Source organism: Athalia rosae, chromosome 8 (genome assembly GCF_917208135.1).
Source record: "Athalia rosae chromosome 8, iyAthRosa1.1, whole genome shotgun sequence".
Classification (NCBI taxonomy): domain Eukaryota; kingdom Metazoa; phylum Arthropoda; class Insecta; order Hymenoptera; family Athaliidae; genus Athalia; species Athalia rosae.
In genome coordinates this window covers 2,282,536-2,421,330 of record NC_064033.1, presented here as the reverse complement: position 1 = coordinate 2,421,330, position 138,795 = coordinate 2,282,536, and the positions used below count along the sequence as shown (strand labels likewise).

At 45.2% G+C, this 138,795-nt stretch overlaps 1 protein-coding gene across 11 annotated transcripts; it reads left to right on the top strand.

Annotated features, from left to right (window-relative positions):
* Window positions 1–22,466: 22,466 nt before the first annotated feature.
* On the top strand, window positions 22,467–118,950 carry LOC105691047 (heat shock 70 kDa protein cognate 4-like). Of its 11 annotated transcripts, none has more exons than XM_048659958.1 (10): window positions 22,467–22,826; window positions 30,587–30,811; window positions 31,357–31,475; window positions 31,862–32,191; window positions 32,308–32,706; window positions 32,794–33,165; window positions 33,297–35,240; window positions 38,417–38,659; window positions 117,988–118,221; window positions 118,308–118,950. In XM_048659958.1, the coding sequence occupies exons 2-7, from the start codon at window positions 30,610–30,612 to the stop codon at window positions 33,849–33,851; spliced, it is 1,977 nt and encodes a 658-aa protein (XP_048515915.1). In that variant the 5' UTR covers window positions 22,467–22,826; window positions 30,587–30,609; the 3' UTR covers window positions 33,852–35,240; window positions 38,417–38,659; window positions 117,988–118,221; window positions 118,308–118,950. The 11 variants fall into 11 exon arrangements, with proteins under 11 accessions (XP_048515915.1, XP_048515913.1, XP_048515917.1 ...); XM_048659956.1 differs by having other exon boundaries at window positions 117,988–118,242; XM_048659960.1 differs by lacking the exon at window positions 38,417–38,659 and having other exon boundaries at window positions 117,988–118,242.
* The last annotated feature ends 19,845 nt before the right edge of the window (window positions 118,951–138,795 follow it).

Below are 138,795 nucleotides of genomic sequence, written 5' to 3'. Positions count from 1 at the left end.
AGAAGTGCAAAATGAAATTAGTAAAAAAGTTGCGAGTATCGGCGAATAGCCTGTACGTCGGTGACTCTCCACCGTCCTCCCCCCCGCCCAACCCTATTCCCCCTAGGCTCTATTACCAACTTGTGCAACGATTCAATTTTCAACTTTCGTTCATTCGTCGGCTAGACCTACTACCGTGCGGATGAACAGCGATGGAAAAGTTTAATTAACCGCAACTTTTATCTCGCCGAAGCACCGCCCTAAGGCACTTTTAACGTTATACCGTATAATGTCACTGTCGGAAGGGCGTGTGTGCCTGTGTGTGGGTCGGTGAGTGGGTGGGTGGGTATAGGTAACCGAGGTGAAAAATAAAAATAAAATAAAACTAAACGGCGAAGACAAAAAGTAGTCGAAGTTTTTCGTAGGGAAGGTGCGAAGGGTGAAGTTTGTTTTCGCCGAAGAAGGAGCGAGGGTGAAGAAGGAGCGCCGCGGCGTGGACGAATTACACCCGGTGAATCCTTCTCCGTATACCCCTCTTTCGCGCTTCCTTCGCTCACGATTCTCCACTTTCTCTCTTACGGTTCTTTTTTTCTCCCCCCTCCCTCCTCCGCCCTTCACTCCATTTCTCTCTTTATCTCTCTCCCTCTCTTTATTCGCGTCTACAGTCGGATATATGCAGAGCGGCACGGTCATTTGTAACGCGCCGAGCTTTTCGTCCCGCGAGCATTTCGTCCCCGAGGTTTATCGCGTCCTCTTTCGCCCGTCCTTCGCGCCCGCCGTACACCTCTATACCCGTTTCGCAGTCGGGTATGACGGAAAGAAAATTCATCCCCCCCCCTCCCCCAAATTCATCCCTCGGGTCAATGTAACGGCAGGGGAATTCTGACGTCACCGCGCGTACACGCACGTACGCCCGAAACAGGAGCAAAGTACGTGAAAAAAAAAAAGGAACACGAAAAAATAGATACGAGAGCGTCGCGGTCATTTGCAAAAATCCGCCGGCCGTTTTTGCGCGGTCCTTTCCGATTAATAAGATGGAAATTTGCTACGCCGACTATTTTTCGAGCGTGACGAGAATACGGGCGTGATACGTGTACACCTTATTCTCGGCGCAATTAGAGGGCGATTTTGATAGAGGGAAAAAAGGATGAATAAAATAGTAATGGAACGGGACACCCCGTGTGTACGAAGATACGTTATGTGTATATATATATATATAGGCGAGTGATGGGGCGCTAGCAGAGGTCCTGGGGGAAGGGAAAAAAAAAAAAAAGAAATATATATATAACCGGTCCAGCGTTTTCGTTCCGTGATGCTGTCTACCGTAATCTCGTCCCGACGCCGCCGTATAAAATGGACGACGATGTTATACGTAGGAAAGAAGTTCCCACACTGGGGGCCAAAAATTACTTCGCGAGGAGATGGAAAAAAAAAAAAAAAAGAGAAAAATATATATATAATATATAGAGCGAAAGGAAAAGAAAAGCGGAGGAAAAAGATGAAATGAAATGAAATAAAATAAAATAAATAAATAAATAAAAACGGAGAAAAAAAGGAAGCGTAGCGAGAAGGATCTGGAAAACTTCGAGATTATATTTACACATCTTGTGTAGACGATATAATAAATAAATGCCCGCGCGCCAAAAGTTTTATCTTCCTTTTTTTTCTCTCTTTATATTGGATAAATAAAGCGCGTCGTTTGTAAGGTTTGCTGTTGCAGGCGGTTCGAGGATGAGAGGTGGAACGATAAAGCGGTAAATAAAATATATGTAGGTGCTACAGAAACTGCGGAAGGAATCGGAAATCGTTCCGTCTCCGTAGCCTCTGTCCCGTTGTACATCCGTTCTTCGGATCCTTCCTTTGGTTTCGTCGCTTTCACGGGCACGAGCCTCGAACGACAGAGTCCAGATTTTGTCGCGCATCCGGACCAACGAAACCGGACAAAAAATATTCCACCCGGACCTCACCGAATTTCATCAATTCGAGTGACCTTTTCAAAAAGTTACGAGTTACGAGCTATCGAGAAATCGTTCCAGTCGGTGTGTCGTTTTTTAATCCTTCGGAGGACTCGAAGACCGTGGGTGGACGAAAAAGAGGACGAGAGAAAGGACACGGGGAGTCACATCCGGTGAGAGAGAGAGAGAGAGTACGGGGCATCCTGACGAACGACCGGCGCAAAGAGAGGGAGGGAGCACTTCATTGTTTGTCGTTCATCAGGATTTGCCCCGTAAGGGTCCGGGGCGCCGGTGCGAACCTTTTTCACCCTTGAGGCGCTACGCGGCAAACGTGATCTCTTACCCTACTACGAATCTAGGTGAGTTTACGGTACGCGTCTTCGTTACTCTCCTACGCAGTCTCTCCCCTCCCCCCCTTTATTTGCCCCGAAAATTTCTCTTCCTCAATTCTCTTCCCGGTTTCGGTTCCCTCTCCCCCCCCCCCCTCCCTCCTCCCTCCCTCCGGCGTCTCGGAATCCACCCTTTCGGCTAATACCCTTACCGTCGCCGACTATCCCGAAAGTCAAATCCCGCCCCGGCTTCGAGTCCAATAGGATTATCGTAATAGTCCGCCAAGGTTTGAGGCTTAAGGTTTAAGGTTTAAGATCCAAGGTCGAAGGTATAAGGTCTGAAGGTATATAACGTGGCTCAGCGTGTAACGTAGCTGCGATACGCGCTCTCTACGCGGATACACTCGCGCTCCGTTCCGCGGATGTAAATAAATTCACCCATGTATTCGAACGTGCACACGCTTCGTACATATTACGTATGGGTCCGTCTGGGTACACAGATTGTACGTTACTGCGAAGCGATATCCTAAACATTCGTCCCTTCTGGTGCAGCGGCACTCGATATTAAGCTGCGACGGGTCCAGAAACTTGAGTACACACGGAGATGATCGGCCGCCCGCTATCCGCGCATAGCGTCTTTCTATGTACCCGAACGTTTACTGTATGTGTATGCATGTATATAATAATAATACCTCATTCCTTGCCGGCGGCGGCGAACACACGCGATTTTTGCCTTACTGACACGAGTAACGTAAACGTAACCGCGCCGTTACGGTAAACGTCCCTACGAGAATCTTGGAGTAAGGTCTCGGTCTATCCGTACGTATAAGTCGTGTATATCGTGTGCAAACATGTAACTCTTTGCTTTCGATGCAGCCAACGCGACGTACGTTTCGTACCCCGTGTTATACGTACGTACGTACATATATACGAAACGCCTAGGCGAAATTTTTCACCGAAGCCATGAGAATATTTCGCGAGTTTGCGGTACGAGGTGGATGAAAATTTTTACTTTTTTTTTTTTACCCCGTCTCTACTTTGCCACCCTTTTCTTGGCAGTAAAGTGAAAATTTTACACTACGGTACGGCACGACGTCGCGTCTGGTGGAAAAGTGAGCTCGGTGCCGCTGCGGGTCCGGTTCTGAAGAATATAAAAAGAAACGGAGCAAAAGAGAGAAAAAAAAAAAAAAATTGATATTTTCCCGTTGCTGGTTTGTTGTTGTTGCAACAACAAGATTTCAAAGGGTGCAATCTATAGGTACCGTGCACACGGAGTGAAATAGAATTAGAGAGAGAAAGAGAGAGAGAGAGAGGGGGAAGTAAAGCGTCGTAAATTGCGCTGAAACGTTCGCGAGTAGAAACCCGTCACTAGCAATGTAAGAGCTGAGGAAATTGAAAACTCATGTACATAACGTGTGCAACTATAAACCCCCCCCTCCCACCCCACCCATGTACACACGTTTCTATCTTTATTTCACACGGAAGTTATTAGGACGTCTGAAGAAATATGAAAATTTCAAAGGGGTCGAAACTCGCGTCCACCCCCCTCCACGCGAATGACAATAATTATTTGTTTAACTTTTTTTCTAATTTACTAATTCTCAGCGAACCGGATAGAAAAAATCGTCGGGATCGCCGGTGGTCCGTTCGATCGGGGGGAAAGGGTACTTCGCACGTCGCGTTAAGTCTACGCGTATGTATATATATATATACAGGGCGGAAATCGTAGGGAGAATCTGCGGTTCGAACGGGATTACCTTTAAGCGTCGATTTCTGGTGAGGGGGCAGCGTGGGTCTCGGGTCGATCTAGGAGCGAGGGTGAAGCCGGGGCAGCTAGGCCATTTTCGCCGGAATGACAACACGTGTTCGCCCGATCTACGTACCAACGACCGAACGGGAAGACCCTCGCACGGCCGCGCGAGGAGGGAAAAAAGGAAGCGAAACATGTTTGGGGGGAGTGGGGTAAAAAATTTTCCGTTCATTTTTCCCCAGTTTCTTCGCGTCTCGCGATTCGTCGGTTAATCCGTTCGATACTTCAGGACCTTGAATTTCGCGTTACGGCTGAGTTTAGCCGTTTCAAAGTTCCGGGGAGTATACGCGGATGTGTACACGGTATACGCGGTACCGAGTCTGTACGGTTGCGACGGGTCGGTGGTGCCGCTGCAAAGTCACCGTTCGTTGTATCGTTTCGGCTCTCCGGCGAACTTTATCCCTCTATACGGTCTCCGGGACTCAACGGGAATACGCGAGGAAGCGGGGTACGGTATCGATTTCCCATTACGTTCGCGTCCCGTGTCAGCCGGGGCCATTCGAATTGATCCCAGAAGCGCGAATTTCCTGGAGCGCGCGCGGGCTTTCCCCCCTACCATCCACGCCGCGGAAGAGGGCACACTCCGAGACACGAGACGACGAACGAGACGATTTATTCTACGCTTACGTCCATGTCGCGTGGGATACGCAGCAGCTACACACGAGGTATGAATTTGTCCGTTTTCACCTTCGAGAACGTTTGACGTTCTTCTTCTTCTTTCCGTATTTTCTTTTTCTCCTCATTCGATCGCTCGCCGTTATTCGTACACACATCGATCGATTTTTCGACGGACCTTCGAAAGTCCCGTCGCATTTCATTTGTCGTCAATTCGTTCGACGATGATTTTCGCCGATCGAACTTCCATCGAACTTCAACGCGAAACGGAAACGGATAATCGACGAGGTGGAAAATCAATATTTGGCGGGATAATCGAGAAATAATCCGGTCGACGACGACGAGTGAGGGAAGAAAAGAAGGCAATGGGAAACGAGTGGAAGAAAAAGGAGCGAGGAGGTCGAGCCGCGAGGGAGGCTGTACGAGGGGGTGAGTCCGCGGGAAGGCAAGGAGCACGAAATTGCTCGAATTTCCCCCTGAATTGTTGGTTTAATGTCTCAGCTTCGCGGGGGTAGTGAACCCTCGCGAGGCGGTGCGTGTATTGTCGGGAGTTGAGCATTGTTAGGTGACTAAATGAGTTTCTAATGCATATTTCTTGTCAAGTTATTTTCCCCGTTCTAGCTGCGAGCGGCGTCTTTCGCGCCCTACCTACCTTTTCCCCCTCACCGTTTCTCGCACGCTTTCACTCTTCCACAACCCCGCGCACGATTGTGGATAAGAATAGAGAAAAAAAAATGAAAAAAAAAAAAACAAGAAAACTTTTTATGCATCGGAATATAAATTATTCAGTTTCTTTAATTCAAAAATTCCATTAATAACAACCGCTCCGCGAGCAGTTTTCATCAATGCACCCTTCGCCGCGGCTGGGGTGATTTTTAATTGCTTGCCAACTTTCTGGAAAACTATTCGAAATGCGGATTCATCGGGAAGAAGCGAAAAAAGCACTCGGCTTCGAAATTAAATACTCAACTATCTTTTTTTTTTTCTTATTCGTTTCTCGTTTTCGTTTTCCCCAAAAAGCGGGACGATCTTTCGCTACGTATATTTTTTTTTAACTTTATTTAATCGCTCGAAATTTCGTCTCCTTTTTTTTTTTTTTTTTTTTTGTCATCATCCGCCGGCGAGCAGGTCCGAATTTACGTACGACGCAGCCGGGGCACTCAGCGGCGGGGGTCGGTTCGCTCGTGTACCGAAGAATAATTTCCCTGGTCACAACCCCTTTTTCGCCTCCATTTTCACTTGCATTATTTACGCGCTAATGTTCGGTAATTTTACGCTACTTCGGTATCGTTCGTTAGCGCTCTGCTTACGGTCAGGGAGAGCGAAGAGGAGGGAAAAAGAAGAGGGAAAAAAAAACAGAGAGTGGGTAAGTAACGCGCGGCTGGACCCACCCCTTGAAAAAACAAAAAAAAAAAAATACCCTCCAGTTTATCCCTACGTCGGATAAAACGGTCGTACTACACGCGTTCGTAAGAAATGACACGAGGAGTTTTATAGGGTTGGAGAAGCCCTCCGTTTCATAAGTAATGTGGCAGTCGTCCGTTGGGGTAAAGAGTCGAGCGACCCCGCAGCAGCAGCAGCAGCAGCAGCAGCCGACTCTGGGGCACGAGGTCGTAGCAGCGGAGGGGCGCGGAGCTGCAGGCGTTGCTTCGTAACGGGTAGGAAGTTCCACTTCCTGAATTAAATGCAAAGTTAATAAACCTGAAAGAATTTTTAGGTTTTTTGATAGGGGCGGAAGGCGGGGAGAGAGAGAGGAGAGATGAGTGAGAGAGATGAGGAAAATGAAAAAAAAAAAAGAAACAAGAATTCGTTGGAGAGCGGAAGGCGTCCGCGGGCGGCTGCAGCGAGCGACGGGGTGTGTAAGAAGGTCCCTCGGGCGCCGCGGGGGTGGTAACCAGGGGATAAGAGGCGCCCGAGCCTCACCTCCCCCTACTACCCGTTCGCCTCCGGGGACGCCGCGGGACTTGGCGAACCAGAACCCAGATACAGAAACGACGGAAAGCAAGTTATATATGACGTTGAAGGAAGAGGGATGGGGTGTCACTTTGTCGGAGTGACGGAAACTCGCACGTGGAAAAAAACAAACGCGCGTTTTGAGACGTCATTGTTGACCCCTCCCCCCGTCTGCCTCGCGTACGACCCACCGTCCCTCTTCTCGCTCCTCGGCGCGAGTCACCGCGACAAAAAAAAAGGTCAAAGTCGAGCAAAAGACACCCCCAAATATCTCCGCCAACGCCGTCGCGTCGCATTCCTTTTTCCCCACTTTTTTCCTACGACTACACACGTGTGCCGATCTCTTTTCCACGATATCCGAACTCTGTACCGCCCGTGTGACGGCGTGGATTCGTAGATCCCGCGAATTTGGCAGGAGTTTTCGAGGATCTATTGTTCGAGGGAAGATTAATTATTTCGATTATTCGTCGTCGAGTTTCTCGCGTAATAAATCGGCGATATAATTCAGCCGCGAGCCCCTCCGGGGGGTGGTGGGTGGTGGTGTCGTCGTAATTCCTTTGATGGTAAGAAAAATAATCGTATAAATCCGGGGTTTTGTATCAACGTAAGGAAGCGGGGTGGGAAACTAGCGACTAATTAGTGCTTCGTGTACAGCGCCATTGTTCACGTTTACCGGGTGTAATTGCCGATTATCTTCTCGCGTCGTTATCCTCGCGCCCGAAAGTCTGACGGTGATTCCGAAGGAATTGCAAATTCGCGATCCTAGAGAACCCGGTGGTACCGCGCTGCCGGGTGACAAAAAAAAACCAAAGGGAAAGAAAATAAAATATATACGGTGAAAAAAAAAAAAGAAGATACGTCCTTACAAATGAACACGGTTTTTTATATCCTCGCCTCGGCCACTTCTTCTAAGTCGTAGCAACAGAAATAGTCGGGGCGGGTATAATATACGTGCTTTTATACGGGACGTGTTCTACTACACATTTCTACATTCCGACTAGCTCAACCCCGGACTATATTTTTTACGCTACCCGCTCTCCTTCTTACTTTATCATTCCGCTCGACGCACTTTCGAAACAAATAATCGCCGCTTCATGAGCCCCGTTTACAGCTATCCCTATTCTCGCGGATTTTACACGTCATCTTAACTCCGTTCTACGTATGAAAATATCAGCGAGGTGCGATAAATTCCCCTAATGAAAAATGCGGATTCGAGGTTTTTTTTTCAATGTTTTTGATTTCAGACATTACATTTTGCAGCGTGCAAGGATTTTCGCGGATTTAAAAGCAGCGGCGCGTCGCGATCTCAGTTACGTAACGGCAAGAAAAGAGTCCTCGACGGTGAATGGAAAATGTATCACGCCGCGGGTTTCAACTATAAATTGGTGGGGTAATTAACTCGCGACGCAAATTACGAAAACATGTTTTCGCGCGGGCTCTGAGGTCCGCGAGTGTATTTCGCGGCGTCTCATCGGTCACGGTAAGTCCCCGTGAGTGCCCTAGGAAATTTATAGGTACCGCGTCGTGTCCTGGGTAGCAGAGCGAACGTGTAATCGCTGCTCACGTGGGCGCGCCGAACGTGTTCGCGACAAAACCGAGTGAAATACAAGAAACACGCGCGTAGCTCAAAAATTACACCCACTAACGATTCGCCCGATCGAATTACCGCGGGGGTATCACCGATCCGCCCCTACCTCCTCAAGGGTTTCGAATTCCTTTGAGTTACGATAAAAGTTTTTTTCGGAAAAAAAAAATCGCGCCGACTCCGGTTCCGAGTCTCCTCGCTGATCTTTACCGAAGGATTTAGCCGATCGTGACGTGAAAACATCTGCGATGTGACTCCGCGGCTGAAATATGGGGTAGGATACCGGGAGGACAGGATCTCGACGAAGAGCGATCAGAAAAGAAGGAAGAAGAAAGGGAGGGGGAGGAAGACGGGGACACGGAGGGAGGAGGAGCGGCGCGGGGCGAGGAGAGGTGGGTATAAATGCGAGTATAATTCTAAATTTCTTTTTTCACCCAAGACTCGGCTAACTACGTCATCCCCGACTCCCGAACCCTTCGCAGGTCCGCGTATATTTACCCTCGAAAAATATTACCCTCCACCCCACCCTATACCGTACCCCGCAAGACTCGCGAGGGTTATGCCACGGCACTTTCCGCAGCTTCCTCACGCCACGTGGAGCCTATTCTGTATTCTCCACGTCGCTCTTTTTCTCACCCTCATTGTCTGTCTGTCTTCCGCACGGTTGCTTATTTTTTTCCCTTTTTCTCTTTTTTTCTTTCCCTTTTCATTCCTTCCACGTTTTTTTTTTTTTCTTCATTTTTTTCAAATATTTTTTATACTTTCTATTTCTCCTCGTTTTCGTTCCTCTCCTCGCCGTTTGTTCTGTTGTTTGCTTTTTTATTTATTCCCTTTTTCCAACCCAACAAACATAATTCCCCGAGACCGTGCGCCTCCTCCCTCGACCTACCCGAGGTGAAGCTACCGCGAGGTGCTTCTTCTTCTTCTCTAATTTTTTTTTCTTTCTTTCTCCTCTTCTACTCCACCCCCCGCCCCCTATTTTTTCACCTTCGGGAGACGGGTGTGTACCTAGCCCGCGTGAAATATCTCACGAGCTCGCGTGAGCAGCCCCTGTTTTCTCTTCGTACCTACGTCCCCCACAGCTCGCGATCCCACAGCATCTTGATTTCCTACCTCTTCACGTGAAATTCACGGGGCTCATCCCAACAACGTCCTGCGACGACGACGTCACGGTTCTAATCCCCTCCTCCCAGTAGTATAGCGGGGTTCGCTCAGCGAGATAAGGAATGTGGATTTTTTATTCTCTGGAATGAGAAAAAAAAAAAAATTGAAAAATAATGAAATGGAACAATGAATCAAGAATGCGATGCGATTCAAAAATTTTGACTTTTTTGACTTCACTTTAGTTGAAATCAAATTTTCTCTCGACCAGACAACCTTTTTCTTTCTCCGTCACCTTCGGTTTTATTCATTTATCGGCCGTAGTTTTTAATGACGGCAATTACGGGAACATGTAGTTTTACGGTGGCTGCGGAGCTAAATGGGGGGAAAAAAAAAAAAAAAAAAATTTCAAACCCGTATTTGGCGCTGCGGACAAAATGTATATATATATATATAATAGGTTGCGTAAGCTTCGGGGGGGGCTACTGGAATTGAATGAAATTGAGGTTGAAGTGCCGCAAAGAAGGCGAAGTATAACTCAAAGAGAGAGCAAAAACGGTCAGAATTGAGTCAATTAAAGACTAATTAAGCTATATCGCGTTTAAAAATACACATGGTGGATATCTCGCGTGTGTGGCGCGCGGTATACCAAGCCGACGGGGATCGGGGCATCAGCGCGATATTTTCTCAAAACGTGAATAAATAAATTCGAACGAAAAAAATTTCAACGGCGATAAAATATAATAGGAAGACAAATTTTTTTTTACTCGGAAGGGGGTCTCCGCGAGGGCGGCGGACCGCGCGCGCCCGAGACTCCACGGTAACAAGCGTTAAACATTGTTTAGTTTTATATTCCGCGGCAATGCTCGGCGCTTCGGAATAATAAAAAGCTAGAAAGCCGGCGCTCTCCGCAGTCTCTGGGTTCGCACGTTCCTTTTGTACGAGTCACTCTCGTCGCTGTGCAAGGCGCGGGGCGTCTACGCCCCGCATAGAAATACATATACTTCAACAATAGCTCTTGCCTACTTTGACCCTTTGTACTTTCCCGCTACTGCCGGGGGTCACCTCCGTTATCCCACACCGCGCGCCATGACTTTACCTACATTATTTCTCCTCCGACGGCGCCCCTGCCTCGACACGCCATTTTCCATACACCGTATATGTATACATACATACAACCCTTCCGCTCCTCGCAACCTACTCTCTACGTTCCGCAGACCTTCCCTTCTCTTCCGGCTCAACCTTCTACCCCCTGTTCGGAAACCACCGACCGAAAGCTAAACAATTTTCCACGGGGAGTTCGGCAAAGTCCGAATACACCGTCATCTCCACTCCTAAGTAGCAGTCCGCTACGTTAAAAAACGAAGGACTGGGTCGATCCCGGCGAAGCTCGATTTCGCCACGAATCGTTACGCTTCGAACGAGCTCGCGTACACCTATGAAACGCCGAGTTAATCCGAGGACAGTTGTTATCTCAATAATATCGCGATGCTGTGTACCGTTCGTCAATTATAGCAATGCTGCTGTTGCAAGATAGAAAACGGAGAGCGAATCGCACCGACACTCCGACCACCGGAGCTGATAAGTCGATACGCAACGCTCGCGACGGTAAACCACTTCCCGATTCAGAGATAATAAGGTGAACTCGATAAGGTTTTTCGAAACGGACGGGAAAAAAACGTAACGAACGAACACCACGTTCGACGTATCTTCGAATTCTCGCTCCGAGAATTCTGGCGAGTGTTTTTTTTTTTTTCTTTCTTTCTCTCTCCGTTGTCACAATTCGCGAACGAGGTGAGAAAAATCATTGGATCGGTGATGTTGAAAAACGCGTCGAAACAGCCGCTAGGATTTTCGAAACGTGTGGAGCGATAATTTTGGTGGCGGCGGGTGGGGGAACGCGCCGCGCAACGTGTGTTCGGCCGGTTGGATCCGTTCTTCGGTGCGAAAGTTGAAATACTCGCGGTGTACATTTAATTTACGTGACGACGGTTGTAATACGTCAATTAGCAATAACGGTATTCGTTAAACCTTACCGAGCTTTACACGCGCCACGTACACACACGCGGCCCGCGTACTTCGTACGCCGGGGCTACCGATGGGCGACACACATACCGCGTGTGACTAATAAACCAGATGAATCTTAGCGCCCGTGGTAGGTACGTGCCCAGACATAAACTCGTAAAGTTCATTCCAGAGGCACCCACACGCTTGCCCATTATGTGCTCAGGGGAGTCTCCTTGCTTCTTTCTCTCCCTTTTCTATCCCCCTCTCTTTTTATTTCTCTCTCTCTCTCTCTCTCTCGCTCTGCCCCACGTAGAAAACGCCAACTTCAATTAAGCTCTGAATCACTCAGCCTCCCCAAACGAAAGCGGCGAACGACAAACCGATGCGATAGGGACCCGCCGAGCTTACGTACGCGGCATTGCCGCAATGAGTGCAATTATACTCGCCCGTCTTCGTTCCAGGAAGGTTAATGCATCGGGTTAAATGCCCGAAGAATTCGGTGGTGTCACATTCGGTGATTATCGTTACGACGTCGAAAGCGAAAAAACGAGAAAAAAAAAAAATGAAAAAAAAAAAACAATTCGTATCCACGTAAGTACGAACCGGTCGTCATTGAGGAACGGCCGAGCTTACTATGACCTAATGAGCGACCCCCGTGAACTCGGGGACCTTGTTTTTTTTCTTTTTTTTTTCTCTTGCCGTAGTATACTACGAAGAAAACGTGACTCGTACACATCGTAACGTGGTGTATATTCCTCGTTTGTTTTTTTCTTTCTTAATGAATTTAATCGTCGCAACGATTACGATCGTCATCGTTTAATCGGGAGTTTGGCGGGGCGGGAGATTCACCTGAAAATGGGCGATGAATCGCTTCGAACGGAGATCCATACGCGTTACATATACCGTCGATATCAACGCAAACGTCGGTTAATTGTTCCTCAGCACTCCGAGTATCGAAAGCTCCGAAACGTATCTCTTCCCCGTTGTATCCGGCAATCGGCATCCGCGACGGGTACGTCGTCCGATCCGACGCCGTATACTACGCGTTCGCGAATTAGATAAAATAACCGCGTTATTCAGCCCGTGGTCGACTCTCGAGGGATTTTCCACGTTTTCCGGAGGATGCGGAGGAGATAGGAGATAAAAACGGTTAGAAAAAAAAAAAGGAAAAAAAAAAAAGAAAAAAATAAAAGAACAGGGAGGAATCTAATTCGGAGTGGACGGTGCAACGTGTACGCGTATACGTATGACAGATAAATTATTTCAAGTTCGCAGGATGGTGTTCTCGCGATAGCGACACGCGACTTGTACGGTTGAATGCAAATGTTATTATCGCGATACCCTCCTCTCGCCCCCTCCCCCTCTCCACCTCCCTTTTTTTTTTTTTCTTCTTTCATTCGTTACTCGGATCGCTGACAATTTGATATGCGGACGAGGACGCGTATCCGGTTCCGGTTGAAATTTTGCACGCTTTACCCAACCGGTTACAGGTAACGTCGTCGCGAATCATTCTCGCCGTACACGCACACGCGCCGTTCGAACGATTAATTTCGTTATCCGACGTGTTTTTATCCTATTCTTTTTCCGTTATCCGGATCGAGTGTAACGCGCCGACCTCGTCGATTTTCCATATGTGTTCGCGAAAGAAAAAAAAAAATAAAAGAAAGCAGAGTGAGAAAACTTATGTCCTTCGCGAGGGCGAAACCGGCCCACACCGGACCGCGGCCTAAGACTATTTTCCGCCCCTTCGGACGGCGTCGTTTTTCGGCGGCGAAATTTTTCCTTTCGCCCATACCGTGGGGGCGGATTCGCTCGCTCGCCGACATTGATAACCTCGGACGCGGAGAGTGCGAGGGGTGGCTTTCAGACGATTATGTCTGGGATGGATGTGGCCGCGTGTAACGGGGGTTTCCTGGCATGAGATCGCGGGGAGACAATGTGGCGACTGTCCCTGCCAAGCGGTACGGAAAATTTAACCGCACGTTAAACTCGAAACAGATTTCGCTATACTTGTTCGAGTTGTTACGGACCCGGCGAAACGGTTACTCCCCCCCCCCGATTTCTACTCGGTGGACGCGAACTCGCGTCGAAAAAAGTTCTCGCGGCACCGTAAGCCACCGAGAGGGCAGAGCGGAGCTGGCAAATCGCGTTAACGTCTCTCGAGGTTTCTTAGCCGTCTTTGTGCGGCAGCGAGGTACGTAGTAGTCTCACCGGGCAATCGTAACTCCGAGTCTAGCGTATTTTCCTGTTCTCTCAAACCGCACACGAGACGACGACCGAGTGGAACGCGGTGTAACGCAACGCGTACAAAGTTTTATAAATCGTCGCTCGCCGGTCCGCGATAGTCCCGCGATATCTCGCCGCCGTGGAATCGACCGCAGGCGTTCGCTCTTCGTCGACGATTTCTTCTCTCTGTCCCCGTCACCCCCCGTGTTTTTTTTTTTTTTTTTTCCTTTGCTTTTCTTTACATTTTTCTGCGGGCGCTACAGTCTCATTGTTTTCACGGTGAAAGATATGTGTCGAGCGTTAGACGAAGAAACGGGGGATGAAAAATTAGCGCGAATCGAATGAAAATTTTTGATAAATGTACGCCCGGTAAGCTCGCAACGCGCAGCGCTTTAAAATCGACGTTCGTCGTCAGACAGACTTGGAACTATCATTGGCAGGCGAAACGAATCAGATATCAATACTCATATACCCCGATGTGTAGTACGGTATATACTATACATATATATCTGTTTTCTGAGTACCTGGGGGAGGAGGGGAGGGGTATACGTGCGCCGTGACTTATCGGAAATACATACATACGTACGTGTACGTACGTACGTACCTATGTACGGCGGTGTTTACCGTCCCGACGTATGTACCGAGTTATTGCGCAAGCTCAACTTATATAGTTGTACGGTATGTATGTACACGTCATGCGACGGGTGATCGTTAAGAAAAAAAAGGAAAAATCGGGTCGAAAAATTTTCACGTATTCTTTTTCCCGAGTCCGATCTCTGAGCCGGAGAGCGCCTTGGTATCGGGTTACCGACGAATCGAACGCGAGCCGAGGAATCTCAGCGTGTAGAAACTTTTGCACGCGGTATACAATACCACGTCGCGTTCGAGTATAAGTTCGATGTTCACACTTGGACATCGAGCGATAAGTGGTGTCGTAACGGTTTTGGAATGCAGGTTTTAATTGCTAGTTTGCATGAGAAAAAGAAGTTTCCGTTCCTCGAGAAGAATTACATTACATATATATATATATATATTATACCTTTACGAACGCGCAGGAGTACCGGAGTTGTGCAGCGGTATGATTGCGAATTTTTTCGCACCGTCGGAAATCGAGGAAAATTTTACAAACCTCGCGTTTTCACTCAACTCGGATCTTCGTCTCCCCGACCTACTCTCCTGCGATCTCGTTGTCGCGTTCGAAATATCTGACGACGATCTATCGAATTCAATAGATTTTCAAAAGACACGAATCGAATGACGTACGCGCTTTTTTAACGACGAAAGAAAAGAGCTTCGCTTATTTCGGCTATTGAATTATTATTACGAAACTTTTCATCGCATCGGTTATTTGCATATGTAATAAAATACATAAATAATCGATGCGCTGTTCCGGAATATTGATATATTATATTCTCATAAACGTCTCCCGCTATGGAGTACACACATATATATCGTATTCGTCGTTTCCTCTTGCAATACAATTACACCGATAATTAGGCGAGAGTATGTATAATTAAAAAAAAAAAAAAAACAAGTCCGCGCTACGAGGCGGTCGTATAAGGCATCCTTATTCTCCTCTCCTCTTTTTTTCCCCTCCTCTCTCTTTTCGCGTTTTTTCTTTTATTTTCTTTTATTTTTTTTTTTCGTTTTTTTCTCTTTCATTCCTTTTACTCCTGCAGCAGCCATAAGCATTATCGGTATGCCGCGCACGATGACGGTTCGCGCGCTCTTTTGCCCAGCGGCGTAGACCTCGTAAAAGGAGAGAGAAAGAGGGAGCCTGTTCAAAATGTATCAGGCGAAGGCCTGATCCTCGGAAGATCCCGAAGGCGGTACGTACAGGACTCTCCGCTTCTCTCTCTCTCTCTCTCACTCTCTATCTCTCTCTCTTTCTCTTTGCGTTACACATTACGATTCCTCGTGCGTCCTGACGTTGCTTCTGCTGCTTCTGCAGCTTCTGCCGCTGCTCTTTCCACCACCTCCACTTCTACCGTGGCCCTCCGCGCGCTACACGTGGGATATCGGCGGATTTCAACTATACTGATCTCGTGTAATACATGGACGTGTATGCGGGACGAAGGTACACGTACGTATACACACACCTATATATAGAGAGATATGCCCCTGTATAAAGACGTACAAAGATCTATAGAGATATACTTCTACCCCACCCCCCCCACCCCCCATGACTCTTGACTCCAACTCTCAACTATCTCTTAACTCGCTCCTGTTTCTCCCGCCGCTACTTTTGCACTGGGAGGGGTAGCTGCTTTTCGGCTCTTCTACGAGGGATAGAAATCGTGACAACTTAATCCACGGCTGTAGGGGTATACCTTGGGATAGGTGGAACCCTCGCCCCCGACCCACCCCCACCCCTGTGCTCACGTGGGGAATGTCCTCGATAAGACGCGTCGTTCTTATCTTCTGAGGCCGCTCGATTATTTTTGACAAAAAAAATACGAAGGCGACGCGGAAAAACCTCCAACCTCGTATCTCGTTCCGTTTCAAGACGAATCGCCGAAAAAAGCGCGAGACAAAAAAGTAGCGGAAACTGAATGAAACGATTGCGGAGCTTTTTTTTTTTTATTTTTCTCGTAGAGACTCGACGATGGGGACGATATTTATTTTTCAGTAGCTGCAGTCCGCGACGTTGATGACCGGTGCGGCGAGGTGGCAATGAGACGAGAGGTATTACGAAACTTGTGTACGACGTCGCGTACAGATTGATGTGTAAAATTGTGATTAGCATGTGAATTATGTGGTCTCGGTGTTACGAGAGACGATTATTAGCCGTGTTGTTTAAAGGAGGTCGTATCCACGGATCGCGAGGTGATAATACGAAGCTCTAGCGCTCGAGGAATCTGGAACAATTTGGTTCTCGAGTACGTAGGCTACGGTATCAAAAGAAAAAAAAAAAAAAAAAATACGTGAAGAGGGTCAGGAAGGACGTCTGTATTTTACTGTGTCTAGTTTATATAATTAAACAAACGTCGCTGCAGGCACGCCGGGAATGGGTATACATTTTCCAACCAAGGGCGTGAATAAGCGTCGCGGATATCCCGTGTCCTTATAAACCACACGCGTTATAAATTATGGGATTTTTTCAACCGCGGCGTACAGCGGTGAATTTATTACTGGGAATGTTCCATGGCATCGAGGATCGTTGCTTGACAATTTTTTAACGTTGAAAACTTTTGAATTTAAGAAGGACGCGACGTTCCCGTCTCATCCCGAAGGACCCCCCCCCCACGTTCGATATATCCGGTTCTGATGGGAAATTGATAACGGAATTCGGCTATTAATGGACATCCGATATTTGCCGACGGGTATATACGGACGGTTTGTCGCACACACGTATATCCCCGCTTAATATTCGAGGCGAGCTTTGTATGGGGAGATCATCGATCCGCGGGGGGCGAATCCGACCATTCTAAAGGGAGTACGTCGCTTGACCTATACTCTTATATAGGACGCTCTAATTTACCTGCGGATATACCACGCTGGTGGTGGGATCATCCCCACTTTCACTTACCTACAGGTTATAAGGCGCAGTTACGTACCGGGCTCGGCGATCACGTTAAATTGGATTCGGGGTGGGCTCTGGTAAATATTAGAGGTAAGCCCGAGTCAAAGATCGTTTGCAATTACTAACGATTAGCTCAATAGTCGGTCTCGATGTTTAATCGACGAATAGAATTTCCGAGTGGATATCAGGTATGTCTGTGTTTTAATCCAGTGTTACGCCAGTTGCTGCACCGCAGAATTGGTGCACACAGTCTCTCCTCTGTATCATTTATTTACTCCTGATGCGAAAACCATCTCTCTTTGATTGATTTTTTTAATACTACCTCGGAACCAGATGTTTGTTCGCTTTGTATGGCAAAAAATCAGCGATAACTTGGTCAATTTTATGGATGAATCGATTTAACTTCCAGATCGGGATTTCCGAGATCAGAATACAGGAGAATCTCTTGGGAGACTTGATGAGAAAATTGAGATTTTAGTGCCAAAAAATTAATAATTTTTTTAATTAGGTTTGATATGATTTTCTGATGTATTTTGATCTCAGAAATTTGAATCTGAAAGGAAAATTTATCTATCAGTAAAATTGACCGAGTTTTCGCCATTTTATCGGTTTGTAACATGAATTGGAGAATATCTCTGCGTCGAAATATTCGACTTTTTTGGTCTACGAGCAAACCCCAGCTTTGCTGGAGTTAGCGTAGCCAGCAGCTCAGCGCTATGTTGTGGGACGTCACCTTGGGGGCTGAGCAGAGGTGACGCTTCAAAACAAGACCCCTCGCTCGTGGCTACCTGACTCCAGCTCAGCTCGGGTTTGCTCGTACACCAAGAAATTCGAATATTTCGACCCATGCATGGATTGTGACGAATCAAAGTGGGTCTACGACTGAAACCAACCGATATTTATTGATTTTTCTGCTCCCAAGAGCGAATAATTGATGATTACTTGACCGAATGCATGAATAGATGATTTTAGCTTTCAGATTTGGATTCCTGAGCTGATTATACATAAGATTACTGTTGGAAAACCAAAAAAAAATCGATTTTTGAGCAAACAAAAAATCAATTTTTGGGCCAAAAGTAAAGTAGTTAAGAAATTACTTGTATTACACTTTTCTGACGTATTTTGACCTCAGAAATCCGAATCTGAAAGAAAAATTGATCTATCTATCAAATTGACCGAGTTATCGCTGATTTTCAGCTTTTTGGGGTCAAAAATAAAAAATTCATTTGTTAGTCTATATTAATGTAATTTGAGCTCAGGAATCCGATTCTGGAAGGAAAATTTATTTATCTTCAAAATTTATCGAGTTATCACCATTTTTAGGCATTTTTTTGCATAAATTTGAGGATATCTCGAAGGGAAAAAATCGTAGCTCAATTTGGACAACGGATTCGTGTTCCTGAGGTCAAAATACATAAGAAAAGTGCCATACGATCAATTTTAAAAAATAAAAATTTTTGGTCAAAATTTGAAAAAATCGTAAGGGGTACCCCTTGGAAAAATCTCAAATTTTGGGCAAAAATTTTTATTTTTAAAAATTGATCGTATGGCACTTTTCTTATGTATTTTGACCTCAGGAACACGAATCCGTTGTCCAAATTGAGCTACGATTTTTTCCCTTCGAGATATCCTCAAATTTATGCCAAAAAATGCCTAAAAATGGTGATAACTTGATAAATTTCGAAGATAATTCAATTTCTCTTCCAGATTCGGATTCCTGAGCTCAAATTACATTAATATAGATCAAAAAATCAATTTTTTATTTTTGACCCCGAAAAGCTGAAAATCGGCGATAACTGTGTCAATTTTAGAGATAGGTCAATTTTTCTTCCAGATTCGGATTCCTGCGGTCAAAGTACGTCAGAAAAGTGTAATACAATCAATTATTCAACCACTTTACTTTTGGCCAAAAAATCGCTGTAAATCCTAATCGGTATACTTCGGATTCTTTGGATTTTTGGGCCAAAAAGGAAGTTATGACATTTCTGTGATGTATTTTGACTTCAGGAATCCAAATCTGAAAGCCAAAATCATCTCATCATGCAATCAATCGAGTAATCATCAATTATTCGCTGTTGGGAGCAGAAAAATCAAGAAATATCGGTTGGTTTTAGTCGTAGTCCCACTTTGATTCGTCGCAATCCATGCACGGGTCGAAATATTCGAATTTCTCAATTCACCAGCGTGCCCGAGTTTAGCTGGAGTCAGGTAGCCACGAGCGAGGGGTCTTGTTTTGAGGCGTCACCTCTGCTCAGCCCCCAAGGTGACGTCTCACAACAAAGCGCTACGCTGCTGGCTGCCCTGACTCCAGCTAAGCTCGGGTTTGCTCGTAGACCAAAAAATTCGAATATTCTTACGCAGAGATATTCTCAAATTTATGTTACAAAACGATAAAATGGCGAAAACTCGATCAGTTCTTTTTTCAGATTCGGATTTCTGGGCTCAAAATTCCATATGATTCCGTAAAAAATAAAATAAAATTTTTTGACCCAAAAACCGGAAAATTCAAGGGGTACCTTCGCGGATTCTTTCGGTTTTTGGTCAAAAAAATCGATCCTTCGACACTTTTCTGACATACTCCAACCTCAGGAACATGAATCCGTTGAGTAAGTTGAGCTAAGAATTTTTTCTCATCGAGATATCTCTATTTTCTTGCTCTGAAAAGCGACCAAAAAGCGATACCTCTATTGCTTTGAAAGATGGATTAACTCGGTTGGCAAATTTCCCATTAAAAACTCTCTTCTCACTTCAGGCTTTGCAAAGATATCCGCGTTATAATAAAATCTCCATGAAAAATCAATCGGTGAATCGAGATGAGAGTAGTAAGTTCGTTGTAAAAATTGAGCTTTATACTGCAGTCGACTCGGAACAGATTTAATCGACGTATGTGGCCTGTGGTCAGATACATCCTGCCATTACCACTTTACTCATCCTGTGCAACTAGCCATCGTACAACGATTGCGGTCGTCTCGTTTTTCATTCGTATATAAATATCCGTTATCTGGTCACCGATTTTGAGCAGCGTTCAAGATTTTTCTACTCCTTAAAATTTCATCTGCCCCTCAGACGTTTCACGTGTCCCGCATCCAAGCGTCGATGTAGAGCAGGCAGATACACGGAGCGTACGGAAACGCTGAATCGACCATACTTCGCGAAAGATGTTGAAATTGGTTGGCAATCTCTGTGGGTGCAGCGTACAGTGGTGGAGGTATATATGTAGCCCGAGTCGTAAACGAAGCGAAGTTTGTCCTTGCTAGTGATAATTGGTTGAGAAAACCTTCGTTCTTCATTATGCAACGTTTTACATTAGCTGCGGATAACCGTTGGTTGTACGATACACGTACGTATAGATGTATATTCTCCACAATTTTCTTTTCGCGTACACATACGACAGCTTCGGAGAATTGTTCACCAAAGCGATATCGCGTTCATTTTATCGGATTTTTTTTTCCCCTCTTCGATCACCGGTGACGAGAACGAATCATTTCATATGCATTTCAAGAGCCGTAAAAATAATTTCATTCATTTGTCGGAGACAAAAATTTTCTTTTTCCGCGACGCGATACAGGTTGCATTAGTCATTCAAAGTTCTTCCTGGAAACTAGGTAATGACACAGAGGAGACCAACTAACCGCAAATTACAGAGTTGTCGTATATGTATGTATATAGATCCGCGTTCGTAGTAAAGCACAAGCAGCGAAAGTGCATTGTAGTATAATAGGAAAAAAAAGAAGTAGAGAAAAAAAAAAAAAAAAAAGGCAAAAGAATCGTTGCGGCGTTCGAAACTGCAACGTTACGCCGAATGAAAGACGGAGAGGAAACAGAGAATAAAACGAGTTTTGAGAAACACACGTCATGCGATGCCAGAGCATGCGCTCTCAGAACCAGACGGTCTTAATATTTATCCGATATCGGTGTGCTCTTGTATCTATGAATTTGTCTATGAATGAGAGTGTAGCGCGCGCTCAGTGGTGGTGGTCAAGCGAGTTTACAGAAATAGAATAACTCGATTTATTATTAATCCTGTAACGCGTCGAAGTCCGCGATGCGTGTAACAAGAACGTCCGATTCGATTCGCCGTTTACATTTTCTCTAATTTTTATTCATTCTCGGAAATTTTTCTATTTCCCAAGACACGCGTGTGTGTCGTACACCGCCGAACGTATTCATCTCACACAAGACCGCGGTAATCGATAACCTTTCGAGGTTGTGAGAACAAAACGCATCGACCATTACAATAAATATAATTCTCATCGCGTTAGGTCACTTCTTTACTTACGTACAATGTCGTATATACGTGTATAACGCGAATAACGTAATTCCCACAGAGAATTACGAAGCAAAGAACGATCTTTTTCTTATTTCTTCTCTCTTCCCTTCCCCTCTTTCTCTCTATCCTTCGTTGCGTGCGTCTCGATAGTTATCGAGCGTGCATTTAATGTACCTCCCAATACCCGATCCTTGAAAAACGAAGATTCGATTCATGTCAGAAAAATGTTAGACACGTTATCGGCTGTTTTCGAGAGACCGATAATTCACGTTGTTACGAAAAAATATTTCATACATTACGGAACGCAACCTGAGGCAATTTTTTTTATACTTTTTTTCTTTTCTACAATTTCTCTTTGATCGACGTCCGCACTTATTCAAAGTTAGCCGAGGTGATCTGAATTATAGACGGAGAAAAAAGATATCAATGAGAACATCGAGTCCGCCGTTATTTCAGGGAAGTTGATACGCGGTTCGTGAATAATTTACGTATATAGCAATCGGAATTATACGTACACCGAATCAATGAGTCACACAGAGCAAACTGCGCTGCGGATATCTTCCCTCGGTATCTTTAAAAGTGCACGGAATCAAAAAAAAAAATCAAATCCTTCGTTCGAACGACGTCGATACCGCGTCTGTTGTTTCGAAAAATGCACAACAACAACAAGAACAACAACAACGAGTTGAATTTGATCGCAAAGGAATATGATACGCGGTATACGGGCGTGTATATTTTTTCTTTCTATTTTCATTACCGTTCGTGGCACGCTTCGATAAATTTTATCCCCCGCCCCTCCCCCCCCATGTTTCGTACGCGAAATCTCTATATTTGCTCGGCTATCCGCGAGCGAACGGCGCATATCATATACGTGTACGGCACGAATAAATCCGCTAACAAGAATCGATTAGTCGGCGTACGAATTATTCTTATTGGGAAAACGGTCGCGTTGATCGGCGAGCGGATCACTCGGCCAATTTGCGCCCCCTCCCTCCCTCCCTCCCTCCCTCCCTTCCTCCCTCCCTCCCTATGTATACGACATCGCGACGAAACGTGCGGAGAGATAGGTATTCGGATATATATCTCTCCGAGGAACTGATCACATCGTACACACGTCTGATATCCTTGAGGCAAATGAGAGAGCATTCAACGTTGTCCGCAAATATTTACCCGAATATTTCGGTGATCGCTAATATTGGCTGGGCTGTCCCCCACAGGCAAAAGGTGTACGCGCTCTCGCGCATACATAGAACCTGGTGCCAACACACGTACGAGTACGTGCGAACGTATCGATCCAATCGACGCCGCTAACTTTGCCAGAGAGCGAATTGCGTTTCGCTGGGATAGCCGGACGGCCGACACAGTCTACCGTTTGCTGCCCTCCTCTCTTCTTCCTACTCCTCTGCAATCTGAAAAGCATCGGGGCACAACTATGCGATTGTTACGCAACGAATAAGCGACACACTCCAACAGGTACGTGTACATTCGTCTATATATATATATATATATATGTACTCCAATATCCGGAAATGTCCTTTTTTTTATGTCCCTCTCCGAAATCACCTGACGGGAAAAATATCGCGTGTCGATCATCTCTTCCCGTGGCACATCTAACAAGGTGCGGGTGCGAGCGCCGTGACTCATCGATGATGAATTTTCTTCTCTGTATTCCTATATTTTTTTCATCTTTTTTCTTCTCCTTTTCGGTAATTAATACCCGAGTCGTTCGACACGGTGACACGCGGAATCGTGGCACGCGTGTGACGCAGGTCGTGACTTAACTCCAGTGTTTTTTTCACGACGCCTGTGTGTGCACGGGTATTATTCGCGCAACTTCCATCGTGTGCATACGCTTAGCCGCGATTCCTTTTAACGATCTTCGTGCAACTCGGTGCGTCGTTGGCCAACCGACGAAGGACGCGGCTGCCGTTATTCGTCGAACGATTTATGTAAGAGTCACGTCATCGTCGTATATGCATTCGAAATATTCGCGTTGAACAGAGTTTGAAAAAAAGTCACGAAAATTTGGCAAATCAGGTGGTTCGGGGGGGGGGGGGGGGGGAAACGCTCGATTTTTGCAAAGTACAGCGATTGAAATATTCTAGTTTCGAGCGGATGTAATTTTGTTTCCTTTTTTTTTTTTGCTCGTAACCTTAGACGCCATAATCGAGTGGATATCGATCCTCGTTGCGCGAGTCAAAATCGTTGACGATGATTAACGTGATCCGGCGTTTCGCATATTGCGCATTTGTAATTTCACGTTGTGTATATATATATACCTTGTACACACACACACATATTTATGGATTATTAATTCAATGGGGTAATTTTTGCCAGTCATATCGCGGTGCGGCGCATGTACACACTTCGAACGTACCTTTGATTATGGGAGAGTAAATAATTATTGTACGGCGAAGTTGTCGAGCTCCGCGCGGAGAATTTCGGTGATTAATAACGCGAGGCGAACGACGTTCCTCAAGGGATGAAAGTATGTTACGAGCTGAGATAAGAGTTCGAACGATAATTCGACTCCCTATCAATATTCTCAACGTTTGCGCGAGTTTCTATATTATACCTGTATACGTGTACGCACGTTGCTCGGACTTTGGAAAATATTTATCCCCGTACAGGTGGTTACGAATGTAATACGCTCTCGTAACGCAAGAACGTGATTTACGGGATGTTAAACTACGAGAAACGATGATAAAACACGTCGCGCTCCGTCCCCCTCGATTCTTGACTGTTTCAGTCGGAAGTTTCAGGATACAGAAACGCGTTACGCAATTCGTACGTACAGAAGTACGTAGCGATGAAAAGAAAAATTCTTATCATCGGCGTACCGCAATGCAACCGGTCGCTCTTATCAAATATTTTTCTCATCGTACGAAAGAAAAAAAAATGTTTCTCCTCCTTAACGGAGATCGGAACATCGATCGGATTTTTTTTTTTCCCCCATCAGCTTTCTCGCGAAAAAATATCTCACGAGAAATCAATTCGTACACACATCATCCACCGTAACGTGGGAGATTAACTTCTCGCCGGGAGGTCGCCTGAATCGAATCGAGTCGCCAGCGTCGGACGTACGCGGAGTATCGGTTCCAGCTAGTCGAGTCAACGATTTGATTTAGAGAACTTCAATATTAACTTAAGACCCTGTTTAATTAAAACGTTATCAAAGCCAGCCCGTTTACCGCTGAACAGGTGCCGATCACGATAGCGTGTAGTAACGCGAGTCGACGTACGTATTACGCGTCAATCGCGAATACGCTGTAGCTAATTTTTTTTTGCATTTCTTTGCGTAATTTTTTCTGTTGTTGTTTTCTTACGGATATTTTCATTTTTACACCCGATTAGGTGGCGATCGATCGAAACGTGCGTCTAATCTTTCGACGAACGTTATCGAGTCATGAGTTTCTTATTCTCCATTTCAATTTTTTTTATTTTCTTTTTTTTGGTGCAATGCGGGCAACATTTTTTTTCGGACGAGAAAACGGCGGTGGAAAAGAAAAAAGTATTCGGGCATCGTGTGTCGGATCCGCGGTGGGATTCCTGGGCGTCCGTTGCGTAGCTACGCGAGGACAGGGCGGAAATCGTTGGCGAGGGAAAACTAGGAACGATAATTACCGTGATTCATGCAACTATGCGAACGTTTCCGATACATTTATATGCATTGCAAATAACACCCGTCCAGCCGCTGCTGTGTACAGTCGCGTCGGTGCAAACGCTACGCAGCACAACGTTCCAGTGTCCCCATTCCAGTTGTAATACGGCAATTGCAGCGATATGCCAATTTTTTCTTTATTAATTTTATTGCTCCCTTTTTTTTACTTCTGTTTTTTTTTCGCTCTCGCTCTCCACCGATCGGTGCAATTGCGAAGCCATTGAGGAAAGGCTTTTTTTTTTTTTCTTCTTCTCTCTTCTCTAATTTTTTTTCTCTCGCCATAGGCCGTAACGGTTTCTGTAAGCTCGTTAATGGGTAACTTTGAACAGCCGTTTGTAGGATGTTCCAGCGTTTCATGTACCTCACCGCAAAACCGACTGCGATTAGGAGCGAATATAAGAGGAAGCTACAAAGCCACGATATCTTGTAACACGCGTACGATAAGAGATTTTTATCCGAACTCGGGGGATTTTTCTCTCTCTACGTTTCCGATCGCACACCACCGTCCGGATGTCGCGATATTAAAAAAATTTCACAGTACGAGCGCCGAGCGGAGACGAAAGGGAGAAATTTGAACCTAGACGTTTCACGTTTAGTTTTTTCCTCTTTTTTTTTTTTTTGGAAAATATTCTTTCCTACATTCACCGTTTTTGCACAGCCCACAGGAATATCTGATGGACGATTGTAAAAAGTTTCGGGGGGGGGGGGGGGGGGGGGATTTATATTTTCGCGTGTCGTTTCGAACGTTGCGGAGGTACGTGTGTGTGCATATATACCGTACACGCCGTACGCGCGGTTTGCGAAAGTCGACGGTAGTAGTTGACGCTCGGGTTTCGACGGGGGGGGGAGGGGGGTGGTGAATTTTTGGTATTCAGGTATTTCGGATGTTTATTTTTCCCGCCAGACTTTACCGCGTCGCTACCACCCACCACTTGCGGCATCGCGAATGCGGGTTACATATATACATACGTACATATATATAGAAATATATTTACCCGTATATATAGGTAGGGTACGTACATAGGAGAGCGTTGCTCTCAGCATTTCGCGAAACGCGCGATGTGCATTCAATCTGCAGACTCTGTGCAGCAGTTTTCCTTCGCCGCTGGTATACCTGTACCTGCATAGCGCGCCATCGTCCCGCAGGTTGCTCGCTCCAAGCCGATTCGATGCGTTTTGTATAGGTAAAATGACATGGTGTATAAATATATATATACATATACATATACATATATGTGTGTGAAAATGAACGGGGGATGTACAGATGTGGATGGTAGAAAATTTCCCTTGACATGTGCCACTTCCTGAAGGGGAAAGGCAAGGACGGTGAACGAGACGACGACCGATTCGCATTTTTATTGACGCATTATAACCAGGAGTTTGACGTTGGTGGCAAAAATTGAACATCGGTTGGTATGAATATCATTTTTGATATTCCGTTTCCATGTATACAAATACGCGCGTTATAAACGCTGTGAGATAACGTTGAGACGGGGTTTTTTTTTTAATTTCATTTTTTTCGAATTCTTCGAGCCGAAAACCGGTTTTTCGTGGCGATTCGCGTTCTCGCGAGCGCGCGTTTCATAAATTACGGCCTGTTATTTTTGAATTCAGTTGTAGAAAACGTTGGAAGTTGCGGAGCGCGGGGGGAGAAAATTTGGTCGGTGCTCGCTGCAGCTGCCGCGGAATAAGGAAATAAGGAGCATCGCGCTAAGAGAGGCGTTTGCACGCGAGTGCCCGGAATGCGATGCGATTGCCTATCGATCGGTACCGTTATACATACATACCCATACGTGTGTGAAATAACTCGAATAGCCCCGGTGCCGACGTACGTACGCGAAAAGCTCCGCGCGTTTCTCATCTCACACCGTTTCGCGACGTGTACACCGACCGACCTACCTACGTTCCGCCCTTTTCTACTGTACGTCGAATCCCCCGAGGGGGTGAAAATTTTTACCTCGGACATTCCCCCGCGGCAACGCGAACTACGCTGCGGAGATTATCCCCGCGAGAAAGGGTGCCCCCCCCAGATATACGTACAACGGAGCGTCTCGCAATATTTGCCGCTAGCTCACCGGAAAATCTGTATATATCGGTATCGCGAATCGGTAATTTCTTTATTCCTCTTCTCTTCCTTTGACTTTTTTTTCGCCCGACGATATATTCATACGCCGAGTCTTTTTTTTCTTCTTTCGACTTTGACTTTTTTTTTTTTCTTTTCCTCCGCGCGATTTTCTCAACGACCGTTCGTCGCGCACTGTGCCGCCAGACTCGCTGTGTATAAGAACAGGAAATTGCAGGACGCTAATGGCCCGCCGTTTTATTTATATACATATATATAGAGAGAGAGTCCTTTCTCCCGATGAATCGCGTCCTACTGACGAAGGACGAACGTTTAACTACCGCTCTGTATCTGTGCTACGGGATCACGCGAAGCGGCTCGAGATTGGAAAATTTATCGGGTCAACACTAGCGATCTATTTTCTACCCCTTTTTTTTTCTATTTTATTTCCTATCCTTTATTCGCTACGGGGGACACTGCGGATATATCTTCTCGCGCAGCTAAACACTTCGCCTCAGATGCAACGATTTATTTGTTTACGTTATACGAATGAAAATGCTAAGAACGAATCACAAGATGGCCGTGCTCGCGTGGTCCCCGAAGGATCACGTGTGATTCTTTATTATTTTCGAATCACCCCTTCGCCAACGAACGTTAGAAAAAATACTCACGTATATGCGCGTAAGTGCCGACGGTCGTGTTATTGAAAACGACTTCCTTCCCGGAGCTTTTTCTCTCACTTTTTGAAGCTGAAAAAAAATAAATAAACGAAAGGATCACCGAATTTTATGCTTTGAGGAAGCAAAAGGTATATCGAGATATCCGTACAATGTTGTATACGTGTATCGTTTCGGGAAACGTGGACGAGTCGAGTGGGCGATATTTCATTCGTTGACTCCTCATTAGGGTTCCATTGAAATATCAGGGTCGTTTTATGCCGCGGCTGGTTTCAGTGAATCCGGAAGGGCGTTATTCGGAATTTAATATACTAATCTTCCCGTATTACATTCGGATTTGTGGTTTGTTAATGTAATACAAAGAGATTCCGGGAAGTACGTCTATCCCGTTTTACAGATTCGCGTATTATCGCGGCGCAGATCAAGAGATCGTGAATTACAGACCGGGAATTAAAGGATGAGAGAAATGCGGAGGGCTGCCAGACCGATCGTTTCCCCATACAAGTCAAATATTATTTTACAATAAAACTGTGATAATATCCCGTGTAAATTTCACCACCCCCCCCCCCCCCCCCCCCCGGGCTACGCGGCGATCGTTAATTCCATCGGTTTAATTAATTGATCCTACGAGTGGAAATAATGTCGGGTACTTATGGAAGTTTCGAGGATTCGGTGGGTAATTTTCGGGAGATACGTAACAACGGAGAGGGCAATTCGCGAATGACATTTGTCACGCAAAAACGGATCGTATAGCCGCGTACACATTTTCCCCCCGTAGTTGAACAACGTCTATTTTCTCGCTTCTCTTTCTTCGCTTTTTCTGCTTTCTTCCTATAGAGGAAGAAAATCCGTACCCCGCACCAGATACGGTGCGGTATAACGCGGCTACGTGTAGTATCCTGAAAAATTTACAAAGGCATAGCCTCGTTCTCGGACCCGAGCTCGTTAAGTCGTTACTGTATATATATACCTATACACACCGCGTTCTTTTATATATCGTCGTCGTGTATACGTACGTACAAACGAAAGCGCCGCGACGCTTGGCGTCTGTAACCCGATATTTTACAACCCTCGCTTCAACTACACACGCTCGAGATATCGTCTAGCCGGTCACACCGACGTTAAAAAAGCAAAGTGCTTAACCGAGCCGACGCTGGGGGCTGCTTGAAATTTTCCGCCACGCTTTCGACGGGGACGTGTGCGAGAGTTGCGCAGCCGAAAACACCGTGGATATCCGACGTATTTCTGTTGTATCGCGTAGCGAGAAAAAAAGTGAAAAGTAAACCGCTAAGGCGACTCGCGCCGCTAATGAGAGGACGGTCCTCGACTAACGGGACGAAAATAAAAAAAAAAAAAAAAAAAAGGGTGGCGGCGGCGGCTCCGCCGTTTTCGGAGGTGGATTGTTAAATTGCTACCGAATTTCCAGAGCCCTCTCTCCCTCGCTCCCTCTCGCCGGTTCACGCGCCCGCCGTCCACCTCGTTCGGCGATAAATTTTCCGGAGCTTTAAATCCTACCGCAACAGAACCGCGAGTACCGCCTCCTCCGCCGCGGGAACAGAGCTTCGACAATTCCCAACCCGACCGGAGTCGCGACTTGCCTCCTGCGGACCGCGAGAATCATCGTGAAAGGACGAGGGTCGGTACCCGCCAGCTTTGGGGGGAGGGGGATGGAGGCGGTAAAACCGAGACCGGGACAAACGTCGCCTCGTGTATTATAACGTAACACTGATTTTATACGGGCGTGTTTAACGGGCGAGAGACATATTTACGAGGGGAAAATCTAGATCGAATCTACAACGTCCGACCCTACCTGCTACCGATTCTACTCTACGATTTCCCACCCGCCGAGAGATGAGAATTTTGGTTTTTCGGAGCTTTTTGGCGAACCGAAAATTCCGGGGTGGTTGGGGGGGGTGGGGGGGAAACAAAATTCTCTCAGATCGGTCAAAATCGCCTCCAGCGGCAGCCATAGTCCACTTAACAGATGAACGATCGAGCAAAACAACGGGAGTAGCGTGACGAACGATTATCAGTTCATCAACGAACTGAACAACTTCAGGGTCTTCGCGCGTCTCAAGTGACGTTATTTATCGAGCAAAACGTATCCGTGTATCCGACCGAGGTAATAATTCTCAGAAGAAGAACTAATACCACCGGAGAGAATCGTGGACCCGACTGCTAGTAGCATAAACGCGGCTTGACCTAGGAACCCATAGGAAGGATAAATTGATCGCTCCGCAAAAGCTGTGAGTATATTGCTGTCGCGCAAGCATACATATATAAACTCGATTGCTTTTGCTGTCGCCGATGGGCTGCCGCGCTACCGGGAATCAATTGGGTCAGGGGTTTTCACGAAGCGGTGAACGAGCCGCGGACTTTATCTCGCGCACACGATCTGGCTAATTTTTTCATTTTTTTTTTATTTTCTTTCTTTTTTCACATCGGTTATAACGTTGATAAAAAGTTCGCGTAATCGATACCCCTCCAAAGAAAAAAAAAATAAATAAATAAAGAAAAAAGCCTACACACCGTGTAGGTTCTACCGATAAAATGAAATTGGAGTCAGAAAAATTATTAGCGTTTAATCGATCGTTCGGAAACTGCATTTCTCGATATCTCATTTAATCCCGGCTTAACCGCAAGACGGCCGGGGAAAGGGAGTAAAGAAAGTTGAGAATTTAATGGCGCACGTGATTGTACGCTCTGCCTTTGGGAGGAAGAAAAAAAAAAAGAGATCGGCAAAAATTAGATTCCAATCTCAGCGGCAGTCAATCCCGATGAATTAATCGCGATGAATTCTGATTCTCTCATTTTATTACCGCAACCCCGGCAGACCTCCTCGTCTTAAGGGAGAATATGGCAGCACCCGCCGTCGGCATTGACCTGGGAACGACCTATTCCTGCGTCGGTGTTTTCCAGCACGGAAAGGTCGAAATAATCGCCAATGACCAGGGAAATCGGACGACCCCCAGCTACGTGGCGTTCACCGATACCGAGCGACTCATCGGTGATTCGGCCAAGAATCAAGTGGCGATGAACCCGACGAACACGATTTTCGGTAACGTAAAATACCGATGCACGGCGGGTACAACACGCTCGGCATTCTCGAACGATCGGAGGGGATGCGAATACAGGGTTTTTTAAATCCTCTGCCACATCTTTTGATTCAACATTTTCAGTCGCAACTCACTTTACAAACCAGATTCCGATGGCTGATTCTTCGGCTCGGTGTGTTATTCTTAGGTGATCTATATAGAGTATACGGATAGAGTCTGGAAAAGCGTTCGGATTCTTGAATTTCATTAGTGGCTTCCTTTTATTTTACTCCGTTCAATGGAAGTAAACGATCGGAAAACTAGAGACGACGTTCAATCGAGATTGTTCGCTGACGTCCGTAGAAATTCATCGCTTGATCGCAGATATATAAACGTGTACGCGCGTTATCGATCGACTCGAGGTCGAAATGATCGATGACACAATCGGAGCCTAAGATAAATCAAACGAATAAAAAACAAATATGTAAAAATAGATAACGCAACCGTCACTCGCGTAGATGATTGTTTTGAGCACTTCGATTCTCTAAGTCGAACAATTCGATTTCAGACGCCAAACGTTTGATCGGAAGAAGATTCGACGACGCCTCCCTACAGGCGGACATCAAACACTGGCCCTTCAACGTCATCAACGACAACGGCAAACCGAAGATTCAGGTCAATTATAAGGTAAAAAACTAGTCAGGTAAACGGTATCCCATTGGACGATTACTTGTCCGTGTAACATGTAAAAGAATCTCACGAAACGTCCATTAATCGCAATCATCGAAAAGTGAGAGAAAAAAAGGGGAAAAATGAAAAATAGAAAACTGTGCGAATAGCACCGGTGAATGTAATTCGCATCTTGATATTTTTCTTCTTCTCTCACTTCGGTCACGTTTCACTAGTAGTAATCCAGTGGCAATTGCAACGGCAGAAAGTTGAATTTCTCTTGAACGTTGATTTAATTAAACGTTCGTGGCGTTCGGGTGTTCGGAGTCCCGGTGTATGTGAGGCAGAGGAGCAGTCCGCCCCGTTCGGATTTAAAGAGGGGATTGTTTATCGATTCCGTACAGGGAGAAAGTAAATCCTTCTTCCCCGAAGAAATATCCTCGATGGTACTCACGAAGATGAAGGAAACCGCGGAAGCTTACCTGGGAAAGACAATTACAAATGCCGTCATCACGGTGCCAGCTTATTTCAACGATTCTCAACGTCAAGCGACCAAAGATGCCGGCGCTATTTCTGGACTGAATGTCCTCAGGATTATTAATGAACCGACCGCGGCAGCCATAGCTTATGGTCTCGACAAGAAAGGACGTGGGGAAAGAAACGTGCTCATTTTCGATCTAGGCGGGGGAACGTTTGACGTATCGATTCTCACCATAGAAGACGGAATCTTCGAGGTTGACAAAAAAAAATATAAATATCCTTTCGTTCCGAGTCCTCAGATGAATTTTTTCTGACGCGGCCGAGTTCTGTGGTGAGTAAAAAAAAAAAAAAAACAATCTTCACGGTGCAGGTGAAAGCAACGGCGGGGGATACGCACCTCGGCGGAGAGGATTTCGACAGCCGTTTAGTGACCCATTTCGTTCAGGAGTTCAAGCGAAAGTACAAGAAGGACCTCTCGAGCAGTAAAAAGGCGACTCGTAGGTTGAGGACCGCGTGCGAACGCGCTAAAAGGACACTGTCGTCCTCTACGCAGGCCAGTCTCGAAATAGATTCGCTCTTCGAGGGCGTTGACTTTTACACCACCGTAACGCGTGCCAGGTTCGAAGAGCTGAATCAGGACTTGTTCAAGAGCACCGTAGATCCCGTGGAGAAGTCCTTGCGCGACGCCAAGATGGACAAGGCCCAGATACACGACATCGTCCTCGTCGGGGGCTCCACCAGGATACCGAGGATACAGAAACTACTTCAGGTAATTACACGTCTGTGATTTATTGTCCCCGAGTTTGCCGCCGCTGGCTCGTCATAGCGGTAACGCGCGCGCGTGTGATCCTGGCAGGACCTGTTCAACGGTAAGGAGTTGAACAAATCCATCAATCCGGACGAAGCCGTAGCCTACGGAGCCGCTGTCCAGGCGGCGATTTTACACGGGGATAAATCCGAGGCCGTCCAGGATCTGCTGCTGTTGGACGTGGCGCCGTTATCCCTCGGGATAGAAACGGCCGGAGGCGTGATGACAGCCCTCATTAAGCGGAACACGACTATCCCGACTAAGCAAACCCAAACGTTCACCACTTACTCCGACAATCAGTCGAGCGTCCTGATCCAAGTTTACGAAGGGGAGAGGGCGATGACTAAGGACAATAACCTACTGGGAAAGTTCGAACTGTCGGGGATACCGCCGGCTCCTAGAGGCGTTCCCCAAATTGAGGTGAAATTCTTAGATCCACCTTGACTAGCGCGATTGGATTCCGCCCTATTGGATTCCGCGCGTTACCGCCGCTGTCCCCACTATTTCATCTAGGTGGAATTTCCTACCACACCGCGGATATGGTTTTGCAGGTGACCTTTGACATAGACGCCAACGGTATACTGAACGTATCGGCTATTGAAAAGTCGACAAACAAGGAGAACAGGATAACGATCACCAATGACAAAGGAAGACTCAGCAGGGAAGACATCGAGCGTATGGTCAACGAAGCCGAGAGATTCAGGAGCGAGGACGAAAATCACCGGGAAAGGATTACCGCCAAGAACAATCTCGAGTCTTACTGTTTCAACATGAAGGCAACCGTAGACGACGAGAATATCGTGCGGAAAATTTCCGAAAACGAACGAAAATTGATATCCGACAAGTGCACGGAGATCATCAAATGGATGGACACCAACATGCTCGCCGGGAAGGACGAATTCGAGGCGAAGCTCAAGGAGGCCGAAAGGGTATACTTGGACGTCGTTGCGCAATTTCAGATAAGTCTACACAAAAATTATTTTTTTTTCAATGGTCAAGGTTTGCGGTCCGATTATTACGAAGCTCTATCAAAGTGGCACAAGTGGTGGCATGCCACCCGGCTTTCCTGGGACAGCTGCCGCAGGAGGAGGATCGACCGGTGGTAACGAAAGCAGCGACAATCCGACCGTCGAAGAAGTAGACTGAGCATCTGTGGTCGCTGGAAGCTTTGCAGCCGGTTGCAGCGTAATCGACGACTGCAGCAACTCGTCCTTATCGATTTTTCTTTTTTCGTTTCATGTTCAGCCGAACGCCATTCGATGTCCGATTTTTTTTTAATCGTTGCATAATTGCCCCCGAACATTTGTTCCGTTTTGGTTCATTTTTTCTTTCTTAGGTAACTCACAGTCGGTCAGCCAACCGACTGCTGATGCTGTACCAACTCTCGGTACCACGATCTACGGTCGTGGAAGTCGTCGGTAAGCCAACGACCTGTATTTTATTTTTCAATACGTTTTTTCGAGCAGCGACCATCGGTCAGTTGCCGGACATGGAGCAAAAATTTTATACCGATCTCGTTCGGTATCGTGCTGCTCTCTTTTTTTCTATTTGTATTCTGGAGATGGAATTCATGCGGTTGACCGTACAGACCGTGATTAAAAGTTACATTTACCGCGTACTCCCTGAAATCGTTATTCCGAAATATTTGTGCGAATGAAAAAATTCATGAAAACCCGCTGATTTGGGAAGTGAGTATTTTTGAAAACTTTGTTTTCGCGATATTCTCGAGAGACCGAACCGTCACCGATCGTCGAACGGCATGCAACGGGCTAATTTTTTGGTCCCTTTGACCCGACCTGACCTGCGGCAACGAGAAACTTGAAATCCGAGCCAGCTAATGGTGGTCGAAATTTTTTTTTTTTCAATCCCACGGACAACGTGGCCGTACGCTAACGAGTGTGTGATATAACAAAATTATGTTATGCGGTTTATGATTTACGGGCGTGGCGTGAAAACGGTCTCTCGCGAATCAGCGAATGGATTTCTCTTTCGCATTGAGTTTATTGTCCTTATCAGATCCTGGGGGAACGACGTCGCAAACATAATATCCTGGATCGGTCTGACAGGGGATATCAGATTTCTTCTTCACAGGAGACACGCGGTGTTCGAGCGTAGGCGAGAAAACACCGCCTCGACTGCACTTCTGATATCTACACGTGCATGGAAAAATTTTTTCTGCAAACTCTCCGACAAATTCTGAAAAGATAACTGGAAATTTGTCCCACCCAAAATTGTTATTCTCTTCTCTATTTCTCCCTTCGTTTTCCGATTGATTTTTTTTTCAAACCGGGGCAAAGGAGATTGACGAGGGGCGCGTAGAAGGGTCAACCCCTTGACCCTTGACTCGAGATCATCGTTGAAAATAGGGGAAGGTGTTGAGTGCCTGAAACGCCTACGAATTAAATATGTTATCATTTTTTCAGGATTCGTAAAAAGCACGAGGACCCTTCGGCAGGAGATGAAAATCTACGCCCCGCAGAAAATGCAGCGAAAGGGTTCGTAATTGTGATTTTGAATACGTGTCCATTTTAATTTTTTTTTTTTTTTTCTGAACCACTTTTTGCGATGCTTCTCGGGAACCTGAAATGACTAGAATTCGTGTTTTCGAATTCCTATTATGCCCCGCAATGTTCTCGTGTGGATATTTTTCCGTCTAATGATCGGGTTCCACTTCGGGGTTCGTTTTAACTATCTTCGAATGAAAAGGCACGCGAAATTCGCCCGCCGCGCCGCCATCTGCCGCCCACAAAAATTTTTTTCACAACTTCGACAGTGCGCGGAGAATGGAGATCATAAAAAATCGAGAGTCGGTCCTTTTCGACCGCTCTCCTTCCTTCCTCCGTCTTCGCGTGTAGCTTCGGGCTTGAAATTTCTTGCGAAATGTCTGACATTACCAACGTCTATGCCCAAGGCGCGTGCCATGTGGCATATTTGTAATTCTAATGTCAGCGCTCCGATGGGTCCTTCACGTTTGCGATCCTTCGGGTTATACATTTCGTCCCGGAGCGTTAGACTCGATGCGCCATGTACGTAAGGGTAATAACAGGGCAAAGCAAAAAAAAAAAACGACAAATAAATAAATAACTTGAAAGGACGAGGCAAAAGTGAAGGTAATAATTACACACTGGTGCAAATTTTATTCGCTAAAAAAATGAAGATGACTTCAAGAACTTGAGGAATTTGGGTCAATTTCGAGTAGATCGCCAACTCCGAAACAAAGTTTTCAATTTCATTCGAGCAAAGCGAGAAGTTTGCTTCTAAGTTCCTTTTCCTGTTTTTGTAATTTCGTATGTTTGTCGCGTGCGCGTATATCATCGAAAAACGAGCGTGTACTTTTATTGCCGTGTATATCAATGGTCTTGATTTTCTCGCGCGACATACGAGGAGTTCGAAGGGGGGGGGGGGGGGGGGGCCAAAAGAGTCGGAGTTTCAGAAAGTCCGAGGGCGACGGAGGGCGTCGACGCACGAAGTCGTCCGGCAATAAAAAGTGACGTAAAACCGTCTCACTTACTCGCAAGTGGAAAAACGGTGAATCAAAATCCGACGTTTGATTCTTCCTCATTTATTTATATCTATTGGACGCCGTCGAGCCGGAGAACGAAAGAAAAAAAAAGAAACGACCGAATCGATGAAAAAGAAACGAAATTACGTTTACGAGGATCCAGGATCGTAGATCCTTCGGATTTATACGTCGAGTACAATTAAATTGGGTAAAGGAATTTGAATAAAGACGTTATCGTCGATTAACGTCGTCGGAACAGCCGCTCAGCCGGACGGTGAAAATATAATAATTTCCGAATGTAATAAAATAGAAAATAGAAACTACGGCGTGTGGAATACCGAGATATACACGCGGTTGAGAAAGAGAGGAAGAGAAACGAGCGGCTCAAAAGCAAATAGTAAAAGATGGCGATTTCTTCTTCTACCTTTCGCTGAGAGTCAGAAGTCGAGGAGCTGAGGCAGCTAACTTTTTCACGACAGCTGGTTAGCATAATTTGATAATTAAATTATTTAACAATTTAATCGCTGAGCGTATCGGTCGCGGTTCTGGCCATGGATAATTTTGTCGTCGTAACGAGACTCTCCCGCGGAGGGTAGTCCGGCTAATTAAGTCTTAGCGGTCCTTAAGATCCTTCTCGCTTTTATCCACTGCTGCCGGGGCCCCTCCGTGTGCCTACTGTACTATAATATCCGCCGACTGCCCGCAGCTTCGCCTGTACTTCACGCTATAAAAACCACGCCAACTTCAGTACTCCGGGACTTCGCTGCACGCACGTACTATCATCTCGTCGGAACAAATCCTTCGGCCGAGTCCGCCGGCCAGCTCAAATAGATTAAAAAAATGAAAAAAAAAAACAAAATCGTAGGGAAAAAAAGATTTCGTTTTTAGTTTTTATTTGAAAAATTTTCCACCGCCCACACGGACACGAAAGCACTCCGGACTCGTATATTTGCAGTTGGTAAAAGTTTCCCACGCCGGAGGCATTCATCGGATTATTGATACACCGGTATCGATTGCGAGTGTTTATAGTTATATAGGTACGTACGTTGAAAGGATATATAGACCGATAACCGACGATAAACTCTCAATCTCCTTATTGGTTGCGGCTAAAAAAGGGTTTCGACAAATTTATTTTAAATTGATTCAGAAGGAAAATATCTTTCTTCGCCAGTGTATTATTATACCGGCGCGTACCTTTAAGTTGCACTCGTTTTCGAAAGCTGCATGTAACTCGTACATGCCGGGTATGTAATAGCGTGATCTCCCGTGAAGGCTGCACGCGGTGATGTCCTGCATAAGAAAATAGCTCGAGCCGTGTCCGGAGGGGATCGAGTAATTCAGTGTACGAAGACCCGGCGGCATTGCTTCGCTCTTTGTGTTTCCACCGGTGATGCCCGATGCCCGATGCCCGGTGCCCGGTGCCCGGTGCGCCTTCCACCTCGCCGCTATTAGCGTTGCTAACAATTAATCGGTGTTTAATAGTGAGACTAATTAAGAGGACGATTAATGAGCCCGACCGTAACACCGCGCGTAAGAAGTAGTCACCCTGGGATCGTCAAGCGGCTCCGGCAAACCACCGAGAGACGTCTTTATATACCTCCACTCGAACACCTGTACACATATCTCAGGGGTCTCGAGCCGAAGCTTCTGTTGGGTCTCGCCGGAAGACATTAGCACTTCGTTCGCTCGTTGATTTTATTTATTTATTTTTTTTTTGTTATTATTCTCCTCCTTTCGAGCGTACGGTATCGTGGAGACGGACGATGGAGAAAAAAAAAAGAAAGTTTTTCGAAAAATTTTTCAAACTCGAAACGCCCGATCCGCACTCGAGAGAGAAGGGATCGTAATCAATCCTCGTTTAATGGCACGAGTAATCATCGGCGACGTTAATTAGCTCTTCATAACTGGAAGATGATCCCGCGCCAGCAGCCCTCTTCGCTTTCAACCCTCGAGCTATACAAGTTCCTCTTAATTACTATTTCAATTTATATATATATATATATATATAATACTCGCAACGACGTAGAGCTCGTCAAGCTTTTCTGCGTTACTGCGACTCGGCGTGCGCGTCCGCCTCCCGGCTATATTCTAGCAATGTGAGAATACCAAGGTAAAGTTTCTATCGGACGATCGTAATAGAAAACTAATTGCAACGTTCAAATTTTTCAGCAACACTATTACCACGTTCCAACTGCACACAGAGAGAGAGACTATCTCTCGGTTAATCCAACTTCAGTATAACAGAATAACCAATCCAGAAATACCTACTGCAGCTGTTGCCGCCGCCGCCGCCGCCACCGCCGCCGTTGATGCCCGATCCGCTTGGTGTAAATGTAACTTACGTTTACATTGGAACGAGACGGTGAGGCCGCTGGTCGCGGCATTGCGAAGTGTGCTTCGTACGGGCATAAGGTATGTAATTAAGGGACGAGCCGGAACTGTCCGATTCACTTCACACCGGAATATACGTATATATATATATACACGTGTGGAGCAACTCCGTCCGATTCACCGGGAGAGATGAAAACGCTTGTACTCGTAACGGTGAGGAGCCCGTCCTCCTCGCCTCCGCTTCCACTTGATCGCCGTTTACATTCACCGTCCACGGAAATTGTGGAATCGTTACACTGATTCCGTTTTAACCGCGCACAAACGGCAGCTGCACAGGTGTCTCCGATGCCCTGCGTCCGAAGGGACCGTTGCCCCCCTGCACGTGTACGACGTCCCGCTCGTGTTTAACAGTTCTGATTACATTTACCGCCCGATAAGTTACTAACCGCCCAGAAACTAGTTACAAACATTTCACGTTACCCGCGTAAAACATTTACAATAGTCAGATTTCCGAAAACGAAATCACCCTGCGAGCGACGCTGTTACACATCCGGATGGATACGAGCGAAAGGGCACACGCGAAATAGAATTACACCGGACGAGTAACTTTTAAAATGAGTTCGATCGAATTCGGTTTTTCGACATTCGTTTCTCTCATTTTTCTTTTTTTTTTTTTTTTGAGAGATAGAACAGTCGTTTGTACAGTGCTGTACGTCGATAAGCGGTTAGGGGCACGGGAGATATCGGGGTGAAAAAAATAATTCTAGACACTCCGGTATCTGCGGCGATACAGAGGAGGGTATTGTGTAGATTTCCCGATAGAATTGCGGTGCCTTGTACCTATGATTATAAACGAGAATCTTATCGATTTTCTAGTCAAAGTTTGTTTGGAATCGGAGAAAAAAAATCATACGAAATGTAATAAGGGGATCGATTTTGGTCACCTACGATTTTTTTTCGGTTTTATTTTCTAGGGGGGTTTTTTCGTGTTGCGGACAAAAGTTATTCCCGGCATCCCACGTAATGTGGGTAAAACTCTTCCCCGTCCTATTTTCCCCTCTTGATCTCGTAGAGCGCGCGCGTTCCCTCGTAGACGAAGAAAGAGCTGCGGAGATGAGCGGCGATATCTAGGAATTTACAAAACAAGAATCCACAGATACGATCTTCGGGTTCATCTAGATCTCGGTGTTTTTTTGACCCCACTGACGAAACGGTACAATTTATTGGGGCATTACTACCGACCCCCTAAATCTCACCGTACACATTTACTTACCAGATGTCCAAGATTTCTCGACCACGATTATGACCACGTAATGCGGTACATATTTTTTTTTTTTTTTTCTCTTTACATGTTCCTCTCTCGGTACCTACCTCCTTTTTTTTTTATTCATTTTCTACTTTTTATTCGTCTTCTCTTCGTCCCGATCTTTTACCGGTTTCCGGTAAACGGACGATCGAGAATTTCCCCCAACTTTGATCATTTTTTTTTTTTTGTCCGATTTATTTTATTTTTTCAGCGTCTCCGGACACTCGAAAGAAAGAACTTCTTCTTCCAGTATTCTCGAGGGCTCGGGAGTCTTGAGAGGCTCTCTTCTGCAATTACGAGTATAATAATTTACATAACCATAAACATCACGGATCGAACAATAAATGTGAATAATTAGCTATAGTATTCTTAAAGCTGCATCGTAGTAATAAAATCAGCGCTTTCGTTCCTCCCCCTTGGAAGTGCGGTAAATTATTATTTAACGAGGGTCTTAAAACGGGGAGGAGGCAGTACCGGCGAGGACCCATAGCTTTCAAAAGTAGACGATCCCGATATTCCCCTTACTTACCTCTCGACGATCCCGACGGCCGGGAGAATCGAAGAGCCCCGTTGAAAAAAAAAAACAGAGAAAAACTTACCGATCGAATTAGACGTACAACGAAATCCAGGCGGACTTATGAAAACGAAGAAAGGGGTCCCACTCGCGCATCGAATCGCGCCTGAAACTCCGATCCCCGTACGCGATCGTAGGAAGAAGAAAGAAAAAGGAAGGAGTGAAAAAAAAACAGCGCAAACCCAGAAAGAGAAAGAGAAGAAAAGAGAAAAAAATATACCGAGAGATCCGCACGGGAAATTGCGAAACGGTTCTGCGGAGTTGCGGTACGGTATAAAGGCGCGCCAAGCGCATGGCGCAGTCGTTTAAAACGTCACGTTTGCAAATTGGAACATAAAATCACGGTTATAAGGGGCCCTCCTGATTGTTTGTTACTGCTTCTAACCGCCTACCCGCGGTAACTTTAAGTTGTACTGCAACAGCGTCATGCGGTAATTTTCATTTTTTTTACCTCCCCTCCTACCCCGCGCCTCTCGTTTTTCGAAACTCATCCTACCGTTAAGTCGACTCGTAACACCGGAAGACAGATGAGCCTGACTCAAACTAAAATACTCGCGATTTACGATTTTTCTTTTTTGACTCTCCTTCTTTTTTTTTCTTTCACATCGAACCGAAACAAAATTTTTCGTACCTTCCGAACTCGCGTGTCTCAGGTACAGGTATTCGTAGTGTATTACCGTCTCACCGTCATGTGTACCCGAAGTTATAATTACCCGCACGGTCAATAGATTCGGTATCGGTTTTATCTATCGGGTGTACGGCGATCCCTTCGTTCTCGGTACGAGGAAAACGACGTCCATTAAGTTAGTTCGTTCGCATTACATTTGATTGGGGTGGGTATTCTCTCTCTGGTCGGAGGCAACTCCCGCAGCGGTGGCACTAATTGCAATCGTGGTAACGCATCTCTCGAATGCCGGCGCGGTGATACGTCGAAAATAAAGATTGAAGGAAGTGAGCGGGGAAACTGCCGAGAGGAGAAACAGAAAAACGAAAAAAAATAAATAATCCAATTCGAAAAGGAAGAAGAGAGAAAGGATCAATCTCGGGCCCGATGCGTCCCGCCGCCTGCGATCGCTGCCGCCCGTTCGCCTTCTCCCGCAATTCCAGTCCATCAATTCCCCCGTATTCCGAACGCACGTAGGATAAAACCCCCGTACACACGCTTAAGCCCGATACAACTTATGACCGTGCAGTACGTTTGTCAATTAAATTTACCCCCTGCATTGCGATGAATTATCGTCGCGTAGGCGTGTGCACCGCTCATAATCCGCGACTTCCAGCAACAGCGGGGAACCCGAGCGTGTACCAACCCTCTTAGCGTACGCCGCTAAGACGTAGAGATTAATCGGAAGCTACCGATAATTTGTACCGCAACAGATACCCACTCAACGTTCGGATATCTCGCTAATTGGATAGATCAAACCCGCTGATTACACCGCTCACGCACACCCGCCGTACATTTTTTAATTCCCCCCCCCCCCCCCCCCGTGTACAACGAAGAACGAATAAACGGAACTGAGTAACGATTACCGGGGTAAGAGACGGATCGCGGAGAAACGGATTGAATCGAACGAAGTCCCTCAATTTTTGCTCGGATCGGTGATGAAAATAAAAAAAAATAAAAACTTGGAAAATACCGTGGAAATAAATGGGGGAGAAGAAGAAGACGAAGAAGAAGAAGAAGGAGACGGGCATGTGACGTCAGCATTGTGGGACCGTCCGGTTGAGGATGACAACAACAAAAAAAAACGAGTAGAAAGAAAAACCAGAAGAAACCAGAAGAAAAAAGAAAAAAAAAAATATGCCCGAGTCCAGAAGAAACTACGAGGAGACTCCGGCTTAAATGGGCAATGCGACCGCAAAAGAGGTAAACGCGTAATTGATGCGGCGAGGAGATAGACGGGATGTAGTTTCCCCCCCCGGAGTTGTGGACCGGAGGTGGACGGGTATCAGTCTCGATTTTTTTTCTGGATAAAAATAAATAGACGGCGGTGAAAGGTAATAAGCGAAGACGGGGGTGAGTTTTCCGCAGCTGGGAAAGACGGGACGATTAGGTGCGGAGGTCCCGTGGAACGCTAAAACCGTTGACGAACGGTGCCCCCGAAACTATCTCGTTCTCGCGCCAACTGGTCGTTTGACCGGTCACTCGAGAAACTCCGAAACTCTCTTTCCGATCCCGGACATCGTTCCACTTTACAAGCGATCGTTCGTGGCGAAGGACGATCGATCCGCGGCTCTCGTCGAACTCGGTGAATAAGCACCGTCTCCGCTCCGCTCCGCGCGCATTTATTCAATCTCCGCGTCTCCTTCATTCAGCCGTGTTTCACGGGGAATCCTCGGGTGATCAATAGCCAATCGTAACGAGACACGGATCGACGTACGATCCAAAACGAATTTTAATTGACAGTATACCGACGTACGCGAATTCATCAATAGCCCTGACAAACGGCGAGGTACTTCCTAATTTCGCGAACGAACGGAGACGCCACGTTGAAAAGTCTCAATTCCCCCGGATCGAACCGGCGGACGAAGACCCGAGCGAGCGATACGAGAGGATATTCGAAAAATTGTCGAGGCGGAAAATTTTTTACCGTTGAAAAAAATTTTTCGTCGACGGAAAATATTCGTACGAAAGCGGACTCGTGTAATAAACGTCGCGGCGTGTATCGATGGAAGCCACGGCGAGAAGCGTGGGACGTAAAACGTTCCAACGTGTGTAACATAACAGGTTGCAGGAGTTGTCGGAACGGCGATAAATACTTAGACACCCCATAATTCGTGGCGAGGGTGCGATGCGTCATGCTAGATACGTATCAGAGACGCACGACGGTTCCTCTGCTCGTCGGACGCTAAGGTAAGAACGCGAGACGTGGAAGGTATAAAGGGTATTAAGAAAAAAAAAACAAAAAAAAAAAAGGAGGAGGAGGAGGGAAAAAATTTAAAACGTAATATTACCTTACACGTGTAACTACACGAGTAGTTTCACGATCTCCTCTACACAAGCCGCTTATATATCGCTTACGCGATGTCTGTATGTATATATATATATATATAAAAGTACGAGCTCGCTTTTCAAAAGCCGTGGCCCTTTTCGTCCTTCGTAACTTTCACGCAAAGTGTGTGCGTATATAAACTTCTCCTCTGTATACCTATACACACGCGAGCGTGTGCGCGCACGTGGGGTTTTCTAAAATATGTCCTTAAGCTGTGGTAAATCTAAAGCAAAAGGGTTTCTCTATCCCGCGACCGACCTTTCGACCGAGAGCTAGGCTCCGCGGCGGCAGGTGAGAAGAAAAAAAAACAAAACTCGGACCGAAGACCGAGCGCGACGGTACTCCTGAATCAAGGAACATTTCAAAGGTAAAACTTCGCCGTAGACGTGAGCGAGTACGCGAGTTATCAGGACTATAAGCCGAGACGCGAACCGCGTCGATTCGAAAGCTGAGCACGTTTTCGTTGCGTCGGGAGGGAGGATTCCGTTCGAAAATTTATTAAGTACGGCGAGGAGGATAATAATTTTTCGCGACTCGCGGTTTCGTATTGTTGATGATACCTTTTTGAATTGAGGAGGCAGTCCGCGGATCCCCCGTGGCCTCGGACGCCGCGTGTGTATAGCACGCTCCTTTTGCGGATATACGAGCGCGCGCGAACGTCGAAGTTATTATTTTTCACGAGCTGTAAAAATACGGGTTTTCACGCTCCTCGATTTTTCCGCGCGTAGCTCGCTACGGCTCGCTACGGCAGCGGCTCCGCGGCTTCGGTCTAATGAATTAAGCAACGTCCTTGCCTACCTTGGCACCTAGGCAAACGGCTGGCTACTTTAACACTTGAACGCACGACCTACGAGTCGCATGGCTAGACGATAGACGACGTACGTACGTACGTACCTACTCCACGCGCACCCAGGAATGCAGACCTAGCCCACTCGCCGATCCCCTACTATGCGCAAATAGTCGCTGAAACGAATAGAAAAAAGGAAACGGGGGGGGAAATTAAAAAGAAGAAGAAGAAGAAGAAGAAGAAGAAAGAAAAATAGAAAATATACCGGAAACCGTTCGTCTCGATTTAGTCCGCGGACGAAAATCCGACGCGGTTTCTGCGTCGACGTTGGATAATAATTATTGAATTTACCAGCGAGGACCACGCATAGTATCCGACCTGACGGAGCGCGGAAACGCGTGGCGAGGAGTTTTACGAGGATATGAATAGAACGTCGGATAAAATGATTATAATAATAAGTTTATTTATAGGATGTTATCGTGTAATGCCGCAATTATGCTGATCGACTCGGGCATAAATTTCGGTAATTCGGTTGCCGTCGATGTTCATGACCACGTGTATTATACGCGGTGCATTGTTTAGTGTTCGCGATATTATTCCCGCGGGCCCCCCGAGGGGATATCGCATAATTTTTCAACAGATCTCGATAAGCCTCGTCCCCGTCCCCCCCCCCCCCCATCACTCCCCCACAACCTCCGTGTAGTAATGTAATATAAGTACGTACACATTAAATTTAAATTTCATACAACCGAAACACGATTACATCGCCCGGAATATATGTATATATATAATACATATCTTTTTTTGGTCAATTTTCTTCTCTCCGCCACTACGGGAACGGGTTTTTCTTCATCCCCGTACGACCGTATCGCTGATGCCGGAGGAATGAAATCATTTTTTTTTTTTTTTACCATTTTTCCCCTCCCTCCGACTTTTTTTTGCGCCACGAAGAATGTGAATATAATGATTAATCAGTCGACGACGATGATATAGGACTCTCGCATAGGTTGCTCAGCGTGGGACGATAATGACAATAACCGATTACTAAATAGTTTCGCGCCAACTTTCACCGCAGATATTCTCGCCCGCCCTCCCACGCCCACCCATGCACGTTTTAACCCACAACTTTTATCTATTTCCCCTCCCCCTCCCTCCTGCCCCTCCGTCGAATGTCTCTAGTCTAAACTTGCGCTGTAATAACTGGCTGCAAATATGATTATTTCCACGTACGAATTTGCAATAAATTATTTTACATTTACGTAATACGGAGCTCTGAGAATTCGCTCGCTTCTACCTAAATGAACGTGTAAAGTCGAAGTAATGTATATCACGCGCAAGGTGATACGCGCGTTACTGCACTGTTTCAACGGTTTTTAATAACGCCTCACGTAGAACCCGATCGATGGCGTTAGAAATTTTCACGTTTCGTGCGTAGCCGGCTGCACATACATACACGTAACATAGGTGCGCTCTGCATATTCCCGGTTATGGTCAGCTGCGGTAGGAAACATTAACGTATACTTATAACGATAATTATCGTAACAAATCAATAAATGATATATGCATTACTCGATTGCCGGCCACGCCGCGCTAACGAGCAATTAATAAATCGTTTCGAACCGATTCTTCGCTTTCGATCGACGCCCGCATAAATCTAAAAGGAATCGCCGTACCTACCCTTTACGTACAGGTACAGCTATAACGTTCGGACGTTCGTTATTTTTTCATCATTGTAACTCCGAATTGTAATGTACCTCTCGCTCTCGTTCGAAAACACCGTTTTGGCACGAGGATCGACGCCGATTCGCGAGACGTGAAAAATTGATCGTTCGACGTACGTCGTGGTCTGCAGATTTTTAGTTTTTTCCTCAACGATTCTTGGCGGGCATTTTCGTAGATTGAAACGATCGGTGAAAGTGCGGGATGTGTCTGACTCCGTACTCGCAACGCTCACCGCTGAAACTCCCCGCGATATTGTGTACAAACGCTGCCAGACGCTCGTGCGCGGGTATTAGTTCGCTATAAGATGTTAATTAAAATTGAAAGAGTCGTTATCGCGCTCTCGAACGGCCGCAAACCTCAACCCCTCGTTGCACAACTTGCGTATGATAATAAATAACTAACGACCGACGATAATTGATAAAAAAAAAGCTTTACCGCGAGGATCGCACGTACGCGTATAAATTTATTTTTTTTTCTTCTTTTTTTTTTCTCTCTTCTTTCCACGGCCGATCATTTTTATCCGCGGGAAGTGATTTCTTTTCTTTTCTTTCTTTTTTTTTTTTCAATTTGCTTCTCAATCCAATTTTTCTCAGCGAGGATTTTCAGAAGACCTGCTTTTCGACTGGCGAACCAGAGTCGATCGGTTATACACCGATGCGTTATCTGTACGCGTACCTTCTGAAATCGTATAATTAGTGAGTTATGGCGATCGGAGGCTGTTAATTAAATTGAAACCGATAGTCAGAGCCAGGGGCGGGTTATTATTCACACCTACAACGTTGCCTCGCGCGCTCACCGGCCCCCTCTTCCCCCCGCCCCCCCCCCCCCCGATTCTCCTGCAATGTCTATAATACCACCGTGTACACACACCGTACACGTTACACAAGCGAATGTGAAAACGTTTCGGACTCAGCGTTATAAGCTGTTTATAATTCATAAATTATTATAATACGTTCGGAACACGCTCCCATACGTTTGAAGAACGGACGTTATTATTATCATCGTTATTAATGCCGCAAGAGCGACGGATATCGATCGAAATTCACCGCTCCTCGAGATACCCGTAGGTACGCGTAAAAACAGCTCTCCGAGCACCTTAACGATTTTTTATAAACTCCCACCGACTCGAATCGATCGATTGATTGATTTTTTTTTTTCACGCCCAAGAGAACAGTGAATTATTCAACAAATTGGCGGTTCTAATTATTTTTGGTTTTTCTTTTTTTCGAATCGAGAAAAATGCAATCGAACGAAGAGAATCGGTACGGTATTCGGTACATATATACAAATAACGCCAACGCTGGAAACTCGAGGTATGCCATTGTGTGCGATTTTTATTTACGCTTTTATCTATAAGGTTGTTAGAGAGAGAGAGAGAGAGAGAGCCGAGAATACCGCGGCGAGGAATTGGACGTTTCTTAGGTACAAGGGCGCATCTCATCTTGTCTTTGAAGACGACGACGACGACTCCACTGCCCGTTGTCTCTACTGTTCTGTCGAGCGTACGGCGCGATTCCTCGCCGCTCTCAGCGGCTACGTAACGCGCCGCCCGTTTCGCATGCCACGGACGGAATATCCTCGAAAGCTCGGAGACACGCTGCCGGGTTCATAAAGGAACGCGATACAGAGGCGCCTGGGGTATAACCGGCCGTACCCTACATGGTCAGGAGATGTTAAACCGAGGTGTCAAACGTGTCGAGGGTGTCTGAAACAACGTCGAGGGCGTCGAGGGCGGCTTAAGACAACCGACTTACCGCTCGAGGAAAGGCGCCTAGCCACTGCTACGTACGCTACAGATTCCACATTCCGAAAGTTCGAAGACCGGATATTCACCGCGTGTAATAACGCGGTCGTTCTACCTGTAGGTACGCCAGGTATTCGGAAAATTCGACAAAGAAAAAAATCTTTGACGGAAAATATGAAATCAACGTCCGTTGGAATTTTCCGTTTCGACGAGCTACGAGGAAACGCGCGGGCGGGACACGGGGAACGTGTCCGTGTCACGGTTTGCGGGACGGGCGCGCGGATCCGCCCTCCTCCGTCGGAGGATGCCGTTCGACGCGCGGGTCTTCGTCGGAGTTGTTTCTCCTCGACTCCGTGGTCGGGGAAAAGAAGATCGTGAATTTAAACTTATGTCGGACTTTGTAGTGAAGTGCGGGAATCGTTTGCACGCGCGGTTTCAACGGGCTCACGGTGTCTCTGGTTTGGCATTCGCTCGGTGTTAACGAGACGAGGGTTTGTACGTGAGTCGCGTATCAATTATTAGGCAAACGACTCGCTCGTGTACTCCCGCCCCCCCGACACCGTCGGCGCACTCCGAGAAATCGGGGAACGAGTGAAGAGAAAGAGAAGATGAAGAGAAGAAAAAAAAAAAAATATAATGTGAAAGAGCGTTTCAACCTTTTCTGCATTCGCATGCCCCCCCCCCCGCCCCGCCCCCGGTCGACTTAGTCGTTGCATCGTCGTCCGCTTCGAACGAAATTGAGATAGTTCGAGCAACTACTGGTCATCGATTTTCGAATTACTCGAGAGACACTTCGGTACGACATTTTTCTCGACTATCGTCGACGGAAGTGATTTTTTCCGGCGCCGACCAGCGCGAGGTGACGAGGACGCTTCGTCGAAAGAAAGTCCGGGGTCCCGTTTTACGAGCACGAGACTAATTATCGGCCGCTAGTCGTATAAACGACGCTCGGTTCGCTTCGATCCGTTACTTACGTAGACGTACGCGTCGTGTGTGCATTACGTGCACGTCGACCCCACCTTATTATATCCTATACCTTACCACAAGCAGCTATTTTCCCTGGCGCGTTTCTGCCGGTCCCCGTCTACCTACAATTTCTATTCCAGCCTCGCCCGCGAGTAGGACCCGCACGGGAGAGGCGAGAAGAAGGCGCATTACAATAAATGACTATTCATCGCCCTCGAACAAGACGTTAGTCATGTACGAAACTGTTGAAGAGACAACCGTACGCGTAGGTGGACGACGAATTTGGGTCTATTCCGGGTCAGGCGTTCACGTGCCGCCGGATCGTACCGAAAATCGCTGTGAAACTCGGAAGCTGGGACACCGCGCGGATTCGATTTTATAGGAAATCGGAATGGAGGAGTCCATTAACTTTTACATCGTCACCGACGAATCGCCCTTTACCTTTCACAGAGTGTGTTTGTACGGGCCTCTCTTACCTATAATACACACCACGGCAAAACAATTACTCGCTTACTCGCGAGCGCGAGCGCGAGCGCGCGCGCCCGAACCATTTGAGGACATTGCGTAAGGAAAGGTGAACCGCGGCACCGGCACCGGCACCGGCACAGGCACCGCGTATAGTATGACTCGTAGGAGCCAACCAGTTGTACGGTAGCAATAGAATCCACTACATTACTCCTGGAATTAGCAGAAATCAGCATTGAATGCCCCCCCGCTATTCCGAACCGGACCCCGTCGCTGACGTTGCTACCGCGTTCGCCGATGTTGCTGCTGCTGCTGGCTGGCTCCCGCCGTTCCTATCGCTGTCCGGACTCATCCCCGCACGCTGCTCTGCGCGGGTATTTAGAATCGTACGCGACCGTATCCTGCTGCCCGGGCTCCCGGTACCTCGAGGACGCCGGGAGGACGTAGGGAACGAGTAACTGCTTTTGCGGTATGGGATACTACGGGCTTCACTCCGTTCCTACGCTCGTAGAAATAATAATGTGCCCACATACATCTTATACCCATCTCGGTTATATACACCGACGACTTAAACTACCAACGGAGTATCACGGAGTCCGGTGACTTGACCGTAGAATATCCAACGCCTGAATTCTTATTCGTAGCTGAAACACAGCCGCGATTTCCGTTCGTCCGTTGCGAACAGTACGGTTTCGGTCGGATACGTCACAATTTGGAGATGGCAGGGAATGGGAAAATACATTTCGTACCTTACCCTTACTTTTCTTTCATGCTATGGTGTTGCGTTGTGAAGTAACTCGACGATTTTCCGAAGGCTATAGCCTTTGATTTCTATCTATTTTGAGGTAGAGAAAAATATTTTTTTCAATTAGGTTTAATATGATTTTCTTATGTATTTTGACCTCGGGAATCCGAATCTGAAAGAAAAATTGACCTATCTCTGAAATTGACAGAATTATCGCTGATTTTCAGCTTTTTGGGGTCAAAAATAAAAAATTGTTTTTTTAATCTATATTCATGTAAATTGAGCTCAGAAATCTGAATCTGAAAGAAAAATTGATCTATCTATAAAATTTATCTAGTTATCGCCAAATTATCGCATTTTTTGGCATAAATTTGAGGATATCTCGAAGGGAAAAAATCGTAGCTCAATTTGGACAACGGATTCGTGTTCCTGAGGTCAAAATACATAAGAAAAGTGCCATACGATCAATTTTAAAAAATAAAAATTTTCGGTCAAAATTTGAGATTTTTCCAAGGGGTACCCCTTACGATTTTTTCAAATTTTGACCAAAAATTTTTATTTTTTAAAATTGATCGTATGGCACTTTTCTTATGTATTTTGACCGCAGGAACACGAATCCGTTGTCCAAAATGAGCTACGATTTTTTCCCTTCGAGATATCCTCAAATTTATGCCAAAAAATGCGATAATTTGGCGATAACTCGATAAATTTCATAGATAGATCAATTTTTCTTCTGGATTCAGATTCCTGAGCTCAAATTACATTAATATAGACTAAAAAATGAATTTTTTTTTTTCGACCCCAAAAAGCTGAAAATCAGCGATAACTTGGTCAATTTTAGACATAGGTCAATTTTTCTTCTAGATTTGGATTCCTGAGGTCAAAATACGTCAGAAAAGTGTAATACAATCAATTTTTAAACTACTTTACTTTTGGCCCAAAAATCGCCACAAATCCCAATCGATATACCTTGGATTCTTTGGATTTTTGGGCCAAAAAGGAAGTTTTGACCCATTTGTAATGTATTCTGACCTCAGGAATCCAAATCTGAAAGCCAAAATCATCTACTCGTGCAATCGATCGAGTAATCATCAATTATTCGCTGTTGGGAGCAGAAAAATTGAGAAATATCGATCGGTTTTAGTCGTAGACCCACTTTGATTCGTCGCAATCCATGCATGGGTCGAAATATTCGAATTTCTCAACTCATCAGTAAACCCGAACTTGGCTGGAGTGAGGTAGCCACGAGCGAGGGGTCTTGTTGTGGGGCGTCACCTCTGCTCAGCCCTCAAGGTGACGTCTCACAACAACACGCTACGCTGCTGACTGCGCTGACTCCAGCAAAGCTCGGGTTTGCACGTAGACCAAAAAATTCGAATATTTCGACGCAGAGATATCCTCAAACCCATGTTACAAGACGATAAACCGGCAATAACTCGGTCAATTTTTCTCTTAGATTCGGATTTCTGAGATCAAAATACATAAGAAAATCATATCAAACCTAATTAAAAGAAATAATAATTTTTCGCTCAAAAATCATTTTTTTCTCTTGCTTACCGTGGGTAATCTCACGTATCATTTTCAAAGGTCTGACGTATTCCATAAAAGGTTGAACCGTAAAGCTGCCGCACTGAACGTAGCTGATACATCCGTGCTCCAGCCCCTCATAATATTTTTCTGCCGGAGGTAATCAAGACACGAATAAAAATGCAGGCAGCTCATCAAATTCTTTCGAATTTTAGGATTGGACTGGACATCAACTTTCTGGAATAGGGATCGATATCGAATCGATCAGAGTTCTCATTCGCTCGATCTCAACCGGAGTTGGTATCAAAAGGGTATAAGCAAACGTGGGCGTCGGTGACATTCCTGACTATCCAGTGCTTCGATTTCGTTCGATATCCCATCGTCGTTTCGAATGCGTTTTACGTACCGCACACGTGCCTAGATAGGGATATTTTTCAACCACGTCTATCTCGAGGTATATAAGGATATATGTAACAAGACACTTTGATATTCGAGCGCTCAGTCCATACCTCGCGTCAGTTAACGTCAGATACTTACCAGATAGTTCGCTATAATCCAGGAAAGCAGTGTACACCTTCGAAAGCTATTTACGCAAATTGCGATATTATACCTACGTCGTATAATCGACGTGACAAGGAAATCTCCACTCCCTATAAAGATATCCTCGTTTCATATCTACTCGCTGTAAGCGTATCCCGTGCTCCGCGCGCGCAACGTGTGAAACTTATAGCCGTTTCGCGAATGCCTCGGAAAACAGCGTTCTTAGACGTACAATAGCGCCAATCAATGGAGGTTAATTATCACCGACCGCCAGGCTACCAGCCTAGTTGAGAAAGTGATTAATTGGCGCTCGATTTTTTTTTTTTTTTCATCCTTTTTCTCCTTCACCAAGCAGCTATTATCTTTTTCTACCTCTACGAACCGATGCCGGTACACGCTACCAACCACCCACGTAACGGGAACTCGTTATCGACACCTTCTCGCAAATTTTGAAACCGTTTCAACGGAACGAAAAAAAAAAAAGACGAAATCACAAAAAACGTCGTTCCAGGCACCTCGTACCCTACGCTACACGTGAAACTTCACGAAATCTTGCCCGCAAAATGAACGTGGGGTGCGTTTTCGATCTGGTTTGAATCAGGGATGAAACGAGGATAGGGATAACTTTGAAATATTTCAGGCAATGCGACGAACGAGCGGCTATTGAATTATCTCGAGAGGGAAAAAAAAAAAACGGAAAAAAGCCTACAAATCCGTGATAAGAAGTTGCGGCGTAACAGAAGTCTCCGTTTCTTTTTTTTTTTTTTTCCCCTCCGCTATTGGAATCGTAATCTTTCGCTTGCGTTTTGGCGAAGGAGTTGCGGTCGTCAGTCTGTCGAGGTCTCGACCAACATTTTACATCCTGTGCAGACCGCGCGGTCTCCCCCGCGGTGTCCGTCCCATCCGTTCGTACGTAAAAAGCTATCGAAGTCAGTCGGCCGCAGTTTCCCCGGGAAACGACGTTACGCCGCGCACACCGTATGAATATTATAGTATATAATACCTCGGCTCTGGATTGCGAGAAATGAAAAGAAATTATTCTAAAAAATGAAAAAAAGAAGGGATTACTTCATTCCATTTTTTCAATAAGTCGACGAAAATCGAGGACTCGCTTTGCGTCGGTGTGGCGGGTAATCGAGTAGGGGAAGGACGAGGAAGGAGCGGGTTTCGGGGTAAGAGTGGAAAGCAATTAATGTCGGACCATTTGCGGTGAGAGTCGCTGACGAAAATATAATTAGCCGAGAGAGCGCGAACCCTCTAATTATTATCGGTAGGAACCGGTACACCACGCATGCACCGTATGCGCTCAATTATAATACTCACCTACACGCCCTGCCCTCGCTCTTTTTCCAGCTTTTTTATTTTATTTTTTTTCTTTCTTTTTCATTCATTTTCATTCCTTCGTTTATAACGATCGTTTCGTAATTGAGAAAAAATTGAAATACGACTCGTTGTATTGTATCTGGTATTTACAAGTTCGGTGGACTCTAACGGGTCCCGTCACTCGTTCAATAAATATGTCCCACAAAAGCTTTACAACTGCGGGGCGAACGGCGTAATATGTACGACACGCGGTTTTACGACGGGACATGCAATCGAGCGTTCGTCACCCGCCCTCTCTCTCCCCTCTCTTTCCGTCTAGTACCACGATTCACTTTTTACTTACGTCTTCTACCACCTTCGTCTATTCCTCCCGATTCCCCTCTTTCTTCCCCCCCCCCGTCCTTAATCTCCCCCTTCTTTTCTCTACTCCCTTTTTTCGATATCGCATTCTGACTGTCAGGTGGGGTGGTAGGCGATACACACCGTCGGGACTTCTCGGCGCCTGAGACCGCGTGTGAGAAGCACCTCTGCGGAGCTCGAGTTTAATTTATTCGATTACCGTTTTAACACCTTGTAAAACGAACGAAGTTGTTCCACGTGTAAAAAACCCATAGGCAGGAATTACCGTCCCCGCTATCCAACGAACGGGGTGTGTAAACGTAATCCATGCGCGCTCTCGCGTTACGACGACAGGTGCAGCGAGCTTTTCGGACGTTTTGAAAAAAAACAAATTTTTGAAAAATCGCGCTCGCGATTCGGGGAGAAAAAAGTCAAAACTTCTTCCGGTAATCATTTTCAATTTATCGAGTGAGGTAGTCCGACGGAAATCTCATAGTTTTCATCCGTATCGAATGCGTCGTTCGCCCAGAAGACGATATCCGAGGATACGCGGCGGCGTTGAGAAGTCCAACGGAGAGACTCCGCGGCCAATGCCGGACAGGAAAACCGGCACATAAAATCGTAATTACCGGGGGACGAGACAAATCGGATACACGCCCGGTCGCGACACGCCATTACAAGAAGAGGAGGAGGGTTTCTTTATCCCATAACGACACCATTTCTTATTGAAAAACAAAAAAAAAAAAACAATAAGGTCTACGGGCGACGATGCTCCGTGCGCGGGCGGATACCGTACGGAATTTTTTTCACGGAACTTAAGGAACCGAGATTACACGCGTATCTTTACTGTTGTACGGCGGAAGTTGCGGAACTCGATGTGAAATCGTTAACACCGTTCCTCCACAGATTACACGCGTGAAAAACCGAGAGCGAAGAGGAAATTCCGCAAAGAGAGAGAGAAGAGAGGAGGAAATCATTTTTTTTTTTAACTTCAATTTCGTACTCGAGATTTATTCAAACAACGTCGGTTAATTAATCACCGACGGTCTCGGAGATCGTTTATAATTATAGGATTTTTATCCACGTTTGAAATTTCAATGTTTTTTTTTCCGTTCTTCTCTCCGTAATCAACCTTATTCAATTTAAGGACTACGGGGGGGGGGGTTTGAACTTTCGTAATATAATATGAGATTGTAATATTCTGATGAGGATCGAGCTGCGGTTTGACTTCCAACGTATACATATCCATCCACGTCGTTCAGACGAGGAGTTACTAGTATACGTAGCGTATGTAAAATATGTTTTGCAGTAGATGTGCGGTCAGTCTAGAAGTGCACCTCGCGCATACATACGTACGCTCGTACGACGCTTCTCGTGTGTACGTCGGTGGTAAAGGTCCATTATGTACGTACACGTGAGATATGCGTGCGACAAAACCGAGTTCTCAGAATGTGAGAAACCTATTTCCGATTATACGCGCGCGGTACCGGTGGCGGTGATGTTACTACTCAGAGCGTCGCGGTACCGGCGGCATCCAGCGGTAAAACGGCGGCTTCGGGGGATAAAAATTAACTCGGGACCTACACAAATACTTAGCAGCGGTTGAATAAAACGGTCGTTAAAACGGCGTTAACATGATTAAAATTTAAAAACATTCAACCGAACCGCAATTACGCTAATAACTAGCTGAAATTGGCAGCGTGTATTATACGTATTATTATAATATTATATTTACATCCCCGTACCGGAAATTTGTCGTATTGCACGCCGCGCGGCGTTCGCGTTATACCCTACGGGCATATACACGCGGCTACCGAAGCGTACGTTTTACATTCGTACGCACACGCGCGTACTTACCTAAGGGGACACGTATTATCGCCCGTCGCCTTACGCACTACGTACGTCACGTACGCAAAAGTATGATAATATTTTATTTATTCAAGTTCATATTGTTAACTTTGGTATTATAGTAATTCCCGCGGGTTCTTCTTGTACCGGTTGCCCCGGCGACTCGGGAGATGGTCCTTCTTCTTGTTATTCTTATCTTCGGTTACACGAGGTGTATACATAAATATATATATATATATATGTATATACAAGTGCGGCGTGTCTCTCTCTTCGTATGTATGTAAATTACCTGGCGCGGAAATAGTGCGGAGCTTAACTGTGAATAGGCCTTAATCCCGTGGCGTCCAACGCGAAGAGTGTGGCACGACGACGCGATGGTACGCCGTACCCGCGTCCATAGAGATCACGTCTTCATTATCCGGTGAAAAATGAAACCCCATAAATCGCGAGGTAAAAGAAATCGAAACGAAATAAATACCGAGCCACCACCTCGTCCCCACCTCCCGTCCCCTACGAATCTCACTCAGACGGAAGGGGCGGATATTCCGCCGAATCGGGGGATGAAAGCCAGAATTTTTTCCCTCCCCCACTCCGCAACAAACGAAGGAGAGGGAGCGAAAAAAATTCATCTCCCTCTACGTTCTCGAACATTGCGATGAAATTTTTCGAGTGCGTGCGAAACGTTATTATTATTTTATATTATAATACCGAACTCAAGCGATCCAAACTCCGGGACCTTCCGCGCGGTATATCTTTTTTACCCTTACACACGTATACGCCGACCGCACTCCGTTATCGTTCGCGTTCGCTTTTCGTGCTTTAAAGCAATTAAACGTTATAATTTTCGATTGAAATACCGTAGGTTTTTGCTCTCGTCCTCCGTAACGTTATGGTTATACCGCCGCGCTTATGAATTACGAGCGATTTCGGGTGGATGATCCACGGCCCTTACTCCAACGGGGAGGGGGGGAGCCGTTCCAGCGCCCCCGTTGACTCCCAGAAAATTCCTACAAACTTCCGAGAAGAATATCATCACGCGCCCATTTATTTATCGCACAAAATTTCGAACGCGCAAGTTCGTCGTTTTTGCAATTCGGCTTACCGCGCGATTCGCCGATTGTCCAACGAACGACACGTTTTTTGAGATTTCCAGGTTTTTTTCGATCTCTTTTTCCATCGCTTTCGAGACAGCGGAGAAGCGCCACACACCCCAGGATCGATGGGAGAGGATGAACATTTTTTTTCTAACGAGGACACCAAAGACGTCATCCTTCGCCGCGCTGCTATCTCCGCAATGTGAAAACCGATGTAACGCGGCACTCTATGAATCTACATCGCCGTTAACTGTTACGGGTATATGCCAGTTATATATACATATATACACGTTCGACGTTTCTCTACTCTCTCCTTGCCAAAGAGTAGTAGAAAAAAAAACCGTAAAAAGAGAGATAGATATAGAGAAGAAGAAGAAGAAGAAGAAAAAAAATAAATAAAAATGGATTAAAAAAAAAAAAAAAACGGTGGCGGAACGCTACCGCAACCGCACCGCACGCGGCAGACAATGGCACAATAACTTATAATAGTATCGAGAGTATTATGCTATCAATGTGGTACGGGGGCGCGCACCGCCGCGGGTAGCTTATTTCTTCGTTTGCCGGTGCGGTAGCGGTCGGCTCCCTTCTCCCCCTGCCCCCTGCCCCCTGCCCCCCCGGGACTCGGGAACACGTAGGGAAGGAGTTTCGTTCCGTTGAAACTTAACTTCTGTAGAAACTTTATAAGAGTGCCGTACGACCGAGAGGACGACGACGGTGGACGGTGGCGGCTACAGCCTGCGGTCGGCTGCCCCGTGGAAGTCCTGCAACGGACAATAGTATAGCGGGTAATGTGTGGTGTCCGCAGCAACTGCACGGAAGAAGTAGTACACGGCTTAGCTGCCGCACGGACGTTGAAAACTCTTAAAACCGCTATGCTGAATAGCTTTTAGTATTCTAATGAGCTCGCGTCGACCAACGTTATAAAACGCGGCGTCCAGCGGTCCGCGGACCTCTGGCGAAACGTAGAGCTGGAAATAGACGCGAAAACCAAGCGATTTCTTCTGCCGATGTGGAAGTCGGTTCCCTGCGGTTCGGAAGGAAATGGTAAAAAAAAAAAAACGTTCGCACACTCGTAAAAATCAGCGCAGGGTTTTTCGACGATTGAAAGAAAAAAAAAAAAAGAGGGAAAAAATAATCGTTGCATACGTAGGGATAAAAATGAATTATGCACAGCGATTTATGAACTGGCGGGACTTTCCGTCCTTGTATGACAAAACTGCCGGCAGACGCCCACTGCGGGTGGTGAAAACCTAGCCGCATATATCCCGTACGAATGTAGTGAAGTGTTGAAAGTTCTTTACGGTCGGATATACACGAGAACCGCAAGTATGGAAGGCGCGTGATTTCGCGCCGTTATCGTTCGCTCGACAAGGTCGAAACGAGAACGTTATTCGTATCGTGTGGAGTTGTCTAATTACGGTATCCTAGGGAGCCTCCGGACAGCGGGGGGGCCTCTCCGCTGGCGAATATCGCTGCTGCTCTATCATCCCATCGGGGTGAACGAAAAATCGGGGGGGGAGGGGGAGAAAAAAAAAAAACACCAAAAATCGTACGAGTAGGTGGAAAAGAAACCGGAAAAAATCGTCCGATCGTCGGCTACGAGGTATCGATTGGCTCGGGGTGGATTTTGGGAGCAGAAAGAAAGAAAAAACAAAAAAAAAAAATCGGATCACGGTGATTTTATTTCACGTACACGTCGCGTTCGACTGACTCACGAATGGAGTGTAAAAGGCGAGAGACCGTCGGGCGGTACGTCGGCCCGACGTTCTCCTCGAAAAAGTAAAAAAAAAAAAAAAAGAAACAAGTAAGGTAGAATGAAGAGCGAGATTGAAGAAAAAAAAAAAGAAAGTGTTGAGAATGAGAGGAGGAGTTTCTTCTTTAGCTTCTCTGGATCTACGCGAAGAGGAAATAGAACTTGGAAACGGGATGCCATGCGTCACTGTCACGGGTCTGGGTCAAAGTTGACCACGAATCGCGGGCAAAATTGCTAAGCTATTTATGGATTCGTTCTCGCGTGTACGCGCGAGAACGAGTAGTCACGAGCCCGCGACACAATGCACACCCTCCGCGAGGATGGACGACCGTTCTGTCAACCCCCGTTGCTTTTGTACGCGGCGAACTATATAGCCTCGGCGCTGGCGTGCGTAAAGTCGGGGAGCCAACCGACCGAACCATCTCTTTGTCACCAGACCGCAATCCCACGTAAGGATTTCGCGACGTACTTACAACTACATCAGCCAACGCGCGTCTGCTGCTGCCGCCGCCGCCGCCGCTTCTTCTTCTTCTCCTTCTGCATTCGCAATTTTCTACAGTTCTTTCAAGAATAACGCACGGAAATAGAACGCGCGCGAGACCGTTACACATATTTACACACCGTTGTAATTTATCGTTACACAAATCAAAGAGAGCCAAAAATCTGGCCTTCCAGCGTGGCTTCTGAGCTTTTTTCTTCCCCGCGCTCTCCCTCCATCCCCCCATCGGTTTACAAGCGCGGCGACGGTTTCGCTCGAACTCTGTGTAACCAGCTCTCAATTCGATCTCCTTTCGATCGCGATCGAGTCATTTATTTCCGAACATTTTTATCGACGAATCTAGATTGAAACGGACGCGCTGTATCAATTATACGATGTCGACATGTTATTCTTCGCCATAGCCACGTGTCGTGTGCTTCCTCCGCAACGGGATTTATCTGAAATCTCCTCGCGTTTTGAAACAAACGATCCCACGGTAGTGCCGCGTCCTCGAAGGACCTTCGACGTTCGACGGTCTACGTGAAAAAAATTCGGAAAATTTCGCGCAAAAAAAATGATGCACACGCAACGGCGAATCAGACGGGGCGACGTTTTCTTCCGAAATGAAATATTGGGATACGATTTTTTGAGAAGCGGAGTTTCTCCTCTCTCTCCCTTCGCGGGCGCATGTCTACCCCGGCTATTAAAACGCAATGGGTTTAATTATTTCTCGAGCGTGAAAAGAAAGAATGAGAAAAATAATGCGCGATGGTTTCTCGGTGGCGAGCCACCAGCTCGTTAACCGGAGTGATGGAACGCGTCGGTTCATCCCACACACGTAGCGTCGGTGGAAGTCCCCGCGTAACTTGCTACGTTTACAGTATACCGTATGTACGACGACGCGCTCTTACGTTACACACATACGTACATATATGATACGCCGAGGTACATAATGTACACCGAGTACCCGCATGTAACTGCGCGACTTACGTATTATACGCGTAACGCCTCGAACCGCCATTATATTACTGCACTCGCTCGACCTGTAATTGCACCTTGTTCAACGATCATCGGGGTCGAAGTTATCCGTGGGCCGTTCATTACACGTTGCTAATGCTGATCTTCTAATTGTAGGCGACACTTGACTCGAAGACAGAATTACGACTTGGCGCAATGAATTAATAGGATTCTAAAACTCGCGGCCGGTTTCCATTGAACAGTCTCGATGTGGGATGGCGAAAATATTTGTAGAAATCCAAAGATAGGTCCTGGTATGCGACCAGCGACGATTTCGATCGTATCCGTTCGCCCGATCGATCTTGAGGTATGAAAATATTGAACGAATAAAGAATTTCTTTTTCCTCATTCCTCCGTTTTTTTTTTTTTTTTATCACCATCCCCGCGAGGCGAAAACTTTTTGTAATTAGCACGGTGTGGGTTTGTACCTTACATATATCAGGCGGCGGCGGCGGTACACCTGTAATAACGTACACGGTGTTTTTCATTCAACGGGTCGATAAATTTTTCATCGATTCTAATTATATTTTATTTATCATCATCGATTTACATTCGAAACTGTTGCGGCTATCGATATACCTGGTAGATCTGAATAATCGAGCGAGACGGTTTGTTCGTTCACTCCACTTTATGTCATTTTTTATCCGCTCCCTGAATTTTTTCGTTTCTTTTTCAACTAGGTGTGTGTCACTGGCACCTGAAACGCTGATACCAAAAATCAGGTCTATGACTACACAATCTTAACGAAATTTGCGAATTTCACTTACCCCGCGTCAGACGCGTTATGCGAAAAATCTTGAAATCGTCGAGTCATTTGATCCCGTTGGTAGCATCTCATTCGAGCGATGCTCCTTTTCCAATTATCGTAGCCGTTACGAATACGCGGCGGTAATCCAAGTTTTCTATATTCCTTGCTATACCTACTCCTTACGTTCGCACCGCTACTTCTGATTCTCCTCTGGATCTTCCTCTGCCATCTCGTTCCTATTCTCTGTATACCGTAGCTATACAGTCTACTGGCAATTGTCCAGCTGTTGACGTTATTAACGAACCTATTGCAGGCGGTTAACCGAACGACTACCATCACGCTTTTCCATCCGTCGTCTACTTGTATTTTAGAATTGCCAGAGCGTTAATATATTTATGCATATAGATGCGTCTTACGATCGGTACGAGTAGCGCTCGCGTACCCGTATACCCATGTAACAACAACGACGCTTTTATGCGGATCCGCGGCAACGCTAGCGGGTTTCTTATTTATCTCTCTAACGGAAGTTTTGTCGCGCACCAGACGACAGGCGATGCTGAAATATTTCTCTTTGCTTTAATTTCGCTTCTTCTCCGTCGTCGTCGTTTTCGATCGGATCGATCGCGTTTTTTTCTCACGCGTTAGAAATCCGTGCGTAAGCGAACGCGTTGCGTGATCGAGGTACACGGTGGTCGAACGTTGTCTCCTCTCTCCCCGTACGAAATGATATTATATTCCACTCGAAGATATATCGACGTCTCAATAATGATACGCGTTACATGATTAATGTAAGGATCAAAGATCTAGGAACGATCTGGGGCATGTATAGCTGTCACTGCATACATCGGTCTGTCGGATCACGATAGAGAATTTTATTTTCGATCGGGTTACGCGATATTAAATTAATACAATTATTATAATACCCTGTCGCATTGTCGCAGCTGTCAAACGGGCAGATTACGTACGTGTTCGTATTGTACTTAACAACGTGCACAGCGGAGGTGTCGGAAACAACTTCTGATTCGTCTCGATTTTTTTTTCTTTTTTTTTTTTCTCTTTCTTCTATCACCTTTTTTCGGTGCTTTCGTTTTCGAACACCCGCCACCCGGGACTCCCGGAACAAGGTCGCTCGGATTTCCAATCGCAATCGTCTCGTCCGATGCGAACGTGTGCGACGAGTGGAGGTGAACGAGGAGTAGATTAGGTAGGAAGAATTTTACCTCGTAGCTCGGAATCGTGTGCGTAAGCGTTACGTACGTATACGTGTGCGTCGAAACGACCGGGTCGTTAATAAGCAGGCGAGCGCGACTCCGTACGCTATTATAGTAGGACGCGATATAAGTCGCCTACGCGCTAACGGCGACAAGCGATGGCTTGGAACCTTCCATCGTCGGCGGGAAGGTTTTCGATTTTTTCCCGTAGCGTCCGCGCATCGCGGGACGAACGAAAAGGAAAATCATTTCCCGCGTTTTACAGAAAAACGTAGCGAGACCCGGCGTATTTTCTCTTTTTTTTCGGCCGAACGGGGGAAAGTCGGACGTATGCGAAAAACGGGATTGATCGTTCCTAGCCTTCGCTATCGTAGGGAAACAATGAGATGCAAGCCCCGAGCGAATCGGAGTCGTAGCCGCCGCTGACGACGCTAAGGAGATTTGAATCGATGCCAGCTCGGCCTCGAGTTCGTGATCCTAAACGTCGTCGTCCCTCCCGTCCTCTCGTCACCGAAGAAAAAAGCCTCCGCGCTTCTCGGCCGACCTGAAAGCAGCGAAGAGATTGAACGAGGAGCGAAACTACGTAACGACGAACGCCTCGTACCGTCGCGTCGGTCTAATTTCTTCGCGCGGCTACCGAGGAAAAATTCACGCAAAAACGTCGGAGAGTAAAAAGGCGGAGAGGGAGGGAAGGGATCCCCGCTACGAGTCGACGTGTTATCCGAGGATCATTAATATACCCGTGTTTCCACCGCGTATCATTCCCGATCAGATAATCGTCCCGGTGAACTAGGAGACGGAGAACTGGTATTTACGGTGACGGAGCGATTTCGTCAGCGGCCCGAGACCCACCGGATAGATTTTCGGGGTCCTAAGAAGAATCCTACTACCGCCCCGGGAGCCATCATCGCCGTCATCGGCACACGATCGGAACGACGATCTTCGGGATCTCCGAAGGATATTATCGAGGATACGCCCGCGCGGTCGAACACGAACGCCCTGACGATGTATCATACGAATCGCGGTTCGAACATCGCTACCATCGCTACTCTCTCGATCAATACGTATTATCTCAGAGACGATAATATATTTCGAATTCGATACCCCTTGCGGACGGGGGAACGCCGACGACGGCCGACGATAAGTCGTTGGCTTCGCCGCGATCGAATGATAAAAACGAGTTAAACGTCCTCAACCCTCGATATCCGAACCGCCGTCGTACGTCTCGTCCTTCCGACGATATTCGATCCGGTTAACGGGATCGAATTTTACAACCCCCACCCCCCCTCCCGTGATAAACGTTGGGAAAATCTTTCTCTCTTTTTTTTTTTTTTCTTATTTTCGCTCGAAATTTACCGAAGGATCGGCGAAACGTTGCGCCGCACGGTGATTCGAAACAGGTAGATACGTCCGTTGGCAGTTCAGAGGCATCGTTCATCCTCTGAGGTAGCTGCCCCGAGTCGATTCCTCCTCCTCCTCCTTCTTCTTGCTTTCTCTATCTCCGTTCTGTAATCTGAAAACAATACGGTAGACGTTCCCAATCACCGGAGGAGAGCGTCCGTCCTACCAGCCTCGGGAGGGCCGTAGATCCGAAACGGTGAACCGAGAATCATCAGTCACTGATAGCTAATCTTTGCTCCTTTCGAATATTGACAATGACAAAACCATCTCGGACACGTGTAGATCGTTGTTCGAACTACCGCGTACGCCGCAGACGTCTGCGGAAACCCGCCTCGTCCACCTCTGTGAAAATGGGCGGGAAAAATCGAAACGAAAAGAGCGACCGGGAGTGGGAGAGAAAAAAAAAATAAAAAATCGCACCATCGAACTCTGACCTGCGAAGTAGGTGAATCGATCGAAGAACGGTCGAACGATCGGTTGGTTTCGTAACCCCTTCGGGCCACCTGGACAAGGACGTTGGGAGGTCGATTTCTCGATGGTTTGTTTTTTTTCTTTCTTTTCTCTTTCTCTTTCCTTTCTTTCTTTCCGAACGGGTATCGATCAGTTTCAGTTCCTGAGAGTTCCTCGCTCAAGGCAGAAAACCGGCAGGCGGCAGCGGGATAAGTAGATATCAGTAGCACGGATCGCGGCGAACACCCCGAGCTACCAGTTGAGAATAATCGATAACGGTCGCTGTTATGACTGCGGCAAGATTAATTGTTCCACAAAAAGTCGGCTCCCGGTTTAGGGACCGCGGCATGACGCGCGTCTCTCCTTCCCTACAACGCGCTCGCTCGGTAATGGAGCACCTGATAGCGAACGCGATGTTACTCGGCTCTCGACATCGGTACCGAAAATCTTTTACGCGTAAGCCTTATCGCGATCCACGGCGTAAAAACCGAAGGCAGAAGTGCGCGCGGATCGGAGGTGAAAAAAAAGGAGAAGGCGAGGGCGAGTTTATTTCGCTCGGACATGCGTGCATCCGCGTCGAAGACGGAGGAGGCTGAACGCTCCGTTGAGTTTCATAAACGAGACGAACGGAGGGAGAGCATCTGCTTGATCGACGCGTAGCGAATTTTTTATTCATTTTATCCGTCCGTTTGCCTTTTTTTTTTTTTTTTTTTTTTTTTTTCTTGTTTCTTCACTCGGGGATATCGTCGGGTAGCGAAAAATGTAAATCCTCGGGACGAGGTATATTTTGACAACGCCTCGAGCGCAACGTTTCGTTATCGTGATTCGCGAACCACCCCGAACTCTGTTTTTTTTTTTCTCTTTCTTTCTCGAGCTACGAAACGAAAAAAATAAATAAATAAATAAATAGCGAGCTCCGCGAGGCCCCCCGATACCCGATACTTCATTTACCTCGGATCGGAAGTGACGCGGAGTCGATCGTATGTGAGCGGCGTAGTTACCGGTCACTTTAAATCCGTATCTTCTTACGGCTACGATTCTCGGTACGTGTATTAAGAAACGGTGTTAAATTATTTACGAGCAAAAATTGTTTCGCGAATGGTGGTGCAACGCCGCTGAGTTACCAACTCATATTTTAAGGTCGTAACTAGCGAATTTTTAGATTATATTCATTTCGAAGGCCGATAAATAACCACGATTATCAAACGTCGATGATATTTATCTGTTGGGAAAACTTTTCCTCTCAAATGAAACCCTCCCGGCGATTTACGGTCGGGAATTTTTAATACTCTCTCCGCGAGTACGCCCGTAGACGCGATCATTCGTAAGGTTTTTTTTTTTTTTTTTCTTTCAATGAATATTCAAATTATTGAGTGTTTTTGATCCTTTTCTTTTTCTTCCTCCCGTTCGAGAGCGAGGGGCAGCACGGAGTGATTTCTTACCATACGTCTCTCAATAACACAGCGCGGCATAAAGCGAGGAGATTTTTCGTTATACCGGGCGTTAGGAAGCCGGGAATAATTTGTTGTTTTTTTTTTTTTTTTTTTATTTTTTTCTTCAAATCTCGGAACGTTTACGGGGGGGCTATTACATTGTACGGTATACCTGTAGGACGGTATCTACTACGGGTGGCGCTGGATGGCTACCTATTGCCATTCGCGATATTACCACAAATTGCCACCCTCAAAGAGAAACGAGTATCTTCGATGGGCGCGGGCCAGAACATCGGTTTTACAACTCCGGTCCGGGTGTAATACCGTAATCGGGCAATTTCGGGCCCTCCGAATAAATCCATGGTTAATGCCTTCGTTTCGGGGCTGGAAGGCTCGCGTGCTGGTAAGTGGTAGCCGCCGGGCAAGGCAAGGCAAGGTAAGGCGAGGCGAGTGAAGTCAAGTCGAGTCAAAGCACGAGGTACGAGGTACGACGAGGTAAGAGTGAGGGAACGGAAAGCGAACGGAGCAGAGGAGCCGAGGAAACGCAGTTTTTGGTGAAGAAACGAAGCCGGCGGAGAGATCGGGAGACGGCGGCGGCGGCGGCGGCGGCGGCGATGAGCGATGTTCGGGGTGCCGGCGGAGGTGAGCGTAGCGTATCTCCGGAAGGGGTGGAGAAGAGGAGATCCGAACACGAGCTTACAACCGAAGCCCTCTGAGTCGACGGAGGCAGTCCGGGAGTTCTTCACCTCACCCATCTGTCTGGCGGCAATCTTCTAGTAGCCTTGGGCGTACCACTCGTGTCGGCTACCACGAGCTACCGCGCGGGCAGAGGTGGACGAGTAGTCCAAGGAGTCCCGGGTGCTTGAATTTACTTCTGCCCCGACCAACTTTGCTCGGCTCGACTCGCGTCGGAGGCTTCCACGGTATTTCGCTTATTGAGAAGATGCCGAGCCGTGCCGCTAACCGTAGAGTATCTCTCTCTCTCTCTCGAGTGATGCGGGAGAAGGAGAGACCGTACCAGCGGGTTGTGCAAGAGAACGGTAAGGCGTCGTCTTCGTACCAAGGAGTGCGAGCCGGAGAGGCTCGCGAGACATCGGGACGGGACATCCGATACCCACTCTTACTCTCCTCTTCGATGAACCGATCGTAAGAAAAGACGCGGCGCATCTACCGCTGGGGGAGAGGGGAGGGAGGGATCCCCGGCTACCTGAGTTTTGCTAATAGGGATCGAGCGGCGCGTAACCTTTTACGACTGACCCTCGGAGGGAAAATTCAGAGGAGAAGCGGAGGGAAGATGTCCTCTCGGGAAAATTTCTAAACAAATTCAGAGAGCGAGCGAAGAGAGGAGATCTCCGCTTCGCGAGAGCGAGCCTCGAGGCTTCTTTTTCTTCGTCGTACGTCGTGCGTTCGACTCGCTCGATCGACGCACTTGCCTCGACCGTTCAAATGACCGTGGGTCATCCACCTGCCCACGCAGCCTCTGCGAGAGGCTCGAGGCTCCATCGCTAGTAACGCCGTACGACGGAGCGCGGAGATTATCTCGCTTGAATCGTCGTGGCGGAATTTGGCGACCGAACGTCGATTCGTCGTTCTTCGATAACCGAATCTCCTCGGAGGATATTTATCGCGGACAACTGGACCGCGCCTGTAAGACGGGAGGAAAATTTCATACGGCATGCGATAAATCGCGGGCTCGATTAAAAAAATATTCTCAAACAATCGGGCTGTGAGTAGAGGAGCGCTCGCGGAGCCGGTGCGTATCGTTGACTTCCGGGCACCGTAAGAGCTGAAAGATTAAGTAAGTACTCCCGTAGATTTACGTTCTGCACGAGCCTCAGGTAATAATAGAATAGATATTTATCGTACAGCTTTCTCGGTACCGTCGTGGGCCCTAATTGAGCACGAGATAGTTTCCAGATTCCAAAGTTCGGTCATTAATCACCCCGGCTGTGAAATATTTTATTCGATCCGTATCCAAATTATTGGAAGCGATTTCATCGATCCTAGAGCTCCGCGAACACACCTGTTCGTACGCGATACTCGATATTCAAATGATGCGAACACACGTGGAATATTATAACGTCGTCCGAGTCTTGCACGCGTCTTCCTTCCATTTCCCCCCCGTTCACCCCTCCGATATTATTCCGGCCTTATGATAATAATAATAATAAGAAGAAGGACCTCGCCGCCCTTATCTCACAGATTCATCTGACTATCGGTACCTTTTGTGGCCTATGCAAATTGCCCGGCAAGTCACCGACCATAAATAACGATATTGAACCACAAGGGGAGGAAGACGCCGGGCCGAGACCGTCGTACTTCTTCGCTCTTTCGTATCCCTTTCGTCCTTCGTAACTCCTTTTTTTTTCCCAAATACTTTCCCCGACGCCCCGATCCGAGCCGCTAATTTTTTCTTCCCTCTTCTCCCGCAGCCGAAAGTGGAGGGTAGGTAGAGGGCGGGCGACGCCGAGTGTAACGACGAGGAACACGCGACGACAAGGTGGCTATTTCTGTGTGTTCCGCAAAAGCCATTACGTAACGATGAATCGAAGAGCGAGTTTATAACGCGGGAGCATTGTGACCACCGCCAGAGTATCCCCCCACGGCGAGCCCTTCGCGCAATGGTCCATTTGCCGGGATTTACGGCGCAAAGTAGCCACTAAATCAATCTGGATTAGCATACGCTGTGTATTAACTGCGCACTCCCGAGTGCCTGCGTACGTACACCTACCTATACGTATAATATCCCTACGTACTCCGTGCGTCCACCGGTCATACACGCGTCCCCGTACCCACATACCCGCATACGCGTGCGTAAGCCCCCTGCAAAAGGCACGATAAATGTGTACACGGATATTACAGTTGAGTCACATACACCTTCCTCGAAAAGAGACGGTGTATACCAACGTACGTATGACTGCCTCATGTACAATGTACACGACCCTGTGTCATTGGAAACTATGGGAGAGGCGCGCCGTACCGAGGGGGGCTTACGTGCTCGCGTCAGGTGAGCTTTAATTCGCCACAACGAAAAAGCAAGTTGTACGTACGTCGCGACGCCCGGGGGGCGTCGTTCTGACCGCCGGACACGGGTATTCGCGTACGTGTACGAACAAAGTGTAAGTGTCTCCTGCGATCTTTTTCATTTTATGGTTGAGCTTTTTTTTACTCGTGTCACGGCCGCGTCCGCGTCGGAGGAGGTGGAAAGAAATGACGGGTTTTTTTATTTCATTCGTCGAGGCGATTTCGAGTTGGAAAGTTATTTAATATTATTCCCGGTCGTAATCGATTAATTATCGATACGGTGTACGTGTGTAGTTACGTGTACCGGGGACTCCGGTCAGCTGGGTAACTGGTACAGTAGAAAAGTTTGAGCAGTAAATAGCCTGATTGGGCGATACCGGTGCGCGGGTATTCCTGGTATTAATTGGTTTACGGCGAAAGGTTGGTTGCGTTTACGTGAAATCGCTTCGCACACATCTTTAGAAGAACCTACTTTTGCTTTCATTGCAACCGTTCGCCGGTGTATCGAGATCACCGTGCATTTCTACGGAGTTACAAGGAGGAAGAAAAAAGGGGATACGTTAAAATACGTCTATCCGAAGCTCTTCCTCTTCCAGCTGCTGGGGGCAGTGCTCGCTTTACGGACCTACTATCCGATAAAGAGAGTTCGCCTACGCGGATCCTTATACTACTCCCCCTCTTCGAATTCTTCCTGCGCAACCTTCGCGCTTCTACAACTATCCTCGTAGATGTGCGTGGACCGAGCAAGTGCACAGAGCCCGCACAAACGAGATCGCATAATAATTGACCCCGGTCAACGAGCAGGTGCGCTCCCACGTCTTGCATCCCTCAAGGTGCGAACGAATTGTAAAGTTGGAGGAGGTCGAGAAAAATCGATCGAGTACGCAGCGCAGAGATAACGAGGAATTTCAGAGGAGAAAGAGATCCCCATTGCTTTTTGCAAGGCCAATTTTTCCGCATGATGGGACTTTGTCCCGGTAGAAATGTGTGCGCGGTGGAAGCTGCCATGAGAGAATATGAATGTAGAAAAGAATGTGGCACCACAATGACCACATAAGTCGAGTGGTTTCCCTATGAAGTATACGAGTGGATAGTTACTAGCAAACATGAAGGTAAACGAAACGATATGAAAGAAAAAAAGGAAGGTATACGTATATATATTTTGTCGGGAAAAAAAGGATTCCCATTTGATGTGATTATGCGGTGTAACCGCTAAGGACTAGATGGGTTACCCTGTCGTCGTATCGTTGTTTCACGGTGAGACCCCTGGAGCTCGGGTACCCGTGGGTACGGAACCCGCCATATCACGCATTCGCACAGTGAAGTATGGAAACTACGATAATTCCATTCGTGGTATGAGATCCTTCCCAATTCCTGTCCTGTATGCGAATGAAGCAAAAGGAACAAAAGAAGAAATACTCCGATCAGCGCGAAACTGGTCAAAAATCGGAAACTATACCGTGCTCGAGGACCGGTAAAAAGTGAAAAAAAGGAACAGAGAAACTCTTTTCTCTCCCTGACGCCGCAGAAAATAGGGTTGGAGGGAAAGAAAGGTACAGATTCAGGAGAAAAACGCGTGGAGGGGAGGAGAGGAGAGGAAAGGATGTGCGTGCATGCCGCTCACGTAGCGTGCCGGACAGAAGGCACTGAGAAGGAAGCCTCAAGTCCAGGCTCTCATCCTTCTGACCACTTCGTCTCCCTCGCACTCAACTCTTGATGCCACTGTAAACCTTTTCCGCTAAATCAAAGTGCAGCTACAGCACCGGCAACTTCCCCTTTTCTTTTTGTTTTTTGTCCTAACCTCATTGGTCGTTGTTGTTTATTTTATTTTATTTCGCTTAGTTATTTTTTCGCTTTTTTATCGTGACGAGAACGAAGTCTGAACCAATTCAGTTTTCTCCGCCCACTGCCACCTGCGTATATTAAACCGTCTCCTCTGCTCCTTGGGAAATAGAGAAGAAAAAAATTCGTTACATTGATGATAATGCGCGAACATCCCTCGCTCACGGCAAGACTGAAATAAAAGCCAGGTTTCCTCGATCCCAAAACGCCGAAAACGAGGAGGATATGAAATATGGGCAAAAAAAAAAATACCGCGGAGAATGGTTGACGACTTTAACTGAATAATTTGAAATGAAAGAGAAACCGAAGACTATAGTCTTTGCACATTTTCGGACGCGGAAAACACCAGAGGCTACGGTCTTTGCACATTTTCGAAAGCAAAAAACACCAAAGGCTATAGTCTTTGCACATTTTCGGACGCGAAAAACACCAGAGGCTACAGTCTTTATACATTTTCGGACGCAAAAAACACCAAAGGCTATAGTCTTTGCAAATTTTTAGACGCGAAAAACACCGAAGACTATGGTCTTTGCACATTTTTGGACGCTGAAAACACCAAAGACTATAGTCTTTGCACATTTTTGGACGCTGAAAACACCAAAGACTATAGTCTTTGCACATTTTTGGACGCGAAAAACACCAAAGACTATAGTCTTTGCACATTTTTGGACGCTGAAAACACCAAAGACTATAGTCTCTGCACATTTTTGGACGCTGAAAACACCAAAGACTATAGTCTTTGCACATTTTTGGACGCTGAAAACACCAAAGACTATAGTCTTTGCACATTTTTGGACGCTGAAAACACCGAAGACTATAGTCTTTGCACATTTTTGGACGCTGAAAACACCAAAGACTATAGTCTTTGCACATTTTTGGACGCGAAAAACACCGAAGACTATAGTCTTTGCACATTTTTGGACGCGAAAAACACCAAAGACTATAGTCTTTGCACATTTTTGGACGCGAAAAACACCAAAGACTATAGTCTTTGCACATTTTTAGACGCTGAAAACACCAAAGACTATAGTCTTTGCACATTTTTGGACGCGAAAAACACCAAAGACTATAGTCTTTGCACATTTTTGGACGCGAAAAACACCAAAGACTATAGTCTTTGCACATTTTTGGACGCGAAAAACACCAAAGACTATAGTCTTTGCACATTTTTGGACGCAGAAAACACCAAAGACTATAGTCTTTGCACATTTTTGGACGCTGAAAACACCAAAGACTATAGTCTTCGCACATTTTTGGACGCTGAAAACACCAAAGACTATAGTCTTTGCACATTTTTGGACGCGAAAAACACCAAAGACTATAGTCTTTGCACATTTTTGGACGCGAAAAACACCAAAGACTATGGTCTTTGCACATTTTTGGACGCTGAAAACACCAAAGACTATAGTCTTTGCACATTTTTGGACGCTGAAAACACCAAAGCCTATAGTTTTTGCACATTTTTGGACGCTGAAAACACCAAAGACTATAGTCTTTGCACATTTTTGGACGCTGAAAACACCGAAGACTATAGTCTTTGCACATTTTTGTACGCTGAAAACACCAAAGACTATAGTCTTTGCACATTTTTCGACGCGAAAAACACCAAAGACTATAGTCTTTGCACATTTTTGGACGCTGAAAACACCAAAGCCTATAGTCTTTGCACATTTTTGGACGCTGAAAACACCAAAGACTATAGTCTTTGCACATTTTTCAACGCGAAGAACACCAAAGACTATAGTCTTTGCACATTTTTGGACGCGAAAAACACCGAAGACTATAGTCTTTGCACATTTTTGGACGCGAAAAACACCAAAGACTATAGTCTTTGCACATTTTTGGACGCGAAAAACACCAAAGACTATAGTCTTTGCACATTTTTGGACGCGAAAAACACCAAAGACTATAGTCTTTGCACATTTTTGGACGCGAAAAACACCAAAGACTATAGTCTTTGCACATTTTTGGACGCGAAAAACACCGAAGACTATAGTCTTTGCACATTTTTGGACGCGAAAAACACCAAAGACTATAGTCTTTGCACATTTTTGGACGCTGAAAACACCAAAGACTATAGTCTTTGCACATTTTTGGACGCTGAAAACACCAAAAACTATAGTCTTCGCACATTTTTGGACGCTGAAAACACCAAAGACTATAGTCTTTACACATTTTTGGACGCTGAAAACACCAAAGACTATAGTCTTTGCACATTTTTGGACGCTGAAAACACCAAAGACTATAGTCTTTGCACATTTTTGGACACTGAAAACACCAAAGACTATAGTCTTTGCACATTTTTCGACGCGAAAAACACCAAAGACTATAGTCTTTGCACATTTTTGGACGCTGAAAACACCAAAGACTATAGTCTTTGCACATTTTTAGACGCTGAAAACACCAAAGACTATAGTCTTTGCACATTTTTGGACGCTGAAAACACCAAAGACTATAGTCTTTGCACATTTTTGGACGCGAAAAACACCAAAGACTATAGTCTTTGCACATTTTTGGACGCGAAAAACACCAAAGACTATAGTCTTTGCACATTTTTGGACGCCGAAAACACCAAAGACTATAGTCTTTGCACATTTTTGAACGCTGAAAACACCAAAGCCTATAGTTTTTGCACATTTTTGGACGCTGAAAACACTAAAGACTATAGTCTTTGCACATTTTTGGACGCTGAAAACACCGAAGACTATAGTCTTTGCACATTTTTGGACGCTGAAAACACCAAAGACTATAGTCTTTGCACATTTTTCGACGCGAAAAACACCAAAGACTATAGTCTTTGCACATTTTTGGACGCAAAAAACACCAAAGACTATAGTCTTTGCACATTTTTGGACGCGAAAAACACCAAAGACTATAGTCTTTGCACATTTTTGAACGCGAAAAACACCAAAGACTATAGTCTTTGCACATTTTTGGACGCTGAAAACACCAAAGACTATAGTCTTTGCACATTTTTGGACGCGAAAAACACCAAAGACTATAGTCTTTGCACATTTTTGGACGCGAAAAACACCAAAGACTATAGTCTTTGCACATTTTTAGACGCTGAAAACACCAAAGACTATAGTCTTTGCACATTTTTGGACGCTGGAAACACCAAAGCCTATAGTCTTTGCACATTTTTGGACGCTGAAAACACCAAAGACTATAGTCTTTGCACATTTTTCAACGCGAAGAACACCAAAGACTATAGTCTTTGCACATTTTTGGACGCGAAAAACACCGAAGACTATAGTCTTTGCACATTTTTGGACGCGAAAAACACCAAAGACTATAGTCTTTGCACATTTTTGGACGCGAAAAACACCAAAGACTATAGTCTTTGCACATTTTTGGACGCGAAAAACACCAAAGACTATAGTCTTTGCACATTTTTGGACGCGAAAAAACACCAAAGACTATAGTCTTTGCACATTTTTGGACGCGAAAAACACCAAAGACTATAGTCTTTGCACATTTTTGGACGCGAAAAACACCAAAGACTATAGTCTTTGCACATTTTTGGACGCTGAAAACACCAAAGACTATAGTCTTTGCACATTTTTGGACGCTGAAAACACCAAAAACTATAGTCTTCGCACATTTTTGGACGCTGAAAACACCAAAGACTATAGTCTTTACACATTTTTGGACGCTGAAAACACCAAAGACTATAGTCTTTGCACATTTTTGGACGCTGAAAACACCAAAGACTATAGTCTTTGCACATTTTTGGACACTGAAAACACCAAAGACTATAGTCTTTGCACATTTTTCGACGCGAAAAACACCAAAGACTATAGTCTTTGCACATTTTTGGACGCTGAAAACACCAAAGACTATAGTCTTTGCACATTTTTAGACGCTGAAAACACCAAAGACTATAGTCTTTGCACATTTTTGGACGCTGAAAACACCAAAGACTATAGTCTTTGCACATTTTTGGACGCGAAAAACACCAAAGACTATAGTCTTTGCACATTTTTGGACGCGAAAAACACCAAAGACTATAGTCTTTGCACATTTTTGGACGCCGAAAACACCAAAGACTATAGTCTTTGCACATTTTTGAACGCTGAAAACACCAAAGCCTATAGTTTTTGCACATTTTTGGACGCTGAAAACACTAAAGACTATAGTCTTTGCACATTTTTGGACGCTGAAAACACCGAAGACTATAGTCTTTGCACATTTTTGGACGCTGAAAACACCAAAGCCTATAGTCTTTGCACATTTTTCGACGCGAAAAACACCAAAGACTATAGTCTTTGCACATTTTTGGACGCAAAAAACACCAAAGACTATAGTCTTTGCACATTTTTGGACGCGAAAAACACCAAAGACTATAGTCTTTGCACATTTTTGAACGCGAAAAACACCAAAGACTATAGTCTTTGCACATTTTTGGACGCTGAAAACACCAAAGACTATAGTCTTTGCACATTTTTGGACGCGAAAAACACCAAAGACTATAGTCTTTGCACATTTTTGGACGCGAAAAACACCAAAGACTATAGTCTTTGCACATTTTTAGACGCTGAAAACACCAAAGACTATAGTCTTTGCACATTTTTGGACGCTGGAAACACCAAAGCCTATTGTCTTTGCACATTTTTGGACGCTGAAAACACCAAAGACTATAGTCTTTGCACATTTTTGGACGCTGAAAACACCAAAGACTATAGTCTTTGCACATTTTTGGACGCTGAAAACACCAAAGACTATAGTCTTTGCACATTTTTGGACGCTGAAAACACCAAAGCCTATAGTTTTTGCACATTTTTGGACGCTGAAAACACCAAAGACTATAGTCTTTGCACATTTTTGGACGCTGAAAACACCGAAGACTATAGTCTTTGCACATTTTTGGACGCTGAAAACACCAAAGACCATAGTCTTTGCACATTTTTCGACGCGAAAAACACCAAAGACTATAGTCTTTGCACATTTTTGGACGCGAAAAACACCAAAGACTATAGTCTTTGCACATTTTTGAACGCGAAAAACACCAAAGACTATAGTCTTTGCACATTTTTGGACGCTGAAAACACCAAAGACTATAGTCTTTGCACATTTTTGTACGCGAAAAACACCAAAGACTATAGTCTTTGCACATTTTTGGACGCGAAAAACACCAAAGACTATAGTCTTTGCACATTTTTAGACGCTGAAAACACCAAAGACTATAGTCTTTGCACATTTTTGGACGCGAAAAACACCAAAGACTATAGTCTTTGCACATTTTTGGACGCGAAAAACACCAAAGACTATAGTCTTTGCACATTTTTGGACGCGAAAAACACCAAAGACTATAGTCTTTGCACATTTTTAGACGCTGAAAACACCAAAGACTATAGTCTTTGCACATTTTTGGACGCTGGAAACACCAAAGCCTATAGTCTTTGCACATTTTTGGACGCTGAAAACACCAAAGACTATAGTCTTTGCACATTTTTGGACGCTGAAAACACCAAAGACTATAGTCTTTGCACATTTTCGGACGCTGAAAACACCAAAGACTATAGTCTTTGCACATTTTTCGACGCGAAAAACACCAAAGACTATAGTCTTTGCACATTTTTCGACGCGAAAAACACCAAAGACTATAGTCTTTGCACATTTTTGGACGCGAAAAACACCAAAGACTATAGTCTTTGCACATTTTTGGACGCTGAAAACACCAAAGACTATAGTCTTTGCACATTTTTGGACGCTGAAAACACCAAAAACTATAGTCTTTGCACATTTTTGGACGCTGAAAACACCAAAGACTATAGTCTTTGCACATTTTTGGACGCTGAAAACACCAAAGACTATAGTCTTTGCACATTTTTGGACGCTGAAAACACCAAAGACTATAGTCTTTGCACATTTTTGGACGCAAAAAACATCAAAGACTATAGTCTTTGCACATTTTTGGACGCGAAAAACACCAAAGACTATAGTCTTTGCACATTTTTGGACGCTGAAAACACCAAAGACTATAGTCTTTGCACATTTTTGGACGCTGAAAACACCAAAGCCTATAGTTTTTGCACATTTTTGGACGCTGAAAACACCAAAGACTATAGTCTTTGCACATTTTTGGACGCTGAAAACACCGAAGACTATAGTCTTTGCACATTTTTGGACGCTGAAAACACCAAAGACTATAGTCTTTGCACATTTTTCGACGCGAAAAACACCAAAGACTATAGTCTTTGCACATTTTTGGACGCTGAAAACACCAAAGACTATAGTCTTTGCACATTTTTGGACGCGAAAAACACCAAAGACTATAGTCTTTGCACATTTTTGGACGCGAAAAACACCAAAGACTATAGTCTTTGCACATTTTTGGACGCTGAAAACACCAAAGACTATAGTCTTTGCACATTTTTGGACGCTGAAAACACCAAAGCCTATAGTCTTTGCACATTTTTGGACGCGAAAAACACCAAAGACTATAGTCTTTGCACATTTTTGGACGCTGAAAACACCGAAGACTATAGTCTTTGCACATTTTTGGATGCTGAAAACACCAAAGACTATAGTCTTTGCACATTTTTCGACGCGAAAAACACCAAAGACTATAGTCTTTGCACATTTTTGGACGCAAAAAACACCAAAGACTATAGTCTTTGCACATTTTCGGACGCGAAAAACACCAAAGACTATAGTCTTTGCACATTTTTGAACGCGAAAAACACCAAAGACTATAGTCTTTGCACATTTTTGGACGCTGAAAACACCAAAGACTATAGTCTTTGCACATTTTTGGACGCGAAAAACACCAAAGACTATAGTCTTTGCACATTTTTGGACGCGAAAAACACCAAAGACTATAGTCTTTGCACATTTTTGGACGCGAAAAACACCAAAGACTATAGTCTTTGCACATTTTTGGACGCGAAAAACACCAAAGACTATAGTCTTTGCACATTTTTGGACGCTGAAAACACCAAAGCCTATAGTCTTTGCACATTTTTGGACGCTGAAAACACCAAAGACTATAGTCTTTGCACATTTTTGGACGCTGAAAACACCAAAGCCTATAGTCTTTGCACATTTTTGGACGCTGAAAACACCAAAGACTATAGTCTTTGCACATTTTTGGACGCTGAAAACACCAAAGACTATAGTCTTTGCACATTTTTGGACGCTGAAAACACCAAAGACTATAGTCTTTGCACATTTTTGGACGCTGAAAACACCAAAGACTATAGTCTTTGCACATTTTTGGACGCTGAAAACACCAAAGACTATAGTCTTTGCACATTTTTGGACGCTGAAAACACCAAAGACTATAGTCTTTGCACATTTTTGGACGCTGAAAACACCAAAGACTATAGTCTTTGCACATTTTTGGACGCGAAAAACACCAAAGACTATAGTCTTTGCACATTTTTGGACGCGAAAAACACCAAAGACTATAGTCTTTGCACATTTTTGGACGCTGAAAACACCAAAGACTATAGTCTTTGCACATTTTTGAACGCTGAAAACACCAAAGCCTATAGTTTTTGCACATTTTTCGACGCGAAAAACACCAAAGACTATAGTCTTTGCACATTTTTGGACGCAAAAAACACCAAAGACTATAGTCTTTGCACATTTTTGGACGCGAAAAACACCACAGACTATAGTCTTTGCACATTTTTGAACGCGAAAAACACCAAAGACTATAGTCTTTGCACATTTTTGGACGCTGAAAAAATCAAAGACTATAGTCTTTGCACATTTTTGGACGCGAAAAACACCGAAGACTATAGTCTTTGCACATTTTTGGACGCGAAAAACACCAAAGACTATAGTCTTTGCACATTTTTAGACGCTGAAAACACCAAAGACTATAGTCTTTGCACATTTTTGGACGCTGGAAACACCAAAGCCTATAGTCTTTGCACATTTTTGGACGCGAAAAACACCAAAGACTATAGTCTTCGCACATTTTTGGACGCGAAAACACCAAAGACTATAGTCTTTGCACATTTTTGGACGCGAAAAACACCAAAGACTATAGTCTTTGCACATTTTTGGACGCGAAAAACACCAAAGACTATAGTCTTTGCACATTTTTGGACGCGAAAAACACCAAAGACTATAGTCTTTGCACATTTTTGGACGCGAAAAACACCAAAGACTATAGTCTTTGCACATTTTTGGACGCGAAAAACACCAAAGACTATAGTCTTTGCACATTTTTGAACGCGAAAAACACCAAAGACTATAGTCTTTGCACATTTTTGGACGCTGAAAACACCAAAGACTATAGTCTTTGCACATTTTTGGACGCGAAAAACACCAAAGACTATAGTCTTTGCACATTTTTGGACGCGAAAAACACCAAAGACTATAGTCTTTGCACATTTTTGGACGCGAAAAACACCAAAGACTATAGTCTTTGCACATTTTTGGACGCGAAAAACACCAAAGACTATAGTCTTTGCACATTTTTGGACGCGAAAAACACCAAAGACTATAGTCTTTGCACATTTTTGAACGCGAAAAAAACCAAAGACTATAGTCTTTGCACATTTTTGGACGCTGAAAACACCAAAGACTATAGTCTTTGCACATTTTTGGACGCTGAAAACACCAAAGACTATAGTCTTTGCACATTTTTAGACGCTGAAAACACCAAAGACTATAGTCTTTGCACATTTTTCGACGCGAAAAACACCAAAGACTATAGTCTTTGCACATTTTTGGACGCTGAAAACACCAAAGACTATAGTCTTTGCACATTTTTGGACGCGAAAAACACCAAAGACTATAGTCTTTGCACATTTTTAGACGCTGAAAACACCAAAGACTATAGTCTTTGCACATTTTTGGACGCTGGAAACACCAAAGCCTATAGTCTTTGCACATTTTTGGACGCTGAAAACACCAAAGACTATAGTCTTTGCACATTTTTGGACGCTGAAAACACCAAAGACTATAGTCTTTGCACATTTTTGGACGCTGAAAACACCAAAGACTATAGTCTTTGCACATTTTTGGACGCTGAAAACACCAAAGCCTATAGTTTTTGCACATTTTTGGACGCTGAAAACACCAAAGACTATAGTCTTTGCACATTTTTGGACGCTGAAAACACCGTAGACTATAGTCTTTGCACATTTTTGGACGCTGAAAACACCAAAGACTATAGTCTTTGCACATTTTTCGACGCGAAAAACACCAAAGACTATAGTCTTTGCACATTTTTGGACGCGAAAAACACCAAAGACTATAGTCTTTGCACATTTTTGAACGCGAAAAACACCAAAGACTATAGTCTTTGCACATTTTCAGACGCTGAAAACACCAAAGACTATAGTCTTTGCACACTTTTGGACGCTGGAAACACCAAAGCCTATAGTCTTTGCACATTTTTGGACGCTGAAAACACCAAAGACTATAGTCTTTGCACATTTTTGGACGCTGAAAACACCGAAGACTATAGTCTTTGCACATTTTTGGACGCTGAAAACACCAAAGACTATAGTCTTTGCACATTTTTGGACGCTGAAAACACCAAAGCCTATAGTTTTTGCACATTTTTGGACGATGAAAACACCAGAGACTATAGTCTTTGCACATTTTTGGACGCTGAAAACACCGAAGACTATAGTCTTTGCACATTTTTGGACGCGGAAAACACCAAAGACTATAGTCTTTGCACATTTTTGGACGCTGAAAACACCAAAGCCTATAGTCTTTGCACATTTTTGGACGCTGAAAACACCAAAGCCTATAGTCTTTGCACATTTTTGGACGCGAAAAACACCGAAGACTATAGTCTTTGCACATTTTTGGACGCTGAAAACACCAAAGACTATAGTCTTTGCACATTTTTGAACGCTGAAAACACCAAAGCCTATAGTTTTTGCACATTTTTGGACGCTGAAAACACTAAAGACTATAGTCTTTGCACATTTTTGGACGCTGAAAACACCGAAGACCATAGTCTTTGCACATTTTTGGACGCTGAAAACATCAAAGACTATAGTCTTTGCACATTTTTCGACGCGAAAAACACCAAAGACTATAGTTTTTGCACATTTTTGGACGCAAAAAACACCAAAGACTATAGTCTTTGCACATTTTTGGACGCGAAAAACACCACAGACTATAGTCTTTGCACATTTTTGAACGCGAAAAACACCAAAGACTATAGTCTTTGCACATTTTTGGACGCTGAAAAAATCAAAGACTATAGTCTTTGCACATTTTTGGACGCGAAAAACACCAAAGACTATAGTCTTTGCACATTTTTGGACGCGAAAAACACCAAAGACTATAGTCTTTGCACATTTTTAGACGCTGAAAACACCAAAGACTATAGTCTTTGCACATTTTTGGACGCTGGAAACACCAAAGCCTATAGTCTTTGCACATTTTTGGACGCGAAAAACACCAAAGACTATAGTCTTTGCACATTTTTGGACGCGAAAACACCAAAGACTATAGTCTCTGCACATTTTTGGACGCGAAAAACACCAAAGACTATAGTCTTTGCACATTTTTGGACGCGAAAAACACCAAAGACTATAGTCTTTGCACATTTTTGGACGCGAAAAACACCAAAGACTATAGTCTTTGCACATTTTTGAACGCGAAAAACACCAAAGACTATAGTCTTTGCACATTTTTGGACGCTGGAAACACCAAAGCCTATAGTCTTTGCACATTTTTGGACGCTGAAAACACCAAAGACTATAGTCTTTGCACATTTTTGGACGCTGAAAACACCAAAGACTATAGTCTTTGCACATTTTTGGACGCTGAAAACACCAAAGACTATAGTCTTTGCACATTTTTGGACGCTGAAAACACCAAAGCCTATAGTTTTTGCACATTTTTGGACGCTGAAAACACCAAAGACTATAGTCTTTGCACATTTTTGGACGCTGAAAACACCGTAGACTATAGTCTTTGCACATTTTTGGACGCTGAAAACACCAAAGACTATAGTCTTTGCACATTTTTCGACGCGAAAAACACCAAAGACTATAGTCTTTGCACATTTTTGGACGCGAAAAACACCAAAGACTATAGTCTTTGCACATTTTTGAACGCGAAAAACACCAAAGACTATAGTCTTTGCACATTTTTGGACGCTGAAAACACCAAAGACTATAGTCTTCGCACATTTTTGGACGCTGAAAACACCAAAGACTATAGTCTTCGCACATTTTTGGACGCTGAAAACACCGAAGACTATAGTCTTTGCACATTTTTGGACGCTGAAAACACCAAAGACTATAGTCTTTGCACATTTTTGGACGCTGAAAACACCAAAGTCTATAGTCTTTGCACATTTTTCGACGCGAAAAACACCAAAGACTATAGTCTTTGCACATTTTTGGACGCGAAAAACACCAAAGACTATAGTCTTTGCACATTTTTGGACGCGAAAAACACCAAAGACTATAGTCTTTGCACATTTTTGGACGCGGAAAACACCAAAGACTATAGTCTTTGCACATTTTTGGACGCTGAAAACACCAAAGACTATAGTCTTCGCACATTTTTGGACGCTGAAAACACCAAAGACTATAGTCTTTGCACATTTTTGGACGCGAAAAACACCAAAGACTATAGTCTTTGCACATTTTTGGACGCGAAAAACACCAAAGACTATAGTCTTTGCACATTTTTGGACGCTGAAAACACCAAAGACTATAGTCTTTGCACATTTTTGGACGCTGAAAACACCAAAGCCTATAGTTTTTGCACATTTTTGGACGCTGAAAACACCAAAGACTATAGTCTTTGCACATTTTTGGACGCCGAAAACACCGAAGACTACAGTCTTTGCACATTTTTGGACGCTGAAAACACCAAAGACTATAGTCTTTGCACATTTTTCGACGCGAAAAACACCAAAGACTATAGTCTTTGCACATTTTTGGACGCAAAAAACACCAAAGACTATAGTCTTTGCACATTTTTGGACGCGAAAAACACCAAAGACTATAGTCTTTGCACATTTTTGAACGCGAAAAACACCAAAGACTATAGTCTTTGCACATTTTTGGACGCTGAAAACACCAAAGACTATAGTCTTTGCACATTTTTCGACGCGAAAAACACCAAAGACTATAGTCTTTGCACATTTTTGGACGCGAAAAACACCAAAGACTATAGTCTTTGCACATTTTTGAACGCGAAAAACACCAAAGACTATAGTCTTTGCACATTTTTGGACGCTGAAAACACCAAAGACTATAGTCTTCGCACATTTTTGGACGCTGAAAACACCAAAGACTATAGTCTTCGCACATTTTTGGACGCTGAAAACACCGAAGACTATGGTCTTTGCACATTTTTGGACGCTAAAAACACCAAAGACTATAGTCTTTGCACATTTTTGGACGCTGAAAACACCAAAGTCTATAGTCTTTGCACATTTTTCGACGCGAAAAACACCAAAGACTATAGTCTTTGCACATTTTTGGACGCGAAAAACACCAAAGACTATAGTCTTTGCACATTTTTGGACGCGAAAAACACCAAAGACTATAGTCTTTGCACATTTTTGGACGCGGAAAACACCAAAGACTATAGTCTTTGCACATTTTTGGACGCTGAAAACACCAAAGACTATAGTCTTCGCACATTTTTGGACGCTGAAAACACCAAAGACTATAGTCTTTGCACATTTTTGGACGCGAAAAACACCAAAGACTATAGTCTTTGCACATTTTTGGACGCGAAAAACACCAAAGACTATAGTCTTTGCACATTTTTGGACGCTGAAAACACCAAAGACTATAGTCTTTGCACATTTTTGGACGCTGAAAACACCAAAGCCTATAGTTTTTGCACATTTTTGGACGCTGAAAACACCAAAGACTATAGTCTTTGCACATTTTTGGACGCCGAAAACACCGAAGACTACAGTCTTTGCACATTTTTGGACGCTGAAAACACCAAAGACTATAGTCTTTGCACATTTTTCGACGCGAAAAACACCAAAGACTATAGTCTTTGCACATTTTTGGACGCAAAAAACACCAAAGACTATAGTCTTTGCACATTTTTGGACGCGAAAAACACCAAAGACTATAGTCTTTGCACATTTTTGAACGCGAAAAACACCAAAGACTATAGTCTTTGCACATTTTTGGACGCTGAGAACACCAAAGACAATAGTCTTTGCACATTTTTGGACGCGAAAAACACCAAAGACTATAGTCTTTGCACATTTTTGGACGCGAAAAACACCAAAGACTATAGTCTTTGCACATTTTCAGACGCTGAAAACACCAAAGACTATAGTCTTTGCACACTTTTGGACGCTGGAAACACCAAAGCCTATAGTCTTTGCACATTTTTGGACGCTGAAAACACCAAAGACTATAGTCTTTGCACATTTTTGGACGCTGAAAACACCGAAGACTATAGTCTTTGCACATTTTTGGACGCTGAAAACACCAAAGACTATAGTCTTTGCACATTTTTGGACGCTGAAAACACCAAAGCCTATAGTTTTTGCACATTTTTGGACGCTGAAAACACCAAAGACTATAGTCTTTGCACATTTTTGGACGCTGAAAACACCGAAGACTATAGTCTTTGCACATTTTTGGACGCGGAAAACACCAAAGACTATAGTCTTTGCACATTTTTGGACGCTGAAAACACCAAAGCCTATAGTCTTTGCACATTTTTGGACGCTGAAAACACCAAAGACTATAGTCTTTGCACATTTTTGGACGCTGAAAACACCAAAGCCTATAGTCTTTGCACATTTTTGGACGCTGAAAACACCAAAGACTATAGTCTTTGCACATTTTTGGACGCTGAAAACACCAAAGACTATAGTCTTTGCACATTTTTGGACGCTGAAAACACCAAAGACTATAGTCTTTGCACATTTTTGGACGCTGAAAACACCAAAGACTATAGTCTTTGCACATTTTTGGACGCTGAAAACACCAAACACTATAGTCTTTGCACATTTTTGGACGCTGAAAACACCAAAGACTATAGTCTTTGCACATTTTTGGACGCGAAAAACACCAAAGACTATAGTCTTTGCACATTTTTGGACGCGAAAAACACCAAAGACTATAGTCTTTGCACATTTTTGGACGCTGAAAACACCAAAGACTATAGTCTTTGCACATTTTTGAACGCTGAAAACACCAAAGCCTATAGTTTTTGCACATTTTTGGACGCTGAAAACACTAAAGACTATAGTCTTTGCACATTTTTGGACGCTGAAAACACCGAAGACCATAGTCTTTGCACATTTTTGGACGCTGAAAACATCAAAGACTATAGTCTTTGCACATTTTTGGACGCAAAAAACACCAAAGACTATAGTCTTTGCACATTTTTGGACGCGAAAAACACCACAGACTATAGTCTTTGCACATTTTTGAACGCGAAAAACACCAGAGACTATAGTCTTTGCACATTTTCGGACGCTGAAAAAATCAAAGACTATAGTCTTTGCACATTTTTGGACGCGAAAAACACCAAAGACTATAGTCTTTGCACATTTTTGGACGCGAAAAACACCAAAGACTATAGTCTTTGCACATTTTTAGACGCTGAAAACACCAAAGACTATAGTCTTTGCACATTTTTGGACGCTGGAAACACCAAAGCCTATAGTCTTTGCACATTTTTGGACGCTGAAAACACCAAAGACTATAGTCTTTGCACATTTTTGGACGCTGAAAACACCAAAGACTATAGTCTTTGCACATTTTTGGACGCTGAAAACACCAAAGACTATAGTCTTTGCACATTTTTGGATGCTGAAAACACCAAAGCCTATAGTTTTTGCACATTTTTGGACGCTGAAAACACCAAAGACTATAGTCTTTGCACATTTTTGGACGCTGAAAACACCGAAGACTATAGTCTTTGCACATTTTTGGACGCTGAAAACACCAAAGACCATAGTCTTTGCACATTTTTCGACGCGAAAAACACCAAAGACTATAGTCTTTGCACATTTTTGGACGCGAAAAACACCAAAGACTATAGTCTTTGCACATTTTTGAACGCGAAAAACACCAAAGACTATAGTCTTTGCACATTTTTGGACGCTGAAAACACCAAAGACTATAGTCTTTGCACATTTTTGTACGCGAAAAACACCAAAGACTATAGTCTTTGCACATTTTTGGACGCGAAAAACACCAAAGACTATAGTCTTTGCACATTTTTAGACGCTGAAAACACCAAAGACTATAGTCTTTGCACATTTTTGGACGCGAAAAACACCAAAGACTATAGTCTTTGCACATTTTTGGACGCGAAAAACACCAAAGACTATAGTCTTTGCACATTCTTGGACGCGAAAAACACCAAAGACTATAGTCTTTGCACATTTTTAGACGCTGAAAACACCAAAGACTATAGTCTTTGCACATTTTTGGACGCTGGAAACACCAAAGCCTATAGTCTTTGCACATTTTTGGACGCTGAAAACACCAAAGACTATAGTCTTTGCACATTTTTGGACGCTGAAAACACCAAAGACTATAGTCTTTGCACATTTTCGGACGCTGAAAACACCAAAGACTATAGTCTTCGCACATTTTTCGACGCGAAAAACACCAAAGACTATAGTCTTTGCACATTTTTGGACGCGAAAAACACCAAAGACTATAGTCTTTGCACATTTTTGAACGCGAAAAACACCAAAGACTATAGTCTTTGCACATTTTTGGACGCTGAAAACACCAAAGACTATAGTCTTTGCACATTTTTGTACGCGAAAAACACCAAAGACTATAGTCTTTGCACATTTTTGGACGCGAAAAACACCAAAGACTATAGTCTTTGCACATTTTTAGACGCTGAAAACACCAAAGACTATAGTCTTTGCACATTTTTGGACGCGAAAATTACCAAAGACTATAGTCTTTGCACATTTTTGGACGCGAAAAACACCAAAGACTATAGTCTTTGCACATTCTTGGACGCGAAAAACACCAAAGACTATAGTCTTTGCACATTTTTAGACGCTGAAAACACCAAAGACTATAGTCTTTGCACATTTTTGGACGCTGGAAACACCAAAGCCTATAGTCTTTGCACATTTTTGGACGCTGAAAACACCAAAGACTATAGTCTTTGCACATTTTTGGACGCTGAAAACACCAAAGACTATAGTCTTTGCACATTTTCGGACGCTGAAAACACCAAAGACTATAGTCTTTGCACATTTTTCGACGCGAAAAACACCAAAGACTATAGTCTTTGCACATTTTTGGACGCGAAAAACACCAAAGACTATAGTCTTTGCACATTTTTGGACGCGAAAAACACCAAAGACTATAGTCTTTGCACATTTTTGGACGCTGAAAACACCAAAGACTATAGTCTTTGCACATTTTTGGACGCTGAAAACACCAAAAACTATAGTCTTTGCACATTTTTGGACGCTGAAAACACCAAAGACTATAGTCTTTGCACATTTTTGGACGCTGAAAACACCAAAGACTATAGTCTTTGCACATTTTTGGACGCTGAAAACACCAAAGACTATAGTCTTTGCACATTTTTGGACGCGAAAAACATCAAAGACTATAGTCTTTGCACATTTTTGGACGCGAAAAACACCAAAGACTATAGTCTTTGCACATTTTTGGACGCTGAAAACACCAAAGACTATAGTCTTTGCACATTTTTGGACGCTGAAAACACCAAAGCCTATAGTTTTTGCACATTTTTGGACGCTGAAAACACCAAAGACTATAGTCTTTGCACATTTTTGGACGCTGAAAACACCGAAGACTATAGTCTTTGCACATTTTTGGACGCTGAAAACACCAAAGACTATAGTCTTTGCACATTTTTGGACGCTGAAAACACCAAAGACTATAGTCTTTGCACATTTTTGGACGCTGAAAACACCAAAGCCTATAGTCTTTGCACATTTTTGGACGCGAAAAACACCAAAGACTATAGTCTTCGCACATTTTTGGACGCTGAAAACACCGAAGACTATAGTCTTTGCACATTTTTGGACGCTGAAAACACCAAAGACTATAGTCTTTGCACATTTTTGGACGCTGAAAACACCAAAGACTATAGTCTTTGCACATTTTCGGACGCTGAAAACACCAAAAACTATAGTCTTTGCACATTTTTGGACGCTGAAAACACCAAAGACTATAGTCTTTGCACATTTTTGGACGCTGAAAACACCAAAGACTATAGTCTTTGCACATTTTTGGACGCTGAAAACACCAAAGACTATAGTCTTTGCACATTTTTGGACGCTGAAAACACCAAAGACTATAGTCTTTGCACATTTTTGGACGCTGAAAACACCAAAGACTATAGTCTTTGCACATTTTTGGACGCTGAAAACACCAAAGACTATAGTCTTTGCACATTTTTCGACGCGAAAAACACCAAAGACTATAGTCTTTGCACATTTTTGGACGCGAAAAACACCAAAGACTATAGTCTTTGCACATTTTTCGACGCGAAAAACACCAAAGACTATAGTCTTCGCACATTCTTGGACGCTGAAAACACCAAAGACTATAGTCTTTGCACATTTTTGGACGCTGAAAACACCAAAGACTATAGTCTTCGCACATTTTTAGACGCGGAAAACACCCAAGACTATAGTCTTCGCACATTTTTGGTCGCTGACAACACCAAAGACTATAGTCTTTGCACATTCTCGGACGCTGAAAACACAAAAGACTATAGTCTTTGCACATTTTTAGACGCGAAAAACACCGAAGACTACAGTCTTTGCACATTTTCGGACGCTGAAAACACCAATGACTATTGTTTTTGCACATTTTTTGGGACGAAAAACATCAAAGACTGTCGTCTTTGCACATTCCCCGATCTGAAAAACACGAAAGACTTGGCTGTACCGAGGAGTAAGTTGATAGAAAGAGAGGTATCTGAAAAGGAGATAGAGGAAAGGGGGCCTCCGGCAACTCGGATAATAGGCTGCGTTAAGAATGCCTGCCTACTCGCTCCCGAGTCAAATTAGGTTTACTGAAATTCTGGGTGAACGAGCGTGCGTGCGCCGTGTTTCGACTTCTTGTATGTATACTGTAAGCTAGTGGCTACTCTCCGAGTACATTGGTGAAGAGAAAAATAAGCACATCTGGCCGGTTAACTCCGACTCGTATTATCCTCCTTTTGACTTCTATGGGCGCAGCCTCTCTTCTCATCCGGAATTTAAAACGTCACCGACAAAACGCCGCGGCGTAAGTAGCTTCAAAACGGTTATCAACCTGCGCCCCGGGGAATCGACGTGCAATTAGCCGCGTTTCTACGAAATAATTTTCGTTCGTATCTTATTGAAAGATGATTGAGCGAAGATCAAAAATCTCTAATAATTATTACCACGACGACGGTGATTGCGGAGGATAAATTTTTTCATCCCGAACCGATGTATGCTCAATACGTACGTACGTCACGTGCAACTCAACTTCGGACAATAATTTATCATCGATAAAGGCATTCTCATTCAAGCGATATGTAAAGTAACCTGTTACACCTTTCACCGTACACGTATAATATGAATGAGATATCGGCCGCCCCAGGGATACCCGAAAAAGTCCTGGCCGCCACGAAAACCATTTGAAAAATCTTCGTTTTATCCTGTAAACGGTTTTCCCGAAGATCCTTGGAATTCTCCTCCTGCGATCGAAATAGATACTCTTTTTCACGAATTCCACAAGAGATGCAAAAGTTCGACTCGAATTGACAAAAAAAGCAGCGCAAGTCGAGGGATGCTGGGTTTTTTTTTACTCCGACTGCGCTCGATCCTGAAGGCGTTCAGGATGTGGAGGTGAAATAGTAATCCGATCGCGCCGGACGCTGTGGCACGGAAACAAAGTAACTTTGACATAATGCGTTGTGTTCGATAGCGAGGCGGATATCTCGATGTAGTATTTTTATAAGGTACTGGATGCATTCGAGACGGTGAATGTGAAGTGAAATAAAACGAGGAAGAGAAAAAAAGGTAAGCGAGCTGCGACCGGCTGTTCTCCCGCCTCCACAAACATATCGAATTCCAAATAAGCTCTTCGTGCACCTTGCTCGGCGCTCAGATTACCATCTTACGGGTCTAAATATCCCTAAATTAGCTGTGAACAAGCGAGTATCGAAACTCCTGCAACTTGTAAAATAACTATAAACAGCAAAACCGATCCGAGGATGCTCTTGTAATATCGGCACGCATTCCGAAGCCGCCTTGATATTCAGAAAAAAATAATCGAGAGAAGCAAAAAAAATATTTCTCGCGATTCCATGACGATCGAAAATTCGATGGTCCGGGGAAAGAGGATCGCCCATGTAAAATCCTACGAGATGAAAGTTTCTTGGATACCTGTACAAGCGATTCGGGCTCAATGGTCATTCGGTTTTGGATTAGGTGAGATTTTAATCCTACGTTAGCGTCGGAACGATCGTACAGTTTTCTCGGTTTCTCTGTGTAAAGCGAGTTTCCCCGTAAATCACCGCTTGACATACACGTGTATCTGTCTGGTTGTTATTCGTATAATGCAACGATGCTCGATCGAGCACTTTGAATAAATCCCACCGAGTACGTAAATTATTTGGACGACATTTGAAAGCCTGCCTACAGGTTACAAGTGAATTAGAAATTCTATTGGTACATTTATTTGCGTTGATCGATATACTCGCTCCTACTGGCCGCTGCTTCTGCTGCTTCTGCTCCGAGTTCCTAACTTTTATTCACATTACAAGCTTATTTACCGATACGGACGAATCTACGCGCCTAAAACCTGCCCACGAACTGATAACGTCCTATCTCCGAGGCGTTCTCTGATTTAATTTTTTTTTATTTTTCCACTATTTACGCCGGGTGAGGCACGCTTTCTTTATCTATTCAAATTCCTCCAAAGTCAACGGAGGTTACAAGCCTCTCGGTGTCACCGAATATTCCGATCGAGTGGTATCCTCCGATACTATTTTATATATATTTACACGAATTTTATTTCTTCATTCGTCGTCGATTCCCTCGATTATTTTATTTCATTTTATTTCATTCCTCTGGCGGGGACACAATCTCCTCTCGAAGTCTCCTGAATTTTCACGCCGGGCATTCGTCCCTCGCGCGTTTCACGGTATCACAAACGAACTACCTGTACCATACTTAAGCTCATACGTGACCCACGCAGAATCCCTTATATGCAAAACGTTAAGATTTTTACACCGCATACCCCGGCGATCGTTGAATCCGACTGTATAAAATCATCGGGACGGCCGACTTCAAAGCGCAACTCGAAAGTTGCGGGTACTTTCGAACCGCGGTGCGCGCATCCGCGGCCAACTCGGCAAAAAGGAGAGGAGGAGAAAAAAAAAAAACAAACATCCACACCGCCGCGTACGGAACTTCCCGATCCTCGCATCCCTCCCAAAGATTAGTGACCTTTGAACCCGTAAAACCTGATCGCCCGAAACAGGTGTAGCAGTTCGACGAATGAAACTTCGACGCGTCGAAACGGTCGCGCGATAATTAGGAAAAAAAAAAAAAATAATCGTCGGAGAATCGTCTTCGAATTCCAGGGAGACCAGAAGCTGGAATAGCTAAACAAGTAAAAAACGAAGATGAATTGAGAGATATCGAGATCGTTCTGCAACTGACGGGTAAATAAGAGGAACGGGATTCCGACTCGTTGCGATTTCAATCCATGAATAAAATTTGTCGCGTTCGGGGTAATACACGCTTTATCGTTAGAGTTATATTATGTGTAATGTTTACCTATTTTGCATCGGAGCGTAAATGAGGAAATATATTTCAAGACGATCGGTTGGTAGCACCGCATCTAGATTGGACGATATTTATCACCGTTGAATGTTTTATTTGCACGCACATACACGAGCCTGGCTGCAATTCGATACTTTTAGCGATACTCTGTCGCATATTATCATCTCTCTTGCAGAGAGACACGCGGGTAGCGCAATTAAACGTGTACGCGATATTGGCCCGAGAGCTGTTTTCCTAGCGAGATTCGAAATAGATAAAAATCTTAAACACCTCGTGTCGCCGGCCGTAACACGACCGCCGCGAACAATTTTTAATACCTCAACGTCAAATCGACCCGAGATTAAGAAAATCAAAATTACCGTCGAAAAATTCACCTAAGCGTCGAGCACCTGTCCGGTAGATTATTCACGTCGATTTATTCCTATTTCGGAACATCCAAAAATCTCGGGTTCACCAATTAAAGCGTGATACACGGTTTAATTATCACCGATTTATTTTATTACCTACCTTTGCCGAGAGAAGCGAAAAAAAGGAGGTGAAAAAAAAATTCTTATCATAATTCGCTTCCATCGTTCTCCGTCTTTTATACAAATCGGTATCTCTAATCTGTATGTATAACCGAGTGGATGTCAAGGCAGCTCGGTGAATCGGTCAGGGCCGTAAGCAGATCACGCGTCTTCTTCGGGACTGAGGAGTAATTTCCCCTGCCGGTGAGCAGCGCGGGTCTACCGCATACCGATTTACCCCGGCGAGTTTCGTATCCTCGACGGGTACGCGGACGAACGATCGATTCCAACGTTCGAAATCCCTGTGCGATTTTATACGAACGCTTCGCTATCCTATACGGAGTCCGCGAGCGTCGGGACACGCGCACCCCACGGTGTGATAGAATGCGCTCGCGTTTCAGTGCTTAGATTTTTATTCCAAAGTTGTTGTAAAATGAGGTGAAACGAACAGGAGAAAAGAAACTCGAATGAAATGCGGGTATAGTTATTCGCTCAACGTAAACGGATTTTCTGTATTCGTTTAACGATCTCCGAGACTTCAAGACTAAAACCACCGTAGGAATATATTATTACCTAGTCGGGATGAGAGCCGATCTATTTTTCCAAATGGCGAAACCATTGTCCGCACGCATTCACCGTTACACGGGAGATGGTGAGGCTACGCGCTATTTCGCGCGCTAATTAGAATCATAAAAATCAGCGGCGAGCCCGCCGTAATTAGAGTTTGACACGATCGTGTGTATATAAAAAAAGTATGAACGAGTAGCCGGGAGTTTGAATTTTTATAAGGTGACAGGTTGTTTGAAACGCGGTGTACGGCCGAGAGTAGATTAAAGGTTGATTAATTAAAACGTTACTTAGGAACGTCGCTTCCCGTAAAATGTTACCCCGACGGTGTGTACAGGACTTAATCGAAAGAGGGTGAGGAGGAATCGAGTCGCGAGTGTATCGGTGGTAAATCCTCGGTGGAAGGGGGGGGACGGGTATTATATTGCTCGCGCGTGCAAAATACCTTTTGCTAATATAGGTATGAGCTTTTGGACGGTGCTTTTTTTATTTTCTTTTTTTTCTTCCGTTTTTCGGTCGGACGAAGTTCTCGCGGGTGTGTGTTCGTGACTTTATACGCGTCGTGTATAGATATATCAAGAGGTGCGCCGGGCACGAATGCACACACAGGTGTCTCTCGTAAGGCGAATCGTAAATCTTTTGAGCGTTGGTGCCTCCAGTGGAGCCCCGGAGAAACCCACCATGGCAATGTAATTTATGAAATTTTTGCTTGTCGACGGCGCAATAACTCCTGTCGCGAGGTTTGATAAACAATAAATAACCCGGACCCGACGGGTAAGCGTCGTCGCGTACGTCGTACGGTCTCTTGAAAGTGAAGCCTGAAGAATCGATCGTTTGAGGTTTTTTCAAATGTTTCTGCAATTAGTGTCATCCCTGATTGATCGGGGTCCAACCGCGTTCCGATCATCCCGAGGAGAGCGTCCTCCGCCCGGCCTCCCGATCCTCGGGGCTTCCATCTCCCGATGTATCCTCCGCCGCCTCCTCCTCCTCCCTTCTCCGCTCTTCCCCTCTTTTACACCACCTCCGTACCGCTCGAACGACGATCGTCGTGCGAAAATTCCGCGAACCGAGAGAGCCTCCTCCGCCGCTTCGAAATCGCTGCAATGAGCTAAAATCAGCCGCTATGCTCTCGCCTAAGGAAACTGCGGAATGACGCGTATAAGCGGAAACCGTTTCAACGAAATACCTAAGCACTCCGTACCTCGTTACCTTCCAACTCCCTCCCTCCCCCCCTTCCCCCGGAGGATTTCTTTGTCGATGACCACGTGCGTGGGTTAAATTATATACCTGTAAAGTCGGACTTCCGTGAAACCGTATAATATACAAACGGAATATTTCACTTCCAGAGTATGAACAATATGCACTTGTGTCGTTTCGAACGGTCGAAAATAGTTTGGCCGAGTTCGGCTCGCGTCGCCCTTCGATTTTAACGGTAGCTGCCGCACTAGAGTCGGGAAGGGATGCTGCATGGGACGTAGCGTATCTCCGACGATCGGATGTTCGTAGGATCGAAAGTAATCGAGGGTTTTCGCATATTTATCGTACATTAGTTTGGCACGAAACGTCGCCGCTCCTGTGTCTCGAAATACTTATTTCACCGCGAGTGGATTTTTTAGTTTGCGGTCAACTGGCTTTTCCACCTGTGCAAGCTAGACGATCGCTCGACCGTTTCTTTGTGCAGGGACCACCATTGATTCCGAAGAACATAGAGGAACGAATGGTGGAAAAAGAAAAAGAAAAATCATCGAGACAATGCAACGAGTCTGCGAAACCGCGTCGTATATATATCCACTCCCTATACCAGATTCCCGGAAGAACGGAATGCCCTTAACCGTCGCATTAGAAAAATTAAAAGACATTGTTGCAGCGGCCCGTTGGCTACCGGGATCGAAGAGAGAGGGCCGCGGCGGCAATTGCTCGCGGGAAGTAAAGTCGGCAAGAAATTCTTGTCACACAAATTGCCGACTCGTCTCTCCCACCCGACGCGACGTCGTGCCGGTCGATGAGGCGAAACGCGACCCCGGTGATCTCGAAAAATTTCGTTTTCTTTTTTTTTCTTCCCCCCCGACACCTCCGGCAATTTTCGAAAATTTCAGTTTTATCAGTCCCCGCGACCAACGAATCGGCGAGACCCACCCGAAATATCGTTTCCAGACATCGTCGGCACGTTCTTTACTTACTCCGTAGTTTGCTGCTCCGCGGTTTCGCGGCCATGAGGATATATCGCGTTTCCGGGGTGCCCCAGCGGGCTGACCTCCTCCCCAGAATTCCTGCACGCGGCAACGGATGTTCCCGGGCAAAACTATATACCTGTGCCGGTGCAACGTCGCGATATCCCTCTCATGGTTCGTTCGTATGCAGCCGTGTAATATAGGTACACACACGTACACCGACCTGCCGACTATTTTTTTTTCGTTCTTTCTTTCTTCGTTTTTTCTTTTTTTTTTTCTGTAACCAGCTGTAAAACGCCGTGCGTTACTCGCCGAGATGAATCTCACCCGTTCGCGTTGGCGGTGTGCAAATATAACCGCTTTGGAGTTTTTAAGTACCGCGAGAATATGTCTGCGAAAATAAGTCGCACCTTTCCCACGAATAATTAGAGCCGGTTAATCGGTCCCGTTTAACGTTCTACATTTTTTTTTTTTTTTTTGAGACGATGAATCGCCGAGATATCTTCTTTGACGAAAATAGGTGGTTGTGGAGTTCTCGAAAGATCGGGGCGCGATGGGGTGCAGATTCAGGTATCAATCCTCCGTTTCGCCTGGGAACGAAAAACTCTTTCGATTTTTGTCGTCGGAGCTTCTGTTACAGACGTTTCTGACGAGCGTTTATAAACAAGACTCGCTTTACCTACGTCAACTCGAACTAGAATCGTCGAGGATTTTAATTAAAAGCGTCACACCCTGAAACTGGAGACGTCTAATTAGCGAACGCGTCGACTCGCTTAGCTAATCTTGTAATCAACCCCTGCGTTACGAGGGGAAGCTTGCCGAACGAGAGAAGCACGAAACGAGCCAAATAAGAAGCGATGTAAGAAAAGGAAAGAACGGAGCGAAGAGAAAGCCCGCTATTTTGCTATCCTTACGAAGCTGATTACCTCGCGCATACATCGACGGATTAATTAATCCGGGCCCGCGTTCATAATCGAGTGTCTTGTATATGAAGTTTACGACGCCATTATATGGAGGCGAGGACCTTTCCGAAAGCGGGTCGAGGTCCTGCAGGGTCGCGATATACGCCAAGATCATCATGGGAAGGTAAACGATGATGGATCACCGATTCGCCCTGAAACCAACGTCATCCTTCAAAAATCCTCATCGCGTACATTTTTCTCATACCCGATGCCCGAGAGACGCGAACGAATTGTTTTACGCGTTTATTAAAAAAAAAAAAAAAACTACTGACAAGTATATTTCGAAAAAAGCAAGAATATCGACGAAAATTGAACCAAACGCTCGAATATTCGGTTATTATTAGAATCGATTCGGTGAAGTCTTTATTATTTTCGTGTTGTTTGATTTTGTCGTTTTTCGTGCTGGATTTTGATTGAATATTTCGACGCTCAATTTCAATATTGTTAATTGAACCGACCTCCGTTGTAATTGTTAACGCGGCGAGAGGTCGTTTTTTTTTGTATCGTTCGGTTTTAACCCCATTGAACTTATACCGTACGAGATAATTGTCTATGGATTTTAACTGTCAGTGATGAATGATAAAAAGTAGAAGAAAAAAAAAAAAAACAGAGAAACAAAAAAAAAAAAAAAGGAAAACTTCTTAATTACACCGAAATCGAATACCGCGCATAATCAGTCGTGTACAGCTACCGCGTGTGTGTGTGTGTTTTAAATGAGATGCGATCTACCGAATTGATTTTTTTCACTATTCTTTTTTTCTTCATCTTCTTGTTCTACTCCGAATACAAAATACGATCATCGTATATATAAATATATATATATATATATATATATATATATCTATTCGAGATCCCCTTACCGAGTTAAAGTTGACAGCCACGGAGAGATCGCCACACCAACTGCGAAACGAGATCCGAAAGAGAATAAAAAAAAAAAAACACCTAAATAAAATAAAATAAAGCAAAAATCTTAATGAAATAATATCTATGCGAAGTGCGTATCGCGGGGGTACAAGTACTGGGCCAACGAGTATGGGATCCGATCGTGTACGGTTCGAAGCGATCGGTGGCCCTGTACAACGTAGCGAACAGCATCCCGGGCCATCGCTTTCATAGAACGTACTTCGCCTTATTCTCTCCGGCGAGTTGCCCACCACTTTTATACCAAGTCCCGATCACAAATAATTCTCTTGGCGATGCGAGAATTTTTGTCCAACCGCCGTACCGGATGAGGAGGTACGACGAGGTAGTCTCCGATTTGAACAATCTTTCGAGTTTTTTTCACGGAATCGATTTGGAGAATCGGAGGGTGACAATTTTATCGTATCTCGTGCGCGGATGATGAATTTATTCTACCGGTGTAACCGAGTTGGTGAAAATAATTTTGGCATATCGACGTCCGATTACATATCCTCGGGATGCCTACGATGCCATAACAGTCGGGCGTCAGATCGGCTGTTCGTGTAGAAAATGGGACTGGTTTTTACTCGACGTTCGTTTCTTTGCCGACATCGAGATCGGCAACAGCAGCAGCAGCAGCAGCAGCAGAAGCAGCAGCAGCAGCTAGGGGGATTAGTATTTCCATGTTTAATGCAGAGTCCGAGGTATACCTAGATACGAGTTTTGCGAAAGTCGATGTGTAGCCTGAAATACATCACCTTCGACAGCAGCGTCGAACGACGTGGAGACCGAGATGACGAGTTTCGGTCAGCTCGAACGATTTTATATCCCAGACGTCGCGGCGTTGCGTAAATCAACGTTGAATTTTCACTCGAACTTCCTTTCGTTCGAAGTTCGTCCGGACTTTCGACGAAAGCAGTACGTGAAAAACTGTAGGAACTGCATAAATCGTGGGCAGAAAATCGATCGCCGTTATCGGTTAATGGTTAGCGAACTTTCGCACCGTTTTCTCGGCTACTCTCCAACCCGGTGAAATAAAACGGTTAAATAACGCTTTTTCCGTAGATATTATTACACGCATACCTCGAACGAAAGATCTATCGCGATACGTTGGTAGCGTCGTGTCGTTTTTCTTATTTGGAGAGGCAGTTAAATTCTCGCGATCGTACGTATCAATCACGGTGATCTATTAGGAGTAAATAGTCTCCGTTTGGAATCGTATCGCGTCGGAATACCGTCCAGAAGTGGCCGACCGTTGTCCTTCTAGTTTTTCCAGATTTTCCGCTTTTTATATTTCGAACCGACGACCATCGCCTTTTAAATTCAGCCGTACGAACCGTTTTGCCATCGATCTGTCGTTCCTTGCTCGCGTGAAAAATCTAAAATTCATCTTCTCTCACGTGAAAAATAAACTTTGCTGACTAAGCGAATTTATGCAAAAAAAAAAAAATGTTTGAAAAAAAACAAACAGGGGTAATTTGCGCGACGATCCGTTGACCCCGTAACCAGATCTGATTGCGAGACGATCGTTGGTGGATTTTAACCGCGGTTCGTTCGTGTTAACAAGAGACGCTGCAACCCCCGCTGGGCGACCTTCCTAATCCCTAGAGTGCGGAGAGTAGCTCGGAGGTAAAAGAGAGGTGGTTCGTTGTCAGGGCACAAGGAGAAACGCTAATTATATTTGTAGTTATGAATATTCAATTTCATATTTGCCCCGCTCGAGGCCCCCACCTCGTTGCGTACGTACCGCGTCTTAGAGAGAGATGAGAGAAAGAAATTATTCGTGGGTCCGTTTTACAAATACATCGCGTAGCTGGAAACGTTGATAGCTGAGCCGGTGAACGGTTGCGGCAGCTCGTTTTGTTACGGCTTTTGTAATTATACCTAACTACCTCAGGATGTCACGTCAATTTTTACGAGGAGGATCATTTTTACGCGGAGCTCTCGCTCCGTTAATTAAGCTTTTCAAATTAAAAAAAACCCTCCGCCGCTGGCTCGCTGCACGTATTTTATAATACAACCACAATACACGGGCGTATTCCGTAATGTGTACGAGAACGAATTTCTACAGCGTTTCTCGTACAGCGGTGTGTATACATATCGGGGAATCGGTTAAGCTCGTAGGTTTCATCGGATACCGTGCCTACCGCTCCCACAGATTTACTCTCAATAAAGTACCAGAAATAAAGAAAGCGAGAAAATAAGGGGGGTTTCGGGTAGAACGTAGGCGAGACGGAGAAGGAACTACCCTTTGAAAATTTCATCCCACGTTCGATTTTCTCCGGAGAAAGAAAGAGAAAGAGGGAGAGAAACGAATGGGAGAACGGACCAGCTTCTTTTCCTTAAATTTGGGATGCGTCGGACGGGTTCCTCCTCCCGCGGGAAATTTCTTAATTTTCCTTGCCTACGATACGTCGGTGCACCAATCGGATTGGACAGTTGCCGAACGATCGTTGGTGATAAATTATTAATATTTATGGAACGCGGACCGTTCGCCTCTTTTCTTCTCGCCGGATCGGAAGGACCGAAGGACCAAAAGTTTCGGTAACACATATTCGTGCAAATCACACTCTGTACCGTCTCGTTGATAACATCGCACCGCCGATCAACTTTGTATACACATCTATTTCGATCACCCGAGGCTCTTTTCCAAACGGCGATCGATTCGGACGTGCGAGGAGACCAGGATTGAAAAAAGAAAATAATTGTGAAAAATTAATTGAATCAATCGGTTCGGAATTCGCGAGCGAATCGAATGCATAAAATCGCTCGTATCGCATCGTTAGGGTGTAGATTTTCTTCATTAAAATCGTTCGTGTTGCGTACGCGAACGGGTTGCGGATTTATCATAAATCCGCGCGAGACGTTTGTTATAGGTGCGTGCGTCCCGTGAGGGTTATGCATCAAAATGGCTAATTAATCAACGTTTATATTATTGCCAGACAGATATTAAGGAGTTGACGTATTTTGCTACCGTATAACGCGAGCCCCCGAGTGGCAACCGGATTACTCGCGGTTGTACGTACGTACGTATAGAGAAAATACGCGCGCGTTTAACCGCTCCGTTTATAATCAAACGTACCCTGTAAAGCGTACGACGAATGTTAATATAGGAGTGGGATGTGTATTTATATATATTTATATATATTAGTAGCCCCCCGCGCGTATCGCGGTGTACATCAAGATTATCTACTCTTATTTTAATATTCGAGACTACCGCTCGTTACGATATTATACCAACACTTTATTACCGATCCGGATCATCTGTAAATTGATCTTACGCCGCTGTATTTTACAACGTCGTACTCTCGGTTGTGTTCCGTTGCGAGAGGAGGAGGGGAGGAGAAGAGGAGGATGGGAGGAGGAGGGGGGCAAATAATACCGGCGCGTATATGTAAAACCCATTAATAAACGTTGGATACGTTGTTACATAGTTCAAATCGAAATAATCGGGCGTTAAATATTCACGTAGATTTACGAACGGCGGCGTATCACATCGCCTCGCGCACTCTCCCCGTCGTCGTGAGTCAAGTTTCGCAATTTTCACGATTCTCTTTTATTCCTTCGTTTTATTTCGTTTCGCGTTTTTTCCCCGTTCCTACTTCTTCGGTTTCGCGGGCGAGAAAAAAAGGCGACCGGAAGTCTGCCCGTAGCGCTAAACGTTCCTCAGATCTGAACAACGGGATAATTTTTTTTATTCGCTATACACTCACTCTTAGCCCGGTTTTATAACGAGCGCGGAGCGTTATACGTCCGTGCGGTTATACTGTATAGGTATACGTTTCGAGAACGGCGTGTGTGGCTGGGTCTCTTCGCATGGGGACGCCGAAACGCCTCGGGTCATTCGCGAAACCCGCGCCCGAGCTTATTGTCAGAGAAATTGGACCCGGTTTATTCCGTAATTTTAATTATATTCTCCTTTTTTTTTTTTTTTTCTTCGTTGCGAATGAAATGAAAAAAAAATCGAAGCGAAGAAAGAAAAAAATTGCCAACGAGCAGACCAAACACCGCCGACATCGGTGGCCCTGCAGAGATAATATGCGTGAGAATCGGATCGATGATCATTCGATGGTATCTAGAAAAGAATCATGGGTAATTGAAGTTTGATTCATACGATTTTTTTGCCTTCACTTCGTCATTTCCTTCTGTACATTCGAACAATCGACTTTTCAAAGTTCCATCGCCAATTTTTTACTCACAATCAGTCTTTTTGTAGAACGAACCGATCAAAATCGTCTTCATGCCTGTCTAATAAAGGAGATTCGAGCTTCAATTTCGCTCAAACTTTATTCGCCTTTTAATTCCTGAGTTACCCTTCCAGAACGTGGGTCAGTAGGTCGGTGATTTTATTCATTCTCTGGTATTTCGGCGAAGCTGCGAGCGTTCGAAAATCGCGAGGATACAATTCAGAGCAGGGTGTCGCGAATGAGGGGTCATTATAGAGATCGGTCGATGATTTTACCAGTCGGAGTCGTTGATTAGCGAGGGCACGAACGAGGCGATTGTCTCCGCATTGTCTCGTATGCAAAGATATTCCTATCGAGAGTAGAACGTCGTCTAATGTCATGAATTATCATCGCGACCGGTCTATCGACTCCGTCGCCTAATTCGCGGCGAAGATTGACCCCTGAGGACATCGATTGACTCCGACTCGTACGCGGCGCTGAATTTATGCGACGACGCCTGGCGTGTCATAATCCGTATCGCAAAAAAAAAAAAAAAAAAAAAAAAACAGGTGAATTAGAACTCGCGATTTTTCGAACGACGTTCACCGTACGACGCGCATACGGAGAGCCGGTTTCTCGTTCGCGGTGTAAAAATCGTCGATCGAAAGGCGTGTCGTTTCGCGGTGCGTGATGTACGTACGTACGTACGTACGAACGTTCATTGAGAACGGAGGAAACGATTATCGAGATGAATAAAGAGACGGTGAAAAATGAGACTCGAGAAAAATTGGTGTTTTCGATCGTTCGAGGGGTGGTGGTAATAATCCGCGGCGTTACACGACCGGTGTGTGTGTGCATACGTATACACGCGGTGCGGCGGCACGTAGAACAGAGAACGAACGTTCGGTTAAAGTAGTCAGGTTTTCGTTCTCAGGCTATTACATCGTTTCATTCATACGCAACCGTTTGCTCCGGCTGAATGAAACGGTGGGCGTACAAAACCGTAATTGCCTTCCAAGATTCTAACGATTCTTACAAACCGACCACCGGCTCGTAGTATCTGAAAAAAAGAACCACGGAAATCAAGGGGGGGGGGGGAAAAAAACCGTGGGCAAGAAAAACTAGCCGTGTACGGCGTTGAAAAAAATTGATGACGAGAAATAAAAAAAATACAAAATACAAAATTAAAATCTCTAATGTACGTATTATACGCACGGGGGAGGAGTAGGAATCGCTGCAAAGATGCCGCTTTCCATTTACGCGCTTCGCCTACGTCTGAAGGAGAAAAAAAACATCTCGCCCATATATCGAGGGGAGGAAAAAATAACCAACACGCGACGTAACTAGATGTCCGGAAAAATCTGGAGTCCTAGAACAAAGATCGATCAAGATTCGAAGATAATTCGTCAGCGGTTCGGGTGGTTTTTGGAATTTTCTTTCAGATTCCGTACCCGCACCTTATTTTACGGTGCATACAACGCGTAGCTTTTGCTGCTACTTTTCCTGTTCGCAATGTATGTTATGTGTACGTACTTTTAAAAGGCTGCACACGGCGCTCGTTTTGCGCGCGCGCGCGTACCATATTATCTGCCGTTTAAGAGGGATGATGGCCGACTGATAAATTTACGACCTTGTTCCCAGCATCTGCCGCGAGAATACTTTTGCACCGCTGCGAATGTGCGGCAACTTGGGGAAATTCTTCTTTTTTTTTCCTTTTTTTTTGCGTTCATTCGTTTCATTTCTTTTTTTCAAAAGATAGTCACGTGTGTACAGGGCATACACGCGTTATTCGTACCATACGTCGTTCTCGCATATGTACAGCAAGCTCGTCTCGCGGTCGAATCCGTGCGTACACGTCACCCCGATGTACCAATAAAAGTCATCTCTTCTGAATGAAACCCGCTTCATTTTCGAACTTCACCTTTTAACCCGTTCTTCTCCTCCTCCCCCCTCTCCCCCTCCCCCAACCCCCCTCGGTCTCGTGATTCTTCTTCTGGTGTTTATTTTTTACCTCGCGTCTCACCTCCTTCCTTCGTGTTTAAAAGTCCCGCATGATATGTGCAGATGATCTTTATGCCCACCGATATTACCATACATCTCGTGAAAGAGTCGAAATTACCTGCGTGTCTCTCGTACAACCGAAGCACCGGCTTTTTCTTTGTTTGTCAGTCCTTCGAACGATCGAGCCGAGGTGAATCTCGCGTGAGTCCGTTTAACCTATTCATAAAAAAAAATTGAGAAGGGGGGAAAGGAGAGAAAAAAAAAAACAAAACGAAGAAGAGGAAGAAAAACCATCGAGAATGAAACAATATTCTTCGTACAAAGTGAAGTCGGGTCGTAGCGGGTGCGGCGTAACACCTACTTCCGGTAACCCTGGGGCCATCAGGCACACGGTGCAATTACCGTGAAAAATTTGAGCCGATATTAAAGAGAGAAGTTGTAACGTTGTAACGTTGTAACTCACATTATGGTTACTTTGAATTCATTTCGCGGAATGGGCAGATTTTCATTCGTTAAATTCGAGAGTTTTTATTCTTCGTTTCTTCTCGTACCTTCTTCAACTCCACGCTCACGTATATCGAGGAAGTCGATTTTCGGTTGCGTCCGACGGTTCCGTGTAATTTCAGAGGTTCGAGAACTCCCGGCAATAAGATGATTTAAAATCTAGAAGAACTCTTACGGCCCCGCTTTAATTCGGGTATACACCGCTTATTATAAACGCTACGGTCAGATGCGCCGTCAGGTCAAAGGTGATATCGAGAAACCTTCTCTGCGGATACGAATTCGATTTAATTCGAAATTAAAGAAAAAAAAATAAACAATTCGCGCTATCGTTTACTCGCTTCGAAATCTATACCAATAATCGCCGGGGATAATTCTTTCGCAAACGTATTCGCGGTAAACCTCGATGAAATATCCCTGTTGCGATTTTTCAACGACGTACAAAAAATCATCCTACGCCCACCGCTCGTTAACTTTCCATCGCGATTTATTACCATCGCGTCAGCGATTTTTTTTCTTCTTTTTCTTCACCTACATTCTTTCTAACGTCATACCGCGGAGCGTACGACGTCCGAGCAGCAGGTCCCAGGGCATAAATTCACTCGTAAACGTTGCCATAACCCAAATATTTTGCCCCGAGGAGTTTAAAATCGTCAAAAAAAACCTTCGGGGAAATTCTTGCGCCACATGGGCGAGTTGTGAAAAGAAAAAGAAAAAAAATCGGTCGGGGATCGATCGATTATCACCGTCGCGCGTAACCGGAGCTGGATTCTCCGTGAAAAATCGTTTCCGAAAATCACCCGAATCTCGACGGAGAAAAAATCTCTACGGAGCTGAGAAGAGAATGGAAAAAAATAGAAAAAATGGGTGAAAAAAAGTAGTATCCAGCGAGTTTGTCGGTGGGCTACCCGCGGGTATCACGAGTATCGGTGAGGTGAGTTGAGTCGGTGAAAATGTAAGGTGGTTATACGGAGAGGCTGGGCGCACAGCCAGCACCCACAGCAAAGTGGTTAGGTAATGATAATTATCTGTATTCGAAATCGTGAGCGGTAGTAATCAAACGAGTCTCCGGTTATTCTTGACCGCGCTCGGCACCGGCGAGAGCCTCACCTCGTGGGAGTGGGGAAAGCACCTGCCGCCCGAAGTAGACCCTTCGGGGCTCCGCGGGAACGGGGGCATCAGGTGGGCCCCCCCCCCCCCTCGTACTTTACACACCGAGGAAAGTGGAATACGGAGTTCCCCGATAGAGTTTCCCGTAAAAGAGTTTTCCGATCACACTTCCAACGAGAAAATCGCGGCGAAATTTTCGCCGATCGAACGATTTCCCGTTTCGCCAAAACTCTAGAGGTCGGCGTACACCCGACGTACGCGGAAGTCGCGGGGACCCGCGGTACTGGAGGAGAACAACGATCCGCTCGCGTCTGGGGTCCATCGGGCCCCGCGGGGATGCCGCGTTAAAACTCTCCGGGCTAATTTATCGCGGCTGCCAAAGAAGACACGCAGCGTCTTCGGGTGCCTTCGGGGGCCCCGATCCGTGGGCCTTGCGAGTCGCGCGGCGCGGGGCGCACGGAGGAGCCCCGGGGAACGCGAAGGAGGAGGAGGAGGTGGGTGATCCTCGCGGGCGTGGGAATTATTGCTCCCGGCTCTCCTCGGGCTCTGCCGGCTACCTCGGCTCCGGGCCCGCGGGGCGAGTCACTGGCCCGCGGACCCGTCATACACACCCGATCCCTACGTCGAACGTCGCACGAGATCGCCGGACCCTCCCTCGACCTTGGAAACTCTTATCAATTTTTCGCCTCTCGATGATCCTTCGCACGAAAGGAGAGGCGATGAATAAAATGGGACAACGATCGCCAAATTTTCGCCGATTCGGCGGCCGATCGGGAGGATTAAAAATTACGATAATTAAGCTGGAAAGAAACCGCGCGTCTCTGTGAATTAATGAATAAAAACGAAGAAGGTGACGAAAAATTGGTCGAAATCGTTTAGAAACGATCCTCCCGTGTCGTCGCGCGAACGGTTTCGATGTCGTGTGCGCGTGCGAGTTTACACGCACATCTATATATATATATGTGTGTCGTTGGTTTTTCGGACGGGCAACTAAAGGTTCGTTGAACCCCGCGGTGTACCGGCACCTACGTATCATACCCCGCCTAACCATAAGACGAACACTCAACTTACGGCCGGCGGTATTGAAGCAAGCGAAATCTAGCAGCCGGTGGAATCGGTTAATATCACCTCAATTTGCATACGCCGATAATAGGCCGCGAATGTCAACGACGGCTTGCATAGATCGAACGGGTGTGTGTGTATGTAAGGTCGTCGTGGGCCAGATCCACCTGCAGCACGAGTACGAAAGTCCGCGGGATACGCGACGTCCCATACTTTGACTTGCGGTTGGAACGACGCGGTCCTCGTGGGAAACAATTTTTCCATTTTTTTTTTTTCTATGTATAAATAAACTCGCAGAATATTCCCTAGGATTCGGGAAGAACGGGTGGTGGAGGAGGAGGAGGAGGGCGGGCCGAATCGCTCGGACCTCTTCGATTATTAAAGACGTTTCAATAGGACCTACGATAATTAATTTTTCTAAACGTGTGTCTGATCGATTTCACACCGTATTTCAACGCTATTAAAGAGGAGGAGATAAGAGCGAGAGAGAGAACGATTGGAGGAAAAAAAGAAAAACTAGAGATAGGCTAGATGTATACGTATATACATATATACCTGTAACTAAAATTGCCACAGGTGGCTGAAGAGTTTAGAAATTAATTGCCGCCTGGTTGGATTTAGGAGTGAGACGCGCTTTGCGCGGTATTATATATATATATACACCGATAATCTCTCCGCTGTGTAAGTGCGGTGTACAAAACGCACACGTATCTACGAATCCCTGTACGTGGAACCGATAGAACCGTACGCGGGTGTGGGTGCGTGTACAGCGCGAAAAAAAGTCACCGCGCGTCTTCGACGGGATTAATTATCCCGCCGGAGGGCAGCGGCGGGAATTATCGTACATACATGTGTGTGTATTCGTAAAGGTACAGGTATTCCCGGTGCACAGGTGATTCTCTCGTACGTGTGTGTGTGTGTATGCAAAGCCGTGAGGAACGAGCGAGTGAGAGAGAGTCAATGACGCGGAAAGAGGGAAAAAGAAGGAAATAGGTGAGAGTTTGCCTTGCAGCAGCAGCAGCAGCAGCAGCAGGGAACGGGTACGTTGCGCGCGGGGTAATACAGCGCGAGACAACCACGCGAAAAAAGCAGGATGTGCAACGGGACCCCGGCATCCTCAGTCGTATATTTCAAACCGTCGATTTTACCAATCGGACAACTTTCGCAATTTTATCCGAACCTTTTCTTTTTTTTTTGGTTTTTTTTTTTCTCCTCAACGTCTCCACGCTTCGCACGAGGCTTCCGGTCTCTAACATTCTTCTTCTTCCATCGGCTCAGCTTCGGTCGGCCCTGCGGTGTCCCGATTAATCGAATCCAACTCTCGGAGGATCATCGGTGATTTCGTCCTCCGAAAGAGAGAGAGAAAAGAATTGAGGAAGAAATGAAGCCAGTTTTCCGTATTCTAATTTCGACCGGGCAACGTTATCGCGCGTTAAAGTGTCGTTGGCAAAACTGGGAGATTGCCTCGCTAACCGGGGGGACTTTACTTGTTGCGCCTTCGGACAGCTTATGGCCGGTAACTCGCGGCAGTAAATCAGATGACAATCCCATCCTCGGGAGCAATTTGTTGCACCCGACTACCGCGCCGCGCGGTCTGCACTGCCCGCGCGCTATTGGATTAGCATGTTGCGACTTACGGTGCATAATGCACCCGGACCGACTCCCCTTTTATTATAATAATGTATACCCGAGCCATGCGGGCGCGCACGTCTTGAATTCCGCACAATTCGCAAGATCGTCTCGCAAAGTACGTCGAGTTCTTTCTCCTCCCCTTTGGAATCGGGCGAGCCGCTCGTCGACGCAACCGATCGGACGTTAATTGTCATTTAAATGCGGCGATCGCGAACTCGATGATTTCGGGGGCAAAAGGGGGGGAAAAGTGCGAGGAATCCTTATACCGCAAGTTATATCGTAGGAGGGGGTTTTAAGGGAACGACACCCGCGCCGACACAGCGGAAACCTTCCCGGCATCCGTGGAATCCTCCGAGCAAAGTCGTAAGATTTCGTGCTTAACAAATACCCCGTCTTCGAAATACACAATTCCGAAAGCATTGAGAATCCTTTGAAACTCCGACCGACCGACGACGAAACGGGGGGGGGAGCCTGCCTCTTTTAAGAATGAAATCCTCGCCACGCGGTGCCTGGAATCCTCCGATCTCCCTTTCAATTTCTTTCCAAATTCTTATTCGGAACCGCCGGGCTTATCGGCTTCGCCCCTCCCGAAATACGGACAGTTATAGACCCGGGGACAAATTGAAATGTTTTACATCGATGTATTTCGGTATCGCTTTATTTTCATCCGCCTTTATTATTACCTTTTATTTTATCATTGATCGTAACTCTCCTGCCTCAATACATACGGGAATTATATATAAATATATTATTTACCTGAAGGCGAATGCGAAGAAGGGCGTTGGTCGGGTCCGTATTTTTCTCTTGGCTATTGACCGCGCGCTACGGGGTTCCCCGCAATATTTATGGACCGTTGGTGCTTCTGCCGCTGCATCGCGTCCGTATAAGTGCACACCTTCGGTTGCACACCGAGAGCCGAGAATACGATCGGAAAGAAAAAGAAAAATACTCGCGATCGATAATATATTTTTTTTCTTTTTCTTTCTCATTTTTGTTTCGGGTCGACGAGCCTCGAAATATCGGTCTTAGAGCTCCGCGTCTTCCGTGGACCGAAAATTAGACTCTTACCCGATTAGAGGCTAGACGTAGGGCTAGACGGTAGACGCAATTTGTCTTACCACCTGCGATAGCCCCGCACGCAATTAAAACGAAACTTCAATCACACGAAAGTTTTGCCGCTCGAAATTCAACCGAAATAAAAATGAGTTACGAACGCTCCTAGCTATAACGTAACATCTTCATCCGAACGACTTTTTTTTCACACCTGAGAATCGAACGGAGTGTCATTTCTCGACGAGATTTGGGATCGGTCCGGAATAATTCCAGTTTCCAGTTTCCCATTCCGTCGATTCGCGAACGTACGTCGCATTGTCCATTTCCTACGTATCGGAAATTTTCTTTTTTCATCTCGTTTCAATGTATTTACTTTGCGAGGGAGTGGGAGGTTGTGCATCGGCCAGCTCCGGCCAGTTCTGTGGTCAACGCGTTCACACGCTCGAAAAGCGTTCGGTCAATTGGACCCACTCGCGAGGTAATAGGCATACACGACTCCGCAGGGGGTCCACGAAATAGCTGAGCCACGTCACTGCAGGGAATACGGGGGAATACACTTGACTCCGGCGCATAGGTATACATATATATATACAAACACGTACATAAAAATTCAACCAAAAATTATTCGAGGTAGTATAAGGTGTATAAAATTCTTACGCCGGCCGCTGAGACCGCCGCCAAAAATTCCCCCCGCTCCCGCGTTCCTTTTTCACTCTTTTTTTCTTCCCTCTCTCGTCGTCGTCGCTCGTCTCATCTTAATCGTTTGTCTCTGGAGTACCGTCGTTGATTAATAGCGCGACACCCGTTAAGCGGGGATAAAAATTCGCGATTGTGCGATACGCGATTGGACACGGGGGGGGACGGGGGGAAAAAAAATAAATAAGTATAGGTGTAAAAAAAATTGACGGCTACCTGAAATGAGATCCGTAAGGTAGGGAAGAAATACAATCGGTGTCACATCTCTGCGTGACGTCTAGTGCTAATTTATTTTTTTCAATCGAGAAAGTGTTCGACTTCGCGTTGTCGGTGCCACGCGAGTTACCGATGCGATATTACGAATCGATGCCTTCCTTAATATCATCTTCGTTCTTTCCGTTCCCTTTATTTTTTTTTTTTTCTATGTTCCTCTCCATTCCCTACGGTTTTTCCACGGTCATCGGCGAACCCGTACGGACCGACGGTTTGTACTATTTTACTACAGTCTCTAGGCGCTACCGAGCGGTGTATAATAAGGAGCTGTAATACACGGACGAAAGTTACACGTACGAGAGCAACGGGCGAGCGGTCGAGTCGTATTTTATTTTCACCGAGAATCGAGGGGCCTCCCCGTCGCGTTGAAAATGGGTTTGTAATTCGATGTTATTTGATAATCAAAGCTTCCTATAAAGTCGGGGGGGACGCCCGCGCGATACCTACGGTGCAATTCCTATCAAGAATATTATATACCCTCGACCATTCTAATTGAATCAACGATAACTCTTTGGACTTAAGCCGCGTAGAGATATTCAACTTCCCGTACACGTAGGGACAGGTACACGCGTACCTGTACTCGACGTCTCTAATCCGCGTCTAAGAGAGAAAAAAAAATATATTCATATATATATTTTACGGAATTGTAGGCGGCTTGGGAATATTCCGGATAATTAGCTCGACTTCTCGGGACATACACCGGCATTCCTGTGCTCGTCTTTTTTTTCCTTCGTACTTCTTTAATTTTATCTTTCTCTTCGTCGGGTCGATTAATTCCCGTTTGGGTAGGAGGAATCGCGCGAGACCAGGCGGATTACCGTTCGCAGCTTTTTACCGAGTAGGTGGAAAATATTCCCAACCTTGAATAGAATATTTACGAATCGTAGAAAAATCCTACGTTGACTCGCTTGAGTTCCCGAATCGAACGTCGTTGAATTGTAGTTGAGCGAATGCGATATTTTTAATGGGAATGAATAATCGTCGTTACCTTTATTCGGTTTTCGAGGCTATTAAAACCGAGTCGGGTTTCTTTGAGGAGATATTTTTTGGTCCGTGATCAGTTTTGAAATTCTGGCTCGTGAGCGCGGAGGTGCGAATTATTCCTTTCTTATATCATTACATGCATACAAACGTGAGTGGCGTGACGACCCCGGTTTAACCCGAGTACGGTAGACGACGCTTTTATTTAAAAATAACATTTTATTTAAAACTTTTTATCATCTCTTCTTCTATATTTTTTTTTTCTTTTTCTTTCTTCTCTCTCTCCTCCTCGTTCGCCAACAATTTTTTCAACCAAAGTCAGTTTTGACAAGGAAGACGTGCCGTGCGCAATCACGGCTAGTTTAAACGTTAATTCACGTTATACCGGCGTATACCTTATACTCGTGGAATCTCGACCTTTCGTCGATCTCGTCGAGCTCGCGCAGGTGAGGATGGGACGAAATTTAGGCCCGACTCGGGTCACTATTCGAGGTCAACGCGAGAACCGTTAATCTGAACGGCGCAGGTGATCGGGTCGCGGGTAGCTCCTGGACCAAAATTAATACCGTACAAACACCAGCGACTGAAATTCGTCAAACAATCTCTCCGAATTTCCGTGATTTTTCGTTCTTTTTTCCGTTCGTACTTTCTTCTCTCTATCTTCGATTCGAGTCCGTTAATTAATTTACTTTGAAAACGCAGGTGCAGCGTCTACCGATTCGTCGAAGAATTTCAGGACACCGCGGCGTCGTTGTTTCATTCGATGGGTTTTAGATCGTGGACAACTACGATAATTACCCGCGCCACCTTTGACGACACGGAAGTTTATTCTCCTCTGGGTTAAAAGCGGGAATAGCTGGACGAGGATGTAATCGTATAAGAGCCTGGAGAAAATACAAAGCTGGATACTATAGGAATTTATCGTACTCCAGTGTCTTCGAGATCCTAGAAAGAAATCCCTCTGAATTTAATTACCGTATACTTTATCTTAGTCAACCGTTTCTTCGCAGTATACTTTATACATATCAAATTGGATACGACGATATGTGTCGTTTTCTTTTGGTAGATTCAACGTTTTTAATTTACAGATATTGTTTCACCGCCTATCAATCCTATAAAACTAAGAATTTCCGATCAATCGACCGTGGATAACGAATACATGAGAGGATCCTAGGAGACTTTACCGAGAATCGAGGTTCTTGGAGCTCGGACATCTGTTCTCCACGGTGAAAGAGACGTATTGTAATACACTGAGCTTGCGATTTAGATTTTTTTGCATCCTCGAATTCATTTCGTGCTGAATAGTTGTCGATTTTTGAGCGAGAGATGAAGTAGTTTTAAAATCGATAAAAGGACACTTTTCTGACGTATTTTGACCTCGGGAATTCAAATCTGAAAGGAAAATTGATCTATCTCCAAAATTGACCGAGTTATCGCTGATTTTCAGCTTTTTGGGGTCAAAAATAAAAAATTCATTTTTTAGTCTATATTAATGTAATTTGAGCTCAGGAATTTGAATCCGGAAGAAAAATTGATCTATCTACGAAATTGATTGAATTATCGCCATTTTTAGGCATTTTTTGGCATAAATTTGAGGATATCTCGAAGGGAAAAAATCGTAGCTCATTTTAAACAACGGATTCGTGTTCCTGAGGTCAAAATACATAGGAAAAGTGCCATACGATCAATTTTAAAAAATAAAAATTTTTGCTCAAAATTCGAGATTTTTCCAAGGGGTACCCCTTACGATTTTTTCAAATTTTGACCAAAAATTTTAATTTTTTTAAATTGATCGTATGGCACTTTTCTTATGTATTTTGACCTCAGGAACACGAATCCGTTGTCCAAAATGAGCTACGATTTTTTCTCTTCGAGATATCCTCAAATTTATGCCAAAAAATGCAATAATTCAGCGATAATTCAATCAATTTCATAGATAGATCAATTTTTCTTCTGGATTCAGATTCCTGAGCTCAAATTACATTAATATAGACTGAAAAATGAATTTTTTATTTTTGACCCCAAAAAGCTGAAAATTAGCAATAACTTGGTCAATTTCATAGATAGGTCAATTTTTCTTTCAGATTTGGATTCCTGAGGTCAAAATACGTCAGAAAAGTGTAATACAATCAATTCTTCAACTGCTTTACTTTTGGCCCAAAAATCGATTTTTTGTTTGCTCAAAAATCGATTTTTTGTTTGCTCAAAAATCGATTTTTTTTTGGTTTTTCAAGGGTAATCTCACGTAAAATCAGCTCAGGAATCCAAATCTGAAAGCTAAAATCATCTACTCATGCAATCGATCAAGTAATCATTAATCATTCGCTGTTGGGAGCAGAAAAATTAAGAAATATCGGTTGGTTTTAGTCGTGGACCCACTTTGATTCGTCGCAATCCATGCATGGGTCGAAATATTCGAATTTCTCAATTCACCAGCGAACCCGAGCTAAGCTGGAGACCGAGTGGGGTGGACGTTGATTACCATCGACGAAGTTGTGGCTGCAGAACTTTGCCGAACATTATGATATTTACACCGAAACGAGGGTTCGCCGTGAACTCCTATTGGTCGATACACCGTACGTATCCTCGCAAACGGATAATATCCCGGCTCGAACGGATAATATCCCGAGCGGTTTGTTGTGAGACGTCACCTCTGCTCAGCCCTGAAGGTGACGTCTCACAACAAAACGCTACGCTGCTGGCTGCGCTGACTCCAGCAAAGCTCGGGGTTTGCTGGTGAATTGAGAAATTCGAATATTTCGACGCAGAGATATCCTCAAATCCATGTTACAAGACGATAAAATGGCAATTACTCGCTCAATTTTGTAGACAGATTAATTTTTCTTTTAGATTTGGATTTCTGAGATTAAAATACATAAAAATGGACCAAGAAAAATATATCTGACATCTCACTCCAAGATCGAAAAAATGAACAAATCGTCTGTGAAAAATTTCAAAGTAACACCATAATGCAATTCAGTAAGTGCAAGACTATTAGATGAAATCGATAATTACAAACCCATTATGGTACACGTTACACAGCGGGTAAAAGATTCTTCCGGGTTGATTGGAAGAAGTTGGAAGTTGAATGGTTGTACATTAACTTCGCAAAAATGGCTTTGTTATAAGACTGCGAGAGAAAAAAGAGAACGAGATAAAAATTGTCAGTCGGTTGTACTATCAGCGGCGAATCGAATGCGTATAAAAATTCTACTTGTCCCGTGTCGATCGCGGGATAAAGGTACGGACGTACCAGTGTCCGGTACGTCACGACATTCTCTTGTCCTCCCATTCTCTCGTTTTCTCGATTTTCTTTTTCATTCGTTCCCTCTCATCCTCTCCCTCTCTCTCTCCCTCTCTCTCTCCCTCTTTCATCTCGGGAGTAACGATTGCCTCCCTCGTGATATGCCGCCGGTGGTGCATCACTTTCGAGTACTGTAGATACGCGTACGGGTTATATACCGCTAGGGACAATCAGCGATGACCATCACCAATAAATTTGAATGATGGACGCCATCCGTCAGGCATCGGTCGACGACGCTCAACCGGCGTTGAAGAATTGTGCAAAGAGGAGACGCGCACCAACTACGCAAGAAGAAACTACCATCGCGATCCTTACCAACGGACATGGTTCGGCAAAGGAGGAGGCAGGTTTGACGAGACCGCGACCAGGTGGTCGCGTGTGCCATCGAACTCTGAGAGGAGATCTCTCGGCGAAGAGAAGGGAAGGGATAAGAGAAAAGAGACGGAAGAGAAGAAATCACCCGTATATCCGCACACCCTTGACTCCGCTCACGGAGAATTCCCTTTACGGGAATTCGTGGCGCGCGATGAGACGCGATACTTCGCCGTACGTTCGAGTTGGAAAATCGTTTCAGGTGAAACAAAATGAGGAAGCGGACGACGTCGCGTGATTGACGAAAAATCGCGGTAACGTTTCAGACGAGCCTCGGGAAGCGACGAAGTCCCGGTGTAGAAAAAAAAAAAAAAAAAAAAGGAGCCGAGTAAAAAAGGATAGGAAAAAATGGGAGAAAAGGGGCTAGTTTATGGCCTTTCTCGGTGGTGTACATGTGCAGGAGGCACCAATGATTTACGTCCGGAGCTTCGCGTCTCATTCATCATAATTATTTGTTTACAACCGCCACGTATACGCGTACATCACGCGGGTGAAAAAGTAAAAAAAAAAAAAAAAAACCACCACCACCGCGTATATGTATAAAAAAGGAAAAAGGCGCAACGAGATTCTAGGCAAGGTCGAAAGGAGTAGGGCGATGAATATCGGTGGAACGGACGAAGAAGTAAAAAGGATCGCATTCGATGACCGGTAATCTTACGGCCTGAACTCCCGCAATCCTCGACGTGTTCGATTCTCGATATCTCGTAAGCGCGTTATTTTTCCGGGGTCCCGCGACCTCCGATTCCCTCCGAGTGTTACCCGCACCGGTACCAGCGTACTCCGCCAAATCGGTTGTTGATCCTCGACCTTTCGTAACGAGGAGAAGGATATACACCGAATCGACTGTTGCGTCGTACATGCCGTATAAATTCTAGCGGCGCGATCGGTAGGCTAATCGCAAAGTTCAACTACGACCCATCTTCGGTTGTTTCGAAAGGATGGAAAGAAACCGAAAAGAAAAAAAAAGAAAAAAAAATTGACCGACGTACGTAGATCGAAGAAATTGTGAATATCGGATCGGGGCGCCGAGTCGCAATTCCCTCCCGTCGAATCAAAGTCAAATTCAACTCCGACCCGACTAGCGGTTGCACTTCATCTCCGCGCTGCAATACTTCGCTCCATTATGTAGAAAGATTTTTTTCTTCTAACGTCGGTTCGTTTTTTTTTTTTTTTTTTTTTTACCTTCGGACGGAACGCCGGTGATGAAAATTGAAGCAAATGAGGATGAGCCGGGATCGGCAGCCGAGGCGAAGGGCAGCAGCAGCGGTCTAGACATGTTCGCGTCTTCACCTCGTTCGGAGACTCTCTCTTCGGCGTCGTTGCTCGGCCGAGAAGAGCGTGTATCGTTTAATTGCTCCGAGCCTCTAATTGCCGTTTTTGCTCGCGTATTCCAGCCATTAACGCGTTCCGTACTCTAGGACGTACGCCGTCGTCGGCTTTTGCCCGGCCACCCGTAGGCATCCGTGCATCGTTCGCGCGGATCCGATGCCCGGCAGCGGCCGGGCATCTCCTACTACCTCCGTCTCGGCTTCCTGAGCTTTGACCGGCTGCGCGGGGCCCAACAGCAACAACCACCCGGTTAATCAAAGCCGATATCATCGAAGACAGAAATTTCATTCCTATTAAGCGTGATTAATACTCGTCAAGTTCAGTTAATCTCCCTCATCTGGCGCGCTCACCTTTTAATTATTCTCTATTAATAACCAGCCGGGTATACGCGTCGCGCCGGTCGTTGAAAAATCGAAAACGATACCGATTCGGACGTTTCGCGTAAAAAAAAAAACGCACCAGCCCCCCGCGCACACTCCGAACTCTTTCCCCTTCCATCTATCACCCCTATGGTATCCGCGACCCGGAAATGAGGGTCCGTCTCCGGCGATCGGTTCACCTCTCGGATCGGCGATGGAGCGGTGATCTTCGATTACCGATCCTGAAATTGAGTTGTACGATCCGTTGGTTCGAAAATTTATTATTTCTCAATATCGTATAAATTCCGCGCGGAGGTATCGGAGCCCTGGCGTTTTTCCTTGGCACGTCGTTGGCCGGTAATGATCCATCGTATTCCCTTGGAAACTCTCGGGGATCCGAAGAGGCGGCGGCAGAAGCGTTTGCGCCTATTTTACGTATACATCGACATCGACGTCGACTGTACACACTCGGTATAAACCAGACTCACGTACGCCGTTCTCGATTCTACGTTCGTTCACCGATAAAATCGAACCGTTCGTACCCCGGGAGTCTGTCGATCAAGAGGCCCCATCCCCCCCCCGCTTTGCTCGTCCCTCTCGACCGCAAACTATCCCGCGCACCGGCAGCAGCTTGTGGCAAAAACCGTGCTATTCATTAGCCTCGCTCGTGCTATTAAGTTAATCGGTACTCACGGATCTCGCGTACGACCTGACTACAGATTCTAGATCTCATTTCTTTCCTGGTTTTTTTATTTTATTTTATTTTCTTCTTTCTTTCTTTCTTCTTCTCTTTTTTGCCCATCCGCGCCCCTTTCCGGCGAGTGGAGAAAAATTGCGAAAGTGTAATTAAAACTTTTCGCGCGGTTATTGAAAATGTACGGTGATTTCGCAGACGGTAAAATTGTTCAAATTATTAGGATCGGGGTTACCCGTGATTCGGTTGGAGCATAAAATTTGGGAAATATCGTCGGACGGACGGAAGTAGGTGTAAGTAAGAGGGGTCGCGGTTGTCAGTTGGGATTTAGTGAGTACGGAGCGTTGGTATCTTTTGATTAGCGTGGCTCAGCGTACGGCGTACGATACGGTTGCCCCGTCGTATCTTATCCGTGAGGTAAATTACCGCCAACCGAAACGTCGTTCGCACCTGATCTATGACCGCATAACGCATTAACGAACGGTCAATTAATGATTTACGAATATACATAATAAACGACGGTAGAAAATCCCCCCCCTCCCTTCCATAAAACAAAACCCCACGAGAGGCGACTCTGTTCGGTAAGATGTTTCGTAGATTGTAAGGAGGGCGATCCACGAAACGAGGATATATATTTAACGGACGACCGGGTCGACTAGCGTCCCCTAGAAAGTAGATCGAATAAAATACGTTATTTCGCTTATCGAAGCATTTTCACCTTAAACTTTGTCGAAGCAACGTATGTATACACATCCTATTACCAGGTTTCCCGCACTTCCATTTCTACTTATATACAGATACGCATCTTTCCCACTTTTTTTCTTTTTCGTTTTTTTGTTTTTCTTTCTGTTTTATTCGGTGAGTAAAACAAGCCGTCCAAACCCGCGCGTTGGTAATAAAGTTCTGTATCATTTCCCGAAAGATAACGCCAAACTCGGAGACGATCTCACCACGTACCTAATTCCACCGGTCGTCCCGGGGTAGTGAGTGGAAATTAGAAGTAGAAATGTTCCCATCTATTCCGCTTTGTGTGATACCGCTTTTTTTTTTCTTTTTTTTCTTTTGTCTCTCCCTTTCCCTCTTTTCCTCTCTACGCACGTTTCTTACCTGTGGGAGGACGCGCTGGATTGACCGCCAGCTGCTGTCTGTGTATTTAGACACGGGGGGGAACTTCACGCGGTCGGTTTTGATAAGAAGCCCCGAACGCGGGTTAACGGGAGGACGGGAGGGAGGGAACAGGTAACAACAGGTAACAGGGAGGAGATAAAATTTTTTGGTAGTTGGAAATCCCTTTGGTATCCGGAGTCCGGGAGATAACTGCCCCATTAGAAGCAGCCATGAAGCCACTCGACTTTTACTCCTTCCACTTTTCATCCTCTTTCACTCCGGTGGACTTTCTTTCTTTCATTCCTCTTCATTCGGATATCCCGAGGAGCTTTTTTTCTTTTCGTTTTATAAAAATTTCATTTTATTAATGAGAGAACGAAGGGATTGCGACGAGTTGTAAAATGTGAATGTAAAAATTTTCCCTCCACGTTGTACGCGGAGAACCCGCGGGAACCACGACGTTATCGGTAATAATGTTTTAATTAAGAAATACTGACGGACGTTTGATTAAGCAGTAAATTCACATATATACATTCATAAAAAAGCACTGCTTTACGAAGACGTCCCGAACACACTTGTGCGTGTACGCGTACATACGTATATAGTAGCTCATATACTCCGTGTATATATCACGGTATGTAACACGCGGCCCGATGGGGGAAGAATATCGTATGTGTAATACCTCCGCGCGAACGGCGTTGATAATTAAAACACCTTATTATTTTTTACGACGGTTAATTTGTAGGGACAAGTCGTATACCGATTTCCCGTAGGAATGTGTCGGCACCCCGCAACAATGGAAACGTTGCCTCGGTTTTACGACGGAGTTATTCTCGTCTTGCGGTAGACGAGGCGTCGGAAAAAGGGGTGAACCGGCGAATCCTTCCCACCTGTCGATTCGATCGATCGAAAATTGCAGTGAAAAATTTTCTCAACCGAGACCGAGGAATCGTCGAATTATTTCACGCTCTCCGAAAAAATTGAACCGCAATTAAAAGAGACCACCCCGTACATCGGGTGGCCGACGTGTTACGTACAGGCATCGTGCATATATATGTATATATATACATATATATATATTATATATACATACCGTAGGTGCGTGCAAGTAGAAAGCGTGTGTACAAACGCGGTGAAAAAAAGGAAATCAGGCGGGACCCGTAAGGAACAACTATCTCCGTTCTGGAAGCGTAACTAAAGCCGTCGGCTCCAAGGGGGTGTGTCCGAGATGTTCCCTATACTCTCCGAGCACCTCCCCCGCCGTATCGCTTTAATTTTAAATTAAAATTCACGAACTGGTTTCAACTTTATATACACAGGTATATTGTACGCGGTATGTAACGTGCACACGTACGAAGGAAGGCCAGCTAAAACTCATTGCGCCGCGCGTCGTTCGCATGCAATAATCCACCTTTTCTCAAATGACTGGTCATTTTTCGCGACACTACGATACCCCGATTTTCTCTCGTTTAAACGAAATTCTCGATTTTATTGAACAAAAAACAAAAAAAATAAAAACTCTCGGTGTTCCCGATCAATCAGGTGGATAAAAAATGAACACGAAAATGTTAGTCGAACAATCGAGGGTGTGTGTTCGGTAATTTTTTTATCACCGTTTCTTTGCAGAAGCGATCGCTCGCGGGGTGGAACTTCAGCAGCGGCAGCAGAAGTAGCAGCAGCAGCAGCAGCAGCAGCAGCGGAGGCTGTTATGCGAAGGTGTATAACGGAGGAAGGAATATAACCGAGCGTCATTAATTAGACGCCTACACGTAGGAATCGAGGCACGCATATCGGGGAATAAACGAATGCCAAGGTCCCACCCTGTAAAACGCACTCGGCCTTAGTTATTGGGGGGGATGGGTCAGTCCTCCTCGTTTCGTTGTACGGGCATGCCTAATACGTATTCCACCCGTATATGTATGTATGTATATATATATACTTCGCAGGTATTCGAGCGGGCCAAGTCGGATGCGAATGGCAACGAGAACGAGGATTCATTTGCCTCCCGTAATGAAACGCTGCCTGTGTCCCGATACCTGTGCACACGCAACCGTGCCACCATCTTCGGGGCAGGTGTAACTCTTTGACTACCTCGTACCGTACACAAACACATATGTACCTGTATTTATGTACGTTTGTATGCGTATGCGTTACACGTACAAACCACCGCGCAAAGCGGAATCCACTACTGACCGCCTCACACGCACAGCTTTCAGGTATACGAGCGGTGTATAATTCAGACACACGTTCGCTTTCATCAATGAAATTTCATTTCGTTACACATATATATATATATACATACGTAATAATCTACATACGTGTACGGGTAGGTACATCGAGCCCGGTGCGTCACAATCGCGATGCGCAATAATGCGACAAAAGACAATTAATTGGATTAAATTAGCAAGGGTAATTATTTATTTATTTGTTTGTTTGTTTTTTCTTCTTCTTCTTCTTCTCATCCACGGGGTTTTGTACGTTGAGCGTTCGATCGATCGGTAGGGAGAAGGTGGGTGACACACACCGCAGGTATACGTTCCGTTTAATTCGTCGGGGGTATCTATCTATCTTCTTCTTCTTCTCCTCCTTTTTTTTCTTCCAATTTCCTTTTTTTTTTTTCTCCGTTTTCGTCCTCTTTCTCACGTGCGGTATATAAGCGCAGGAGCAACAAACTGCAGCGTCGATGGCGGTGGGGCTGAAAACTCAATTACAGCTTAATGAATTGGCGATGGGAGTTCTCTCGGTGAGAGTCCGGAGAGAATCACCGAGCTGAGAATTGAGCGGCCGAACTCGTTCGTGTACACTCCGAGATAACGAGACGCTGCTGCTGCTTTAGCTGCTGTAGCTGCAGCAGCAGCGAATCTCGTATACGTTTATATATAAATGCAACGACGCGGTCCAATAATGCCTCCGTATAAGATCCGAAGATTACCGTAGCGCAGATCGCGCCAATCGATTCTCAAATAGATATAATAGGCGACCGACGTTCGACGATCGTCATTCTTACGAACACGCGTCGTACAAGTTGGCGATACGTTTTCTCCGGATAGAATGAAAAATAACGTGAGTAGAGATGAATGAAAAAAAACAATCACGGCAAGGTGAAAAAATTTCTACCGTTTTTGAATTTGGGATTTTTAGATCCGTGGAATATGGGATGGACAAAAGAAAAAAAAAACAAAAAAAAACTATTTTTCTGAATCGATTCGCGAGGCGTGAAATTTTCTCCACGTCAGAGTTCGTCGCTTACCCCGTCGTTGAAGTCTCCGAGCCGCGCGAGCGCCGTACACGCGTCAGTTATGGCGTATACGGCGTATAATCTACGCGATTATAAATACCGCAGGTTTATCGTCGGATGCATTTATGGAATTGCTTTCGAACCGAGGTACGTCGTTCCCCCGAAAGTTAAAGGTTTTCCGACGCGTGTGAGGAAGAAAAAAAATTATATCACGTACAAGTTTCGGGATACGTGAAGAAGTGTTTTAAATTTTTACAACCGAAGTCGGTCTGTCGCAGCTTTTTATACGCGCGTATGATAAAGACGTGCGCAATTTTACGATCGATCTTCGTCGATGATCGTTCCACGCAATATATCGCTCATAGCTTTTACAAGGTCCGTCCGTTCGTTGTTTTATTTTTAATTGGGTTGATACAGCGCGACGCGTTCGCCGCTCAGGTGTAATTCGGCGAGAAAATTGCCGCCCGGTGACGCGATTGTGACGCAGAAACGACGCACACGCAGATCCGCGCGTATATAATACACTCGATTCGAGAGGCGAAAAAATTTTCTTCGGGTATATATATCCCTTGATTTTTTATTGGCTTGTATATCTCTTACGCCGTACACGGTTTATATCTCGAACTCGGATCTCTGTACACTTGCCGAAAAACGACCCGCACATCCCGCGCGCGATTATTATCGCTCGGAATCGCCAGTAATATAAACTTTACGATTTCATTCGACGGGCGTACCGCAAGAGCAAAAAAAAAAAAAAAAATTGTACGCATACATTTTTAAATAAAAGTACGCACACACACGCGCTCGTCCACGCGTAATGAGACAAAAGAACCCATTCGGGTATCGCTCGGCGGACGATTATATCCCCCGACGCGAAAGTTGAGGCTCGGCATTTATTTTCGCGAAGGGCGAAGGGCCCCTCGGTCGGAATCGATAGGAATAACCCACGCTCCAGTTTGCCGGACGTACCTCTACACTCCGTTGGCGAGGTGTAGGTACGGGTGGTAAGAAAAGGAGAGACCGGGGGAACGGGGAGCGCGGAGGGCGGAGGGCGTACAGTGGGAGAGGGGTAGGAGACCCCGCGCATAATCTTTGGGGGGCTTTGACCCCCCGACTTTGTCCTCAGAGTTTGCGTCGTCGGTGCCGGTTCGCGTCTTTTCTGGACGTGCGGTGGACGGGGATCGCGAGGAGAGCGCGAAGTCGGTGGAGAGAGAGAGAGAGAGAGAGTCCGGTGGCTGGCCCCCGGGGGGTTTTTTTTTTTTTTTTTTTTTCGTCATCTCGAGCTCCGCGCTAACCCCGGGGTAAATTCGAGTTATCCTCCCACGCCGACCCGAGACATTACCGATCGTCGTCGAAGCGCGAACCCGCGACGCTGCACGGGAGGCTCGAACGGGGGGAGAGTAACGAAAAATAAATGATTCGATGAAAAACCGCGGCGAACGGACGGACGAACGAATAAATAAATAAACGGACGAATGAACAAAAAGGAGAACGACGAAGGAGGAGAAAAATGTTTGTTTTTTTTTTTTCTTTCTTTTCTTCACCTTCCACCGCTCGATGAGCATGTAGACCCTATCGGACTCCGCACCCACGCGATTCGATTGCTCTCGCGACTCCTCAGGGACGCCGACTTCAAAACCGCTCGCGCCACGTTATAACACCGTCGGAATAAGAGGGAGAAAAACGACGAGAAAGACGAGAGAAAAAAGAAAAAAAAAACAAACCCCTTCGAGTCAAATAAAATGAAAAAAAGACGGAGGAAGATAAAAAGAATTGGCCAGGACGCCCACCGACACGTGGATCTCCTTTTTATATTATTATCCGAGTCTGGAGCACAGAAACGTGTCCTCGTTCCCACGAGGAGAGGGTACACGCACGTCCCCACCACATACATAATCAACGTTTTATTTCGCGGTGTGTACATATGTACACGATACCGGTCTACCTGCATCGCCTCCGATTCACGATGAGACACTATTGTACACACTCGCAATGTGTGTATATATTGTCTCGTCATTTGAACACTTCGTATTTTATCGAAAAATTTGATTGATAAAATTCATATCTACCGGCAACGCGGATAAAGGTCTCTACGATATTTTTTATTGCACCTCACATTCCGTATCTATCCGGTGTCGATAAAAAGAAACACGCGATCCGTGCCGGAGGACTCTAGACTCCGAGAGCTGTAATAATAATATACCCTTTTTCACCCCGCGCGCGTCCTCCGCGTGCTCATAAACGAACGCGGGGGTATCGGATAGGAATAGAAGTCGTAAGCTCGACGATTCCGAGTGAATTTTCTACGTAGGTGTGTATATGTATATATATATACGCAGGCAGGCAGGCAGAGAGGACGACGACGGCGTAAAGTGCGTACAAGAGGAGTGTAGAGCGAGGCGCGAACGGGCCTTCGAGCCCCTATACGTTGCGCGTAAAAGCTTACCCGATTTTAACGGTGACTGTAAATAACACGAAATTCCCCTCTCCGAGTTCCCCTCTATTCACGATAAGAGGTCGGATACTTTATTGTCGCGTATTATGTCACGCAAACGCGACCAGATTTATCCCGACTTCGGTTCGACTCATACTATCGGGGAATGCTCAGCTTTGAGTGTTGTCGGAACGCTTTCGGTTATCTAAATTGCATCGGAATCGATGTAGAATACCCACACGCGGGGTACCGCGCCACCATAAACTAACACCTGTTGATATTCTTTCGCCTCCTTGTTTTTTTTTTTTTTTTTTTCACCACCTCCTCCTCCTCCTCCTCTTCCTCCTCCATTTTTCAACGACGATCGTTTCTTTATACCTTTTATAACGCCTCTCTATATATACACATATACATATACACATATATATATTCGCGCGAATCGACGTTTCCGCAACAACTTTTCGATTCAAATCACGACGCACCGACAACGTAGGTACACGGCTACGGTATACAGGTGATACGCCGAGTATTATGCGCTCGCGCGTTCAACTGATACAAATAAATAAATAAATAAATAACACGTGAATATACTTAGCCCTAGATACTCCGCGATATCGCGAGAGCTCGCGCGTTATACCTACGTAGAATTATTTCCCCGATTGATTAAAGCTAATTTATACGATCTCACGCCGACGAGTCGTACGATCGCAAAGAGTCCTTTGTCATTTGAATTTCGGTGTCGCTCGAGGGTGGGGTACGTAGCGGTGGAAGGGCGTGTGCGCGCACGTACGGAAAGTCGGACTGTGCCACGTAGCGCGGGCCGCGCATATTTTAGCGTTGTTTGTTTAAAATTAGCACGGAACACGGTAAATCCTGGCGCTAGACAATAGCGGGATGCCAACCCACGTACGTATTACCTGTCCTCCGTACGAACGTAGCTGCCGTTCGCCGCCCTCCCTTCGAGCGCGCACACGCGCGCGCGATACGACCGAGACTTTTTTTTTTTTCTTTTTCCTCTTACGCTGTTTTTGTTTTTTTGTTTTTTTTTTTTTCTTTTTTCTTCTTCTTCTGACACTCTCCAGCCGAACTCGCGGCGACTCTCGCCTCGATCCTCTCTTCGTAAAATATTTCGTCATCCGATTAGCGTCCCGCCACTAATTACTCACACGTAAAGCCTCGCGAGCACCGTATATTTTCTTCCTTCTGTATTCTTGCGGCGAGTCGAATTCTACGGGCGACAAGGTGAATCCACAATAATTTGTCTTGTCCCTAGATTATTTTATTGCGTATGGAACGTAAGAAAAAAAAAAAATAAAAAAGGAAAAAACCAATTTCGAGAGAGCAATTTCAACGATTTCCGGAGTTTCTGTATCTGCCCGGATCATTCCAGTCGACGAGTCGCAATCCTGTTCTCGTTGCTTTTTTTTTTCTAGTTTTTCGTTTTTTTTTTTTCCAACAAAAATTATGCGAAATTTAGTACTCGATCAAAGAATTGCACGTGTATATATAGAGAGGCTCGAGGAAATACGGGGGCCCCGTTATAACCTTACGGAACGAGGAATAGTGGCGATGATGACGACGACGATGATTATTATAATGTGGATACTATATATGCCCGTACCGATGGCGTCGAAGTTAACTGACCTTTCGATCGAATCTACGATCCGGTGAGTGAAAATGGCATAAATAACCAGCTGTGTGACGTAAGATTCGGGGATGTGGTGTACGGGGGGGGGCGGCCGTTCGACGGTGTATATATGCATATTACACCCGGAACGCTTACGTCCGTGTGTTAAATTTACTATACAGACTCGTTGTGGACGCGCCTTTACCAGACGGGGTCACGCAGCGGCCTTCCAAGGCAACCGCGCGCGTTCCGAACACCGCGGCAAAACCCACGGGCACGGAGGGATCGACGACTGTATACGTCGTCCGTTACGCGTCGTCTATACGCCGATGTTCGGATGCTGCCGCTGCCGCCGCCGGATGGACCACCTGGCCAATGTTTAGCTCCGCATCCCACTTTGGAAACCCTAATGCTCGTCATTTTTTCGTTTTTTTTTTTTCAATCCTTTTTTCTCTTCTTCGTATTCCTTGGCTTTTATTTTTTTTTTTTGTTTTACGCCGATGCACCGCTGCCGCTGAAGAAGTCGACGAGTTACGAAACTTTTCCATACCGCGTTATACGTGCTTACGCGTTGGGTATACGATAGGTAGGGGAGGGGGAGAAAGGAAAAAGAGAAAAAGGGAAACGCCTTCGGATTCAAAGATTCATCTTTTTACACTTGTAAACCGATCTCGGTCCCATCATCTTCTTGCGTATTGCCGTATAATACTATTTATCATTATATCATTATTATATTTACAGCCGAAGGCGAATGTCTGAACGACGGTTTTGCCCACCGCGACCCTAAGAAACGTACGGCGCATGAGAAAACTTGATTACAAACTCTCGGCGCTTTTGCAGCGTACCCTACCCTACCCTACCCTACTAATACTACTACGTTACATCGATAGAAACGAACGACCCGAGGAATTACACGTGACAAACGTCACCGCCAAATGCGGACAGGATTATCCTTCCCCGTCCAGTTACACCGCATTTTTTATAACCCGACTTCATTTTTCCCGTACTCGTACGCGACAAAAAGAAACCCCCCGGATTCGAATGATCGCATTTTTCGGGGCGGCTATTCGCGGATTTCATCCAACTTGGACTATTTTATCGACGAGGTGCTCACGTGAGGTGAAAAATGGTCTCGTCGCGTTCTCATGATCGGCAAACTTTTTTCAAATCGACCAAACGGTTTTCGAGGAGCGCGTTGTTCGTCGCGAGAGAGGTGAAGCGGAGTAGCCAACTCCGGGGGACGACGACGTCGTTCATGGGTATTATTACGTTGGGTAAGCGGAGAGGACGCGAAATAGAGTTGTGTGCGTCACTTCCTCCGTAGCGCTAACAAGCAAAACAATGATACGTCAATGATTTATAGCCAGTGGCAAGCTAATACAGACATAAACGGATCGGCTATTACGGGACGGCATGTTTGAAGTAGAGCTGGGTCGGCGTCCGCGTCCCGTTCGTTCGTTCGTCCCGTTCGTCCGTCCTTACCCAGAGCGTCCATCCGCGATGTCCGTCCTGACGAGAGAGACTGCAAATATAGCTTACGCGGGTAACCCGTACGCGACGACCGTCGTCTTCTTCTATCCTACTTTTCGCAACTTTTGTACTCGCGCGCGAATCTCAAAGAGACCAGCGATAACGCGCCTGCCCTCGTTCACCCCACGGTACGGAGGAAATTTTCGCGATAAACGAAAACAAAAAAAAGAAATAAGAAAAAATCCAAGTTTCGAACAACGACACCGCGAAACTGCTTGATTAAAAATCAGAGTCATAATTGGGCTGACATTTGACTTGTTGGCTTGACGCTAGAATCGTCGTAGCTCCTCGGCGGCCTCGGTGGTTCTCACGACTCCGTCGTCCGGGTAATAATTCCAGCACCTTTCGATCGTTAAAAAAATACGGGTTATTTAAAACAGGAAAGATTTGAAAAAAAAAAAAAAAACAAGGAGCCTCGTTGACCCCACGAATATCGAGCCCCGAAAGACGTCGCTGCGAAAGCCGTCGGCTCGACGATTTCAACCCCTTGTAGAGAGAGAGAGAGAGAGAGAAAAAAAAGAGGATCAGCTGGACTCGTCTTCTTCGCGTCGTTTCGTGAGACACGGGGGGATGGTTGCGTTGCGTACGCGCGGGGTGCGCTTGACTGTGGGAAACCGACGAAGGAAGGAAGGAAGAGAAAGAAAGCGGAACGCACCTATACGGTAAGCGATATACAAAATAAACCCCTCTCGACGCGTTGTCCATGCGTAACCGGAGTTAGCCGAGGAATATTGTCTTCAATTGTCTTCCTCCATTGTCGCGACGCCAGCGGAATCGGTAGCAACGTTGAGACAAACTAGTTCCTCCGGTTGTTATCCTCTCCCATTGTGTTCGAACCTTTGTCCGTTGAGGGGTTGAAGGGTGACGGCGAAAAAAAAAATTCCAAAGATCGAGAGGTGGGGATCGATTATTAATTGGTTGTTTTTTTTATTTTTTTTCTCTCTCGTTCTCGCGTCGAGATGGAAAGAAGAGAAAAAAAAAACAACACATCAGAAGAAGAGGGAGAAGAAATGTCAGACGGCGTTTGACGAGTCGGGTTATTCGCGTTGCCTCGTATAATCGACCGTGATGAGAAACGGCGCGATCTTATCATCGAGAGAATTCTTACCGCGGATGGGTATTTATGCAAAGATCTAGAAAGGAGCTGCCGTAGCGCGGGACTCCCGAAAAATCACGACTGTTACCGCCGCCGCCGCCTCGCCCAATTTTAAATTGACAATTTTTTATTCCGTTCCCACGGTACCTCGCGAAGACCGATAATAATTTCAAAAGGCATCGTCTCGCTATCTCCGACCCGTTGAATCGATGCTTAATTAATCGATACATTGCAACATAAAATCTCCGCATATCACCCGTAAGCGTCATCGCCGATTTAAGAATTTCAATCGAACGTAGAAAACTCCGGAGATTCGCTAGGAATAAATCTAGAAACAGAAAAACTGTCTCCCGTCGTTCTCACGCGCGCACCTTCGAAGGGTTTCGCCCGTCGAGAGGACCCGCAGCTGATCGAAGATGAAATGGAGACCGTGCCGGCGATAATTTGAGAAATGAAGAGAAAAAAAAAAAATCGAAAAGGAGAGAGAGAGAAACGAGTGAGGAAAGGGCGACGCGAGCTGCGATCGTCGTCGCGTCATCGCCCTCTTCAAATTCGACGAATCGGTGCCGGTAGAATGTTACTGGATGCCGGGGATTCGTAAAAATCTCGCCTCGGAGAGATATACGGCGTGTGCGTACGATACGTTCGTTTCCGAGTCAATTCAACGATCGGCGTATCAAATTTCCAATATATTTGAGCACATGCTCGGGCTGTATTACATATACAACTATGGGCAGTTCGTGGGCAGCCGCCCCGCGAGACGATTACGAGGAGGTTCGGACCCGGTGGTACGTCCGTCAGTACCTAAAACTGTAGAAACGACCTCCTCGCGATGAAGATATAAAATAAATATAACGATCGCCGTGGCCCTCTGTCCTGAGACTGCAGTATTGTAGCCACGACGACGAAAGGTGCGGTGGGTAACACGAAATCTTGGCCCGTAGAGAGAGAGAAAAAAAGGAGAAATGGATAAAAAAAATAGAGAAATAAATAAGGAGCTTAATTAAAATATGAAACAGAGAAAGAAGTCATCTACGTTTCACGATCCGCACGGTACGTATTCAGGTGTCCTCGTCGTTTCGGGGCTCTTAATTTCTAATTCTAATTTATCGCGCCGAACGGACACGTTGCGCCACTAAAAACTGAAGAATATTGAAAGCCACGTGCTACGATCGCGCGACGAAAATTTTTTCATCACTTTCACGTTTCCTGGTTGAAAAAAAAATACATTGAATCTAGGAAGAAAATTTTTTACTAAAGAAAAAAAAATGAAATAGATTCGCAGGTCTGCAGTCGTTTGCGGATACATCAGCCATGCGGGTGGGCCGCACTCGTCGTTTTTAATATCGTCCGAATTCGACGGAGAGTTTAAAGCTGCCATTAAAAGAGTTACGAGATGATTTAGAGCGTTTGCGTCAATCAGACGTCCGCGTTTCTCTCGATTATTCGAAACGGCATCGTGTGCGAGACACGCCGGTACTCTCCGCTTGTACATCGGACATCGCCGACGTCGTGAATACGAATGAGAAAACCAGATAAGTGAAAGAAAGAAAGAAAGAAAAGAAAGAAAGAAAGAAAGAAAAGGAAAGGGGGAAAAATATGCGACGAAAATAAGATCGAAAAAAAATAAAAGTAAAAAGATTCGATCGAGTCGGGGCGAAGATATATCCCGGAAAAAGGACACCGAGGTTCTACCTCTCCTTCGAGATATCGCCCACACGCGGTCTTAATCTGAATAAAATCGGCTCCGCATTAAATGCGGTGTATACCGTATACACGTCGTCGATCCGTTTCACAAACGTCGTATCGGACGTATACCGTGACGTCTTACGGTACGCCTTGAACGAGAGGACCGAAGAGGACCGGCATGGGAGGTCTCCGGTTACGAATCATGTTTTAATAAGTCGCCGGTTGAAAAGTAAGGTATTAAGAGAGGCGATTATCCTTCTTAAATAGGGGCGTGACAAAGGGGATCGTGAATGCGGTGAACGAAAACGAAATAAAAGTCACTCGAAACGAGATAAAATAGATGTAACCCCGCGTGGATAGGGTTTTTCAGTCGTGGAAATTCGTTTCCAAACGGGATACACACACACACCTCGCCGCGTATAACAACGCCGCGCGCGTGGATTTCTCAACTCGACTCCGCTGGTTCACAAGTTCACGCGCGATTCGGTGGACCGTTCGTTCGTTCCTCGGGCCCCGCTAATTGCGGTACATTCATCCCGTCCAAACGTGTTTTTCGATGGTAAATAAATTATTGCGAAAGACCTCGAAACGACCTTCAGCTACCAACGGTGAGGTCGACGGATGGATGTCGCGTTCGTGTACAAAAAATTAGACACCTTCGGCAGACTCGGAAGCGCCTAGATTCGCTGAGAAAGTCGTCGACGACGACTTGTGCGTCCCACACGTAGATATCGTAGGTACGTACCTCTACGGTAATATTACCAGTTTCAAAATTCGAACGGTTCGGCCTACATCTTTTCCTCGATGCTATTTCTTTCTCTATCGAACGGTCGCGTCGATACCCGCGACCAGGGGAATCTATCCTCCGCTTGGAAACACCGGCTAACACGGTCCCTCGAACGTAGGCACCAGTTTGTCTGTCGCAAGTTTTATTGGAAAAAACACCCGTGGGTAACCCGACATTGCTCGGAGGTGAAAAGTGAAATGCGACGAGGCTCTGGTTAATCCATTAATCCATTCATTCCTGCATCTTTTTTCTTTTTTTTTTTTTTTTTTTACCACCTCTTAAAAATTATTTATCGAACGACTCTTTAATCGATACCACCTGCGGGATTCGAACATTCCTCTTATTTTTGAAGCATGTGTTTTGTAATTTACTGTCAAAAAAGAAAAAAAAAAAAACACAACGTTCAAAATCTCTCACCTCCCGAATTTTTCCGCCCGTATATTTAATCTCCTCGAAGTAAAAATTTCGTCGCAGGTGAGATCGTCGCTGGACGAGGAGGGAGGGGGGGGATGATGATCTATGGGAATGTTGTTCGAGTGACCGGGTAATGGGACGCGAAACAGAAAGGAAAAGAGAGCAGCGAGGGAAAGATTTCGGTCGGAAAGAGGGTTCCGCAGGTCCTCCCGAACTCCGGGAAATTTCAAAGGATGTAGGTATGCGACGACGACGACGACGACGAGCGGAAGAATTTCCTGGGCGTAAGGGGGAAGCGAGGGGAGCAAAAGTAACGCGCGTCAGAAGCAGATGTGACGTAATATAATGTGAAGCGGAGACCACGAGGGTGTGTGACGTAGGAGCGGAGAGATTTTTTGGCGGGAAACGGTAGCTTAGAGAGGTAAAAAGCAAGGTGCGCAAGTACCGCGCGGTGGGTCGCTTCTACATCGCGTACAGCAGCTTGCGTCTTTTCCCACAGAGGGTAGAATGGGGGGGAGGGGGGGAGGCAGCGAATTAACGATGTTTGAAACCTGCGCATTTATTTTCATTGTACAGAACCGAGCCTGGTTTCATTCCCGCGATCCGAAACCAACATCGAAGGACCGTCTTCCTCGAGGGTAGAACGTGGGATCTGCAGGGGGGCCGATGTACGAAGGTGATAGAAAATTTTCGTACCTCCTCTCCCTTCCGCATTTATTTTGGTAGAGCTTCACGATCCGGGCACGTGACTTTCAGAATACCCATTCTCTAAATCTGGTCGATTATCATTCAGAAAATCATCAGGTGCAGGACATTCGTAGGATAATCGATGATTTCTATCCGAATGTAAGTCAGTACGCTATCCGTTATCGATTTTTGTCAATCTCGCGGATGCTGTTCGCGGCGTCTCGACGCTTCATCCTCGGGTAGATGTGTGTGTGTGTGCGCCGTCTGTATAGATATAGTGGGAATTGTCGCGGCATAGCGGAAGGTGGATATATAAAGGAATAAGTTTTGAATAGTTGCATCTATTTACACCGTTGAACGAGGACGATACCATCAATGTAAATGGATTCCATCAGCATTTCTAATCTTTTTTATTTCCTCTCTCGGATGTTTTTTTTTTTTTTAGTTTTTTTCTCATTCGTTTCGATTATAAATTATTCGCCTGCCGCCTGCATTGTACGTCATTTAAATATATACCAGTTCGCGTAGAATGCATTACGCTAAATAATCTCGGCTAGGAAAATGTTCAAGGCCTGACGTTTAGCACCTACGAAGGAACGGCCGCAGCCGCGGGTGCGGGTTAAACAAAATTTGCAATTTCTTGACCGCGCTTTTGTGAATAGAAACAAAAAAAAGAAAAAGAAAAAGAAAAAGAATCACAGCTTCGAAATTCACGCGCTCACGTCACCCGGATAACACGTAGCGATGCAATTAAATAATGCATGGGCTTCGGACATTCGAATATCACGATCCTTCGGTGTGGTCGTCGACAATATGCGAAATGCATGCGACCGAGAGCTATGCGAAACAAAAATTCACGCTTCTCGTCGCTGCTGGTCGAGTAAAAAAATCTTCAAGCATGCCGTACGTTAGTGTGCTAATTACGTATCGCGAAAAAATCCCCCGAAGCCATAAAATTGAAACCCTCGCCGTATGATCCCCCCATTTTCTTTTTTTTTTTTTCGCGTCAACGGAACGTTCGATTTGCATACGAGCGCAGCGTGAGTAGTTCGTCCGTTCGAACTTTTACCCCGGGGTGCGGTTGTAACCTGTGCGTTTGTCGGGAGCGCACAGCCCCCTCCCTCCTCTGCACGTGTGCTATTTTCTCATCTTCGAATCGTGACGTAATCGCAAGGCACGTAGCTTTCCGAGCTTTTTCTCCTCCTCTTCCATCCCTCGAACTTATTATGCCGCTGCTTCTCCCATACCGCTTGTGCGGAATCTGCGCGTTTACGGCGGCAGCTGTTTCCTCGGAAGTTTCTCACGCGCTCGAAAGCCACCCCAAGGACAATCGTCGGACTTGATTCTTGTACGGGGTGACGGCGGACGGAAGGCCCTTCACCGGCGCTGGTAAGGAGGGCCGGTTCTAAGGGCGGCGCGAACAAGGGCCAAAACTCCCTACGAAATATATAGTTACCCCCTCCTACCCTACGTTATTCAACCAGCCGACCACATTGTTTCACTTTCACTCATTGTACGGCGAAAATCTCCACTCGAAACGATTCAACAACTGCAAAAGAGGGTAGGGTGCGAGGAATTCGATTCTCGCCTGTGGAAAAAGAACGAGAATCTGGTTTCGCGAGATCCCGACTGCGTGGGATAAAAATTTGCTCTGCATAGAAATTATTTTAATCAACGTACGATATTTTTTTTTTTTTTTTGCTCCTAGATTCTCATCGAGTTCTGAATTTTTTTTTTTTATCTGCTCACAGGAATCGGTGAAGTCCTGCAACTCGCGCGTATCCTTCGCCACTGTACCGTGTGATATGCATTCGATCGATACGCATGAATTATGCAAGCGTAGCTCCGATCTCACGTCGCTCGCGTAGGAACGGAGAGTTACGAGTCTCCTTGAGCGGTAGGATCCTGCTGACCCGAAACCTTTTTAGCCATCAAAAGTTTAGAACATCTTAATTGATCCCGGCCGTCGATCAGAGACGTCCGAATGGATCGGATCGCCTCTGATTCCAAAGTATTTTAACATAATTATTTAAAACAGGACATTTGGGATCGGACGAATCGTAGGACGGAGGGTCAAAAGTCGTCTTTTTGTTCGTCGGCCGTTATGTTTTTTTTTTGTTTCTTTTTTTTTAATTATCCTTTGATTTCTTACTTCCTAGATCGTAATTCACGTTCGGATGGCTCGCGATACATTCGACGAGGATTTCTGGAATATTTCGAGATGCGCGGATCGGTTTATAGGGGTGATCGTAAAATAGAACTTGCGGATATTCGTACGGAGAGAATGCGTGTGGCCGCGGGATATCGCGTTGCCTCGGTGACTTAACATAATAGTCTCGTTTCATTTCTGATCCGTGAACAAGATTCGTTCGCGGTCCTCCGGTACTACAGTAAGCGATGTCTCCAAGTGGGAGGCAATTTTAAACAAGTTCAAATATAATTTGCATCGCTTCCACAGAATGTGGAGTGCGGCCGGGCGTATTGCTCGGGTATAGATCGTACGGAATACATGAATTCGGATCGGATAAAGTCGGGCGAATGCAGTTCCTAGGTACATACGTATTTATGGATATACGCGAATACGTACGGTCGTGTACATGAGGTAAAATGGTCCACTTCGGCATAGCAACGGATCGGCAAACGGCTCAGATTTGACGCTGTTTCGAACCGAGTGCGGGTAGACGAGGTGTGTCGCGTAAAAAGGATCGACGGCGAGAGACGAAATTTTGGACGAAAAAAAAAAGGAAAAATTCAGGGAATTTTTTTCGATCCCCGATAAAACCTTTCGCAGGTATATCGAGCTCGTATCGGCTTTCGTAAATTTCATATATTGCTTTCTACCGCTTCATTTAATTACCGGGGTATTTCGTGATATTGTTCGATATTCGTGGAATGAAAATCGAACTCGCATTGATATTTACTCGGCACGGTAATTCCGAAAATTAATATACACGAGGTACGCGTGGAGTGAATTATTATTTTTTTTTTTTTCGGAACGTACAACGGTCGACGTCGACGAAAAATGTAGGTATATACGTGTTTTAATCAAAAACCGAACGCACGATACGACGAAGGACGAATGAAAATCGAGGGGAAAAACTCGATGAATTTTTTTGCAGTTTTTTTTTTTCACCGTTTGCGATAAAAAAATAAAACTCCATTCGAATTAATTGTATAACCGCGGTGAGCGCCACGTCACGATCGGCAACATGTTCTTTATATTATTGCGCAATTGCGCTGAGCAGCTTCTAAGCGACGCGGTGGTTTATTTCTTTATTTTAATCTCTACTTAATTAACCACGTCACTCGTGACTATCGTTTAATCTCGGTTAATGAGGAGACCGGCGGATGGGGGAGGAGACGAGTGTACGTACGTACGTACGTACATACGAATGGACAGGGTACGCGGGCATAGGCCTTGATAGCAATTAAATTAAACCAAGATAATGGCCGAACGATAAAGCTTGAATTAATCAGCGGTGCTGTGACAATTGGATCGGATTTCATTAACAATTTCAATTACAACGAGTCACATCTGCCGAATCGAATGTTTGTTAACAAACGACGTCTATAGGACCGATAGATTCGATCGATGGAAAACGGAGAAAAAAAAAAGAAAAAACAACCCGATAAAAATACATCTCTCTCGTTTCGACAGGACGAGCGAGCGAATTCGACGTGCCTGACCTGACTCTCATTGAAATTTGGTCCTTGGCCGTCTGGAGGTGGCCGAATGTAAAGCGCTTGGCGATTTATTCGGCAACCGTTTCGTCTGGCCGATTCACGGTACAGATAGATTCCTCGTTCCTCGACTGTACGTATAGCTAGCTTCCCGTCTGGGTCACAGGGTACGACATTCGAAATCCCGATTCCAATCGGCGAGGACCTTGACAAAACGAAATAAAACCAAAGAGGCGATCTTCGCTTCCCCGATGGATCGTATTATATTCCACGTCTCTGTGTCATTGAGAAACGATCATTCCCATGCCGTAGAGCGGAGAATTTTTGACGTACGAACGGGTGTATTCCCGATCCGACTAATCGTGGGAAACCGGTGAGCAGCCTTTTTTTAGTCGTATTTATAGAATTAATCGCTTGGAAGCGATTAGAGGCGATCGGGAGAGTGGTAACTAAATGCACGCCGCGATATGAGAAACGGAAAAAACAACAAAAAAAAAACAAATCGAACGAAACGAAGCTTTGAGAAGGCATTGATTTTTCTCTCTCTCTCTCTCCGTTCCTCCGCGAGATCTCTTTTTTTTACTTTTCCTTATCGAATTTTAACACGAAAAAACAAGAGACCCCCTTCCGACAGGAATGGGTGTAAACAGGCATTCCCGCTTCTCAATAAGACACAAATTTACCAAAGTATCGGCTTAACGCTCGGCCCTACCATCGATCAATATGGTTACAAATTTTCGGTGCAATGATTATATTTTATCGATCCCCCTCGTAATCACCCGACTTGTCAACTATCACATTTGAATGGGAAATTAATTATTAATTAGAAATTTCTTTCCCACTATTCATTCCGCATCTCGTATCGTTCTACCGGTGTTTTTTTTTTTTCTTTTCTTTTCTTTTTTATATCTCCTTTTTTTCCGCCGTGTGACTTCAAGCTCACGGACCCAATGGAATAACGTCAAAGTGCTTTCCAGTGTTACCTGAACTCCCTCGACGGGGTTGCCCCGTTGAATGTGATTTTCATTTAAATATAAATTCGGTTTATTGGCCGTCGATGAGTCGATGGTCATGAGGAATCAATTACAAACGATTCGAAATTGTACCGCGACACCTAAATTTTTTTTTATCAACTCCGTACGTTCTCTGAATTCGGATAAATTGTCGGGAGGTAGAGAATTCGGAACCCCGTGGGAAGAAGAGATGTAGAAAAAAGACAAAACCGAAATTTCAAACTTTCTAATACATTTAACGAACGAGGTTTCTCATTTTCGGTAGCCTGGGACGTATTGGAAAAATGTGTCGGAAAATTCGACGTCGCGCTACGTCTGGAAACGGAATGAAAAATTTTGTTCTCTTTTTTCGAAGGATGCGAGAAACAGAAAATAAATTAAAAAAAAAAAACCAAGTTTTGTTCAACGGCATCAGCAGCACAAGCTCGGAAGCGAATTGAATTAATATTCTTGGAGCGTCAGGAGTAGCATGTAAGGTGATGTTTCTATACACGATCACGTATGCCTCCCTACGAGGAGGGCAGCCGAAGACTAATGTTTTGGCTTTTGTGAGTTCACGTGTATGTAACGGTGCACCACGTACAATCCTACGTAGGGGGCAACGAGTAGACTCCCGGGTGGATGTAACAAGGTGTGCGTTTCTTACTCTGTCTCAACTTGTAGTGTACCTATGATGAATGGCGACGTTTACTAAAACAATATTTCAATTAAACCTACCGTTACCGAACCAACCGAGGTATGCGTACGGCAGATTCATGTTTAATGGTCTCCCAGAGATTACACCGAGTGTGTATGTACGTAAACCTCGTATCTCCGCACGGGTACTTACAATCAGCTGTGGCTGGGAAGAAACGAAACTTTGAAAGAAAAGAAAAAAAAAAAAAGGAAGCAGAGAAAAAAGTCGAGTGAAAATTTTGATATCGAGTAACCGGAATTCGCGGTCTTCGGTATACGCGTATGCATACATACATATGTACATGTATTGTATACGGGAGGGTGGATGGCGGCGGTAATTAAGAGGTCGTAATTAAGATAGCCTTGTGTGCGGATCTCTGTTCGATGTTCGGCGTGGTTTTTTCGCATTCGTCGACGGTCCCGTGGAAGAAGAATAAGAAGAAGAAGAAGAAGAAGAAGCGGCAGGAATTTGATTCCCCTCCTTTGAGACGGATCGGTAAAAGGGTTTCTCTATAAAACGAGTTGATTATTAATTCCGGCGTAGGCGGTATAACGTCGGATCTCGACCGTATAGGTCCCCGCGGTTCGGTCCCCGGAGTTTTTGAGGATAATTGGGACCGACGACGTCGTGCCACGTATATATATATATGTATATATGACGCGAGAACGTCGAGAGTCCGGCGCCTAGAAACCCTTCGGGGTAAAATTTCGATCTCTCAAGGATCGCGCGCGCTCTGGAGTATATATACACTTCTTGGTAACGGTGTACGAAATAGAAATGACCGTTAAGGATAACTCGAAACTACGTGTTATTTAGAAGGGCCGATCACATTTATTAAGGGTCCCTAAACACCGGCCCTTAGTTAGCCGGGTTACGAGTTCTGAAGGGTCTATGATGTGGCTGATCTCGCGCGCGTATCTGTGAAAAGAAAGAAACAGAAAGAAAGAGAAAAAAATAAAAAGCAGAAGAAAAAAAAAAGATATACCGAAACAAAATAAAATACGATGAAAATCAAAGTAGAATAAGAGGAGTCGGTGGGAGGGGAAAGAGTTACGGGTGGGTCACAGTCCCGAGGGCTCGAATTCTTCGTACCCAAAAATCCTCGACCAGACAGGCGCCTGTCCAGCCGCTGATGAGGGACTCGAGCGGATCGCGGTGTGGGTGACTGAATATCTATCTCTCTTTCGGTATCACGTCACAAATCATTAAATTACTCGTCTTTACCCGTAGGACTTTTTCCTCGTCGTCGTCGTTTACCTCTTTTTCTATTCTTTGATTTTTATCCGCACTTTTGTCCCCCCCCTCGATCGTACGACGGCGATAATTTTTCTTCGTCTCGCCCTCGTTACCCCGCGCGAACCGTCTCGCGATTTTAATTTATATTCGCTTGCGAACTTGACGAATATTCGCCGAGTGAATTTCTTCGGACGAGGACGTTCGTATCCACCCACGAGACTATCTATCTATCGCTCCGATATGAATATATGAGGCGACGACGCCGAATGACCGAGCATTGACGTCATAGATCGCAACCTCGCGGTGACCCAACTCTCCATTTTATTTATTTTTTTTTTTTATATCGCTTAACGAATCGACCGAATAATACAGATTGGCAGCGGGGTTTCGAGAACCCCCGGATCGTCTCGCGTCCGAAAACAATATTTTTCAAATATTTCCAAAAATCCTTCTCATCCGGTCGTTATGTACCGTTGAAAAAAGCTCGACCTGGCGCGCGCTGCGGGCTGCAAGCTCTTCTTTTTTTCACGTCGTGCCATCCCGGTGGCGGATTGAGATCTCATAAATAATATAACCTTTTATCGGCGTACGTACAAACGTATGCACGGTATAGTTTCAATTTCAATTGACCGCAATTGACGGACCAACACAGCCGATCCGGCGTCATGTGATGGAATATGTTGGAATAATCACGATATAATATTATCTACGTTCGTGAGTAAAAGAAAAAAAAATAAATAAATAAATAAATAAAAAAGAAACCAGAGAGAACCGTATTACATCGCATGTATGCATAATCTGTCAGCTGTTACTTTACTCCATTTTTATCTCATTTATATGTTTTTACAATTTATCATCTAATTTCATCTCTCCGCACGATTTCAGGCCGCGGACACAACTGGTGAGAAAGAATAATATTTGCAAAATAAATTACGCACAAATTACGCTCGTCTCATTTACCGTCCAAATTATGCATGTGCAGAGACAAAAAACAGAAAAAAAAAAACAAAACGTAATGATCGATGGAAAAATTCTTAACGGTAAGACGTCCGTTCGGAATCGTAAAATACTGGAAAAGAAAAAAAAAAAAAAAAGAAGAAAATTGATCGAACGAAGAAATTAACGAATCGAACGATCGAATCTGCAGGTGGTTTACCCAACGCATTATGCAGCGGGTGCCGCGCACGGAGTTTCGACCGAGCGTTTCCACGTGAGTTCGAAAGTAGAAGGGTCGTTGTACAGGTGAGATATTTAGTTACTCCGAATCGGTGATCCAATTACCATCTATTTAATATCTCGATTAAGAAGTAACATAAGGCCGGCCCGTGGAACTTATAATTAATCGATCGCTTAACGAAAGCAAATTTCGAGGTAACTCGCGTACGTTTTCGAGCGTGTCCTGTACGGATTCGCGGGCTTGTGTGAGGCTCGTCGAAATCATTCCGATACGGTCGTCTGACCGACACGGACGACGCGACCACGTGAATATGTGTTTATATGTTACGTATAAGACGCGTTGTGTATATACATACGTCTCCTCGGTGCATAGCTGTGCGAGGGGCCTAATTATTATCGAAGATCGCGTGGGCTAAGCGAACGAGGTGAAGCCCGGGACTCGATATATAATATCGAGGGCCTAGCATCATCGATATATTAATTAAAACATTAACCGAGGCGGTCCTGACAGCGCGCTCACGCCCAGTGCTCTGATCGACTAAATCACTTTTTCTTTTATCAACGCCTCGCAGTCTTTATCTCATTTTGTCAGTCGTTCCGGAGACTCTCGGATCTTTGAAAATTGATTTCTTTTTTCCTTTTTTTTCTTTTTTTCTCGCTTCTTTGTTAACTCTACGTTATTCGTTTGCCCGTAGCACGCGATAAGGTGCGATGTATTTCCATTCGGCGCGATTTCCGCGGACGCGAAAGACGGTCGCCAAAAAAAGTCGCGAGATCCCCATCGTTTCGAGACTTCGCGTCCGAGAGAATTTTCGTGTGTTTTTTTCACTTTTTTTTTTTTTTTTTTGTTCAAATTTAACGGAACGTTTACTCGCGCCGCAATTTACTAGAAATCAATTAACCGCGGATCGTTAATCATCGAATATAATATACTGCAGCCATCGCGGCCGGTCTCTTTAAAAAAATTGTTAATTAATTTTGGGAGAAAGCTTTTTTTTCTTTTTTTTCTTACTCTTATTATTCCCCCTTCATCGTGCGGCACGTCTGCCGCGTGACTGGCATCGGGACTGAAAACGACGGACCAAAAATTATCTCGTAATATTGACCCTCGACAGCCGCCCGTCCCGCGAGGACGGCCCCGGATCCGGGC

Bases quoted from the DNA above. Each gene is read 5' to 3' on its own strand.
- LOC105691047 (XM_048659960.1), top strand. From the start codon at position 30,610: ATGGCAGCACCCGCCGTCGGCATTGACCTGGGAACGACCTATTCCTGC. The intron at 31,476-31,861 runs GTAAAAAACTAG...GATTCCGTACAG, and splicing joins AGATTCAGGTCAATTATAAG to GGAGAAAGTAAATCCTTCTT. The intron at 32,192-32,307 runs GTTGACAAAAAA...TTCACGGTGCAG, and splicing joins TAGAAGACGGAATCTTCGAG to GTGAAAGCAACGGCGGGGGA.